Genomic DNA, 143,816 nt, shown 5'->3' on the forward strand with positions numbered 1-143,816 from the left:
TGCCTTGTCTTGCTGCGCCACCAACCAGAATGTTAACGGCCTGGTCAGTGCTGGTGTTCTGATAAAAACAAACAAAAAAAAAACACAGACACCTGGCAACCCTAGATAGCATAGAACCTAAATCCTTCTTACTCCCTGTGTGACGAACAGCATTAGGGTGGGGAAGAGAGATCACTGTAACTCCCAGCTTGAGGGAGCAGCATTGAGGCTGTGCAATGTGCAATGGGCCCCTGCCTTTGGTGGTACCTGCTCCTTACTAACCCTTTTGCAAGGAAAAACTGCTTTGTCCCAGCATGCCTTTACCGGGGGTTCGGCAGCATGCCTGAAGTGACCACTGGACAGCTGGTTGTATGTCCCCCCTTCCCCCCAATGGGTGTCTTGAGCTCCTAGAATCATAGAACTGTAGGGTCAGAAGGAACCGCAGGGGTCATCTAGTCAGCCCCACTGCCAAGATGCAGGATTTGTTGTATATAAACCATCCAAGACAGATCGCTCTCCAGCCTCTTTTTGAAAACCTTCAGTGCAGGAACTTCCGCAACCTCCCTAGGCGTCTGTTCCATTGTCCTACTCTTCTTACCATTAGGAAGTTTTTCCTGAGATTTAATCTAAATCTGCTATGCTGTAGTTTGAACCCACTGCCTCTTATCATGCCCTCCATGGCGCAAGAGAACTTTACTCCATCTTTTTTATGGCAGCCTTTCAAGTTTATGAAAACTGCTATCGTGTCCTCCCTTAAGCTCCTCTTTTCCAAACTGAACATACCCAATTCCTTCACCTTTGTTCATATGGCTTGCATTCCATCCCTTTGATCATCTTTGTCGCTTGCCTCTGGAGCCTTTCCAGTTTCTCTTCATCCTTCCTATACGTTAGTGACCAAAACTGGACACCGTACTCCAGCTGAGGCCTGACCAGCGCTAAGTAGAGTGATACCATCACCTCCTCTCATAGACTCATAGAATATCAGGGTTGGAAGGGACCTCAGGAGGTCATCTAGTCCAACCCCCTGCTCAAAGCAGGACCAATCCTCAACTAAATCATCCCAGCCAGGGCTTTGTCAAGTCTGACCTTAAAAATATCTAAGAAAGAAGATTCCACCACCTCCCTAGTTAGAATCATAGAATATCAGGGTTGGAAGGGACCTCAGGAGGTCATCTAGTCCAACCCCCTGCTCAAAGCAGGACCAATCCCCAATTAAATCATCCCAGCCAGGGCTTTGTCAAGCCTGACCTTAAAAACTTCTAAGGAAGGAGATTCCACCACCTCCCTAGGCAATGCATTCCAGTGCTTCACCCCCCTCCTAGTGAAAAAGTTTTTCCTAATATCCAACCTAAACCTCCCCCACTGCAACTTGAGACCATTACTCCTTGTTCTGTCATCAGCTACCACTGAGAACAGTCTAGATTCATCCCGCTTTCAGGGAGTTGAAAGCAGCTATCAAATCCCCTCTCATTCTTCTTTTCCGCAGACTAAACAAACCCAATTCCCTCAGCCTCTCCTCATAAGTCATGTGTTCCTGTCCCCTAATCATTTTTGTTGCCCTCCGCTGGACTCTTTCCAATTTTTCCACATCCTTCTTGTAGTATGGGGCCCAAAACTGGACACAGTACTCCAGATGAGGCCTCACCAGTGTAGAATAGAGGGGAACGATCATGTCCCTCTGTCTGCTGGCTATGCCCCTACTTATACATCCCAAAAGGCCATTGGCCTTCTTGGCAGCAAGGGCACACTGCTGACTCATATCCAGCTTCTCATCCACTGTAACCACTAGGTCCTTTTCTGCAGAACTGCTGCCGAGCCACTCGGTCCCTAGACTGTAGCAGTGCATGGGATTCTTCCGTCCTAAGTGCAGGACTCTGCACTTGTCCTTGTTGAACCTCATCAGATTTCTTTTGGCCCAATCCTCTAATTTGTCTAGGACCCTCTGTATCCTATCCCTACCCTCCAGCATATCTACCTCTCCTCCCAGTTTAGTGTCATCTGCAAACTTGCTGAGGGTGCAATCCACACCATTCTCCAGATCATTTATGAAGATATTGAACATAACCGGCCCCAGGACCGACCCTTGGGGCACTCCACTTGATACTGGCTGCCAACTAGACATGGAGCCATTGATCACTACCCGTTGAGCCTGACAATCTAGCCAGCTCTCTATCCACCTTATCGTCCATTCATCCAGCCCATACTTCTTTAACTTGCTGGCAAGAATACTGTGGGAGACAGTGTCAAAAGCTTTGCTAAAGTCAAGGAACAACACGTCCACTGCTTTCCCCTCATCCACAGAGCCAGTTATCTCGTCGTAGAAGGCAATTAGATTAGTCAGCCATGACTTGCCCAACTCCTGAGGTCCCTTCCAACCCTGATATTCTATGATTCTATGAATCCATGCTGACTGTTCCTGATCACTTTCCTCTCCTGTGACTTGCATGCGATGCCTCTGTTAATGGAACCCAAAATTACATTTTCTTTTTTTTTTGCAACAACATCGCATTGCTGATCACATTGAGGTTGTGATCCACCACAGCTCCCAGATCCTTCTCAGCAGTGCTGCTGTCAAGCTCGTTTCCCCCCATTCTGTGTATGTGTATTTGGTTTTTCTTTCCTAAGAGTAGCACCTTGCATTTATCTTTGTTGAATTTCATCCTCCTGCTGCATCCTCCAACCTCTCTGTGGAGCTGGCATATTCACACCCCTTACCCTCACTACACGTGCTGTCACATGGTCTGCCCTGAGCAGGCAGAGTTTAGCACTCAAGCTGGTGCCTGGGCTACTGCCCTGTAGCACCCAAGAGGGGCCGAGAGCTGCAGAGAGCCAGAGGGGAGCTGGTTGCTGCCACAAAGTGTGGTGTGAACTGAAGGGGGAGGGTCACAGCAACACAGGATTTGAATGCGGGGGAGCAGCTGTTGGAGGACATGCCCTACCTCGCATTCGGAAGGAAGCAACACAATGCGATCCTTGCCATGGTTTTGGTTGGGGGGCACAGCCTCTTGCAGCCAGTGCCATACAGCACTGAGAGGAGGGCCAGGCCTGACCTTTGCTGTGTTAAGCTTTAGGCTCTTAAAAGGCCAAACCCTCGCCCCAGAAACACACTCATTTCCAGCTGAGCCTGAGCCAGGGTGGGATTGGCTGCTTGGTGCTTGCTGAGGGGCTGGACCGGCTGCTACTGTGATAGGACAGCTCAGGCTAATGGCAATTCCATCAGAGTCTGCTTGTGTCAGAGGCACTGGCCTTGCAGCATCTGCTCTTCCCCAGCCTGGCTTGTGCAGGGAGGGAGACAGATGGCCAGCAAGGTCCACTGCTGACTACTGGGATAGCACCTGGCTGCAGAAGTATAAAGGCTCTGCAGCACACCCTAGTGTTATCAGCTCTCCCTGCTTCGGGGCCCACTGTGCATGGCGTTGCACAGACCCTGCCGCCCTCACTTGATGCCATCTGACGAGGGAGTAAGGACGAGGGTAGAAAAGCTCTATAAGATGCAAATTATCCACAACAGGCAATGTAGGTGTCATTATGCTAAATAATTTTACTGTTGAACCATAAAAGCGTGGAGGCTCAGACTCGCTCTGGACTGTACACAGTGCTCTAACTGCTCCTGGGTGCTCAGAAGGCCATGCAAGGGACCCCAGTAATGCCCCAATTGGAAACCACCATGAAGTCCAATAAACACAAATCTCTGGCCAACTCCCTGCTAGGACAGGGAGTTACTCTCTCCCCAGCATCTGCTCTGGCAGGGACTGCTAACTAGCATCTGAGCTGAAATTCTGGTGGACTTAGCCCCTAGCTGTGTACTGGGGAGAAGGTCTCAGGGAAATCCCACACCATCCTGTTGATCCCAGAGCCAGAATTCTGTGCAGGGAGGTGACTACCGGTAGGCTGTGGTTCCGTCATTGTCCATTTGCAGCCCAGCCCTAGCGGACTCAGGGGGGCACAGAGGGAGGGGTCTTTCCCAGCTGGAGTGGCCTGGGAGCAGGGGTTATAGCCCAGGGCACCACCATTCTCTGCTGCTGACTCATGGGGACTGTGGTGTAAGACATGGGCCTGTGCTTCTGATCACGGTGGTGTGTTGGATAACCTGCAATTGGCTGTGTGCCACTCGGGGGGAGGTGTGGGGCTGCCCTGGGACTCAAGGGACCTCACAGAAAACTTGTAACCCGTTTCACCACCACTGTTCATTCAGGGAGCTCAAGGAGCCTGCTCGGGCAGGGCTACGGCTGCTTGGTATTGCAGCTTGTGCAGGGACTAGCCCACAAGCTGCCTCCAGGTAGCTCCTCTGCATGCTCCAGGTAGCTCCTTTACATGGAGCCCTGTGGTCACTGCTCTCTCCAAGATCTCTTCCCTGCATTAGAATGCAAATCCTGGTCCTTGGGCTTCGGGATTTTATGCCAGCATGTGCATGTTTGTTCTCAGAACCCACCCTATGAGGCCATGTGGTGTTGTGTGCTGCACTGACATGAATGGGAGGCGCTGTGTGGGGTAGCAATGGGTTTCATGGCCAGAGAGGGGCCCCTGCGGAGCAGGCTCCCTGGAGACTGTCTCAGCAACTAACAAAACCGTAGAACAACAAGAGAATGAGCGGTGGGAAGCGCCTTTCACAGCAAGGCCAAGCAGGCCCAGTGCGTGCCTGACCTTGTCCTGTGCTGGGCCCAGCAACAGGCTGAGCTGTGAGTGCATAGTGACAGGAATGTGTGTGGGGGGCCTGCTGGTGCGCGTGCGCCAGGGCAGGACGGCATGTGTGTGTGGGGGTGCCTCAACACTTGGGCTTGTAGTAGAGAAAGGCCCTTGTCATTACATGCCCCCCAGGAATTCATCGTCTTCATTGGAGAAGAGAGAGAGCTCATAGGCGTCCTTCCTTGCAGCAGATGATATGAATGCTTTGGATGGCTGGGGAGCCAGAAGAAGGGGAGCTACCGTGGCCTTGGCTTTGCTCTGGTGCTGTAATGAAGGAACACACAGTGAGTACTGTCCCCAGAGGCCTAGGGGGAGCTGCCACACCCCCTGGTCAAAAGCTATTGTGAGCTTGTGCTTACTGCACCTGTGAGAGCTGACTGAAGGTCCTGCGTATCACCCCAGAGCAGCAGGCAGGCCTGTGCACAACGAGGACACATCCTCTACCTGTTTCCACCTCCCTCCCAACATCATGCCTGCTCAGTGCCTTCAGCACCTCAGCTGCTTGGTCAGTGCTCAGGCAGTGTGGGGTTTCTCCAAGCCAACCAGCGGGCAAGATCTGTACCTGTCTCGAGTGATGCTGCTCTCCTGGGCGATGCGCCCTGGGCTGGGCCTGCTGCCGGTACTGGGGTCTGGAGAACCCGCTCACCAGGTATTTGTAGAGGTTGCTTTTCACATGGAGCGGGTTGTATCTAGGTTCCACTTCCAGACTGTTCAAGGCACTCTGTTCAGAGAGAAGTGACACACAGGTCCCAGCTGGTACCACATGAGTGCCCAGCATCCAGCATCCTGCTCTGAAGTGGCAGAAAATGGATGTGAAGATTTGTACCTCCTTTCTGTACCTCCTTCCCTACTTAAATGACGTGCACTTCTTCCAGTCATTCAGGGCAAAGAGGGAACCAATGGGTCCACCACAGTAGCTGATGGAAATTGTGCAGGGCCTGATCCTTATCTGGGCCTTCCCTTGCCCTACATGGAGAACGGCTTGTACTTAGAATGAGCCAGATGTCACTTCCCCTGGGAGTGTCTCTCTCTCTCTCTGCCTTTGGGCCTGGTAACCATATCTGCTGTTCCTGAGCAAGCATGACACACAGGAGTTCAGACACCGGCCTCTCTGTCTGTCAACTCTCACACACTACACAGGTGTTCAAACACTGCCCTCTACGTCTCCCTCACACACACGGATTTTCAGACACTGGCCTCTCCGGCTCCCCTCACACAAAGGTGTTCAGACACTAGGGTTGCCACTTGCCGACTTTCTATTTGCACAAAACTGAATACCCTTGACCCACCCCTTCTCTGAGGCCCCGCCCCCTGCTCACTCTATTCCCCCTCTCCCTCTTGCTTGTTCTCCCCACCTTCACTCACTTGCTCATTTTCATCGGGCGGGCTGAGGAGGCTGGGGTGTGGGAGGGGGTGAGGGCTCCAGCTGGAGGTGCGGGCTTTGGGGTGGGGCCAGGGATGAGGGGTTTGGGTGGAGGAGGGCGCTCTGGGGTGGGGCATGGGGTTGGGGTGCGGGGTGGTTTCAGGGCTCCAGCTGAGGGCACAGGCTGTGATGTGGGGCTGGGGATGAGGGATTAGGGATGCAGGAGGGGGCTGTGGGCTGGGGCTGAGGGGTTCAGAGCACGGGAGGGGGCTCAGGGCTGGGGCAGGGGGTTAGGGCTCTATCTGGGGGTGCAGATTCTGGGGTGGGGCTTGGGATGAGAGGTATGGGGTGTAGGAGGGTGCTCTGGGGTGGGACCAAGGGATTCAGAGGGCAGGAGGGTGATCAGAGGTGGGGCAGGGGGTTGGGACACGGGGGGGTGGTGAGGACTCCAGATGGGGGTGTGGGCTCTAGGATGAGCGGTTTGGGGAGCAGGAGGGTGCTCTGAGTTGGGATTGAGGGGTATGGTGGGCGGTAGTGGGATCAAGGCAGGGGGTTGGGATGTGGGGCAGGGGGTGGGCTCCAGGCGGCGCTTACCTCAAGCAGCTCCTGGAAGCAGTGGCATGTCCCCCCTCTGGCTCCTACATGGAGGCACGGACAGGTGACTCTGTGCGCTGCCCTGTCCACAGGCGCCGCCCCTGCAGCTCCCATTGGCCACGGGGGAACATGCTGGAGGCTTGCCAGGAGCCACGCTGAGGCTAGCAGGCAGCCACCAACCAGACAGTCAACTGCTTTTTGACGGGGTGTTTTGGTTGAAAACCGGACTCCTGGTCACTCTATCAGACACAAGCCTTTCTAGATCCCTCACACACAGTATTCAGACACTGGCCTCTCCGTCTCCCCTCTCACACAGGTGTTGAGACACAGGCCTCTCGGTCTGTCAGCCCTTTGTCTCCCCTCACATATGGGTGTTCAGACAAAGACCTCTCTGTCTGTCTCCCCTGACACAATCGTGTTCAGACACAGGCCTCTCCGTCTGTCTCCTCTCATATATAGGTCTTCACAGTTTTCAGACAGGGCTTCTCCACTGGTCTGGAAAAGTTCTGCTGCTCAGGCCGGCTGCCTTTCTAAATCCTGCTGAGGGCCCTGAATGCTCTTAGCTGCAACTAACCAAAATGTTAGATACCCATTTCCTTCTTTGCTCACCTGCCAGGCCCCAAGAGCATGGCCCTGGGTTTCCCGGCTATTTTCCATGCACCTGAAGCAGAGCAGGTTTTTTTCCATGCACCTGAAGCAGGTTTTCCATGCACCTGAAGCAGAGCAGGAATACAAGCAAAGCTCTGCTTCCGGACATGTACTGGGGAAATGTAGGAGCCTGAACCCATGAGGGGAGGAAGAATATGGGGGGAATGACTTATTTGTGCTAATCCCATTCATGTCAATAGGCCTGCACCTGCAATGCAAGTGAGAGGGTGTGAAGACCTTGCACTCCAAGCCAATGGAGGGATAGGCACCCCCCCTCCCCCGGCAGCATGCCTTGCACATAGGTGACATGTCTGTGTCTGGATGTACCATTCCCTGCTAGTGAGCTGGTATCCTATACGTGCAGAACCTGCGCTGCCTCTTGTTATCTAAACTTGTGTGTAGCCATTCGTCACTTGCCTCTATGGTGCTGAGCGCTGTCTCTGGAAGGTCAGCAGGGAGAGCTGGGATATTGCATGGCAGCAGGAGTTCTCTGACTGCAATGGCTTTGACGAGCAGCGTGAAGGAGTCAGAGGGGATGATAACATAGTAGGAATTCACTGTGATGCTCCAGCTTGGAACCACACTCTGTGGCTCACGTTTGGCCAAAAGCATCCAGTCCCTTTTCTAAAATCAAAAGCCAGAAGCAATGCTATCAGTGAAACCAGGGCAGGGTTGGCAGCTTCCCTCAGCACCAGCTCATTGCAGGGGCTGAGGGGCTGTGTAGCAGAGTGGGATAGATCTGTGTCAGATTATGAACTCCATTTTGTGTTAGGTGCTGAACTCAAGTCTAAAGTTGCATTGCTTTTGAGACAGCACCCTTTCTGGAAAGGGGCTTGCCATTGCCTTGAAGGACTATCACAGAGAAGCCAACAAGGCTGCAATCTGGAGCCATTGATGACTGTATTGCTCAGCTACAGCCCCACCCCTAAGAACCAATGGTACATTGGTACAGCTGGGTCAAGTACTGGGAGAGGCTGGAGCATCCCCATGGTGCACATGGCAATGGAACAGGCTATGTAAGAGGGGGTTCTGCTCTGGGCAGGGGGGCTGGCCATCACCACAGGTAAGAAGGGGTGGAAGGAGAGAGAAGGCAGGAGGGACTCTGTCCAGTGTGACACTCTGATGAACTCCAGACTCAGGGCTGAGCTGAGAGCAGGAGAAGGAGTGTCTCAGGACTTTTATTTTGTTTCCAAAGAGCTGTAACTCTTGAGGACTTTCAGATTAAAGTTTCTGTGGTCAAGAAATTCATTTTCTAAGACTGTGTTCCTCGCTTTCCTGCTGCGCTGTTTCTGCAGGAGTTAAAATAGAAGACCAGTATCATTACAGCCTAAGTGATGCTCCAGGAAAGTGTGTGTAAGCAAGTGGGAGGGCTTGGCTGGTTCCCAACACTGTTTTAATGGTCTAGGGCAAGTGGGCAGTGGTGCCCTATATCTCAAAGGAGGGTCTTGGAGAAGAGGTCTGAGCCCAGGAGTGTGCCATACAGTCCCAGAGCTAGAAACAGAGTTTAGACTCTGCCATGACCCAACTGGCTTAGAAGCATGTAGGACCAAGTGATTACATCCACCCACAACCTAGTCACCATACAGAGTGGTACCGGGCCAGGTTGTAACAAGCTCCATCACCCAGACTGACTGTTGAAAATAGCCCTGCTTCTGAATTGTATAGCAACTGGATCAGAGAGACTCTGCTCCCCAGGCTGGGATCTGGAACTCTGCTTTTTACTGCTTCATTCATAGATTCCAAGGCCAGAGGAGACAACTTTCATCATCTAGTCTGACCTCCTGCATAGCACAGACCAAAGGACTTCCCTGAATTAATTCCTGTGTGAACTAGGCAGATCTTTTAGAAAAACATCCAAGCTGGTTTGAAAGTTTCTAGTGATGGAGACTCTACTGCAGCCATTGGTAAGCTGGGAATGGGTGACAGGAAAGGAATCCCTTGATGATTACCTGTTCCGTTCATTCCCTTTGAAACACCTGGCATTAGCCACAGTTGGGAGACAGGATACTGGGCTAAATGGACCTTTGGTCTGACCCAGTATGGCTGTTCTTATGTTCCAGTGGTTAATTGAGAACATAGGAGTGACAGGGACCCCCTGGGGCATTGAAACCAGGAACCCACATCATACAATCTGTTTTATAAACTAATCAAGATCCATCTTAAAACCAATTTGGTTTCTTGTCCCCACTACTCCTACTGGAATACGGTTCGAGAACCTCCCTCCTCTGATGGTTAGAAATCTTCTAATTTCCATCCTAAATTTACTCATGGCCGGTCTATCCCCATTTGTTCTTTGCTAACACTGTCCTTTAGCTTCAATAGCTCTTTTCCCTCTCTGCAGTTAACCCCGTCATGGATTTATAGAGAGCAGTCATATCCCTTCTCAGCCTTCATTTTGCTAGACTGTACAAGGCAAGCTGTTTTAGTCTTCTCTCACAAAATAGCCTCCATTCCCCTGCACATCCTACTAGCTCTTCCCTGCACATGCTGCAATTTGATTTTATCTTTTTGAATATGCATGACCAGAACTGTACACAGTATTCTGGATGAGGTTTTACCAGTGCTTTGTACAATGGGATTAATGTTTCCCTATCTCTACTGAAAATACCTCACCTCATACATCCTAGGAGTTCACTTTGCCTTTTTTCATGGCTGCATCACATTGGTGGCTTATAGTCATCTTATGATCGCATAATGCACCCAAGTCTTTCTCCTCCTGTTATTTCCCCATCTTATAGCAGAAATTCCTACTAGTCCCTAAGTACATCATCACTTCACAGTTTGTATTATTACATTTAATCCCATTTCTATTACTCCAGTTCTCAAGGTCATCCATTTCTTCCTAAACGATATTCCAGTCCTCCTCTGCATTGACAATGCCTCCCAACTTTGTCAAAGTTCACTAGGCATAGTGGATGTGGGGAAGCAGTAGATGCAACAGATCTTCATTTCAGTAAGGCTTTTGACACAGTCGCACATGACAGTCTCATAAGCAAATTAGGGGAAATGTGGTTTAGATAAATTACTATGAGATGCATGCACAACTTATTGAAAGACCATACCCAAAGAGCAGTTATCAGTGGTTTGCTGTCAAACAGGAAGGCTGTATCTAGTGGGTTCCCACAGGGGTCAATCCTGGGTCCAGTACTATTCAATATGGGATGCATAAACAGGGGAATCTTCTGTATATGGCACTGATGCAACCACTCATGGAATACTGTTTCCAGTTCTGGTGTCCACAATTGAAGAAGGATGTTGAAAAATGAGAGAAGGTTCAGAGAAGAGCCACAAGAATGATTATAGGATTAGGAAACATGCCTTGTAGTGATAGACAGGAGATCAATCAAGGGGATCAATCTATTTAGCTTAACAAATAGATTGTTAAGATTGTTAACAAAGAGACGGTTAAGGGGTGACTTGATCAAAGTCTACAAGTATCTACATGGGGAACAAATATTTAATAATGGACTCTTAAACCTAGAAGACAAAGGTATGACACTATCCAATGGCTGAAAGTTAAAGCTAGACAAATTCAGACTGGAAATAAGGTGTACATTTTTAATGGTGAGAGTGATTAACCACTGGAACAATTTACCAAGGATTTTGGTGGATTCTCCATCTTTCCGATCAAGATTGGATGTTTTTCTAAAAGATTTGCTCTAGGAATTATTGTGAGGAAGGTCTATGGCCTGAGTTATACAGGAGATCAGCCAAGATGATCACAATGCTACCTTCTGGCCTTAAAATCTATGAATCTAGGAAAGCTGATATTAACAAACATAAAAATATCACTTTTCACAGCAGACTTACCCAGCCCAGGAAAGTCTGGGGACAAATTAAGCCCTCGATTGGGGGTCGGGGGAGGTAGCGGGGGCCAGGGGCGATGGGAGGGGTTAGTGGAGGGCTAGGGGAGGCAGTGAGGGGCTGGAACTTGAAGTCCTGTGGACAGAGCCTTCTGCCCTGCCATCACAGAAGCCCAAAACCTGATCCCCACCACCCATGGGAAGGTGGGGAACTCACCTGCTGCCTGCTCCTCCAGTGTTGTGCCCCATGTGTCTCTCAGGGGGCAGGGCCCAACCCTTGCTGGCGGCCCCAGCAACCAACACCAAGCTGGTGTATCCAGGAGCAACAGGGATGGGGAGGTGCTGCTACTTTGTCCCTCCACCCCCAAATCACAGCCCAGGAGGCTGTGGCTGCAAGAAAAGTCCCTGGTGGCCACAAGCGGCCATGGTGGTCGCATTTGAGAAATGCTGGTCTAGATTTACTTGGTCCTATCTCTGCACAGTGGGCTGGATTTGATGACTTCTGTAGGTCCCTTCCAGTCCTACATTTCTATGGTTCATTAGTACACTCCTGCTTTTTGTGCCGCTCTCATTAATGAAAATATTACATCAGCTTTGGTCCCAGGTCCAGTCCTTGAGGAACTCCACTAGTAATGTCTCTCCAGCCTGTAGTCATTTCCCTTTCCGACAGCTTCTTGCCCACCTTACAATTCCTGTACTCATTACTGTCTTCTCTACCTTAACTAATAATTTCTCATGTGGCACTGTATCAAATGATTTTCTGAAGTTCAGATAGATTAGATCTACTGCATTTCTCTTGTTAAGAAATCAGTTATCTTAACAAAGAAAGATATCAGGTTAGTCTGGCATGATCTATTTTTGGTAAACTCATGTTGCATTTCATCCTATTTTCCATTTACCTCCATGTCTTTAAATTTTTTTTCCTTCAAAATTTGTTCTAAAACCTTGCATACTATTGAGGTCATAATAATAGGTGCCTGGATCACTTCCCCCCCCTTTCTTAAATTACACCCAGGATTAGAAAATGTTAAAAATGTATGTCTTATTTCCAGTCTGGATTTGTCATCTTCAGCTTCCAGCCATTGGTACTTGTGATACCTGTGTCTGTTAAGCTGAAGAGCCCTCTGTCTCCGTCCATCTGCTGTAGAATAGCTCCAGTGCATCTTCTGGAAGAACTCTCAGTCACAGCTGTGGACTAAACACAGAAGCTGCAGGTCCTTGGGACAGCTCTCTGAGAGCAGGCTGGATCTTTTCACCCAGACTGATGCCTGCCTTTGCCCCAACCACAGATCCCATGCAGACCGCAGCTTGCATGCACTCACCAGCAAGCTGTGACACAGAGCATGGAAGTTGTGCTGGTTCATCTCCAGTTCATCCCAATCCAACTGCCAACAACTCGTAGGTTTAATGATGAAGGGAAGCCCAAACAGCACCGATTCACAAACCCCTTCAGCCTTCAGAGCCCTGCAAAAACAAAGAGCAACCTGGTGAAGGCTGTCTGTGCTCTACCCATAGCAAAAGAAACTGACTGTTAAACACTTACTCCCGGGATGTAGTGGTGGTGCAGGGTCTGGGATCTAACCCATACCTAGAGCCAGTGCCCTAAAGACACACTGTGGTGTGTGTGTGAAGGGGAAAGGATCCCATCCACGCCCGGTGCCAATGGCCTAAACACTCACTGGAGGTGGGGGGATCCAACCCACACCTAGTGCCAGTGCCCTAAAACAGTCACGCCCCAGGGGAGGAGATTCAGCCCACACCTGGTGCCAGTGACCTAAACACTCACCTTCCTGGAGGGGACCCATCCCATACCCAGTGCCCTAAACACACACTACTGTGGGGTGGGTGGGGGAATCCAACCTTCAGCCCTTGGTGCCATACCACCATCTGCCATGATCCTGCTGGGTCTGCTCACTACTTTGCTGGGAGAGCTCAGAGTAAAGCTGAACTGCTGCAAGAAGGCAGGGTTTGCTATTCTGTCTGGTCAGCACAGAAACGAGTACTCCACACTGTGTGACTGACAGTGCCCTCTTTTGTATGAGCTGTAAATACTAACCACTCACGTGTCCCAGTCACATCCCAGTGCAGGCAATGCCATTCTTTTCTAAACGGTTTCAGTTCGATCATGATTCTCCTTCACTTCCCATCTTAAACTCTGATGTTGTGCGCTATTAAACAGCTGCTGTACCTCACCCTAGAGATTGCTGCTTTTTAGTGGTGTGTGAAATGTTCCCTCTGTAGCTTCATTGGCAGTTGGAAAGGGTTGTTATGTGTAAGTGCTTTGAAAATGTACAGTTGTATACATGTTCTAAGTATTTTTAAACTAATCTTTGGTATAATCACAAATTTATACAAAGGTGACTGGGAGGGACTGTAAAATCATTGCATACATAGCTGTTCGTTAATTAAATAAAATCCCTTTTATGCACAAGTCACAGGCTCTCTAGTTCTTTTCTGTCTCTATTATTATCATTATTAATTAGTATTACTGGAACAACTGCCTGATGAGAAGGAGAAGCGTAAGGTTGACTTAGAGGCATGAGAAAAATAGCACCACCTTATTCACATATGTCAAGGTTCCTCCCCCACTCTGAACTCTAGGGTACAGATGTGGGGACCTGCATGAAAAACCTCCTAAGCTTATCTTTACCAGCTTAGGTCAAAACTTCCCCAAGGTACAAAATATTCCACCCGTTGTCCTTGGACTGGCCGCTACCACCACCAAACTAATACTGGTTACTGGGGAAGAGCTGTTTGGACGCGTCCTTCCCCCCAAAATACTTCCCAAAACCTTGCACCCCACTTCCTGGACAAGGTTTGGTAAAAAGCCTCACCAATTTGCCTAGGTGACTACAGACCCAGACCCTTGGATCTTAAGAACAATGAACAATCCTCCCAACACTTGCACCCCTCCTTTCCTGGGAAATGTTGGATAAAAAGCCTCACCAATTTGCATAGGTGACCACAGACCCAAACCCTTGGATCTGAGAACAATGAAAAAGCATTCAGTTTCTTACAAGAAGACTTTTAATAAAAATAGAAGTAAATAGAAATGAAGAAATCCCCCCTGTAAAATCAGGATGGTAGATATCTTACAGGGTAATTAGCTTCAAAAACATAGAGAACCCCTCTAGGCAAAACCTTAAGTTACAAGAAAGATACACAGACAGAAATAGTTATTCTATTCAGCACAATTCTTTTCTCAGCCATTTAAAGAAATCATAATCTAACACGTACCTAGCTAGATTACTTACTAAAAGTTCTAAGACTCCATTCCTGGTCTATCCCCGACAAAGACCAGCATATAGACAGACACACAGACCCTTTGTTTCTCCCTCTCCTCCCAGCTTTTGAAAGTATCTTGTCTCCTCATTGGTCATTTTGGTCAGGTGCCAGCGAGGTTACCTTTAGCTTCTTAACCCTTTACAGGTGAGAGGAGCTTTCCCCTGGCCAGGAAGGATTTCAAAGGGGTTTACCCTTCCCTTTATATTTATGACAACACATTTGTAGCTTTCCCATCACCATGTCACACAGGCACTGGACTGTACAGGACGAAACTGTATGTGGGACCAGCTACTAACTCATTCACAACAGGGGCTGGGGGGCCATGAGTCCGACCTGGCAAGCCTGACAAAGTATTTGTACTACATTTATAACTGGGAGCTTTTTTGCTATTGTACCTGGTGGTGGAATAACTGCCTCAAGTATCTGCAGATATGTTGTCCTACTATACTAATGGCTAATTTTGTCTTTGCAGAATGATGTCACAGCATCGTCATTTGCTAAGCTATACTCACTAGGGGGAGCTCTGGCCCTCAATAAGCATTTGGCTTCAGTCTGTAACCTAAGAGTGCATGACAAGATTGCTCATAACGTGACTCCGTCTTTTCAATGCAGGTAAATGAACAGCCTGTGTTGAACTCTGGGGAGGGAGGGAGAAGACAGAGATGGGACATTTGGCCACACGGCTTTGTACAAATAGCCCATCCTTCTGTTGTTTCTTGCATCTCTTTCCTTCTGTGGGTTTTTGTCTCCCTGCTTTTCTCCTGAGATTCAGTTTTCCCATGCCATGTGTGACAGGACAAGCTGTTGCTGGGGAGTGAGGAAAAGGCCTCTGAAGAACAATTCAGAGCTCAAGAGTAATCTAGACTCCTACTCCCTATTTATGATGTAGAACCCCATGATTGGGGCTCAGAGCTCCCCCTTCCTCAGTACCAGAAAACCAGATTTCAGGGAAAGGGAGCAGATCTCGGGAAGTATTACCTCTTACCTGAAGGCTAGATTCAGGGCATGGGGCACACACAGTAGGAGTGAGCCATGTGACGCTCCTGTCAGAATGGGGGAAGGGAGGGCTTGGCTGTCTCCCTTCATGGCAAAGCCTGCTAGGAAAGGGGAGGAGTCTGGGGACTTTAAAATACAAACCCCTTACTTGGGCAAGGATAGGGAAGACAGCAGGGAGAAGGAGGTGAGGGGGCATGCCTGAGTGTGGCACTTGGAGGCAGGATCTGTGGGACGTGCAGTTAGGGGCTTGGACAGCCTCATCTCTCTGGGCTTTAACTACTGCTGGACTGTGGCTGTACTTGGGATCTCTCTTGTTCTGGAAGCTGGGCTATGTGCTACCTGGCATGTCTTGTGGTGCAATGAACACTTTGATTTTTACCACACCACCCAGTGACAGTGCAGAAGCATCCTGCTATTGCTGTGGATGGTGTGTCAGGCAGTGCAGTTGGTTGTGTCTTGCATCCTAGGGAGATGATTGTGCCATTCACTTAATCTGTGGGGTTTCTCAGTAACAGTCCCTGTCAGCAGGGTTGCTGAAGGATGCACCATCACTGCTCTGTGACCTCGCTTCCCAGACAGATATGTGGAGATACAGTCTGGTAATGTCAGAACCTGTTTCTTGCCTTCAGAACTCTACTCCTCATATCCCTGCTGCGTGACACGCTAATGAGGTTTCAGTGTAATCTTAATTTCCCAATAGCTGACATCCTGTGGTGCGCATAAAAGTGAGAAACTAAACAAACTCTTGCATGGTGACAGGTTTCAAAGTGGTAGCCTTGTTAGTCTGTATCAGCAAAAACAAGAACTCCTTGTTGTTTAAACAAACTCTCTGCACCTCTCACAAAAAGGGTTTGTGTATTACCTACTTTATGACTCTGAGTTTATACAGTGTCGTAGCTGGACAGGCTGCCATCTGGTACGGTGTGTTGACATCATCTGTTCTCACTGTGACATCAGCTGCCCCAGGAAGCAGAGCTGGGCTAAGCAGTCTCTCCTGAATATCACATTTCACACATGCTACAAAGAGATTTGGCAAAGATGACTGGAAATATAATAACTAATAACATTTTGTACTTTACATCAAAGCAGTGTACAAACACTTAAATATATTAATATTGTTTACTGATAGGCAACTACACAGGGAACAATGAAACCAAAGTATGGGACACCAGGACAACACTGTCTAGCTAATGAACGATCCCAGCTCCCTCACAAGGTAGGTAAAAATAATTACCCCATTTTAAACAGAGAAGAAAGTAGTGCATACTTAATTTTTAAGCATGTGCAGAAATGGTTTCCTGAAAATGGACAGACTGCTGAGTCAGCTCAATAAAAGGCACACAGTGTGCCAGCTGCAGAGCTCAGATTAGAACTCAGGAGCACCTGGCTCCTCATCCCAGGAGCAGACCACTAAGCAATCAGTCTCTCTCTTCCTAAATCATCCACACAGAAGGAGGAAACAAAGAGCGAGACCTTGTCCTGCTTGGGATATTAATAAAATGGTTGTTGGAGACAGACCAGGGGAAGCTCTATCTAAAAAGAAAGGAAATCCTCTGAACAGCTGTAGGAAGGTGGAGCTGAGGCAGTGTCCTAGCTGAATGCATCCGATGAAGTGAGCTGTAGCTCACGAAAGCTTATGCTCAAATAAGTCTCTAAGGTGCCACAAGTCCTCCTTTTCTTTTTGTGGATACAGACTAACACGGCTGCTACTCTGAAACCTAGCTCCATAATGGGGTCTCAGCCCATTCTTTCTCTTAGGGTCTTTTGTTTGTTGTTTCTCCCTTCGGCTCTGAAGAGTGATAGCTACTTAATATCTGTGAAATCCCATCACTAGGGTGACATCTGCTCCATGTCCAAAGGGATCTTGCTTATCTAATGGCTGTAGGTAGCTTCCTTTCTCTTCTGGGGATGCAGCTAACCTCACACTATGCAGAGGTGAGGAAACTCTTGGCTTTGGTTCCCTTCTTAGGGCTTGCTGACACTTGAAAAGCTACAGTGGCACGGCTGTGCTGCCAAGAGGCAATAGCTAGAATTCTTCTGTCTATCTAGCACTGTCTATGCTGGGGATTAGTTTGGTTTAACTAAACTGCTCAGTGGTGTGAATTTTTCACACCCCTGAGCGACGTAGTTAAGATGACCTAATTTTCTAGTATAGACCAGGCCTCAGCTCCAACAAGGCAGTGCATTAAGTGCAACATTCAAAATGAGCAAAGGAACAAAATCCATTTTTCACAAACAAGAGAATAAGTGCCAGCTCCTGCCTACAAATACAGCTTCTGAGGACAGTGCCCTCCTAAATGAAAGGGCAAAATAAGCTTCTGAAACATCCATTCTAAGGAAATGTGCAAGAGAGCATGCCATCTTTGTCTCTGGTTTGGACCTGGTCAGATAAGAGCTGTCTGTGCAATGCCTGAGGAGGATAGACGTGTGCCCCTGCTACTATGGCAATAGGATGCTGTGAATTTAAAAATGGCCTTGTATCACACAGGCATTGACGGGAGGAGGGGTAGGGCCATGTGCTCAGAGATTCCAGTGGCAATGCAGGTGTGACCCCATGGTTAATAACTACCTGGGGGAAAGCACCTAGTTCTGCTGCATTGAGGAAGAATTCAGATTTCTAATCTTCTAATGATCACACACACACACCAAAAGACAGTTACTCACCTTCTTGTAACTGTTGTTCTTCGAGAGGTGGTGTTCGCGTCCATTCCAATTAGGTGTGCATGCACTGAGTGCACGATCGTCGGAAACTTTTTCCCTCAGCAGCTCTCGTTGGGTCGCCCAAGGAGCCCCCTGGAGTGGTGTCCTCATGGCGCTCAATATATGACCCTGCCGACTCGACCCCCATTAGGTTTCTTCTTGCCAGCTACTCTGACAGAGGGGAAGGAGGGTGGGTTTGGAATGGACGTGAACAACACATCTCTAAGAACAACAGTTACAAGAAGGTGAGTAACCGTCTTTTCTTCTTCAAGTGATTGTTCACGTCGCTTCCAATCAGCTGACTCCCAAGCTCTCCCATGGGGGTGGGTTTGGAGTTAAGGAATCGCTGATCGGAGCACTGCTCTACCTGAGAGCTGCGTCGTCTCTAGCATGCTGGGTGCTGGCATAGTGGGGGGGAAAGGTATGCACCGAGGACCAGGTCGCCGCTCTGCAGATCTCCTGGATGGGCACCTGAGCCAGGAAAGCGGTGGAAGAGGCCTGAGCCCTTGTCAAGTGGGCCATTATAGCCGGGGAACCTTGGCGAGGTCATAGCAGGCACAGATGCAGTCCGTAATCCAGGAAGAGCTGTGCTGTGAGGAGACTGGAAGTCCTTTCATCCGATCTGCCACCGCTACAAACAGCTGGTTTGACTTCCTGAAAGGCTTTGTGCGCTCAGTGTAGAATGCTAATGCCCTCCGCATATCTAATGAATGAAACTTCTGCTCCTGTGCATTGGCATGTGGCTTGGGGTAGAATATTGTCCTGGCTGAGGTGGAATTGCGATACCACCTTGGGGAGAAAAGCTGGGTGTGTCCTGAGTTGTACCTCTTCCTTGTGGAAGACTGTGTAGTGGGAGGTCAGAGGTTAATGCTTTTAGCTCTGATACCCTCCTGGCCGATGTGATTGCAACCAGAATGGCCACCTTCCATGAGAGATACAGAAGGGAACATGTAGCAAGCGGCTCGAATGGGGCTCCCATAAGCCTAGCTAGGACCAGGCTGAGGTCCCAAGTCGGTACTGGTGGACGAGGCTGAGGGTATAAGCATTCCAGGCCCTTAAGGAAAAGGCCTACCATAGGACTGGCGAAGACTGAACGCCTCCACTCATCCTACCACTCTGAGTTCCTTTATATTGATGTGGAGCAGGATCTCAGACTGTGACCACATGCCCTGAGTCTGTAAGTGTCCTAGGTGTGCCCCCCAATTGAGGTCTGATGTGTCTGTTACTAAGGTCATGGACAGTTGGAGGTGGTGAATGGGACTCCTTTGCAGATCATGCGAGGGTCCAACCACCATCCTAGGGTGTCTAGGACTCGTGACAGTACTGTTACTACTGAGTCTAGACTATCCTCACCTGGGTGATAAGCTGTAGCAAGGCATGCCTGGAATGGTCTGAGCCTCATCCTGGCATGCCTCACCACATAGGTGCATGCTGCCATGTGTCCCAAGAGGCTGAGGCATGTCCTTGTGGTGGTGGTGGGGTACTGTCTGAGCGCCTGAGTGATGTGTGACAGTGTTTGGAATCTGGGTTGTGGCAGGATGGCTCTTGCCTGAACCAAGTCCAGCACTGCCCCGATGAATTCTATTTGTTGAGTGGGTGATAGAGCTGATTTGTCTATATTGAGGAGGAGACCCAGCCTCTGGAAGAGGTCTCTGAGTAACTGAACATGGGACTCCACCTGCTCCCTGGAGCGCCCTTGCAGGAGCCAATCGTCTAAGTAGGGGTACACTTGCACTTGTCTCTTTCGGTGAAAGGCTGCGACAACAGACATACACTTGGTGAAGACCCGGGGGGCTGTTGATAACCCGAATGGGAGCACCATGAACTGAAGATGTATGCAGTTGACAATGAACATTGGGAAGCAACTGTGGGGTGGCCAGATGGCTAGGTGGAAGTAAACATATTTCATGTCGAGGGCAGCATACCAGTCCCCCGGATCCAGGGAAGGGATAATTGTGCTCAGGGAGACCATGTGGAACTTTATCTTTACCATGAACTGATTGAGTCCCTGCAGGTCTAAGATGGGTCTGAGATCCCCCTTTGCCTTTGGGATTAGGAAATAACGGGAATAGAATCCCTTGCTCCTTAGCTCCTGAGGAACCTCCTCCGCTCCCGTGGCGAGGAGTGCCTGCACCTCCTGGATAAGGAGTTGCTTGTGAGAGGGGTCCCTGAAGAGGGACGGGGAAGGGGGGTGGGAGAGAGGGGAGGAGCAGAATTGGAGAGAATATCCAACTTCTACCATGTGAAGAACCCAGCGGTCCAATGTTTTATGGGACTACACACGGTAGAAGTGGGATAGACAGTTCAAAAAATGGGGGGAAGGATCCGTAATCATGGCTGGTATGCCGTCCTCGGGCATCCCTTCAAAACCCTTGCTTGGGTCCCGACAATGGCTTGGTTGGGCCCTGCCCTTGGCCTGAGGGAGGGTTGGAAGGCCAACACCTGGAATTCCTGCCCCTCTGGTGGTAAGTATCCTTCCTCGGGCGGGGTTGGTATTGCCTCTGCTGTTGCACAGGCTGAGGCTTGAAGGGCTTTCTCTGGGTAGCAGGTGTGCGCAGCCCCAGAGATTTCATCGTTGCCCTGGAATCCTTAAGGCTGTGAAGCCTTGAATCAGTCGGGTCTGAAAACAGCCCTGTACCCTCAAAGGGAAGGTCCTGCAGGGTCTGCTGAACGTCTGGGGGAAGCCCGGACACTTGGAGCCAAGCTGTTCTCCTCATATCCTAATAAGGATAAGTGCAGGGTCCTGCACTTAGGACGGAAGAATCCAATGCATAGCTACAGACTAGGGACTGAATGGCTAGGCAGCAGTTCTGCGGAAAAGGACCTAGGGGTTACAGTGGACGAGAAGCTGGATATGAGTCAGCAGTGTGCCCTTGTTGCCAAGAAGGCCAATGGCATTTTGGGATGTATAAGTAGGGGCATAGCGAGCAGATCGAGGGACGTGATCGTTCCCCTCTATTCAACATTGGTGAGGCCTCATCTGGAGTACTGTGTTCAGTTTTGGGCCCCACACTTCAAGAAGGATGTGGATAAATTGGAGAGAGTCCAGCGAAGGGCAACAAAAATTATTAGGGGTCTGGAACACATGAGTTATGAGGAGAGGCTGAGGGAGCTGGGATTGTTTAGCCTGCAGAAGAGAAGAATGAGGGGGGATTTGATAGCTGCTTTCAACTACCTGAAAGGGGGTTCCAAAGAGGATGGCTCTAGACTGTTCTCAATGGTAGCAGATGACAGAACGAGGAGTAATGGTCTCAAGTTGCAGTGGGGGAGGTTTAGATTGGATATTAGGAAAAACTTTTTCACTAAGAGGGTGGTGAAACACTGGAATGCGTTACCTAGGGAGGTGGTAGAATCTCCTTCCTTAGAGGTTTTTAAGGTCAGGCTTGACAAAGCCCTGGCTGGGATGATTTAACTGGGAATTGGTCCTGCTTCAAGCAGGGGGTTGGACTAGATGACCTTCTGGGGTCCCTTCCAACCCTGATATTCTATGATTCTATGATTCATGACCACCCCCAAGGAGATGGTACATGCCACAGAGTCGGCCGAATCGAGTGAGGCCACAGGGATGTCCTGGCAACCGCCTTCCCCTCCTCAACCAGAGCCGAGAACTCAGTCTTTGACTCAGTGGGGAGTAACTCCTTATATTTTGACATGGAGTCCCATGAGTTAAAATTATACCTGCTCAGGATAGCTTTCTGGTTAGCTATACTCAGCTGTAGACCTCCCAGTGGCATAAATTTTCCTGCTAAAGAGGTCCATCTGTTTGGCCTCTTTGGCCTTAGGAGCTGGTGCTTGTTGTCCCTGACACTCCTTCTCATTCACTGCAGAGACCACCAGGGAGGAAGGGTGTGGGTGGGAGAACAAGAATTCATAACCCATAGAGGGAACAAAGTATTTTCTTTCCACACCCCTGGCAGTTGGTGGAATGGAGGCTGGAGCCTGCCACAAAGCACTATAATTGTTGCCAATAGTCTTAATTACTGGCAAGGGCAACACCACTCTGGAAGGGCCCTCCAGCATAAGAATGTCCACCACCGGGTCCTCTGGCTCAATGACTGCCTCCGCCTGTAGGCCCATATTACAGGCAATGTGGCGGAATAGGTCCTGGTGGGCCCTGTGGTCAATGGGTGGAGGACCTGAAGTTGATGCCCTTGCCACCGCCTCATCAGGCAAAGACGAAGAAGAGGCCAGTGGAAGCACAGGGTTATCATGGCCCACCATGTGCTCAGGTTGGTCCTGGGCAGCGTTGGTGCCAAGTGGCTCAATGTAGTCCGACGGGACCTTGGATGTAGATGGATCTGGGGCTGGTCCTGTGCCCTATGTAGTATGCAGGGGTGGTCTGGATAGAGCCGCCTTTGTGGTACGAGGGATGGTTCTGTCCACCGGTGACCGTGCCCAGTGATGCCCCAACGCAACCACTGACCTAGAAACCCTGGAAGGTGTACCCTGGGCTGGATGGTAAGCCCAGGGGGTCCAGAAGGGCCATTGTGCAGCGGGTGGCCATTGAGGTTGTCAGGATGAAGGAGCATGTCTCCCGTGTTTGTCCGACCTGTGTCTACTACACCGTGAGTAGTAGGAGCTGTCCTCAGAGTCAGAGGAGCCTGAGGGCGACGACACGGCGGTGCCGAGGATCCCTACACCGGGCGGTTGGTGCCAAGAGGAGGACGTCAGAGATCAGTGCTGCAAGAACAGTGCTGGCTTTCCCATGACTTAGACCGGTGCCGGGGAGTGACTCCTATGTTCCAGTGCCGTATCACAGAGCTTGGTGATAGAGGGCGATCGTGACCAGCAGGACTGTCCCTAGACATTGAGGTTCCCTATACAGCCCCCCTGTGGAAGGGTGAGGGGGGGCTGCACCCAAGGTCTGTGGGGGGTAGAAGCAGGCTTGGGGGGCAGGAGGAAAACGCCCCCCCCCCCGCAGCATGAGCCGGCGGAGTGGGTTGGCGCCGAATCATTCCACTTCCTGCTGCCCGGTGATTGCACAGGGCAGTGGGAAGTGGAGTGACCCAGCCCCAGCCAGCTCCACTCTGCTCCCCTGGCTCCCAGCCTTGGGACTTGGGGGGCAGGGGGGAACTGCCCCCCAGCACTCACTGGCAGAGCGGAGCGGGCTGGGGCTGGGTCGCTCCACTTTCCACTGCCCGGTGAGTGTAGGCCGTGCCCAACCCCTGCTGCAGTCCCCCGAGATGTAGCTCAGGGGAAGGGGTAGTGTGGCAGTGGGCTGGGGTGGAGCAGTGGTGGGAAGAGGCAGGGCAGAGCAGGGGCAGGGGCTTTGGGGAAGAGGTGGGGTGGAGCAGGGGTGGGGGCAGCTTTCGTGGCTGGCTTAGCCGGCCGGGGGATTGGGCTGGCTGCTGGAGCAGCACACAACTGCGTAGGGCACCAGGAAATTTGGGGTAATTTTGTACCCCAAATTTCCTGGTGCTGTATGCAGCTGCGTAGTTTGCATATGGGTAAGGACAGCCCTGGTGTCTGGTGCCAACTTCCCGGTGCTGGAGATCCTGAGTGACTCACTCCCTGCGTCTTACTGTCTTGTACTGGGGCTGATGCTGGAGGTGATGTAGACTGTGAACGGTGCCATGAACGGTGCTGGTCTTGAGAGGAAGATGGCCTCATCGTTGCTGGTTTGCTTCTAGATGGCATCCATCTAGGCGGTGCCGGGGGCTTGTCTCTAACAGCAGGGGGCTGAGACACAGTATTTTCTGAGAGGTCCCTTGCTGCCTTGAAAGTATCTGGGGTGGAGGGGGCTTCCACCTCCTCCACCAAGTCGAGCCCCACTGGTGAGTCACTGGGTGCTGGACTCAACAGTTCCAGCTGGGGTGCTGGAGTCAGCGGCACAGGGTCTTGCTGTTTGGAAGTTAAGTCCTTCCTCTGGGGCAGCAGGGTCTCCCCAGATGGTCTCGCTCTCTGAGGAGAGCGCCTTCTGTTGAAACAAGAAAATAAAAGTTTTAAAGAACTAAGAATGGCTAAGGGAAGACTTGAAGGCAAGCAAGCTAACGCAGTTCCAGTGCCACCACAGACTGTAAGAAGAACTGAAGGGGGGTCAGGTCGCAGGATCATATATTGAGTGCCATGAGGGTGCGGCTCCAGGGGGCTCCCTGGCTGACCTGACGGGAGCTGCTGAGGGAAAAAGTTTCCGACGACCGTGCACGTTCACACGCACACCTAATTGGAATAGATGTGAACAATCACTTGAAGAAGAACCTCTTGAGGGTGGGTGGCGAATATTAAGGGGAGGGCCGCCCATGGTGGCGTGGAGAGCATTGAGAGACTGAAGTGAAACCAGTAAGGAAAATGGTGTTTTCCTTACTGATTTTACTTTGTACTCCTGCTCATATGTAACTTCTGGTAGCTCCAGTTTTCAAGCATCTGACGTTTACTTCAGTACTGTATGAACAGATTGAACTATTTGTAAAGGACACCTATCTATGTGCAGTTCTGGCCCCCACTAAGCATAATATATGAGCACAGGAAGTGTTATTTCTATCACTGTCAAACATAAATCATCTCTCAAATCATGAAAGGTGTGGAAAAAGTGAATGTTGAAGGGTCATTTACCCTTCCCCACAGTACAAGAACTAGGGGTCACCTGATAAAATGAACAGGCAGCAGGTTTAACACAAACAAAAGGAAGTATTTCTTCATACAATGCATGGTCAACCTGAGGAACACATTGCCATAGGATGGTCTAGATGATACCTAGTCCTGCCATGAGTGCAGGGGACTGGACTAGATGACCTCTCGAGGTCTCTTCCAGTCCCATGATTCTATGATGTTGTGAAGGCCAAAAGTATAGCTGGGTTCAAAAAAAGAACTAGATAAATTCATGGAGGATGGTTCACCAACGGCTACTAGCCAGGATGGTCAGAGATGCAGTGTCATGCTCAGGACGACCCTAAACCTCTGGTTGCCAGAAGCCAGGAAGGGAAGATGGGTGCATCCCTCCAAGTGCCCTGTTCTGTACACTCTCCTTGAAGGTCTGGTACTGCCCACTGTCAGAAGACAGGGTCCTGGGCTAGATGGACCACTGGTCTGACCTCGTCTGGCTGTTCTTATGTTCTTAAAAACCAGTTGAACCAACTTGGGTCTCATTTTCTAAAATATTTCCTCATGAGGATGTCTGATTCTCTGCTACACTAAGTCTCCTTTACACTGTCATAAGGCACATTTGGGGCTGCCAAGGTGGTGTAAATGCACATCCACGTCAAGGCACCTCTATGGTGCCAGAATGTAAAGGAGTCTGGTGTAACTGAGGGCATGGCTACACTCGAACCTTCAAAGCGCTGCCGCGGGAGTGCTCCCACAGCAGCGCTTTGAAGTGCGAGTGTGGTCGTGCGCCAGCGCTGGGAGAGAGCTCTCGCAGCGCTCCTGGTGCTCCACCTCCACGAGGGGATTAGCTTAGAGCACTGGGAGCACGGCTCCCAGCACTGGGGCACTGTTTACACTGGCGCTTTGCAGCGCTGTAACTTGCTGCGCTCAGAGGGGTGTTTTTTCACACCCCGAGTGAGAAAGTGCCAGTGAAGCCATAGCCTGAATCAATTGCCCTTTTCTAAATTCTAAATCAATTGCCCTTTTCAGCCTCAACTATGGTATTAGCTGCAGCCAACAAGAGAATGCTGGACTCTGTCACTTTGCTGAGTGGTGACTGTGCCCCAGGCTGGTGATTCCACTGCACAGGCCTGTGTGATCTGTGGGCCAGTGAGAGTCAGTGGGCCACAGCTGAAAGGGAGAGAAGATGAAATACTTAGACTTGTCCTGGGGGCAGTGAAGTGACAGAAGTCTCCTGAGGGAAGGAGGAGATGGAGCTGCTCTCTGTCTGTGCCACGATCATGAAGCCAGGTTTTAAAGAAAGTTTCCAAGCTGACAACATCATTCTCTATGGTCTGAAGGTCAATGTCCATCCCCAGGATCACACTGTCTGCGGAAGGAGAGAATTATAGAAATTTAGGACTGGGAGGGATCATCCCCCTGTGCTGAGGCAGGACCAAGTATACCTACATTGCCCCTGACAGATGTTTGTCGAAATTATACTAGGACAGTCCCCAAGACTCCGAGGCCCCAGAACCATACAAACCATCTGTCTGTGGCCACTCTGAGCAGGTGTGTTGGTGTCTCAGTGGCTCATGTACTTTCCTTACTCCTGGTTTGTTTGTACCTAAATGGCACCTTCCATCAAAGGTTCTCAATGCACTTCAGAGCTAGCTGTTCGTTTGGTCTCCTGGGGAGGGGACATTCTCCCCATTAGACAGAGGGGCTTGCTGAGGAACAGGGGCTACAGGATGTAACTGAGGAGCGAATGTGGCCCACTTAGCTTACTGGTTCTCTGTACACCAAGTGCTGAAGCTCACCATCAGCTTTAAGCCAGGATATCTTAGCACGTCTTGGCCATTTTAGCATCCCCACTGGGGAGCTTCAGGAGACAGAAGTCTTGCACTCCTAGAGCGGGGCTCCACTCACTCCTCTTTTTCCCCACTAATGAGCAGTGTTTCCTGCTCAGCAGGGTTACCCTGCCCAGCACCTCTTTACACACCCAACCTGCACTCAACCCACTCCCCTTCACTTGCCACAGTGGCTTCAGTACCAGCTTCTCTTTCTTGCAGGGAAGCCCAACAGCTGCAGCAAGAGGAGTCCATGCCTGAATACAAGGAGTGCTCCCCTAGGCCTTGCTGCTTATGCACATGCATGCCTCTACACTGCTGGTTATAAGGGCCTTCACCACACCAGCCTGGGATATTTTACGTGACAAAAAAACCAGGGTTCAGAGCAAAGGTAAAAACACATGCAGATTGTGAGTTCATGGGCTAGAAGTGGCAGTTTTAAAGTAGACTGTATCCATTTAAAGAAAATGTAGGTGAAACAGAAGTAGTACCTAACATGGTCAAAACTCTGTCTCAGCCTCACAACTCCTAAGGAGAGTAGGTATCATTGCCCCGTTTTACAGATGGGGAAACTGAGGCTGAAAGTTACAAAGGATCTTATAGAGTCAATGACAGAGCTGAAATTAGAACTTAGGTCTTCCTGACTAATGCTGGGCATAGTCCTCCTATACTGCCCATCAATGGTAGTTTCGAGCCAGGCAGTATTTGTCCTATAACTGCTCAGTTGAAATCACTGTTAGCCCGTTAGCATGCAGTCTCAATCCTGACCATTTTATAAGAAGGGCTAATCTGATACTTGGATTCAGTGGAAAAATGCGCAGAATTCTGAACTCCAAGCAAGAGTTCTTCAACTGTGCCCCAAACGAAATGGTCAGACTAAATACTGCACACATTCCACTCATCCACATGGAAAATCTACAGGAACTGCAGCAGCATGTATGGCACAGCCTGAGATATATGAACGTCTAGCAGGGAGCACTTTCCAGGGAGCTACTTGACTCAACTCCAGCAAAGTCAGACACCAAGGATTTCTCTGGTGGCACAACACAAGGCTGCTGTCACTGCCCTGGCTCACCGTGGCAGTGTGGATAAAAATCAATGATTTAAAAAAAAATTAAAAAATTGGATTTTTTTTTATTTAAATTGGATTTTTTTGATAAAATGCTTTTTGAGGAAAAAAACCTATCTAAGGACAGTTTTAATTAAGTAAGATACATGAAAGCTCAAAGATATCTCATCATGGAATCGGGATTACAAATTCTAGTTCTATAGCAGGGGTCTCAAACTCAGATGACAACGAGGGCCACATGAGGACTAGTACATTGGCCCGAGGGCCGCATCACTGACACCCCCCCTTCGCAACCCCCCCACTCTACCCCTTCCATGAGGCCCCGCCTCTTCCCACCCCTTCCCTGCCCCCATTCCAACCCCTTTCCCAAATCCCCACCCCTGCCCCGGCTCTTCTCCGCCTCCTCCCCTGACCTCACGGCTCCCTGCTCCTCCCCCCCCCTCCTGGAAAGCTCTAAGTACCGCCAACAGCTGTTTGGCAGCTTGGTGGCAGGAAGCACCTGGAGTTAGGCAAGGGGGGGCACGGGGAGCTTGGCGGGCTGCAGAAAATAACGTGGGAGGGGGTGGGGAGGTGCGGGAAGCTTCACGGGCCGCAGAAAATAACCCCGTGGGCCATGTGTTTGAGACCCCTGTTCTATAGTATGAGAGAATATATTCATGTAAAGTTTAAGAAAAGTTTTGTAAATGAGTTCCAATAGTTCATGGATTAGGGACCCAATCTTATGGGGTTCCAGGGGCTTGAGTATAGATTATTTAGGTTAATCTTTCTATCTGCCCAATGGGACTCAGTGCTCAATCTAGAAGATACCATCAGAGATGCTTAGTTTTGCAGTTCTCAAACTGTGGATTTGTGTCTCCAGAGATAACATGCTTGTTAACAGGAAAAATGTTTTTAAATAAATAAATAAGTATTATATAGAGGTGAGAAATAATAGACCTCAACTCTATTGTCCCTCTGCAAATTTGTGTACACAGAGTCAATCTCTTACTTCTCTCTAAAAGTGCAAAGTTTCAAAAAGTTCAATGAATAGAAGATTGTTGGGCGCGGAATAGATCTGGACAAGGCGAAGTCTGGAGATAAATGTGAGAAGGGAGGGACAAGCAGTAGAAGCAAAAGTGACACTGTTTGAGCAGCATATTCCAGAAGTCTTGAGGTCTTTCTGAGTGTAGCCTTCATTGATTTGAGATCTCCCATACCATTCTCTCACTAGAAGGGAAAACCTATAATGGCAGCAGGCCGTAAAAGAGACCCAATTTGGGAATCATAGAATATCAGGGTTGGAAGGGATCTCAGGAGGTCATCTAGTCCAACCCCCGGCTCAAAGCAGGACGAATCCCCAACTAAATCATCCCAGCCAGGGCTTTGTCAAGCCTGACCTTAAAAACTTCTAAGGAAGGAGATTCCACCACCTCCCTAGGTAACGCATTCCAGTGTTTCACAACCCTCCTAGTGAAAATTTTTTTCCTAATATCCAACCTAAACCTCCTCCACTGCAACTTGAGACCATTACTCCTTGTTCTGTCATCTGCTACCACTGAGAACAGTCTAGATCCATCCTCTTTGGAACCCCCTTTCAAAGGTAGTTGAAAGCAGCTATCAAATCCCCCCTCATTCTTCTCTTCTGCAGACTAAACAATCCCAGTTCCCTCAGCCTCTCCTCATAAGTCATGTGTTCCAGTCCCCTAATCATTTTTGTTGCCCTCCGCTGTACGTTTTCCAATTTTTCCACATCCTTCTTGTAGTGTGGGGCCCAAAACTGGACACACTACTCCAGATGAGGCTTCACTAATGTTGAATAGAGGGGAACAATGATGTCCCTCGATCTGCTGGCAATGCCCCTACTTATACATCCCAAAATGCCATTGGCCTTCTTGACAACAAGGGCACACTGTTGACTCATATCCAGCTTCTCATCCACTGTAACCCCTAGGTCCTTTTCTGCAGAACTGCTGCCGAGCCATTCGGTCCCTAGTCTGTAGCGGTGCATGGGATACTTCCGTCCTAAGTGCAGGACTCTGTACTTGTCCTTGTTGAACTTCATCAGATTTCTTTTGGCCCAATCCTCTAATTTGTCTAGGTCCCTCTGTATCCTATCCCTACCCTCCAGCGTATCTACCTCTCCTCCCAGTTTAGTGTCATCTGCAAACTTGCGGAGGGTGCAATTCACACCATCCTCCAGATCATTTATGAAGATATTGAACAAAACCGGCCCGAGAACCGACCCTTGGTTGAAGTTCCTCTACCTGTGGGTAAAACAGGCATGTGTGCAAAATGCAAACAGTGCAACAAAGAAATGCAAGGCCTGGTTGAAACAACATTGCCTGAATGAAACAACATCATGAAAAGTGTTCCTTCTCAGGAGGAATCTGTGTTGAAGATGATGAAAGGAACATGTATGAAAATGTAGGATCTTCAGGTTGGTAAACTTTTTTATTTCATACTTCTTTCTTAAGGACTGCCTGTCTTCCTTCTGGACTATTCTTGAATTCTCACGTTGGAGCAAAAAATATGGTTGTTACTCTATGGTATTATCTTTTTAGATGCAGTTGTGATAAAAAAATAAATAGCTGAAATAGGCAGATCTTCCTTTTACAGTTTCACCTTTAAAGTAGTACTGAGTGTCAGTGAATCCTTCTGTGGCCAGCAGGACCATTAGATAATCTTGTCTGACCTCCTGCAGGGCATAGGCCAGAAAATTCCACCAGTGGTTCCCGCATTAAGCGATTAACCTCGGTTCAGATACAGCAGCTCTTTTAGAAAAGCAACTCAGCTTGATTTAAAGACTTGAGGTGATGGTGAATCCACCATGTCCCTAGGTAAGTTGTTCCAATGGTTAATTATTCTCACTTAAAAAATTATGCCTTGTTTCTAATCTGAATTTATCACTTCAACTACCAGCCACTGGATTTTGTTCACCTGTCCTAGATTAAAAAGCCCTCTCCTATCAGAAATCTCTACCCTATGTAGGTACTTGTAAACCACAACCAGCCTCTTTGTTAAAATAAAGAGATTGAGCTGCTTTAGTCTCTTACTATAAGGCATGTTTTCCAGAGATGGACCCATTCTTGTAGCTCTTTTTGGAGCCTTTAGCAATTAGTAAACATCCTTTTAGAGCTATCAGCCCGAGACACAATAGCCAGTAATGGTCTCACTAATGCTGGATATGGAGGTAATACCATGGCCCTATTTCTGCTCACTAGTTCCCTGCTCACACATTGCTGTAGCAACCATTGATAGTAAATGATTTAAACTTGGGCTCTCAAAGCAGTTTATGGGAGTTGGATGCTTAGCTCCCACAGAATGGGAATTTGGGTGCCCAAATCCCTAAGACTCTTTTGAAAACCCCAATCTTAAAAATTAAAGCATGTTCCCAGTTTCTGGCCCAGTAGGAACCAAAGCCTCACAGCAAACTTTCATTTTGACAGATCACAGTTTAGTACAGCCCTTTCCCCAGCTATGGAGCAAAGCAATCCCCTTCCTGGTCATTATTATTTTATAGTGCCCACAAGTCTGCAGGTGCTGCCTGGGGGCAGGTCTCTGCTCTGAAGAGCTCATAATTAAGGGGTGGAATTGAAGGATAAGTGAGCAGTGTCCAACAGGCCAGCTCCTCCTTTAGGAAGCCTGGATATCAGGTGTTCGTAGCCTGTTTGCCAGAAGCTGGGACTGAGCGCCAGGGGATGGATCACTTGATGATTACCTGTTCTGTTCATTCCCCCTGGGGCAGCTGGTATTGGCCACTGCCTCAGAAGACAGGATACTGGGCTAGATGGACCTTTGATCTGACCCAGTAGGGCCATTCTTATGTTCTTATGTTGAGGGGTAGAGAGCTGATGACGCTCCTCTCACAGCCCTGCCTGAGATGCTGGGAAATACATTGTTCCCTCTGCAAAGAGACTCCAGGCACCTGGCCCCAGTGAGTGCTTCATTTTGCCTCAGAAGGATACTGAGCATGTAATCCTGGTGAACACACATGAGCTGTGCCTTGAGGAGTAAAGCATTGCTGACTGTGTGAGTTCCTTTCTGAGGAGTACCCTGCACACGGTGCTGCAGGAATGACAGCTCCTCCCCAAGAACCATGGCACTGGTGAATACTGCAGCTTCTCTCCAAGGAATGCTGAGCACACAGGTTAATGGCAAGCACATGGACTCCTCCTTGATGGAAATTAGTGCCAGAGTGTGTGTGAGCTCCATCCTGAGGCATGCCCAGGAAGAAAGGGCCACAGAAGGATCTGGGCTCCTCTCTGAAGAATACCCTGCATGCACAGCATTGGTGGGTGAGTCAGCTTCTTGCCCACAATGCTGCCAATTATATTCTCTCCTCTCTGAATAATTCAGAGCTGGTGAATGCACCATCTTATGCTGGAGGAATGATTAATGTTTGGAGCATTGGCTAACATGTCATTCTCCTGGCAGAACAAGAAGTAATGGTCTCAAGTTGCAGTAGGGAAGGTTTAGGTTGGATTTTAGGAAAATCTTTTCCACTAGGAGGGTGGTGAAGCACTGGAATGGGTTACCTCGGGAGGTGGTGGAATCTCCTTCCTTAGAGGTTTTTAAGGCCCAGCTTGATAAAGCCCTGGCTAGGATGATTTAGTTGGGAGTTGATGCTGCTTTGAGCAGGGGGTTGGACTAGATGACCTCCTGAGGTCCCTCCCAACACTGATATTCTGTGATTCTATGCTCCGAAATATAGACTGGAGACAACCTTAGCTCTTCAGCAAACAAAGCACTTGGGAATGCATGAGCTTCTCTCTGATAAATGGCATGCGCACACAGTGCTGAGCTACTCCTCTTGGAGTGACGCTGAGTGTGTGCAATTGGGGAATGTTTTCACTCCTCTCTCAATAAACATGAATTGCCTTTCTCTTCTCTAGTAACAACGCAGCTGCCTATGTACTGTAATTGTGTTGGCAAAACATATGGCCTTAGTAAAAGGAAACTCAACACTGTCTCTTTCTAGAAAGAAATGGTGCAGCTGGGCTGAAATGGTGAGCTGGCCATACCTCAGTGTAGCAGCTGTAGTGAAATGCCACTAATTACATTCCTGAAGAGCAACTACCTACACAAACAGGGCCGGCTCTAGGTTTTTTGCCCAAGCAAAACATTTGCTGCCCCAAGCTCCGAGAGCGCAACTGCCCCAGAAAAAAAAAAAGGAAAAAAGGTGGCCGGAATGCCGCCCCTGGAATTGTGCTACCCCAAGCACGTGCTTGCTTTGCTGGTACCTAGAGCCGGTCCTGTACCCAGAGCTATTTCCTGTTCATCTATCTGCAAAGCATAAATTTATATTGAGTTTCCCTGACTCACAGAGAGAGAGAGAGAGAGAGAGAGAGATGATGGTTCTCCACACTCATGAAGAATTTTTTAGCTCTTTAGCCTCTACATTTGCTGTTTCTATGAAAAATGCACAGATGGATGAAGCACCTTTCTGGGACATAACTATTTACTCCACTCCCATTAGCAAATGGTTTGTTAATGCTCAGTAAAGGTTCCACAAGAGTTACATTAAGGTCCCAGGACAGGGAAAACACCTGAATGGAGGGGATAGGCACGAACCAGTCCTTCTACAGTATGTCTACATTGCAGCTGAGAGGTGAGATTCCCAGTGCAGGTAGACAGACTCCTGCTAGTCTCACTCAAGCCAGCACCCTGAAACTAGCAGCATGGACATTAAAGCATGGGCAGAGTCTCGGGCTACCTGCCCGAGTCAAAGCCTGGCCAACCTTCTGGGTCCAGGCTCAGGTGGCTATGCTGAGCTGATCATAGAATATCAGGGTTGGAAGGGACCTCAGGAGGTCATCTAGTCCAACCCCCTGCTCAAAGCAGGACCGATCCCCAATTAAATCATCCCAGCCAGGGCTTTGTCAAGCCTGACCTTAAAAACTTCTAAGGAAGGAGATTCCACCACCTCCCTAGGTAACCCATTCCAGTGTTTCACCACCATCCTAGTGAAAAGGTTTTTCCTAATATCCAACCTAAACCTCCCCCACTGCAACTTGAGACCATTACTCCTTGTTCTGTCATCTGCTACCACTGAGAACAGTCTAGCTCCATCCTCTTTGGAACCCCCTTTCAGGGTGTTGAAAGCAGCTATCAAATCCCGCCTCGTTCTTCTCTTCCGCAGACTAAACAATTCCAGTTCCCTCAGCCTCTCCTCATAAGTCATGTGTTCCAGTCCTCTCATCATTTTTGATGCCCTTCGCTGGACTCTTTCCAATTTTTCCACATCCTTCTTGTAGTGTGGGGCTCAAAACTGGACACACTACTCCAGATGAGGCCTCACCAATGTCGAATAGAGGGGAACGATCACATCCCTCGATCTGCTGGCAATGCCCCTACTTATACAGCCCAAAATGCCATTGGCTTTCTTGGCAACAAGGGCACACTGATGCCTGTGCTGCACTGTCCACACTACTGTTTTTTGAACACTAGTGTGAAGCTGTCTACCCGTGCTGGGAATGACATCTCCCCGCTGCAGTGTAGATATATCCTTAGAAATTCTGAAAAAGTGGAATGAGAGAACACTGTATGAGTTTGAATTGGATGCTAATATGGCAACTAAATGGACCCTGAGAGAGCCAATGGGGAGACCTTGAAAGTTGAACTGGAGGATGCAATCCAGAATCTTGAAAACAGAAGCTTGTAATGGGCTGAAACCTTGGTTTGAAGCTCAGATGGAAAAATCAGAGGTTATGTAGTGAAGGAAGCTGTTGTCCTTGTCTCATTTGTTGCAGAAGCTGGAATGTGCATCGAGAATGAGGCAGGGGATGGTATGAGACATGGTCATCTCAGGGTTAAGGCAACTGAACGCCATCCTGGAAAACTGGGTTCTATCCCTGCCTCTGCCCCAGAGTTCCTGTTCGATGCTGGACAAGTCCCTTAAACCAGAATTCTCAGCTGGCCATTAACTGTGTTTTCTCACTTTCTGGCTCCCCAGTGTGAGATACAAGGGGCTAGGTTTTTAGAAGGGCTGAACACTCACAACTGCAATTGAATTAAATTTGAGCTGTGTTTTGAAGATATGAAGTGCAATTAAATGCAAAATACAATGAACAATCAGGCCTTGGGTCTCAATTTGGCACCCAGAATTAGTGGACTCCTTTGATAATTTTGACTTTAAATCTGTGGCTCCGTTCCCCAGCTGTAAAATAGGGATAATACCACCACCTAAGACTGATATGGCAACCACCCGATCCCAGCCAGCTGGGAAAATGGGGAGGAGAACACAACAACGACCTAATCTCACAGGGGTGCTGTGAAGATAAATTATTTAATATTTGTGAAGCACATGGGCCTGGATGCACAAACAGAGTTAGATGTTGACACAGACCATCATGGTGCTTAGTTTTTAGGCACCTAGAAAAATACTGTGATTCACAAAGCTTGAGTTAGGTGCTGAGGCTCCTATACAACACATGGGGAGAGAGAGGCACCTCAGAGTGCAATTCACAGAAGCCAGTAGGCTAGGCAGGGAGCCGCCTAAGCTACTGGGTGGGAGATGGTGACCAGAGAGTGGAGTGCTAAGTGTTATTCCTCTCATGGAGATAGGTGGCTCCCTGCAGCCTGGACTTAGGTGCCTGTGTATGCTAGGAATTCTCAGGTGTGAGCCCTCTCCTGGAGTTAGGTGCCTACGGCACCTGAGGTGGAAAAGGGATTTGAACAGGGATCTGTCACATCTCAGGGGAGTGCTCAAACCATGGGGCTATGGGATATTCTGATGTGGGGACTCCCTCAATCTTTCCTGTTGAAGCTGTTGCACTGATTTAATCCTGAGGTCAAGTGTACCGAATGGGACCAGCACAACGAGACAAGGCAGCCAACCCAGCTCTGCCCAGACTGATAGACATAGGCACTGACTCCGTGGATGCTCCAGGGCTGGAGCACCCAGGAAAAATATAGTGGGTGCTCAGCATCCACCGACAGCCCTGTTGATCAGCAACTCCCCATTCCCACCCCAGCACCTCCTGCCCACTGTGGATCAGCTGTTCAGCGGCAGGCAGGAGGTTCTGGGGGAGGGGGCGGAGCAAGGGCAGGAAGAGGTGGGCTGGGGCAGAGTGGGGGTGGGAAGAAGCATCCGCTGGGCAGGCTTTATTGAAACTAACCTGAAAGTGAGGCTTCACTAGAGAGGAAGGGTCCTCAAACATTTAAAGGGACAGGATGTCACACCAAGGTCTCTGTTTTCCAAACCCCAAACCTTGTTCAACACTATTTAATGTTGGAGAGTGACAGGGTCATATTAACACCTTTGACTCTTTGGGCCCTTTATTCCAGCTACATTAATACAACAGGGCTCAGGCATACACTTTTATCAAGTACTTGTGGCACCTTAGAGACTAAGGTGCCACAAGTACTCCTTTTCTTTTTGCGAATACAGACTAACACGACTGCTACTCTGAAACTTTTATCAAGAACTTTAATCCACTCCTCTGTCCAGCAGTCCTGGTTTCTCCTATCAAGAGTCACCTGCTAACATTGCTCCCTCTCTGACTGAACTCTGTATTCTTCAGCCACCCAGAAGCTTCCCCTCCGCACAGGTAGTAGACACTTTCAGTGAACACATCAGTTTTGGAACTGTATGGATCAAGCCCTTCCAAACTTCATTTATTTCAACTCACAGTTTATGGTTCTTCCAACTCCTGGCTATATTAAATATTGCAGTGTAATGATACCCTGAATTGAGGGACCTTTATCCTCTTCCTTATTCTTCATTCCCAGCTCTACTGGTAATGGTTAGTGGTGGGAGCTGGAGTGCCTTTTATCTGATCAGGGTGTATTACCATCACAAAGATGAGCATTCTCCCTAAGGCCTCCTTTCTCAAACAGTGCAGAACTCTGCATAGCTACCCCACTGAAAGGGAAGATCCCTTTAGGACAGACAACTTTTGAGGGGACGGTAGAACAGTAAGCTTGGCTTTCTAAGTGCTTAGTTGTATAATTTAGCAGCTCTGGGATGAAAAGTACGTGATTTGGTCAACACTGGCATAGTGAGGTGGGGTTGACTGAGTGCAGTCAGGGGTACAGATTGTTGTCTGTAGCAAAATGTGTTCAGCATGTGCTATGTTGCAGCCCAGGTTTGTGAGAGCAGGCAGAGTACAAACCTTTGCTATTGACAAACGCTGCTCACATAACCAGTAATTTCCTCAGGAGAATTTAACTGAAACATCAACTGCTAATCGGAGATATGAAGGAGTTTGTCAGAGCAAATACCTAAATATGAGAGTGCAATTAATTTGGCCTTCCATTTCATAAGCTCCTGTCACCAAATTGAGCGGTGGTGCAGGATTTCTCTCGCTGAATATAACTCTTTGAATTGCTTGTTTAGAGAATTGCCTGTACCCATTCACTATGAAAGCAGGAAGCTACAAACAGGAATGAATAGGGATTTCTGGTTCTGCAATTTCTTATTGTTGTTGCTTTAATTTCCATTGCTGAGAATGCCCCTAGAGATTAGGAGGAAGCGTGCTTTAGTAGTACTGCCAGCCAGCCAAAATAACATTTAGCCCCTGGGGCTCTAGTCACTCCTTGGGTTCCACCGAGTAAGTTGTGTTATGTGCCCCTGTTGGCAGAAAATCTGGGACTAGTGCAAGTCACACACAACCCCCTCTGCTGAGAGACCAGGAGCCAGTTAGTGTCACCCAGAAAATGAGAGGGCAGCTGGAGAGGTAGTATGGATGAGGGCATCCAAAAAATGCACTGATTCAGCACATCCTCTGATCAAGCTTTGAAGATGAGTCTCCAATAGAACCCAAGCCATGAATTAAAGCTGCTCACCCTCTGTGGAGCTCCCTGGGGATTGCACTGGTACAAAACTTGTCTGCCCTTCCTTGAATGCCTCTGCAACGTCCCACCTGTGAGGTTTGTTACATGCTACTGACGAGCAGCCACTCGCATATTAAAAGGACATTTGATGATTGTATTGCTCTCCAAATGCATAACCACATTGTGCTCCCTCTCTGCACTTACCATCACTGCTGACCTCTTCCTCAGCATGTATGCGCCACTCCACATCCTCTGACTCCAGCAAGTCTCCTTGTGATATCTCTATGATCTGCAGTTTCCGCAGACTCACCAGGTCTATCTCTCTTAACCCTGTTTCCAGTTGTTTCACCATGTCCTTGCCTGGCTGACTAGTCAAAACTGTAATCTGAAACAGAAGGCACAGATCTAATGCAGTAGCTACCTCCGACTGCCAGAGATATCATGCCCAGATGCTGTTTTAGCAGAATACAGTAACTAGGGAAGCCCCTCTAGAACACCCCCGCCCTCCCCATGCAAGAGCAGATGCAGAGGCATTTGGTAAGATTTCATAGAATCATAGAATATCAGGGTTGGAAGGGACCCCAGAAGGTCATCTAGTCCAACCCCCTGCTCAAAGCAGGACCAATTCCCAGTTAAATAATCCCAGCCAGGGCTTTGTCAAGCCTGACCTTAAAAACCTCTAAGGAAGGAGATTCTACCACCTCCCTAGGTAACGCATTCCAGTGTTTCACCACCCTCTTAGTGAAAAAGTTTTTCCTAATATCCAATCTAAACCTCCCCCACTGCAACTTGAGACCATTACTCCTCGTTCTGTCATCTGCTACCATTGAGAACAGTCTAGAGCCATCCTCTTTGGAACCCCCTTTCAGGTAGTTGAAAGCAGCTATCAAATCCCCCCTCATTCTTCTCTTCTGCAGGCTAAACAATCCCAGCTCCCTCAGCCTCTCCTCATAACTCATGTGTTCCAGTCCCCTAATCATTTTTGTTGCCCTTCGCTGGACTCTCTCCAATTTATCCACATCCTTCTTGAAGTGTGGGGCCCAAAACTGGACACAGTACTCCAGATGAGGCCTCACCAATGTCGAATAGAGGGGAACGATCACGTCCCTCGATCTGCTCGCTATGCCCCTACTTATACATCCCAAAATGCCATTGGCCTTCTTGGCAACAAGGGCACACTGCTGACTCATATCCAGCTTCTCGTCCACTGTCACCCCTAGGTCCTTTTCCGCAGAACTGCTGCCTAGCCATTCGGTCCCTAGTCTGTAGCTGTGCATTGGGTTCTTCCGTCCTAAGTGCAGGACCCTGCACTTATCCTTATTGAACCTCATCAGATTCCTTTTGGCCCAATCTTCCAATTGGTCTAGGTCCTTCTGTATCCTATCCCTCCCCTCCAGCGTATCTACCACTCCTCCCAGTTTAGTATCATCTGCAAATTTGCTGAGAGTGCAATCCACACCATCCTCCAGATCATTTATGAAGATATTGAATAAAACCGGCCCCAGGACCGACCCTTGGGGCACTCCACTTGATACCGGCTGCCAACTAGACATGGAGCCATTGATCACTACCCGTTGAGCCCGACAATCTAGCCAGCTTTCTACCCACCTTATAGTGCATTCATCCAGCCCATACTTCCTTAACTTGCTGACAAGAATACTATGGGAGACCGTGTCAAAAGCTTTGCTAAAGTCAAGAAACAATACATCCACTGCTTTCCCTTCATCCACAGAACCAGTAATCTCATCATAAAAGGCGATTAGATTAGTCAGGCATGACCTTCCCTTGGTGAATCCATGCTGGCTGTTCCTGATCACTTTCCTCTCATGCAAGTGCTTCAGGATTGATTCTTTGAGGACCTGCTCCATGATTTTTCCAGGGACTGAGGTGAGGCTGACTGGCCTGTAGTTCCCAGGATCTTCCTTCTTCCCTTTTTTAAAGATTGGCACTACATTAGCCTTTTTCCAGTCATCCGGGACTTCCCCGGTTCGCCACGAGTTTTCAAAGATAATGGCCAGTGGCTCTGCAATCACAGCCGCCAATTCCTTCAGCACTCTCGGATGCAACTCGTCCGGCCCCATGGACTTGTGCACGTCCAGCTTTTCTAAATAGTCCCTAACCGCCTCTATCTCCACAGAGGGCTGGCCATCTCTTCCGCATTTTGTGATGCCCAGCGCAGCAGTCTGAGAGCTGACCTTGTTAGTGAAAACAGAGGCAAAAAAAGCATTGAGTACATTAGCTTTTTCCACATCCTCTGTCACTAGGTTGCCTCCCTCATTCAGTAAGGGGCCCACACATTCCTTGGCTTTCTTCTTGTTGCCAACATACCTGAAGAAACCCTTCTTGTTACTCTTGACATCTCTGGCTAGCTGCAGCTCCAGGTGCGATTTGGCCCTCCTGATAACATTCCTACATGCCCGAGCAATATTTTTATACTCTTCCCTGGTCATATGTCCAACCTTCCACTTCTTGTAAGCTTCTTTTTTATGTTTAAGATCCGCTAGGATTTCACCATTAAGCCAAGCTGGTCGCCTGCCATATTTACTATTCTTTCGACTCATCGGGATGGTTTGTCCCTGTAACCTCAACAGGGATTCCTTGAAATACAGCCAGCTCTCCTGGACTCCTTTCCCCTTCAAGTTAGTCCCCCAGGGGATCCTGGCCATCCGTTCCCTGAGGGAGTCGAAGTCTGCTTTCCTGAAGTCCAGGGTCCTTATCCTGCTGCTTACCTTTCTTCCCTGCGTCAGGATCCTGAACTCAACCAACTCATGGTCACTGCCTCCCAGATTCCCATCCACTTTTGCTTCCCCCACTAATTCTACCCGGTTTGTTTGGTAAACCAAACAAATGTAAACCAACCTGAACTGGATTTGGGAATTGTAATTTTATTATTATTGCCACCATGCGTGCAGGGAGCCCAAAGAGGCCCATGTGACACCATGGCAAGGTGTGGTGCAGGGATCACTATAATTAAGTGCTGATGTAACCTTGTTTTGCAAAATGGCACTGTTGCCAATTCTTGTGCTTTGATTGTGAGTCGGTGGGAGTTGGTGTATTTCCTAAACATCAACTCCTGAAGTCACGTGATTACATAAACATCTCTGCTTTCACTTAAAAAAAATCTAGTACTCCTGGTTGCGGAGAAAAGCTTGAAAATGTTATGTGAGTGTACCCGGAAAGGTCAAAAATACAGAAGATATACGGAAAGAGCTCAATAATTATTACTTTAAAAGGATTTTTAAGGCAATCTCAGTTTTTGTGGAGCCTGACTCATGATTTTGGAACAGCTGGAATTGTCAGTACTAAAATGGTTTCTATATTAAGTTACTGTCCCTTTGTGATGGGGTATGCAAACCCCAAACTGGGGCCAGACAAGGTTGAAGGACAGTACTGGGCTTAGGGAACCCTGCCAAGCATGCTTTAGCTGGAGACAGGGTTGAAAAGGGAGCAGCCTAGCTCAGAGGGGAGGCTGGGAAGAGGACAGACCTACCCTGAAGGCTCCTGACAAAAGGTCTGGAGAAGTCTCCTTGAAGGAACAGGACTCTATGCTGAGCTGGGTTGGGGCTGATGGTTTGGTTTCTTTTGTCTCATCTGGGACCAGAGGCTGAGGGAGGGAAGGAAGTAGTGGTAGGAAGTGATCCAGGTAGGGTGACTCAAAGGGCCCCTTCAGAGCCCAAATGCTGCTGATCCTTATAGGGCCCTGGGTTGGAGCCTGGTGGAGTGGGTGAGCCTGGGCTTCCCTACCACCACTGGGTGGGCACTAATCACTAGGCTGCCTAGCCCACCAAGGACCCTCTTACACCCTTTAAGTGGAGCTGCTTCCTAGGAGTGGGAAGGAGTTCAGAGACATTCCATGGCATTTAGGGGCAGCACGTCAACTGGCAGCAAGGAGCAGTTGCCAGGAGCTCTTGGGAAAGAGCTGAGTTGATTTACCCCGCTGCCCTTTGTTCCAGCTGCTGCTGCCACTTCCCAGAGGAAACAGATGGATAAAGGCCAGTGCTGTGCTGCCAGAACATGAGCAAAGGGCTCCTCAAATGCTTTCTGGCAGGGGGCTGTGCAGGAAGCAGCTCCCCACTGGTGGGTGGAGCATGTCCAGTTGGTGACTCGGTCCTGTGATGGGGTGTCCACCCCACACTCCCTCTGAAGGGGTTAATGGCAGCCAGGTGGGCCAATTAATCTATTAGGCTGAGAGGAAAGCCCTAACTAGGAGAAGCTCACCTGTGTGAGAACAGGCAGGGCTTCTATAAAGCCACAGAGCTGATAGCAGAAAAGGGGCTATAGAGAAGGAGTCTGCTTTCGCTCCCTGGGAGAAGGGAGGTGTGTTTGGGGTTTTCCCTGGGAAGAGGGAGTAGAGAGGCTGAAAAACCCTAGATAAGAGGTGGTGCCAGGGTAGGAAGCAGCCCAGCAGCTAGGTTGGAGACTGAACAGATCTTGGCTGCATGTTGTAGGGTCCCTGGGCTGGAACCCAGGAACAAACCATCCCAATGTGCAGAAAGAACAGTAAATATGGCAGGCAACCAGCTTGGCTTAACAGAGAAATCTTCAGTGAGCTTAAACCCAAAAAGGAGGCTTACAAGAAGTGGAAACTTGGACAGATGACTAGAGAGGAGTATAAAAATATTGCTTGAGCATGCAGGGGTGTAATCAGGAAGGCCAAAGCACAATTGGAGTTGCAGCTAGCAAGGCATGTGAAGGGTAACAAGAAGGGTTTCTACAGGTATGTTGGCAACAAGAAAAAGGTCAGGGAAAGTGTGAGACCCTTACTGAATGGGGGAGGCACTAGTGACACTGGGTAGCAAAGTATGGGGAGGAGGTAAGCCACCTTCAGTAGTGAAAGAACAGATTAAGGACTATTTAGAAAATCTGGACATGCACAAGTATTGGGTCTGGATCTAATGCATTCAAGGTTGCTGAGGAAGTTGGCTGATGTGACTGAAGAGCCATTGGCCATTATCTTTGAAAACTCGTGGCGATTGGAAAAAGGCAAATATAGTGTCCATTTTTAAAAAAGGGAAGAAGGAGAATCCAGGGAACTACAGACTGGTCAGCCTCACCTCAATCCCTGGAAAAATCATGAAGCTGGTCCTAAAGGAATCCATTTTGAAGCACTTGGAGGAGAAGAAGGTGATCAGGAACAGTCAACATGGATTCACCCAGGGCAAGTCATGCCTGACCAACCTGATTGCCTTCTATGACGAGATAACTGGCTCTGTGGATGAGGGGAAAGTGGTGGATGTGATATATCTTGACTTTAGCAAAACTTTTGATACAGTCTCCCACAGTATTCTTGCCAGCATGTTAAAAAAAGTATGGATTGGCTGAATGGACTTTAGGTGGAGAGAAAGCTGGCTAGATCGTCGGGCTCGGCGGGTAGTGTTCAATAGCTCGATGTCTAGTTGGCAGCCGGTATCAAACAGAGTGCCCCAGGGTTGATCCTGGGGCTGGTTTTGTTCAACATCTTCATTAATGATCTTGATGATGGGATGGATTGCACCCTCAGCAAGTTCACAGATGACACTAAGCTGGGGGAAGAGGTAGATATGCTGGAGGGTAGGGATAGGATCCAGAGTGACCTAGACAAAGTGGAGGATTGGGCCAAAAGAAATCTGATGAGGGTCAACAAGGACAAGTGCAGAGTCCTGCACTTAGGAAGGAAGAATCCCATGCACGGCTACAGGCTGGGGACTGACTGGCTAAACGGCAGTTCTGCAGAAAAGGACCTGGGGATTACAGTGAATGAGAAGCTGGATATGAGTCAACAGTGTGCCCTTGTTGCCAAGAAGACTAACAGCATATTGGGCTGCATTAGTAGGAGCATTGCCAGCAGATCGAGGGAAGTGATTATTCCCCTCTGTTCAGCACTGAGGCCACATCTGCAGTATTGCATCCAGTTTTGGGCCCTCCACTACAGAAGGGATGTGGACAAATTGGAGAGAATTTTTGTTGCCCTCTGCTGGACTATTAGGGGGCTGGGGCACATGACTTACGAGAAGAGGCTGAGGGAACTGGGCTTATTTAGTATGCAGAAGAGTGAGGAGGGATTTGATAGCAGCCTTCAACTACCTGAAGGGGGTTCCAAAGAGGATAGAGGTAGGCTGTTCTCAGTGGTGGCAGATGACCGAACAAGGAGCAATGGTTTCAAATTGTAGTGGGGGAGGTCTAGGTTGGCTATTAGGAAAAACTATTTCACTAGGAGGGTGGTTGAAGCACTGGAGGTGGTGGACTCTCCAGCCTTAGAGGTTTTTAAGGCCTGGCTTGACAAAGCCATGGCTGGGATGATTTAGTTGAGGTTGGTCCTGCTTTGAGCAAGGGTTTGGACTAGATGACCTCCTGAGGTCTCTTCCAACCTTAATCTTCTATGATTCTATGAACCCGCAGTAGAGGGTGGGCCTGGGTTCCCGCATCAGCTACTGAAGGGGTGGTACTTGAGGCAGTGAATGGCAAGACTGCTGAAGGAAAGACTTTGATATACCCTGGAAGAGGGGAACACTGAGTGACCTGGCCAGAAGGCTGAGTCATGAAGAGAATGCTGTGGGCTCTCGGATTAGAGAGGAGATGCAGATCTGCGACGGAGAAGGTATAATGGCATGCACCCATGGGAAGGGGTGTTGGCCTTGACAGCTAATCCTTATAGTGAGCAAGAGGAGGCTCTAGCCACGTGGTGAGTGGTGGACCCCATCACAAGTCCCTTTTGGTTCTCAAGTGGGCAGGCCTCCCCTAGCAAATAGTAATTCTCTCCCTTCCCCCTCCCCTTTCAAAGGATTATGGATATATCTGGATGGACTTTTATGAGGATACAAAGTCCATCCCTCTGGCCCCAGTCCTATCTCACTATTTGAGATCCATGCTCCAACCCATGGAGCCGCTAGAGCTTTTCCAGTAGAAAATTTTGTTGCCATTGGCAAAACTACCTGTTTTTCACTAGCCTGGTTCTTGGAAACAGATTAATTGTTTTTGTTCTAATGTTTAAAAAAAACAACAACCCCAGGCAGAGCTGAAACTTAGTCTATTTCAGCCCAAACAGTTAGTTTGCCAAACTGAGAAAAAATTAAAAGTTAGGTTATAATGGAAGGAATATATGCAACTATAACCCACACACTTCCTGAGCGGCAGCCAGTACATCCCTTGGCCTGTGCTGCTTCCAGCAGCTCCCATTGGCCTGGAGCAGCGAACCACAGCCAGTGGGAGCTGCGATCTGCCGAACCTGCGGATGCGGCAGGTAAACAAACAGGCCAGGCCCGCCAGAGGCTTTTCCCGCACAAGTGGCGAAACAAGTTTGGGAACCACTGCAGTAAGAGGCTCCTGCATTTAGTTTCTGAGGTTCAATCCCACGCGCTGACAACCGGAGTTTGTTGGCGTTGCCTATCTGAAGGTTGTGTATCACTTCTATTGACGTCTAAAAATACAAGCTTAACTTTTCATGTGAATAGTGATTTTTTGGGTGTTAACTTGAGATACCTTAAAAATAGAGGGCTCTTTAATCTAGAAGAAAAAGGCAGCACAAGATCAAATCCCTAGAAGCTGAAGCTAGGAAAATTCAGAGTAGAAATAAAGTTAAATTGAACAGTGAGGGGAATTAACTATTAGAACAATTTGTGTTGGGGTCTGGTGGATTCCTCATCACATGAGGTGTTTAAACCAACCCTGGATATCTTTCTAAATGTGGGTTTGAAGCAGGAATCACTTGATGAAATCAAGTCCATGGTCTGTTATGCAGGAAGTCAGACAAGAGATCCCTTCTGGTTTTATAATCTCTGAATTTATGAAAAAGAACCTGATTTTCAGAAGTACTGAGCACCTGCCCTCTGAAAATTAGGTCTTTTTAGGATGTCTCAAGTTGGGTATTCAAAAACTGAGACAGTCAATAATTACTTTTGAAAACTTAGGCCACTGTCTTTTTACAGTCATACACATGGATAGCTTTTTGTACTATGGTGTATACCAGAAAAACAGAAACCAGACATCCTCTGTGAAAATTGCACAGTAATGTGTGCTTGCACAACACACTGTGGACTAATTTTAACAAACCAGAGGAACAGGGAAAATCTAGTGGAATATATGCCACCTACAGCTGTAGATCATTTAATATTGTAGTTAACTGTCCCATTCCTTCAGCTGCAGCAATGGAAGATTGTGCTGTGCATGTATTTGCAGTTAAATTAATTAGAGAAGGTAATTGAGTCATTCCCTGAATTACACCTACTCTATATTGCCCTCCAACACTGAAATAAACACCCCAAATCAGAATCACAATGAGCAGAAATTAAAACCCATCACTTATTTCCCCCCCCCCACAAATCCCCCTATCCTCTCATCACCAAATGGGTGAGGGTGGGAAAGTAGGAGGGGGAAGAAAGTAAAATTATGTAAGAATGAAAAACAACCTATGCATCTGCATCCAAGGATAGAAAAAATGTATCTTTTATGGCATTATTAGAGAAATCATATTTACAATGCCATTATATAAATCAATGGGATAGCTTCTCCTTGGATCACGTGTTCAGTTCTGGTGACTGCATCTCAAAAATAATGTAACAGAAATAGAAGGGATTCAGAGATGGGAATTACATTTAGATGCTTCAACAATCTTCCATATAGTGAGAGAGTGAAAAGACTGGAGCTGTTTACTTTAGGGAGGCAATGAATAAGAGGGGACACAATAGATGCCAAATGGTAGAGGATCTGTGTTTGGGTGCATGGGACAAGGAGTCCTACGGAAGTCTCAAGCTGCTGCTGAGAGCATGAAATACTGACTATAAAGTTTTCTGTGTTTTCCAAATACTGATCCTATTTGCTTTTTGTACTGAAAATTGATTTAAAGATTGTGCTAAAATAATGATCTTTTTGTAGGCTTTTCCAGTTCTTTGCTACTGTGCCAACTAATCCCACAATAAAATGCTTTTCCATTTGAATTGGTGTTTTAATGAACTGTGGACATACTTTAAGCCACAACTAGGATCTTTGCACAAATGTCCTATTGATGCAAGTGGAAATTCCATCCAGGGAATATAGGCAGAACATGACCCTAGAATGTAAGGGTAGGCTGGCAATGAAGTCATATCAAAGAGTATCTTGTTTGCAGCTACACATAATGCGTTTCACTATGATTTCATAAGAAATAAAATCAACTTTAAATAATATCCAGACTTGGATGCCTGGAGATTAACAGTGTACAAAATGGGACGTTAAAATAATCAGCTAATGCTTGTCATCAAGTTGACTTCCCTCTCACAGCTAGGGCCGTATTCCATGAGCGTATTGAATCTGTATGTGGCATGAGATCTTGGGCATCCTGCAGAGCAAGCTATGGGATTCCTCTTTTTTGGAATTGTTTTATGCTACTTACTTCCTCCCATGATGCTTAGATACCACAGTGACTGACACCTGAAATAGACAGACAGACTGCTCTTGATGGTTATTACTATCTCCCCAGCACCCAACTTGCCTCAACAGAACTGTTCACTGAGCCTCCTGCTAGCATATGTCTGGTGTACTGTTTAAACTGCTGGAGCCCATCCTGCACAGCCTGCATCACTCTGTCTCCCTTTTGTTGGAAAGAGCCTTCTCTTGGTAAGGAGCGAAGTTCTGAAATGCAGGTCTGAAGCCGAGAAAAGCTCCCTTTTACTTGCTGCAAAACAGCATTCAATGAAATTAAAGAGAAGACATTTAAAATGCAATAATAATTATTTTTTACACAATGCAGTTTGGTTGTAGAACACATTGCCCCAAGGTTACAGGGTTTAAAAAGGATTGGACAGTGATACGGATCACAAGACTATCCAAAGTTGTTATTGTAAAGATTTTCAAAAGTGGTGTAGCCTGGGGATAGGTAGAGTTTTGGGAGGACTATAAACCCTCTTGCTTCAGGACATGAGTCAATTAGGGGCTGGGAGGAAGTTTTTTTTGTTTTGTTTTTTCCTCTGTGGGCAGGTTATCCCATGGCTAACTGACTCCTGTGGAATTTCCTGAGCCTTCCTTGGAGGCAGCTGGTAGTGGCTATTGTTGCAAACAGGATAGTGGACTAGATAGACCACTTGTCTAAATCAGTCTGTCAATCCATATAGCTCCAGAGGCACAAATCACTACCGCAGCTGCATCCCACTACAACTGCTTGTGTTTTGTCTCACGTACGGATGTGTAGCAGGGCAGTTACCTGCTCTGGTGGAAAAAGCTAGGCTGATTAGGGAAGCAGCCACACCTGGGACCATGCCCAATCAGGCCGCAGCTGGCCCTATGAAAGGGCTGTGAGCCAGGACCTGAGTCAGTCTCTGTCCAGCCTTAGAGGGATGGGGATGCCTGGGGGAAAAGGGGGTACCTGATGCAGAGCAGAGCTGGGAAAAGACAAGACAAGAGGAGCTGGGGAGCTCTGGCCTCGGGTAATGCCAAAGCAGGTACTGGGGCTATAGAGGTATATCCTGAGGATAGGTAGAGGCAGCTGGTCCAACCCATTTGCCAATGATGAGTGGCCATTTCAGACTGCAGTTTGCCCCAGTGAGAAGGGGGCTAGATGATGACTGGCAGTAGCCACTGAGGCAAGGTGGGCTTAGGGGGAGGGTGTTCCCCTGAGAGGGGAGACCCAGAGTGTGGGGGTACTGCTGTGACAGAACTCTGAGGTAAAGGGCACTGGGGTCCGGGAGGGACACAGGGGGCCTGAGGCAGGTGAGACACTGGCCAGGCAGAAGGCGCTCTGGGGCTGGAAAAAAGCTAATTCCCACATGACCAGCAGGAGGCACCAAACTGGTGAGTGCGCGATCTTGCTACAGGGCGATATATAAAGGATATGATGCTTTATATGTTTCACAGCCTTCCCCAGCCTATTATATACATACTGCCCATGATCAAGGTTATCTAACACATGAACCCAATCGTGACTTTTCCCTAATGTAGACAGAGGCTAAAAACTTTTGCCTTGATATAGCTGGTTGAAGTGAATCCTAGTAGGGAGTCCTAGAGTTTGTGGAATGTCTAGAGTAGCATTTACAAATAAGTCAATTAAACTACAATAGGAACAAAGTCTCTACTGTAGACATACCCAGTGAGTGAATTGTAGTAAAATCTGGCCCATAGTATGTCTAAATTGCTGCTAAATGTACATTGAGGGGGCCAGCAAAAGTTATTTACATCAGTTTAAACTCCTAGACTAACTTTTGAATTTGGCCTTCAGTCTCCATTAGCCCACGGAACCAAATTGTGATCTGTTTTGGAAGCCACTGTGGAGTCGGGCACAATCATAGGACTGGAAGGGACCTCGAGAGGTCATCTAGTCCAGTCCCCTGCACTGATGGCAGGACTGAGTATTATCTAAACCAATAACAAAGTGCTTCTCCAGTTTTCTGCAGCTAAAGACTATTAACATTAAATGTAGAGCTAGCTTCTGATGCTACTCAATGTGAATAATGGTACTCACTACTCAGTCTGGGGAGTCTCCACTAACGTCAGCGTGATGCTGCTCAGTATCGGTAAACGTCAGTCTCTGGACCTAAATAACACTTCACGTTTTGGCAGAAAAAATTCCTCCTGCACAGACCAAGTGGGTTTTTACTAAATCGCACATTTAAGAGGGAGATCCAGGAATTTGGAGAGTCCCAGTAAGCCTCTGCAGGCCCCAGTTTGAGGAAACTCAGTTAATTTTTTTTTTTAAAAAAAACCAGGTCCAAACTTTATGTGCTCACTCCAAAGACCTTCTCTTGTAAAGTAAATTATGTTAAACTGCAATTAATTTGCTAGGGGCTTTAATCTGCAACGTTGTGCAGCTTTGGGTTAGTGGGCCCAGATTAGTGAATACCTAGAACAAACACTGGATTAGTTCTTAACCCCAAAGCTCCAAATCAAACACAATACCATTGTATTTGTCCCCAATCTCCTTTTGGTCTTATTGGGAGACTTGAGTCATAGAATCATAGAATATCAGGGTTGGAAGGGACCTCAGGAGGTCATCTAGTCCAACCCCCTGCTCAAAAGCAGGAGCCATACCCAATTAAATCATCCCAGCCAGGGCTTTGTCAAGCCTGACCTTAAAAACCTCTGAGGAAGGAGATTCCACCACCTCCCTAGGCAACGCATTCCAGTGTTTCACCACCCTCCTAGTGAAAAAGTTTTTCCTAATATCCAACCTAAACCTCCCCCACTGCAACTTGAGACCATTACTCCTTGTCCTGTCCTCTTCTACCACTGAGAATAGTCTAGAACCATCCTCTTTGGAACCACCTCTCAGGTAGTTGAAAGCAGCTATCAAATCCCCCCTCATTCTTCTCTTCTGCAGACTAAACAATCCCAGTTCCCTCAGCCTCTCCTCATAACTCATGTGTTCCAGACCCCTAATCATTTTTGTTGCCCTTCGCTGGACTCTCTTCAATTTATCCACATCCTTCTTGTAGTGTGGGGCCCAAAACTGGATACAGTACTCCAGATGAGGCCTCATCAATGTCGAATAGAGGGGGACGATCACATCCCTCGATCTGCTCGCTATGCCCCTACTTATACATCCCAAAATGCCATTGGCCTTCTTGGCAACAAGGGCACACTGCTGACTCATATCCAGCTTCTCGTCCACTGTCACCCCTAGGTCTTTTTCCGCAGAACTGCTGCCTAGCCATTCGGTCCCTAGTCTGTTGCTGTGCATTGGGTTCTTCCGTCCTAAGTGCAGGACCCTGCACTTATCCTTATTGAACCTCATCAGATTTCTTTTGGCCCAATCCTCCAATTTGTCTAGGTCCCTCTGTAGCCTATCCCTGCCCTCCAGCGTATCTACCACTCCTCCCAGTTTAGTATCATCCGCAAATTTGCTGAGAGTGCAATCCACACCATCCTCCAGATCATTTATGAAGATATTGAACAAAACCGGCCCCAGGACCGACCCCTGGGGCACTCCACTTGACACCGGCTTCCAACTAGACATGGAGCCATTGATCACTACCCGTTGAGCCCGACAATCTAGCCAACTTTCTACCCACCTTATAGTGCATTCATCCAGCCCATACTTCCTTAACTTGCTGACAAGAATACTGTGGGAGACCGTGTCAAAAGCTTTGCTAAAGTCAAGATACAATACATCCATTGCTTTCCCTTCATCCACAGAACCAGTAATCTCATCATAGAAGGCGATTAGATTAGTCAGGCATGACCTTCCCTTGGTGAATCCATGCTGTCTTTGACCTGCTTGGCACAATCATTTTCTAATTGGATTAAAGATGTTTATGTATGCACACTTCCACATTTAGTTTCACAATACCATATTTAAAGAGTACCCTATCCCAACACACTACTTGTTTTCCTAAATAAAGGAAGCAGGGACAGTGGACGAGAAGCTGGATATGAGTCAGCAGTGTGCCCTTGTTGCCAAGAAGGCCAATGGCATTTTGGGATGTATAAGTAGGGGCATAGCGAGCAGATCGAGGGACGTGATCGTCCCCCTCTATTCGACATTGGTGAGGCCTCATCTGGAGTACTGTGTCCAGTTTTGGGCCCCACACTTCAAGAAGGATGTGGATAAATTGGAGAGAGTCCAGCGAAGGGCAACAAAAATGATTAGGGGACTGGAACACATGACTTATGAGGAGAGGCTGAGGGAGCTGGGATTGTTTAGCCTGCAGAAGAGAAGAATGAGGGGGGATTTGATAGCTGCTTTCAACTACCTGAAAGGGGGTTCCAAAGAGGATGGCTCTAGACTGTTCTCAATGGTAGCAGATGACAGAACGAGGAGTAATGGTCTCAAGTTGCAGTGGGGGAGCTTTAGATTGGATATTAGGAAAAACTTTTTCACTAAGAGGGTGGTGAAACACTGGAATGCGTTACCTAGGGAGGTGGTAGAATCTCCTTCCTTAGAGGTTTTTAAGGTCAGGCTTGACAAAGCCCTGGCTGGGATGATTTAACTGGGAATTGGTCCTGCTTTGAGCAGGGGGTTGCACTAGATGACCTTCTGGGGTCCCTTCCAACCCTGATATTCTATGATTCAGGGGAGGGGAGGAAAGCTAAATGGGGCAGAGGCAATAAAAAGAACCTGGAAGCTAACTGACCCCAAGTTAGATGGGAAGTTAGAACATAAGAATGGCCATACTGGTTCAGATCAATGGTCCATCTAGCCCACTATCTTGTCTCTAACAGTGGCCGATGTCCGATGCTTCAGAGGGAATGAACAGAACAGGGCAACTTTGAGTGATCCATCCCCTGTTGTCCAGTCTCAGTTTTTGGCAGTTGGAGATTTAAGGATATGGGGTTGTGTCCTTGTCCATCCTGGCTAATAGCCTGTCAAGGTTCCTTCCCCACTCTGAACTCCAGGGTACAGATGTGGGGACCTGTATGAAAACCCCCTAAGCTTATTTTTACCAGCTTAGGTTAAAACTTCCCCAAGGTACAAACTATTTTACCTTTTGCCCTTGAACTTTACTGCTGCCACCACCAAGTGTCTAACAGATATAACAGGGAAAGAGCCCGCTTGGAAATGTCTTTTCCCCCCAAAATCCTCCCCAAACCCTACACCCCCCTTCCTGGGGAAGGCTTGATAAAAATCCTCACCAATTTGCAAAGGTGAAGACAGACCCAAACCCTTGGATCTTAAGAACAATGAAAAAGCAATCAGGTTCTTAAAAGAAGAATTTTAATTGAAAAAAAAAAAGTCAGGATGGTAAATACCTTCCAGGGTAATCAGATTCAAAACATAGAGAATCCCTCTAGGCAAAACCTTAAGTTATAAAAAGACACAAACAGGAATATACATTCCATTCAGCACAGCTATTTTATCAGCCATTTAAACAAAACAGAATCTAACGCATATCTAGCTAGATTACTTACTAAGTTCTAAGACTCCATTCCTTTTCTGTTCCCGGCAAAAGCATCACACAGACAGAGAGAGCCTTTGTTCCTCCCCCCGCAGCTTTGAATATATCTTGTCTCCTCATTGGTCATTTTGGTCAGGTGCCAGCGAGGTTATCCTAGCTTCTTTCACCTGTTAAGGGTTTTTCCTCTGGCCAGGAGGGATTTTAAAGGTATTTACCCTTCCCTTTATATTTATGACATAGCCATTAATAGACCTGTCCTCCATGAACTTATCTTATTACTTGTTGAACCCAGTTATACTGTTGGCATTCACAATATCCTCTGGTAATGAGGTCCAGAGAGTGTGTTGTGTGGAAAAAGTACTTCTGTTTGCATTTAAACTGGCTGCCTATTAATTTCATAGGATGACCTCTAGTTAGAATCATAGAATATCAGGGTTGGAAGGGACCTCAGGAGGTCATCTAGTCCAACCCCCTGCTCAAAGCAGGACCAATCCCCAACTAAATCATCCCAGCCAGGGTTTTGTCAAGCCTGACCTTAAAAACTAAGGAAGGAGATTCCACCACCTCCCTAGGTAATGCATTCCAGTGTTTCACCACCCTCCTAGTGAAAAAGTTTCTCCTAATATCCAACTAAACTTCCCCCACTGCAACTTGAGACCATTACTCCTTGTTCTGTCATCTGCTACCATTGAGAACAGTCTAGATCATCCTCTTTGGAACCCCCTTTCAGGTAGTTGAAAGCAGCTATCAAATCCCCCCCCGTTCTTCTCTTCCGCAGACTAAACAATCCCAGTTCCCTCAGCCTCTCCTCATAAGTCATGTGTCCCAGTCCCCTAATCATTTTTGTTGCCCTCCGCTGGACTCTTTCCATTTTTTTCCACATCCTTCTTGTAGTGTGGGGCCCAAAACTGGACACAGTACTCCAGATGAGGCCTCACCAATGTCGAATAGAGGGGAAGCTCTTCTTTTATGTAAGAGAGAAAGTGTTATTTACTGATCATATTTCCTCCCCCCAGTTCATTCTTCTAAAATGAACTGTCCCAGTCTTTTTAATCTCTCCTTACATGGAACTCCTCCATACCCCTAATCAGGTTTGCCCTTCTCTGTACCTTTTCCAATTCTAATATATCTTTTCTGAGATGAGGCAACCAGAACTGCATGCAGTATTCAAGGTGTGGGCATAAAATAGATTTATATAGTGGAATTATATTTTTCTGTTTTATCTATCCATTTCCTAATGATTCCTAACCTTCTGTTAGCTTGTTTTGACTGCTGTTGCAGGTTGAGTGGATATTTTCATGGAGGATAGGTCCATCAGTGTCTATTAGCCAGGATGGGCAGGGATGGTGTTCCTAGCCTCTGTTTGCCAGAAGCTGGGAGTGGGTGATAAGGAATGGATCACTTGATGATTACCTGTTCTGTTCATTCCCTCTGGGGCACCTGGCATTGGCCACTGTTGGAAGACAGGATACTGGGCTAGATGGACCTTGGGTCTGACCTAATATAGTGGGGGTTATGTTTTCCAATGTGCATTACTTTGCACTTATCGACACTGAATTTCATCTGTCATTTTTTTTGTTGCCCAGTCACTCAGAGTAGTGAGATCCCTCTTTAAGTCTTGCATTCAGCTTTGGACTTGACTATCTTGAGTAGTTTTGTATCACCTGGAAATTGTGCCAACTTCTTGTTCTCCCCCTTTCCCAAATCACTGATGAATATGTTGAATAGGACTGGTCCCAGTACAGATGCTTGGAGGACCCCACTATTTATCTCTCTCCATTCTGAAAACTAACCATTTATTCCTGTCCTTTGTTTCCTGTCTTTTAACCAAAAAAAAGTACTTGTGGCACCTTAGACTAACAAATTTATTCGAGCATAAGCTTTCGTGAGCTGTATGCTCAAATAAATTGGTTAGTCGCTAAGGTGCCACAAGTACTCCTTTTCTTTTTGTGGATACAGACTAACACAGCTGCTACTCTGAAACCTGTCTTTTAACCAGTTACTGATCCATGAGAAGACCTTCCCTTTTATCCCATGACTGCTTACTTTGCTTAAGAGACTTTGGTGTGGAACCTTGTCAAAAGCTTTCTGAAAGTCCAAGTATACTATATCCTCTGGATCACCTTTGTCCACATGCTTGTTGACACCCTCAAATAGATTGCTGAGGCATGATTTCCATTTACAAAACCATGCTGGCTCTTCCCTAACATACCATCTTTATCAATCTGTCTGATAATTCTGCTGTTTACTAATAGCTTCAACCAATTTGCCCAGTACTGAAGTCAGCCTTATCAACCTGTAATTGCCAGGATCGACTGTGGAGCCTTCTTAAAAAATGTGCATTACATTAGTTACCCTCCAGTCATCTGGTACAGAAGCTGATTTGAATGATAGGTTACATACAACAGTTCTACAATTTCATATTTGAGTTCCTTAAGAACTGTTGGGTTAATACCATCTGGTTCTGGTGACTTATTACTGTTTGGTTTGTTTGTTTTTTTTTTATTCCAAAACCTCCAATTGAAACCTCAATATGGGAGAGTTTCTCAGATTTGCCACATATATATTAAAAAAAAAAAAAAAAGTTTGGATGTGGGGATCTTCTCTCCGATGCAAAAAAAATTCATTTATCTTCTCTGCAACAGCCTTGTCTTCTTTGAGTGCCTTGTTAGATCCTTGATTGTACTGTGACCCCAGGGCTTGTCTGACAAGCTTTCTGCTTCTGATACAAAAAAAACCCAGCATTTTTTAAAAATTTACATTTTAACTAGTTGCTCTTCAAATTGTTTTTTGGCCTGCCTAATTTATACTCTTGAGTTGCCAGCATTTTTTTCTCCTTTCTGTTTTCCTCAGTGGGATTTGACTTCCAATTTTTAAAGGATGCCTCTGTTAAGCTATCATGGCATGTTTTAGTCCTTTCACTGTTGTGGTTTTTTTATAATTTGGGGTATACATTTAGTTTGAGCCTGTATTATGGTGTTTTTAAATAAGTTTCCATGCTGTTTGCAAGTATTTCACCTTCTTGACTGTTCCTTTTAATTTACATTTAAAGAGTTTCCTCACTTCTGTACAGGGCCGTCCCTAGCTATTCAGGGGCCCTACACAGCTGCCACCCCCTCCCCCCCCATGCCGTGTGTGTGTGGGGGGGGGGGGGCAGGGGGCAGGCCAGGCCTCCAGGGGACAGGAGTAGGCTTGGGTGGGGAGAACTGCCCCCCAGCACTCACCGGTGGTGAGGCTGGGGCCAGGTCACTGCATTTTCCACCACTGGTGAGTGCAGAGCCAACCCTGCTGCAGCCCTCAGGGGAGTCAAGGCTGGGGCAGAGCAGAGGCAGAGGCTTTGGGGAAGGGGTGGAGTGGGGGTGGAGCAAGGGTGGGGACCATGGGGAAGATGCAGGGCAGGGGCTGGAGCAGCCCACAGCTGCGCAGGGCACCAGGAAATTTGGTACAAATTTCCTGGTGCCCTATGCCGCTGCGTACTTTGCATATGGGTAGGGATAGCCCTGCTTTTGTGGTGTTCTCCCTTTGAAGTTAAATGCTACTGTGGTGGGTTTCTCTGGCATTTCCACCACTACAAATATGTTAAATTTAATTTCAGTATGGTAGCTATTACTGAGCAATTCAGCTATAGTCATCTCTTGGACCAGATCCTAGTTTGCTTGTTCTGTTGCTATTTTTCTTTAATTATTATTTTGACTCCTTGCTACTTGCTGCCAGGATAGTCCTCCTCAGGCACTAGGTCTCTAATTACGTTTTGGTTTGTAAAATAACATGATGGGGACAGCACAAGCCAATGGAGCTCATTACCTAAATTGGGGGTGGTGGGTCCGAGACGGGCACATGACTTAGCCAGAGCACAGCAGTGAGGCATGACAGGAAATAAAATGAAAGTCTGTCTTTTCCAGACTAAACAAAACCAATTTTTTTCAATTTTCCCTTATAGGTCATGTTTTCTAGACCTTTAATAATTTTTGTTGCTCTTCTCTGGTCTTTTTCCAATTTGTCCACTTCTTTCCTAAAATGTGGCACCCAGAACTGGACACCATACTCCAGTTGAGGCCTAATCAGCACAGAGTAGAGCAGAAGAATTACTTCTCATGTCTTGCATACAACACTCCTGTTAATACATCCCAGAATGATGTTTGCTCTTTTTGCAACAGTGTCACACTGACTCATATTTAGCTTGTGACCCCCAGATCCCTTTTGGCAGCACTCCTTCCTAGGCAGTCATTTCCCATCTTGTATGTGTACAACTGATTGTTCCTTCCTAAATGGAGCACTTTATTAAATTAAGTCCTTATTGAGTAATCACTGACTGCCCTTCAATTTAGCCACAATTAGTATCTGTATTACAGTAGCACCCTATCAGGATTTTAGCAGTAGTAATGTATATTATGGTAGCATCAAAGGTTGCAGTTGAGATTGGGGTCCCAGTGTGCTGCACAGAAACATGAGAGCACACAGTCTCTGCCCTGAGGAGTTCGTAATATAACTAGACAAGACAGACCAACCATAATAGACAGATGACAGATACGCAAAATGTCAAAGGGTCATGTCTGGTTTTGTTTTACTTTGAGGAAAAATCAGAAGTGAAATTAAACTATCTTACTCGAGCCCTGTCCCAGTGTCTCAGCCAACCTGCCACTGTCATTTCAATGTGCTCTTTTCCCATTCTGCCCATCCAGACAGTTGTGTATTGTTTACCCTCCCTGTTATATAGGTATTGTGTTCTCTCTTCCCTGCATCTCTCTCACATCAGTTGCACCCCAGTACCTCTCTCCTTTGTGCTGTGACAGTGCTGCTGATGGCAGAGACTTTTAAGGTGTCCCTGATCCACTGCTCCTGCCTCTAAAGGTGAGCAGAAGCCCTATGGGCCAACCCAAGAGTAGAAGTTGGTAGCCCTCTGACCATGTGGGCTGGAGCCTGGTGCTTCTGGGGGCCTGGTGCCCCAGAGTCCAAGAGGCAGCATAGCAGAAGGGGATATGAAGAGGAGAGAGTAGTGGCCTCATGGATGAGTTCAGGAAGAGTGTTCCACTTGTAAGAGATGTGTGGGAGAAGAAGCAAAATGGACCATCAAAGCTACTTTATAGACCAAGTAGAGAAACTAAGGGGTGTAGGCAAGGGAGAGGAGCCCTGAAACTTCTTGATGAGATTTAATTCAAAATAGAGTTCATGAGCAGAGAGAGATGAAGACTGTTCCAGATGGCAGAAGCTGCAAAGAAGAAAGTTCTTGTACCAACAGTGGTAAAGTTGGGTGGAGGGGGAGAGAGAGAGAGAGAGAGAGGGCTAAGAAAAGGTGAGTAAAGGAAGAACAGGACTGTCAAGTAGGCTGGAGCACAGCTATGGAGAGGTTTAAAATGAGGGCAATTTTGAACAGTATTCTGAAATGGATACAAAGATCATAGAATATCAGGGTTGGAAGGGACCTCAGGAGGTCATCTAGTCCAACCCCCTGCTCAAAGCAGGACCAATCCCCAACTAAATCATCCCAGACAGGGCTTTGTCAAGCCTGACCTTAAAAACTTCTAAGGAAGGAGATTCCACCACCTCCCTAGGTAATGCATTCCAGTACTTCACCACCCTCCTAGTGAAAAAGTTTTTCCTAATATCCAACCTAAACCTCCCCCACTGCAACTTGAGACCATTACTCCTCATTCTGTCATCTGCTACCACTGAGAACAGTCTAGATCCATCCTCTTTGGAACCCCCTTTCGGGGACTTGAAAGCAGCTATCCAATCCCCCCGCATTCTTCTCTCCTGCAGACTAAACAATCCCAGTTCCCTCAGCCTCTCATAAGTCCTGTGTTTCAGTTCCATAACCATTTTTTGTTTCCCTCCGCTAGACTCTTTCCAATTTTTATCATTTCCTTCTTGTAGTGTGGGGCCCCAAACTGGACACAGTACTCCAGATGAGGCCTCACCAATGTCGAGTAGAGGGGAATGATCACGTCCCTCGCTCTGCTGGCAATGCCCCTAATTATACAGCCCAAAATGCCATTAGCCTTCTTGGCAACAAGGGCACATTGACTCATATCCAGGTTCTCGTCTGCTGTAACCCCTAGGTCCTTTTCTGCAGAACTGCTGCCTAGCCACTCGGTCCCTAGTCTGAAGTTGTGCATGGGATTCTTCCATCCTAAGTGCAGGACTCTGCACTTGTCCGCGTTGAACCTCATCAGATTGCTTTTGGCCCAAACCTCTAATTTGTCTGGGGCCCTCTGTATCCTATCCTTACCCTCCAGCATATCTTCCAGTGGAGGTCTTTGGGGTGTAATGGGAAAGACTGACAGTGATATTCAGAACATGCTGCAATCTGGGGAGCTGCTGGTCAAAAAGGCTAATGCAATTCTTGCATGTATAAACGGGCATAGTGAGTAGGAAGGTAATTTTTCTTTTGTATACAGCACTAGTGAGACCAATCCTGGAACATGGTATCCAGTTCTGGTGTGAACATTTTAAAGAGCTTGTTGAAAAATTGGAGAGGATGTAGAGAAGAGCAACAAATTATTTTAGAGCTAAAAAAAATGCTTCAGTGAAAGAACTCAATATGTTTAGCTTATCAAAAAGACAATTGTGAGGTGACTTGATTACAGCATATACATATTGTCATGAGACAATATCAGGCACTAAAGGTCTCTTTTTAATTTTAACAGAGGCATCATAAGAACCAATGGCTAGAAGTTAAAGCCAGATAAACATTTGTGGCTTATTTCTAATTTGAATTTAACAGTGAAGGTGATTAACCATAGGAACAAACTACCAAGAGAAGTCATGGATTCTTTATCTCTAAGTCTTTGAGTCAAGAGTGGATGCATTTCTGGCTTGTGTACTTTAGTCAAACACAAATTATGGGTCTCAATACAGAGGTAACTGGGTGAAGTGTTACTGTCTGATATACAAGAGGTCAAACTAGATGATCAAATGTTCCACTCTCTCTTTAAAGTCTGCATAGGCCATAGATGAAGAGTTGCTATATAGTCAAAGTGAGAGCAGTTGGAGGAAGATCTTAACACAGGTAAGGATTCATATGATGGATGGCTGGAAGAAAGGGGTGGCCAGAGCATTGCTGCACTTAGTGGTCAGCTTGGGCCTAATTTTAAAGGGGGACCTAAACCCAGCCTGAGCGCAAACTGACCAGAATTCTGTCCAAACCCACAAGGGTTAAGTAGTTTTCAGACCCAACCTAAACTTGATCCTTCCCCCTGAACCTGTTTCAGTGCTGCTGCCTCATTCTTGAGGTTTGGCCTGGTGGGAGCTTCCCACTCCCTATACCCCATGGCTGTGATCCATCTCTGGACACCTCCTGCCCATGGGGTTTGTGCCAGCATGGCTGCATAATCACTCTGGGCTGCTGTAGCCTTGCTGTACTGTGTGCGCTGTGGAGTGAGAGCTGCTGTGATGAGTCTGCACACTCACTATGCTGTGCACACACAGAATGCAGTGAGGTGGCAGCATCCAGTGGGAGCAAGGCACATAGCTACTACTTTGTTGGCCCCACAGGTAGAAGGAGGTGATGAGGGCCTACCTGACCCTGAAAGACTCAAGTTGTTTACTGACCTGACCTGAACCAGACCCCTGTAGTTGGGGCCCTTTGGGTTGCAAGGCTCTACAGGTGATCCCTGGCAGATTAGCTGTGGGAGCACTGTTAGCTGGCACAGTTTAGAGCAGTGCTAAGGCTGACTTGGTCCTCTACGGAGCAAATTAAAGCAAATTCCCTAGCCCAATAGGCTTGCCATCAAACTTTGGATGTGATGCACAGAGTAGGATTACTCAACCGTCAGCAGGAGACGGGAATAAGGATTACAGTAGTAAAATTACATGAGGACTCGGTTATGGCATATGCACATCTCAGGGGTTCCAAGCCACTTTGCTGCCTTCTCCCAAATTCCCTCCAGATTCACTTCTTCCATGAAACCCATAAAAAGTGATTGAGTATGATTTTTTTTTTTTACATATAATAACTTTGTAGGCTGGGTCTGAATGAGCCCTCCCCAACATCTAGTGATAAGCTGGGGAAAAAAAGACTTAAGAACCAGACCATATTTGCACAAACACACCTCCTCTACCTAGGTATTCAGCAGACAGAACTGTGTTGCCAAAGTGATGGATATTGGCCGGTGGTGGGTTACAAATCACATTAGTATTCAATGGAGGAGTAATGAAATGTTATCCTTATTGTACTAGTAAAGGGCAGCAGAACCGGGCTTAGTCTGTCCTGATAGAGGGGACAACCTTAATTTACTAAACAAGGAAGAGAGGCCAAATCCCAGTGGAAAAAGGAGAGAAGTAGGGACAGGTATTTGTACGTGGTGGTGTATGCTCTAAGAGTCCTAGACACTATTTAACTCTCCCCCGCTCCACTGTTTAAAGGCAGAGCTGATTAGAATCAATTGAGTCATTTGTTTTCTCAGGTCATCGCTGGAGCTGAAATCACCAATAACCAGGTCTAAGTGCTAAGCCTAGTGTGGGGCGGTGTTTCAGTGCTACCTCACTGCAGTCTTTAACCCCGCTCTCAGTGATTTCAGCAATTGGTGAAGGGGTGCGACCTAAAGAGGTGGCAGAGAGACAGATGGTGGCAGAGAGAGTGATTGGTACTGTGGCCAGTGGCCACGGAGCGAACAATGGTGCAGCAACAATGAAGAGTGAAAGGCTGCAACTGTGGCACTGCTCAACACCTTCCCCCCACCCCCCAGTCCCTCTAGGGTGGGAGGTGAACTCCCATGAACATGCCCCTGAATTCTGGGCCTTCACTGACCAAGGACAGCAACTGGGAGTGGGGTGCAGTAGAGGGGAACATTTGTTTGTTAGGCTCACACCCCAAGGTGAGAAGCTAAGACTACTGCCCAACGTATTTTGGTGTGGGTGTTTGCCTTATGACTGCATGGGGTTTTTTGTAATGTGGTTGTGGTGGTTTCCCAAACTAATACTTGGTTCCCTTTCCCTTTTAATAAAACTTCTCTTTTGTTATAGACAAACTCAGTTCCCGTGAGAGGGGAAGCATTCTCTCTTAGAGGCGCTGGGGTGGTGTGAACTTTTCCCAGATTACTGGGCCAGCTCAGTCTAGTAGAGGAGTCCTAGATATTGAACCCACCCCTTGCTGCAGCCAACTTCATCTGGCAACTATGCCCTGTCCTTTCAAATCCCTCCTTTAAGATCCATTTAAGATGAAACCCATAAAAAGTGATTCAGAGGATGATTAACTTCTTTACATATACCTTCTAATTAATCATAATTGTTTATGCTAAATTGAATGTATCCATTACAGCCTTTAAAATCCTAAGTCTATAAATCCCTTGTTTCATACTCACCACAAAGGGAAGGAGGCACTCGTGCTGGTTCTGCACCACATATAGGCTCAGCAATGGGATGCGACAGGGACCTGCCAAACTACATGCTAGACAGAAGAAGTTTTCCAGGGCTTCACAAAGTTTAGAACATGTGTTGGCCCAAAAGGGTGGCTTGACATCCACAATGAGGATCTCTGGGAGCTGCCATGAGTGTGCAGTGGCATAAGCTTTACCAACAGTGAATCCTCTCCTTGTTTCTGAAAGTGTTTTTCTGGAATTCATGGCATCTGAACAGGAAACAGCACACCAGCTGTCCAATCACCCATCTGCCTCTGAGAAGGGAAAAACAGAATGTCATCCTGAGATATGGTGCTAAATCCAGCCTGAACTCAGCCTATGGTATAGCAGGGCAATCATATCTGTGCATCTAGAGAGGTATGAAAATAAAATGATTTAGCCTAAAAAATGCAGCTAATCCTTCTGGGGAACTACAGCCTGACCCCTAGCTCCTTAATGGGAGGGAGTAGCCTGGGAAGTAAGAAGTAGCAGCAAGTGAGACCCGAGTTTAAAATATGATACAGCGACAACAAGACATTGCAAGTTGGGACTGCATATGTCTAAGCCTTTATTGTGGACAGGGAGTAAAGAGTCTTGTACTTCAGAGCTTGAGCCCATCCTTAGTGATCAAGATGAGACCTAATAGTTATGTAAATGGCATCTTATTCTACAGCAGAGTTTTCAGGTTAGTCTATGAAGCATCTGGTTCTGGTCACTGTCAGATACAGGACAAGATGGACTGCTGCGCTGATCCAGTATGGCAATTCCTATGTGCCTCTGGGCCCCTCTCTATACAGCCCTAGTGCAAACTTAACTAGAACAACACATTTGGTTCTGAGCACCACATTACCATTACATTGACAAACTGGATCAGCTCTGCAGTCCATCTAGTCCTGCACCCTCATTTGTAAAATGAGGATAATGCTACTTACCTCCTTTGTAGAGCACTTTGAGATATATGGATGTAAAAGGCTAAGTAAGAGCCAGGTATTATTAAGAAAACTGTAACATTGCTAAGTGGTAACTAAGGAGGGGGGAGTAGGAGACCAGTGTACAGGAATTGAGTGAAAATAATCAAGGAGATACCCATTCAGAGTCCTTCAAGGGGATACAACAGGAGTAAAGGGTTGAACTGAAGAAAAGAAAATTTTAAGCTCAGTATTTTTCTATATTGAGAGAGGGGAACAACTTTGGTAACCTGAGGAATTGTCTCCCCAAGAAAGGGGCTGAGGTGTCATTGTGCAATCTAATTTTAAAATGTCTCATGCAAAGTCCTGAAAAGTGTGTAGTAGAAAACTGTTCTGCTCTGGCCCATGGAAGATGGAATACATAAACCCAAAAGAGCTTCCATCTCTGATGCCTACATTCATAGACCCAGTTTTTCATATGTATCTTCCAGAGTACTTATGATATCCTTTAACTTACTGCAACTTGCATGGTGTTTCAAGTTAGAGAGACAGTGGGCTTTTTGCATGAGAGCTTGAGCCCACTTGGAAACATCTTTCCCCCCCAAAATCCTCCCAAACCCTACAGCCCCTTTCCTGGGGAAGGCTTGATAAAAATCCTCACCAATTTACATAGGTGAACACAGACCCAAACCCTTGGATCTTAAGAACAATGAAAAAGCAATCGGGTTCTTAGAAGAATTTTAATTTAAGAAAAAGTAAAAGAATCACCTCTGTAAAATCAGGATGGTAAACACCTTGCAGGGTAACCAGATTCAAAACATAGACAATCCCTCTAGGCAAAACCTTAAGTCTCACAAAAAGACACAAAAACAGGAATATACGTTCCATTCAGCACAGCTATTTTATCAGCCATTTAAACAAAACAGAATCTAATGCATATCTAACTAGATTGCTTATTAGCCCTATTACAAGAGTTCTGACCTGCATTCCTGCTCTAGTCCTGGCAAAAGCAACACACAAACAGAGAGAACCCTTTGTCCCCCCCCGCTTTGAAAGTATCTTGTCTCCTCATTGGTCATTTTGGTCAGGTGCCAGCAATGTTATCTTTAGCTTCTTAACCCTTTACAAGTGAAAGGGTTTTTTCCTCTGGCCAGGAGGGATTTAAAAGTGGTTAGCCTTCCCTTTATATTTATGACAGAAGAAGAAAAATGGGAATATAAACCCACTTAAAATAGGTTTTGCTAACAAATTGTGTTAATTTATAACATTACTAATTGTAGTAGCTGATGCCCCTATTATGGGTCTTGTATTCAAAGGGCCAATTCTTGAAAACCTCACTCTCTCAAGACTCCCTAATGACACAAGTAGGTATTTTGCCTCTGTAAAGGTCAGTTTGTACCCTCACAGGGAGACATTTGTGTACATGAGGAGACGCACACTACAAAGCAGGGCTCATCCACTTCTGTGACACAGTACCCCTTTCCCAGGGACCCTGCAAAGATATCTGAGGACCTGGGGGTCAGTGTGAGTGGGGAGTAGGGGAAATGGCAGGGAAAGTAAGAGGGAACGGAGGGCTGGGGGGCAGGACGTCTGTGTTATCCCCCTACCAGAGGAAAGTTAATACAGCTACAGGCCCAGAGTAAACGCTCCAGGGCTTGGCTTAAAGCAGAAAATTCATTTAGGATCCTGCACAGTTCTTAAATTATTCCTGCTCAATTCCTCCCCTTCCCCCATTTCCTCTCCACACACACATCTTAGGCATAAGGGCTAGCACCTTCCTGTTAAAAACAAAAAACTTTTCCTTCCTTCATCAGGAACAAAGGTGCTGTCTAAAATCCCCTTTTACGTCACTAAATGTAAATGTTGCTCAAACCAAGCAATGCAACTTCTAGGATATTTAAGTTCTTTAAAATTAAGATATTTTGCTAATAATAACAATAGAAAAGCATTCAGATGTCCTTGTGATCAGACAAGTAATTGTATAATATACCATTTAACTGTACATATCTATTCCCTATGAGTCAGAATCTGATCCATTACAGCTGTGTAAATGCATATTAGTTCCAGTGAAATAACTAAGTTACGCTGGATTTACTGAGGTGTGATGTTGGCCAGAATCTGTCCCTGTTTGCATTCTGTCATAGTTCTTAGTTTACATAACACAGCAGAACTGATCAGAACTCTTTTTTTAAGCTTCTTTAAGGAGAAATCCTAGTGTATTTCTTACAGGCACCAATGGAACTAACCAGACTTTCCCTCTTGCCTGTACTCCAGAGGCAGGATCTCCACAGCTCTTACTAGGGAAGAGGCATTCTTGTAGAACTTCAGTTATGAACTGAACAGTCAACCATATGTTAAGATATAGATATTCACGCCTGTCTGTAAAGGCCTATACTCTAATTTAGGTGTATTCTTATCACTTAGCTAGTTATAGAGGTATAAAAGAGAGAATCAAAGTCACTGTCTGACTGTATAAGGCCTTTGGCTAAGCAGCAGAGGCAGCCTTAAGCTGGGAAGCGACCGGTCACCTCCTCACATTCCAAACTAGTCACATAGAAATAAGGTGTCATTGGGCTGTTAGGCATTATCAGGAGAGGACTGTATTCCTATCCCCTCCAGAGAAAGGGAAGTGCCTAGAAGATGTAAAAGGAAACTTAGTTTGATAGCATCCTGTCTGGCAAGAACTCACTTATCAACAGCTGGGATGTGAAATCCTCACTTCTACGGTTTTGTCATTATAGTTCCCACTTTGCTATTGTTTATTTGCATGGTCTCTGTCTGATTCTGTGATTTGTTTCTGTCTGGTGTATAATTAATTTTGCTGGATGTAAACTAAGGTGGTGCGATATAATTGGTTAAATAATCATTTTACAATATGAAAAGGAGTACTTGTTGCACCTTAAGAGCTAACCAATTTATTTGAGCATAAGCTTTAAATTGGTTAGTCTCCTTTTCTTTTTGCGAATACAGACTAACATGGCTGTTACTCTGAAACATGTTACAATATGTTAGGATTGGTTGGTTAAGGTAGAGCTAAGCAGAACTCAAGTTTTACTATAGTCTGCAGGTTTCAGAGTAGCAGCCATGTTAGTCTGTATTCCCAAAAAGAAGAGGAGTACTAGTGACACACTAGAGACTAACCAATTTGAGCATAAACTTTCGTGAGCTACAGCTCACTTCATCGGATGCATTCAGTGGAAAATACAGTGAGGAGATTTATATACATAGAGAACATGAAAAAATGGGTGTTATACACACTGTAAGGAAAGTGATCACTTAAGATGAGCTATTACCAGCAGGAGAGCAGGGTGGGGGGAGAAAACCTTTTGTAGTGATAATCAAGGTGGGCCATTTCCAGCAGTTAACAGGAATGTCTGAGGAACAGTGGGGGGAGGAAATAAACATGGGGAAATAGTTTTACTTTGTGTAATGACACATCCACTCCCAGTCTCTATTCAAGCCTAAGTTAATTGTATCCAGTTTGCAAATTGACTGCAGACTATATTGGAATTAATCAGGAAGTGGGGGGGAGGGGAAATTGGAATCATGTTTTGCTAAGGGGGGGAATAGGAACAGGGACACAAGTAAGGCTCTGTTTCAGAGTAGCAGCTGTGTTAGTCTGTATTCGCAAAAAGAAGAGGAGTACTAGTGGCACATTAGAGACTAACCAATTTGAGCATAAGCTTTTGTGAGCTACAGCTCACTTCATCGGATACATTCAGCGGAAAATATGGTGGGGAGATTTCTATACATAGAGAACATGAAACAATGGGTGTTACCATACACACTGTAACGAGAGTGGTGTCAGAGCTAGGAAGGGGGACACTAAGAAAGGAAACTAGAATCATGCTTTCTGGAAGTTCACCCCAATAAACATTGGTTTGCACCTTTGGACTTCGTATTGTTCTCTGTTCATGCGAGAAGGACCAGGGAAGTAAGCAGGTGAAGGAATAAGTTCCTAACACCATACAGCTCATTTGGAACCAGGCAGCAGCAGAGACATCCCCCTCTTTCCCCCCCCGCCCCGCCAAAAAAAGAAAAAAGCAAATACAGTACTGTATTAAACATAAACTACTAAAAAAATAACAGGAAAGCAGCATTTTTCTTCTGCATAGTAAAGTTTCAAAGCTGTATTAAGTTAATATTCAGTTGTAAACTTTTAAAAGAACAACCATAACATTTTGTTCAGAGTTACAAACATTTCTGAGTTACAAACAACCTCCATTCCCAAGACGTTTGTAACTCTGAGGTTCTACTGTAATGTCAACAAAACTGCTATATTCAGATTCTGGGATCTTTGTCAGTGTTAACACAGCAGAAAGAGAACAGCTTGACTTTCAGTAGCCAGACTATGATTTCAGGGCTGGTGGCAGGTACACATATCTTGCTTTGACTTACAACCTGATCTTATTTCATCTGAAAATACAGAATACCCAGGTTGCTCTCCTGAAAGCTTTCCTGGATCTTTTGACTGAAATGACTTTCCCACCTATTCAGAGGACAATCTTTGGTTGTCAGTCTTTTGCTTTGGGAAGAGGCTCCTCTACACCACCTCCTCCCAATTCTCTCCTTTACCAGGAAGCAAAACTTAGTTGACACAGTCAAAAATCCAAAAAAGGAATTTTATCTTGCGCTGGTTTCAGAGAGAAAGTGAGGTGAATGAAGTGTTGAAAGGTACATAGATTTCATTAATTTGAATGAGACTCTTTCTTGATGCTTTCTGTATTATGCTTTTTTTAAGTGGCTTCAAGAAAATACATCACTCACTAGCTGTGTTCTCTTGCGTCAACTGCAGGAATTAAATTTGTTTCCTAATCCTGGTGTAATCTTAAACAACCTGCACTTCATATTATCCATATGTCTCAAACACTCTGTGCATTAAATAATACACAAAAGCAGGGAACCTCCCCCTTTCATATGTTTTCTTACTAACATTTTCACAACTAATGGTAATTATTACTAGATAATACTATATATTCTAATTAGATAGGTTTCAGAGTAGCAGCCATGTTACTCTGTATTCGCAAAAAGAAAAGGAGGACTTATGGCACCTTAGAGACTAACCCATTTGAGCATAAGCATCCGATGAAAGTGAGCTGTAGCTCATGAAAGCTTATGCTCAAATGGGTTAGTCTGTAAGGTGCCACAAGTCCTCCTTTTCTAATTAGATAATGCACTATAATTAGATCCTCAGCTAAGCAGCAGGTGATCTGTTAGAACCTGACATAAGTGATTACAGTAGAGCTCAATATTTCTGAGAGCCAACTGTCAGTTCAAATAGCCGAATTGATGTATGTTTGTTGGCCAACATAATGGGACAGGTTTCAGAGTAACAGCCGTGTTAGTCTGTATTCGCAAAAAGAAAAGGAGTACTTGTGGCACCTTAGAGACTAACCAATTTATTTGAGCATGAGCTTTCGTGAGCTACAGCTCACTTCATCGGATGCATACCGTGGAAACTGCAGCAGACTTTATATATAATGGGACAGTTATCTCTGTCAACTAGTTGGTGGTATAGGTTTTTCTCAGAATAACTAGAGCACCTATTGTCAGAGCTAGGAATAACATCTTAATAGAAGTAAACTGAAACAAAACTTGCCAAAACAGGTGGGCAGTGATTTCTGGTCACATTCTGCACAACTGCATATTATAATTATTACCAATTCAGTGGACATAATAGTAAAATATTAAAAACTCCAGCCTGGAGCCACAAAGGTACCTCGGCAACTACACCCCAGACCTAGGGGATTTGTATAGATGTCTCCCCACCTCTCTTTCCCCCTCTGGTAGATGGGGAGGAGTTGAACCTGAGTCTCCAACATCCCAGGCAAGTGCTCCAACAATTAATCGAAGAGTTATAAAGTGGGTACTGTTATCACCATCTCCTCCTGCTCCAGCTGTTCTGTGCAGAGTGAGTGTGGCAGGCACTTAGGCATTTCTTGTCGGAATGAGTTTAAGCACCTTGCTGCCTGACTTCAAGCAGCAGGATCCCATTTTGTGGATCTCTAAGCAGAGAGAGGCTTAGGGAGGTATCTCTCTATCCAAGAGGGAGGAAGCTCTGCACATTTCCCTATCATTGACCCTCACCCATTGGTTAGCTCAGGTGGCTCCTCGCCTAGCATGCTGGCTTTTGTGGATTGCATTTAAGGCACCTATCTCTCTCCATTCTTTGTATAGGAAACCTAGACACCTAACCCGGGCTTTGTGGATTGCTGTGGTGTTCCTGTGACTTTCTAGGTGTGTGATGCTAGGTGTTGCAACACCTAAGTCCCCTTGTTGATCTGGGCCTCTGATTCTGAAAACTGTAACTGGGCTGGGAATACTTAACAGCTTGGTTTAGGAGCAGTTGGGTATAGTTCCTTTTACTTTTCTTTTTAATGTATAAATTAGTAAAACTTGTGCTTAACATTATCTTAACACTCCCTGTAGCCCATATAAAATTGATTAAAAACTTAACTGAGAGACTGCAGAAAGTAACTGTAATTAGGAAATTGTTACCAGTGAGGTATCTTTGCTGTGGAACCCTACCAATCTGTCATCTGCCCACTGCTATTCACTATCTTTATCAAGAATCTGGAAGAAATAGCTGCGAAAATTTGGTTTCAGAGTAGCAGCCGTGTTAGTCTGTATCCGCAAAAAGAAAAGGAGGACTTGTGGCACCTTATCATAGAATCATAGAATATCAGGGTTGGAAGGGACCTCAGGAGGTCATCTAGTCCAACCCCCAGCTCAAAAGCAGGACCAATCCCCAATTAAATCATCCCAGCCAGGGCTTTGTCAAGCCTGGCCTTAAAAACTTCTAAGGAAGGAGATTCCACCACCTCCCTAGGTAACGCATTCCAGTGTTTCACCACCCTCCTAGTGAAAAAGTTTTTCCTAATATCCAACCTAAACCTCCCCCACTGCAACTTGAGACCATTACTCCTTGTCCTGTCCTCTACTACCACTGAGAATAGTCTAGAACCATCTTCTCTGGAACTACCTCTCAGGTAGTTGAAAGCAGCTATCAAATCCCCCCTCATTCTTCTCTTCTGCAGACTAAACAATCCCAGTTCCCTCAGCCTCTCCTCATAACTCATGTGTTCCAGACCCCTAATCATTTTTGTTGCCCTTCGCTGGACTCTTTCCAATTTATCCACATCCTTCTTGTAGTGTGGGGCCCAAAACGGGACACAGTACTCCAGATGAGGCCTCACCAATGTCGAATAGAGGGGGACAATCACGTCCCTCGATCTGCTCGCTATGCCCCTACTTATACATCCCAAAATGCCATTGGCCTTCTTAGCAACAAGGGCACACTGTTGACTCATATCCAGCTTCTCGTCCACTGTCACCCCTAGGTCCTTTTCCGCAGAACTGCTGCCTAGCCATTCGGTCCCTAGTCTGTAGCTGTGCATTGGGTTCTTCCGTCCTAAGTGCAGGACCCTGCACTTATCCTTATTGAACCTCATCAGATTTCTTTTGGCCCAATCCTCCAATTTGTCTAGGTCCTTCTGTATCCTATCCCTCCCCTCCAGCGTATCTACCACTCCTCCCAGTTTAGTGTCATCCGCAAATTTGCTGAGAGTGCAATCCACACCATCCTCCAGATCATTTATGAAGATATTGAACAAAACCGGCCCCAGGACTGACCCTTGGGGCACTCCACTTGATACCGGCTGCCAACTAGACATGGAGCCATTGATCACTACCCGTTGAGCCCGACAATCTAGCCAGCTTTCTACCCACCTTATAGTGCATTCATCCAGCCCATACTTCCTTAACTTAAGAAGGCCAATGGAATTTTGGGATGTATAAGTAGGGGCATAGCGAGCAGATCAAGGGACGTGATCGTTCCCCTCTATTCGACATTGGTGAGGCCTCATCTGAAGTACTGTGTCCAGTTTTGGGCCCCACACTTCAAGAAGGATGTGGATAAAGTGGAGAGAGTCCAGCGAAGGGCAACAAAAATGATTAGGGGTCTGAACACATGACTTATGAGGAGAGGCTGAGGGAACTGGGATTGTTTAGCCTGCAGAAGAGAAGAATGAGGGGGGATTTGATAGCTGCTTTCAACTACCTGAAAGGGGGTTCCAAAGAGGATGGCTTTAGACTGTTCTCAATGGTAGCAGATGACAGAACGAGGAGTAATGGTCTCAAGTTGCAGTGGGGGAGGTTTAGATTGGATATTAGGAAAAACTTTTTCACTAAGAGGGTGGTGAAACACTGGAATGCGTTACCTAGGGAGGTGGTAGAATCTCCTTCCTTAATGACAGGTTTCAGAGTAACAGCCGTGTTAGTCTGTATTCGCAAAAAGAAAAGGAGTACTTGTGGCACCTTAGAGACTAACCAATTTATTTGAGCATGAGCTCATTTGAGCATGAGCTTTCGTGAGCTACAGCTCACTTCATCAGATGCATGGCCCAACTTGATTATCATGCACATTGTGTAAAGAGTTGTCACTTTGGATGGGCTATCACCAGCAGGAGAGTGAATTTGTGTGTGGGGGGGTGGAGGGTGAGAAAACCTGGATTTGTGCTGGAAATGGCCCAACCTGATGATCACTTTAGATAAGCTATTACCAGCAGGACAGTGGGGTGGGAGGAGGTATTGTTTCATATTCTCTGTGTATATATAAAGTCTGCTGCAGTTTCCATGGTATGCATCTGATGAAGTGAGCTGTAGCTCACGAAAGCTCATGCTCAAATAAATTGGTTAGTCTCTAAGGTGCCACAAGTACTCCTTTTCTTTTTCTCCTTCCTTAGAGGTTTTTAAGGTCAGGCTTGACAAAGCCCTGGCTGGGATGATTTAACTGGGAATTGGTCCTGCTTCGAGCAGGGGGTTGGACTAGATGACCCTCTGGGGTCCCTTCCAACCCTGATATTCTATGATTCTATGACACTATCAGCTCAGGATTAAACAAAGACTGTGAATGGCCAGCCCACTCACTACAAAAGCAGTTTCTCCTCCCTTGGTGCTCACACCTCAACTGCTAGAAGAGGGCCTCATCCTCCCTGATTGAACTAACCTCGTTATCCCTAGCCTGATTCTTGCTTGTATATTTATACCTGCCTCTGGGAATTTCCACTACATGAAATTCATCAGATTCATCAGATGCATGGCCCAACTTGATTATCATGCACATTGTGTAAAGAGTTGTCACTTTGGATGGGCTATCACCAGCAGGAGAGTGAATTTGTGTGTGGGGGGGTGGAGGGTGAGAAAACCTGGATTTGTGCTGGAAATGGCCCAACCTGATGATCACTTTAGATAAGCTATTACCAGCAGGACAGTGGGGTGGGAGGAGGTATTGTTTCATATTCTCTGTGTATATATAAAGTCTGCTGCAGTTTCCATGGTATGCATCTGATGAAGTGAGCTGTAGCTCACGAAAGCTCATGCTCAAATAAATTGGTTAGTCTCTAAGGTGCCACAAGTACTCCTTTTCTTTTTCTCCTTCCTTAGAGGTTTTTAAGGTCAGGCTTGACAAAGCCCTGGCTGGGATGATTTAACTGGGAATTGGTCCTGCTTCGAGCAGGGGGTTGGACTAGATGACCCTCTGGGGTCCCTTCCAACCCTGATATTCTATGATTCTATGACACTATCAGCTCAGGATTAAACAAAGACTGTGAATGGCCAGCCCACTCACTACAAAAGCAGTTTCTCCTCCCTTGGTGCTCACACCTCAACTGCTAGAAGAGGGCCTCATCCTCCCTGATTGAACTAACCTCGTTATCCCTAGCCTGATTCTTGCTTGTATATTTATACCTGCCTCTGGGAATTTCCACTACATGAAATTCATCAGATTCATCAGATGCATGGCCCAACTTGATTATCATGCACATTGTGTAAAGAGTTGTCACTTTGGATGGGCTATCACCAGCAGGAGAGTGAATTTGTGTGTGGGGGGGTGGAGGGTGAGAAAACCTGGATTTGTGCTGGAAATGGCCCAACCTGATGATCACTTTAGATAAGCTATTACCAGCAGGACAGTGGGGTGGGAGGAGGTATTGTTTCATATTCTCTGTGTATATATAAAGTCTGCTGCAGTTTCCATGGTATGCATCTGATGAAGTGAGCTGTAGCTCACGAAAGCTCATGCTCAAATAAATTGGTTAGTCTCTAAGGTGCCACAAGTACTCCTTTTCTTTTTCTCCTTCCTTAGAGGTTTTTAAGGTCAGGCTTGACAAAGCCCTGGCTGGGATGATTTAACTGGGAATTGGTCCTGCTTCGAGCAGGGGGTTGGACTAGATGACCCTCTGGGGTCCCTTCCAACCCTGATATTCTATGATTCTATGACACTATCAGCTCAGGATTAAACAAAGACTGTGAATGGCCAGCCCACTCACTACAAAAGCAGTTTCTCCTCCCTTGGTGCTCACACCTCAACTGCTAGAAGAGGGCCTCATCCTCCCTGATTGAACTAACCTCGTTATCCCTAGCCTGATTCTTGCTTGTATATTTATACCTGCCTCTGGGAATTTCCACTACATGAAATTCATCAGATTCATCAGATGCATGGCCCAACTTGATTATCATGCACATTGTGTAAAGAGTTGTCACTTTGGATGGGCTATCACCAGCAGGAGAGTGAATTTGTGTGTGGGGGGGTGGAGGGTGAGAAAACCTGGATTTGTGCTGGAAATGGCCCAACCTGATGATCACTTTAGATAAGCTATTACCAGCAGGACAGTGGGGTGGGAGGAGGTATTGTTTCATATTCTCTGTGTATATATAAAGTCTGCTGCAGTTTCCATGGTATGCATCTGATGAAGTGAGCTGTAGCTCACGAAAGCTCATGCTCAAATAAATTGGTTAGTCTCTAAGGTGCCACAAGTACTCCTTTTCTTTTTCTCCTTCCTTAGAGGTTTTTAAGGTCAGGCTTGACAAAGCCCTGGCTGGGATGATTTAACTGGGAATTGGTCCTGCTTCGAGCAGGGGGTTGGACTAGATGACCCTCTGGGGTCCCTTCCAACCCTGATATTCTATGATTCTATGACACTATCAGCTCAGGATTAAACAAAGACTGTGAATGGCCAGCCCACTCACTACAAAAGCAGTTTCTCCTCCCTTGGTGCTCACACCTCAACTGCTAGAAGAGGGCCTCATCCTCCCTGATTGAACTAACCTCGTTATCCCTAGCCTGATTCTTGCTTGTATATTTATACCTGCCTCTGGGAATTTCCACTACATGAAATTCATCAGATTCATCAGATGCATGGCCCAACTTGATTATCATGCACATTGTGTAAAGAGTTGTCACTTTGGATGGGCTATCACCAGCAGGAGAGTGAATTTGTGTGTGGGGGGGTGGAGGGTGAGAAAACCTGGATTTGTGCTGGAAATGGCCCAACCTGATGATCACTTTAGATAAGCTATTACCAGCAGGACAGTGGGGTGGGAGGAGGTATTGTTTCATATTCTCTGTGTATATATAAAGTCTGCTGCAGTTTCCATGGTATGCATCTGATGAAGTGAGCTGTAGCTCACGAAAGCTCATGCTCAAATAAATTGGTTAGTCTCTAAGGTGCCACAAGTACTCCTTTTCTTTTTCTCCTTCCTTAGAGGTTTTTAAGGTCAGGCTTGACAAAGCCCTGGCTGGGATGATTTAACTGGGAATTGGTCCTGCTTCGAGCAGGGGGTTGGACTAGATGACCCTCTGGGGTCCCTTCCAACCCTGATATTCTATGATTCTATGACACTATCAGCTCAGGATTAAACAAAGACTGTGAATGGCCAGCCCACTCACTACAAAAGCAGTTTCTCCTCCCTTGGTGCTCACACCTCAACTGCTAGAAGAGGGCCTCATCCTCCCTGATTGAACTAACCTCGTTATCCCTAGCCTGATTCTTGCTTGTATATTTATACCTGCCTCTGGGAATTTCCACTACATGAAATTCACCCACGAACGCTCATGCTCCAATACGTCTGTTAACTCTTTGCCGCTTTTACAAATGTTGACAAGACAGTAATGGTTACACCCACATTGGGAGCAGGCAGGGAAACACAACTCAGCAGCCAGACCAAAAATTATGCTATAATTATTTGTGTTTTTAAACAAAAAAAAACACCCTCATGGTTTTTTGGGGGTTGACTTTTTAAAAAAAACTTTTGGGATTAGCAATATTGTGAATTTTATAAAAATCTGCAAAAAGAAAAGGAGTACTTGTGGCACTTTAGAGACTAACCAATTTATTTGAGCATACAGTATGCATCCGATGAAGTGAGCTGTAGCTCACGAAAGCTTATGCTCAAATATATTGGTTAGTCTCTAAGGTGCCACAAGTACTCCTTTTCTTTTTGCGAATACAGACTAACACGGCTGTTACTCTGAAACCAATAAAAATCTGAATTGACTAGAATCTACTGGATCAAAATCCCCTCTGCACATGGAAATGGAGAGAACAATCCATATATATAATATACAGAGCAAGTTAATCACTACATTAATTGACCTGTACTGCACATAAAGACTTAAATGCACCTCTGTGTACTGAGCATCTGCAGTGGCCTGAGAACCTTAATGTCCTGATTGCCTTACTGCCTGGTGTTTCGATTTTCAGCCCTAATATCACATGAATACCTGGGTTTGTATTTACTGTTTTGCTTTTTAAAAAAGGAGAAAAGCTTCAGAAAGCAGTACTGCATCAGTGGGGACTGTCTGGGTGTTAAACTCAGAGCGGAACGCTGCAGCACATCATACAAGCCTGCAGCAGACACAGGAGTGACCCACAGTTTGGCGCTGCACAGTTAAACACATTTTTAAAGTGTCCATACTACTGTGATGACAGATACCCTCTCCTGATTGAGAACAGTGCCTTCCGGGGGCTCAATCCACACTGGGTGTGTTCTAATTAATGCGCAGCTGGTTTCAAGTGAGCTGCAGAAAATTTGCTGATGCTTAACCAAGTCTGTTTCTCTTCATCCACAAAACCGGGAACTAGCAGAAGGGAGTGTTTCCCTCAATTTTATTCTCCGGAGAGGGAGCGATTGTGAGGTTGGGTCTGAGGCAGCGAGAAAGGCAGCCATGACAAGAGCCTACAGGGTGACCCGGCCTGCAGCAGTGCCCTGGATCCCCCTTCCTGGCTCACCTAGCCCGTGCCCTGCGCCTGCAGGACAGAGGCGGACCTAGCCTGCAGCAGCTGGGACAGGAACCGGAGGAGGTAACCTGGTCTCAAAATGAAAAGGAGGACTTGTGGCACCTTAGAGACTAACCTCTCGAAGTCTCTAAGGTGCCACAAGTACTCCTTTTCTTTTTGTGAATACAGACTAACACGGCTGCTACTCTGAAACCTGGTCTCAAAATGGGGCTGTGACCCTGTGGGGCAAACTTGCCGGTGGCAGCCAAGATGGGAGTCTCTGGGGGAACCCGGCCGCCGGGCAGGCCTGACCGGGGCCCCAGGGCTGGCGCGCCCACGGAACTGACCCCGTCCCTGCCGGGGGCGCCGGCTCCAGGAGAGGCCCAGCAGCCCCGTGACCCAGGCCAAGGCCCCGCTGAGCGCCCCTCGCGGCTGCGGGGCTGCCAGGTGTTTACCTCAGGACCTCAGCGGCGCAATCCCCGCCTCACGCCGTGAAGACCCGCAGCCCCGTCTGCGGAACATTCCAGCAGCCTCCTGCCCCCAGGCTGCGCTAGGCCCAGGGTGGCCCTGCCCCAGGCAGACTGATAAATTGGGGGGAGGGGGGTTTAGAGCTGTCCTAGACGCGCCTCCCTTCCCCCCTACGCTGACACCCTGCGGGGGTGGCCACCACGCAGCCCTGAGGGGGTTAAGGTGGCCACGAGGGCCAGGTAACAGCCCAGGCTGCACCTGGAGGAGGAGCCCCGAGAGCAAGTGCTAATTAGCCGTGAAGTGCAGCAGGACAGGACGGCATGGGCCTGTCTGCAGCCCAGGTGCTGAGAGCTGCAGGGGCCTGGGGGAGAGACAGCAAGGTAGGAAGCAGCCCAGGGATGCAGTGGTAAGGTTCAGGGCTGTGCAGACCACGGCTGCTTGTTGTAAGGCCCTTAGGCTGGGTTCCCTACGAGCCATTAAGAGACAGTGAAAGGGAAGGCTGCCTGGGACATTGGGTCTGGAGAGACTTTGATACACACAATCCCCCAGGAAGGGGACTACAGTGACCTGGCCGGAGGGGGCAGTTGAGTTCCAAGAAAGCAAGACTGAGAGAGATGGAGTGAGCTACTGCAGGAAGGGGCATCAGACTGGCAGAGTTAATCCCCAGACATAGCCAGGAGGAGGCGCTCCAGCAGTGAGTAGAGTACCCTGTGGACCCACTCCTCCTCACTCCATGGGCTGTGCTCATCAGTCAGGGTGGGTAAATTGTGGGGGTTGTAGAACCACCCTAAACAGTCCTGGCCCTCCTGCAACAAATACACTGATACACCTCCCACATGCATACAACCTCCTGTCTCTCTAGGGGCTGCACTCACCCTTGAGCCCACATGCTGAGGCAAGGAAGGTAAATAGGAGGAATAGGAAAGACTGTTAAAGTTGCAGATGCTGGCAGTACTGCTGTATGAGGTGGCAGTGGGAAATGTCACTGTCACATGGCAGCAGGAACCAGTGGGGCTGAATGGGGAAAAGGGCCTGTCAGGCACCCCATGAATAAATCATGTGTACAAAATAAAACTGTTTGCAGGGGGGGATTTCAATCTGGAGGCATGTGCTGGAGGTGTCATGCTGCCACTAGTAAAATGTCCTTGGAATTAAAAAAAAAAAAAAAAAGTGTAGACTATCTTTCTAACACAAAGTATTAGACTTGGCTTGGGGCAATTCTATATTTGACTTCATTCTGATAGACAAAGATTAACTGACCACTGAACTAAAAAATAGTGGTTACCTAGGTGCAAATGATCACAACCTAATTAAGTTTCTTACATGTAACAGAAAGATAGGCCACACCTGTATTATATACGTGGTGTTTTAAAAGAGTCACTTTCTCAAAGCTGAAAACAATTAGGGGCAAAATTGATTATTTTGTTTTAATTTTTTCCTCCCAATGTGAATTATAAGTGAGAGTTTAAGGAAAGTTTACTAGCTGCCAGACCCTGCCTTCCCTCCCCGCAATTCTACAATTACAAAAGAAGGCATCGTTGATTAAGAAGGGAAGTAAAAGCATCTCTCTCTCTTTTAAATTGTTACAAAGGGAAAAATGAGGAAATTGATATCAATGACTATAAATTAGCAGTTACGAGATGCAGACAATAGATAAGGGAAGCTAAATATATTAATGAAAAATGTAGAGACAGAAGGGTTAAAGACAACAAGGCAGTTTAAAAAAAAAAATGAATACATGAAATCCTAGCAGCGGTGTAGATATGTTACTAGATAGGGATGTAAAAATTGCCAGTAATGATGCAGAGAAAGCAGAAGTGTTCAATAAATATTTCTTTCCTGTCTTTGGAAAGAAACATAAAAACCATCATACTGGGTCAGACCAAAGGTCCTTCTAGCCCAGTGGTCTATCTTCTGACAGTAGCCAATGCCAGGTGCCCCAAAGGGAATGAATAGAACAGGTAATCATCAAGTGATCCATTCCCCGTCGACCATTCCCAGCTTCTGGCAAACAGAGGCTAGAGATACCATCCCTGCCCATCCTGGCTAATACCATTGATGGACCTATCCTCCATAGAATCAAAGAATATCAGGGTTGGAAGGGACCTCAGGAGGTCATCTAGTCCAACCCCCTGCTCAAAGCAGGACCGATCCCCAGTTAAATCATCCCAGCCAGGGCTTTGTCAAGCATGACCTTAAAAACTTCTAAGGAAGGAGATTCCACCACCTCCCGAGGTAACGCATTCCAGTGTTTCACCACCCTCCTAGTGAAAAAGTTTTTCCTAATATCCAACCTAAATCTCCCCCACTGCAACTTGAGACCATTACTCCTTGTTCTGTCATCTGTTACCACTGAGAACAGTCTAGAGCCATCCTCTTTGGAACCCCCTTTCAGGGAGTTGAAAGCAGCTATCAAATCCCCCCTCATTCTTCTCTTCCGTAGACTAAACATCCCCAGTTCCCTCAGCCTCTCCTCATAACTCATGTGTTCCAGTCCCCTCATCATTTTTGTTGCACTCCGCTGGACTCTTTCCAATTTTTCCACATCCTTCTTGTAGTGTGGGGCCCAAAACTGGACACAGTACTCCAGATGAGGCCTCACCAGTGTCAAATAGAGGGGAACGATCACGTCCCTCGATCTGCTGGCAATGCCCCTACTTATACATCCCAAAATGCCGTTGGCCTTCTTGGCAACAAGGGCACACTGTTGACTCATATCCAGCTTCTCGTCCACTGTAACCCCTAGGTCCTTTTCTGCAGAACTGCTGCCTACCACTCGGTCCCTAGTCTGTAGCGGTGCAGGGGATTCTTCTGTCCTAAGTGCAGGACTCTGCACTTGTCCTTGTTGAACCTCATAAGATTTCTTTTGGCCCAAACCTCCAATTTGTCTAAGTCCCTCTGTATCCTATCCCTACCCTCCAGCATATTTACCTCTCCTCCCAGTTTAGTGTCATCTGCAAACTTGCTGAGGGTGCAATCCACACCATCCTCCAGATCATCAATGAAGATATTGAACAAAACCGGCCCCAGGAGCGACCCTTGGGGCACTCCACTTCATACCGGCTGCCAACTAGACATGGAGCCATTGATCACTACCCGTTGAGCCCGACAATCTAGACAGCTTTCTGTCCACCTTATAGTCCATTCATCCAGCCCATACTTCTTTAACTTGCTGGCAAGAATACTGTGGGAGACTGTGTCAAAAGCTTTGCTAAAGTCAAGAAACAACATGTCCACTGCTTTCCCTTCATCCACAGAGCCAGTTATCTCATCATAGAAGGCAATTAGATTAGTCAGGCATGACTTGCTCTTGGTGAATCCATGCTGACTGTTCCTGATCACTTTCCTCTCCTCTAAGTGCTTCGGAATTGATTCCTTGAGGACTTGCTCTGTGATTTTTCCAGGGACTGAGGTGAGGCTGACTGGCCTGTAGTTCCCAGGATCCTCCTTCTTCCCTTTTTTAAAGATGGGCACTACATTAGCCTTTTTCCAGTCGTCTGGGACTTCCCCCAGTCGCCATGAGTTTTCAAAGATAATGGCCAATGGCTCTGCAATCACATCTGCCAACTCCTTTAGCACTCTTGGATGCAATGCATCCGGCCCCATGGACCTGTGCATGTCCATCTTTTCTAAATAGTCCCGAACCTTCTTTCTCCATAGAGGGCTGGTCACCTCCTCCCCATGCTGTGCTGCCCAGTGCAGTAGTCTGGGAACTGACCTTGTTCGTGAAGACAGAGGCAAAAAAAGCATTGAATATATTAGCTTTTTCCACATCCCCTGTCGCTAGGTTGCCTCCCTCATTCAGTAAGGGGCCCACACTTTCCTTGGCTTTCTTCTTGTTGCTAACATACCTGAAAAAACCCTTCTTGTTACTCTTAACATCTCTTGCTAGCTGCAACTCCAGGTGTGATTTGGCTTTCCTGATTTCACTCCTGCATGCCCGAGCAATATTTTTATACTCATCCCTGGTCATTTGTCCAATCTTCCACTTCTTGTAAGCTTCCTTTTTGTGTTTAAGATCAGCAAGGATTTCACTGTTAAGCCAAGCTGGTCGCCTGCCATATTTACTATTCTTTCCACACATCGGGATGGTTTGTCCCTGTAACCTCAATAAGGATTCTTTAAAATACAGCCAGCTCTCCTGGACTCCTTTCCCCCTCCATGTTATTCTCCCAGGGGATCTTGCCCATCAGTTCCCTGAGGGAGTCAAAGTCTGCTTTTCTGAAGTCCAGGGTCCGTATTCTGCTGCTTTCCTTTCTTCCTTGTGTCAGGATCCTGAACTTGACCATCTCATGGTCACTACTTCCCAGGTTCCCATCCACTTTACTTCCCCTACTACTTCTTCTCGGTTTGTGAGCAGCAGGTCAAGAAGAGCTCTGCCCCTAGTTGGTTCCTTCAGCACTTGCACCAGGAAATTGTCCCCTACACTTTCCCCAAACTTCCTGGATTGTCTGTGCACCGCTGAATTGCTCTCCCAGCAGATATCAGGGTGATTTAAGTCTCCCATGAGAACCAGGGCCTGCGATCTAGTAACTTCTGTGAGTTGCCGGAAGAAAGCCTCGTCCACCTCATCCCCCTGGTCCGGTGGTCTATAGCAGACTCCCACCATGACATCACCCTTGTTGCTCAGACTTCTAAACTTAATCCAGAGACTCTCAGGTTTTTCTGCAGTTTCATAGTTGAGCTCTGAGCAGTCATACTGCTCTCTTACATACAGTGCAACTCCCCCACCTTTTCTGCCCTGCCTGTCCTTCCTGAACAGCTTATATCCATCCATGACAGTACTCTAGTCATGTGAGTTATCTCACCAAGTCTCTGTTATTCCAATCACATCATAATTCCTTGACCGTGCCAGGACTTCCAGTTCTCCATGCTTGTTTCCCAGGCTTCGTGCATTTGTGTATAGGCACTTGAGATAACCCGCTGATCACCCCTCTTTCTCAGTATGAGGCAGGAGCCCTCCCCTCTCACGTACTCCTGCTCGTGCTTCCTCCCGGTATCCCACTTCCCCACTTACCTCAGGGCTTTGGTCTCCTTCCCCTGGTGAACCTATTTTAAAGCCCTCTTCACTAGGTTAGCCAGCCTGCTTGTGAAGATGCTCTTCCCTCTCTTCGTTAGGTGGAGCCCGTCTCTGCCTAGCACTCCTCCGTCTTGGAACACCATCCCATGGTCAAAGAATCCAAAGCCTTCTCTCCGACACCACCTGCATAGCCATTCGTTGACTTCCACGATTCGACGGTCTCTACCCAGGCCTTTTCCTTCCACAGGGAGGATGGACGAGAACATCACTTGCGCCTCAAACTCCTTTATCCTTCTTCCCAGAGCCACGTAGTCTGCAGTGATCCACTCAAGGTCATTCTTGGCAGTATCATTGGTGCCCACGTGGCGAAGCAGGAAGGGGTAGCGATCCGAGGGCTTGATGAGTCTCGGCAGTCTCTCCGTCACATCGCGAATCTTAGGTCCTGGCAAGCAGCAGACTTCTTGGTTTTCCCGGTTGGGGCGGCAGATAGATGACTCAGTCCCCCTGAGGAGAGAGTCCCCGACCACCACCACCCGCCTCCTTCTCTTGAATTTATCTAGTTCTTTTTTGAACCCTCTTATAGTCTTGGCCTTCACAAAATCCTCTGGCAAAGAGTTCCACTGGTTGACTGTGCATTGCGTGAAGAAATACTTCCTTTTGTTTGTTTTAAACCTGCTACCTTGTTACCAGGTGTGCCCGTTACTTTGGGGTATGCTCATTTATTAAGGTTACTCTTCTGGGGGGGTGGTTACTTTAATTCTGTTAATGTGCGGCTTATGTCACTTGTGTGACATATGGAGCTCTACTCCTTATCACTGCTTGTCCTCTCCCAATGGAGCTACCCTGCAGTACCTAGCTTCCCCTGGATTGGGTTTCTCCAGCCCTAGAACTAGATGAGCATGCACGCTCTCTCTCTCTAACAGAGCAAGTCTGAGCAGACCGGGTCAATCAGCATTCTCAAGGTGATCCCCTTATATGTTTCTTTATTCATTGGGCTGGGTTAAGCAGCAGTTTCAAGCTGTCACCCTCATGTGCTCCTGGTCTCAATAGGCTGGGCTGAGCAGCACTTTCAGCTGCCCCCTGCCCCCTTATGTGCCACAGGTTTAACACGTCCCTATCCCACTTTCACGTCACAATTGTACTGGTAGTAACCCACTTGATGAGCAAACCCCACAGTATTTTTGGGCACTACAGAGATCTTTAGCTTAGATAAAAGAACCGTTGGTGCACAGTAAATGGGGGAAGCTTAAAAACACAAAAGAGTAAAGTTCAGAGGGAGACAGAAGCAACCAGTTTAAAGTTATTTATTGAATAACAGTGATAACTACCCAAGGAGGGCTAAACCACATAACATCATTATTAAAGGTTAATACCTAAGGTAGAAAGGAAAACAGAGAGAAAGAGGGGGATCTCGCCCACTCTATGAGGCTTGAACTGCTCAGGGTTCCCAGGTGATGGTGGTAGCTCGGGGTCCTGAGTGCTGGAGACAGGCAGAGCCCCCAGCACAATCAGTCAGGAGATGGAGTCCCAGTGGAACTGATGCATAGTTTGTATCTAAGGATCAGAACACTTACTTGGGCATAGGTAAGGGGTTTTGTAGACAAAATACAATGGTTCAAGGGAGAACACTAGATTCATTTATGGGTAAACTGATGACTTAAGGGTTTTCTTTAGGCTAGACAATAGGAGCTGATCACTCTTGGCTATGGGTGGTGGTTTCTTCCAGGGAGCTCACAATGCAATTAAGCAAAAAGAAAAGCAGTACTTGTGGCACCTTAGAGACTAACCAATTTATTTGAGCATAAGCTTTCGTGAGCTACAGCTCACTTCATCGGATCCGATGAAGTGAGCTGTAGCTCACGAAAGCTTATGCTCAAATAAATTGGTTAGTCTCTAAGGTGCCACAAGTACTCCTTTTCTTTTTGCGAATACAGATTAACACGGCTGTTACTCTGAAATGCAATTAAGCTGCTTCAATATTTTGGATATCAATCAAGGATTTATTACTAGAATTGGTCTGATAATTGCTGAGCTGGGTGTGTGCAGGCGTAGGTTCATTAACATCTGGAGCAGAGATTCCCATGATGCAGTGTGTCCCTGCTTTTCTGATCCCAGAGTTCAGTGCGGTTCTCTGTTCTCCATTCTGTATGCAAATTGAAATGTCTCCCTGTCCCATCTTTCATGCAGATGAGGCTAAGGGAGTTGTTGCCGGCACAGAGTGCCCAAGGCAAGCAACAGTAGGGGTTTGTTGCCTGGTATGCGTTACCCAATAATCACAACAGGGTGGAGAAGCAGAGAGTTTATTTGCAGCTGCAAACAGGCCCAGGGAGACACAGCTGTCTCAAATCCTGCAGCCCCGACTGCAGATTATATTATACAATTTATACCTTTTTTATTAATTTAGCTATAGGAGCATGTACAACCAATTACTTATTGTCCTGTACAATAATACAGCCAAAGAGGCCAATTAGATGTTTCCTTATTAGCATTATGTAAGCCCTGCCTTATTTGGTTGTATTTGTTCCTGTGTTGCAGAAAGCTAGTGCAAAACATTCCTTTTTTATTTATACGCTTACCCTGGCCAGAGTTGTCTGAAGGCTGTCTCTGAGAGCAGGCTGTCTGCTCTAAACTGTTTTTGCAGCTTTCTGTCTTTGTTTTTATACTAGCTTTGTTATAGTCTGGCAGGATTACAGAAAGTTCACAGAATGGAGAGGCTTTGGTTTGTTTGGGCCCAGCACGGGGGGGCTTCCTCGGCACTTGTGGCCTTCCACCCTCCCGAGTTACCTAGTATGATGCCCAGTGTCACCAACAGAGTTGTCTCTGTTTTCCATTCTGTATGCTAATGGAGCTGTCTTAATCTTGTCAGGAGAGAATCATAGAATCATAGAATATCAGGGTTGGAAGGGATCCCAGAAGGTCATCTAGTCCAACCCCCTGCTCGAAGCAGGACCAATTCCCAGTTAAATCATCCCAGCCAGGGCTTTGTCAAGCCTGACCTTAAAAACCTCTAAGGAAGGAGATTCTACCACCTCCCTAGGTAACGCATTCCAGTGTTTCACCACCCTCTTAGTGAAAAAGTTTTTCCTAATATCTAATCTAAACCTCCCCCACTGCAACTTGAGACCATTACTCCTCGTTCTGTCATCTGCTACCATTGAGAACAGTCTAGAGCCATCCTCTTTGGAACCCCCTTTCAGGTAGTTGAAAGCAGCTATCAAATCCCCCCTCATTCTTCTCTTCTGCAGGCTAAACAATCCCAGCTCCCTCAGCCTCTCCTCATAAGTCATGTGTTCAGACCCCTAATCATTTTTGTTGCCCTTCGCTGGACTCTCTCCAATTTATCCACATCCTTCTTGAAGTGTGGGGCCCAAAACTGGACACAGTACTCCAGATGAGGCCTCACCAATGTCGAATAGAGGGGAATGATCACGTCCCTCGATCTGCTCGCTATGCCCCTACTTATACATCCCAAAATGCCATTGGCCTTCTTGGCAACAAGGGCACACTGCTGGCTCATATCCAGCTTCTCGTCCACTATCACCCCTAGGTCCTTTTCCGCAGAACTGCTGCCTAGCCATTCGGTCCCTAGTCTGTAGCTGTGCATTGGGTTCTTCCGTCCTAAGTGCAGGACCCTGCACTTGTCCTTATTGAACCTCATCAGATTTCTTTTGGCCCAATCCTCCAATTTGTCTAGGTCCTTCTGTATCCTATCCCTCCCCTCCAGCGTATCTACCACTCCTCCCAGTTTAGTATCATCCGCAAATTTGCTGAGAGTGCAATCCACACCATCCTCCAGATAATTTATGAAGATATTGAACAAAACCGGCCCCAGGACCGACCCCTGGGGCACTCCACTTGACACCGGCTGCCAACTAGACATGGAGCCATTGATCACTACCCGTTGAGCCCGACAATCTAGCCAGCTTTCTACCCACCTTATAGTGCATTCATCCAGCCCATACTTCCTTAACTTGCTGACAAGAATACTGTGGGAGACCGTGTCAAAAGCTTTGCTAAAGTCTAGAAACAATACATCCACTGCTTTCCCTTCATCCACAGAACCAGTAATCTCATCATAAAAGGCGATTAGATTAGTCAGGCATGACCTTCCCTTGGTGAATCCATGCTGGCTGTTCCTGATCACTTTCCTCTCATGCAAGTGCTTCAGGATTGATTCTTTGAGGACCTGCTCCATGATTTTTCCGGGGACTGAGGTGAGGCTGACTGGCCTGTAGTTCCCAGGATCCTCCTTCTTCCCTTTTTTAAAGATTGGCACTACATTAGCCTTTTTCCAGTCATCCGGGACTTCCCCGGTTCGCCACGAGTTTTCAAAGATAATGGCCAATGGCTCTGCAATCACAGCCGCCAATTCCTTCAGCACTCTCGGATGCAACTCATCCGGCCCCATGGACTTGTGCACATCCAGCTTTTCTAAATAGTCCCTAACCACCTCTATCTCCACAGAGGGCTGGCCATCTCTTCCCCATTTTGTGATGCCTAGGAGGTCTAGGTGTGTCTCCCAACGCCCTTCACTGCTCTCTGCAAGCCTTTTCTCTGATTGGTTTTGATTCAAGCAGAGACTGGTGGTGGGGGGGGAGGAGTGTCTTTCATGAGTCAGATAGGCTAGATGCTGCATCCTGGTTCCCCCAAAACACAGAGCTGACTGGTATCAACCTATTAATATCATTTCATAGAATCATAGAATATCAGGGTTGGAAGGGACTTCAGGAGGTCATCTAGTCCATCCCCTTGCTCAAAGCAGGACCAATCCCCAATTAAATTATCCCAGCCAGGGCTTTGTCAAGCCTGACCTTAAAAACTTCTAAGGAAGGAGATTCCACCACCTCTCTAGGTAACGCATTCCAGTGTTTCACCACCCTCCTAGTGAAAAAGATTTTCCTAATATCCAACCTAAACCTCCCTGTAGAGAGCCAGGGTGGCTCCCCTCCGAACCAGAGGGTAAAGAGCCACCCTCCGGGCCTGAGTGGGCGGGGCCAGGCCAAGCTTCCACCAATCCCCGGAAGGGGAAGGGTGGGACAGGAAGTATAAAGGGCGGGGCCCTCTGGCCAGTGAGGAGAGCACCAGGGAGGGAGACAGACACAGGCTGCTCCCTTGTGATCCTACTGCTGACCCAGGCAAAGCCCTGGGCAAGGAGGAGCCCAACCGGGGGAAGGCCTGTGGCAACCAGGGCTGCCGGCCGCTGAATACCCAGAGGACCTGGAGGGACCTGACTGCAGCCCGGGCCAGCGTGAGTCCGATACCGAGGGGGAGCAGGAGCGGCCCGCAGCGGAATACCCGGAGGAACCGGAGCTGCCCGCAGCGGAATACCCGGAGGAGATGGAGGGACCGGAGCGACCCACCTGAGGGAGACTGGGTAGGAAGTAGCCCAGGGGCCGAACTACACTGTGGGGTGGGTGTGTTTGGTCAGCGGGCGCGGACTGACCCAGCGGCGGGATCTTCGCCTCCCACCACTATCAGGGCCCTGGGCTGGAACGCAGTAGAGTTGGGTGGGCCTGCGTTCCCCTATGCCAGCGCTCCCCTGCCCGAGGGGCGCCCTCCGGACTGTGGCCGGCGCTCCCCTGCCCGAGGGGCGCCCTCCGGACTGTGGCCGGCGCTCCCCTGCCCGAGGGGCGCCCTCCGGACTCTGTAGCTGTGCATTGGGTTCATCCGTCCTAAGTGCAGGACCCTGCACTTATCCTTATTGAACCTCATCAGATTTCTTTTGGCGCAATCCTTCAATTTGTCTAGGTCCCTCTGTATCCTATCCCTGCCCTCCAGCGTATCTACCACTCCTCCTAGTTTAGTATCATCTGCAAATTTGCTGAGAGTGCAATCCACACCATCCTCCAGATCATTTATGAAGATATTGAACAAAACCGGCCCCAGGACTGACCCCTGGGGCACTCCACTTGACACCGGCTGCCAACTAGACATGGAGCCATTGATCACTACCCGTTGAGCCCGACAATCTAGCCAACTTTCTACCCACCTTATAGTGCATTCGTCCAGCCCATACTTCTTTAACTTGCTGGCAAGAATGCTGTGGGAGACCATGTCAAAAGCTTTGCTAAAGTCAAGAAACAATACATCCACTGCTTTCCCTTCATCCACAGAACCAGTAATCTCATCATAGAAGGCAATTAGATTAGTCAGGCATGACCTTCCCTTGGTGAATCCATGCTGACTGTTCCTGATCACTTTCCTCTCCTCTAAGTGCTTCAGGATTGATTCTTTGAGGACCTGCTCCATGATTTTTCCGGGGACTGAGGTGAGGCTGACTGGCCTGTAGTTCCCAGGATCCTTCTTCTTCCCTTTTTTAAAGATGGGCACGACATTAGCCTTTTTCCAGTCATCTGGGACTTCGCCGTTCGCCACGAGTTTTCAAAGATAATGGCCAATGGCTCTGCAACCACAGCCGTCAATTCCTTTAGCACTCTCGGAAGCAACTCGTCCGGCCCAATGGACTTGTGCACATCCAGCTTTTCTAAATAGTCCCGAACCACCTCTTTCTCCACAGAGGGCTGGCCATCTACTCCATGTTGTGATGCCCAGCGCAGCAGTCTGGGAGCTGACCCTGTTCGTGAAGACAGAGGCAAAAAAAGCATTGAGTACATTAGCTTTTTCCACATCCTCTGTCACTAGGTTGCCTCCCTCATTCAATAAGAGGCCCACACTTTCCTTGGTTTTCTTCTTGTTGCCAACATACCTGAAGAAACCCTTCTTGTTACTCTTGACATCTCTTGCTAGCTGCAGCTCCAGGTGTGATTTGGCCCTCCTGATTCCTACATGCCCGAGCAATATTTTTATACTCTTCCCTGGTCATATGTCCAGCCTTCCACTTCTTGTAAGCTTCTTTTTTATGTTTAAGGTCCGCTAGGATTTCACTTTTAAGCCAAGATGGTCGCCTGCCATATGTACTATTCTTTTGACTCATCAGGATGGTTTGTCCCTGTAACCTCAACAGGGATTCCTTGAAATACAGCCAGCTCTCCTGGACTCCTTTCCCCTTCATGTTAGTCCTCCAGGGGATCCTACCCATCCATTCCCTGAGGGAGTCAAAGTCTGCTTTCCTGAAGTCCAGGGTCCGTATCCTGCTGCTTACCTTTCTTCCCTGTGTCAGGATCCTGAACTCAACCAACTCATGGTCACTGCCTCCCAGATTCCCATCCACTTTTGCTTCCCCCACTAATTCTTCCCAGTTTGTGAGCAGCAGGTCAAGAAAAGCTCCCACCCTAGTTGGCTCCTCTAGCACTTGCACCAGGAAATTGTCCCCTACGCTTTCCAACAACTTCCTGGATTGTCTATGCACCGCTGTATTGCTCTCCCAGCAGATATCAGGAAGATTAAAATCACCCATGAGAACCAGGGCATGCGATCTAGTAGCTTCTGCGAGTTGCCGGAAGAAAGCCTCATCCCCCTGGTCCGGTGGTCTATAGCAGACTCCCACCACTACATCACTCTTGTTGCTCACACTTCTAAACTTAATCCAGAGACACTCAGGTTTTTCTGCAGTTTCGTACCAGAGCTCTGAGCAGTCATACTGCTCCCTTACATACAGTGCAACTCCCCCACCTTTTCTGCCCTGCCTGTCCTTCCTGAACAGCTTATATCCATCCATGACAGTACTCCAGTCATGTGAGTTATCCCACCAAGTCTCTCTGTTATTCCAATCACGTCATAATTCCTTGACATCACCAGGACCTCCAGTTCTCCCTGCTTGTTTCCAAGGCTTTGTGCATTCGTATATAAGCACTTGAGATAACCTGCTGATCGCCCCTCATTCTCAGTATGAGGCAGGAGCCCTCCCCTCACAGACGTTCCTGCCTGTGCTTCCTCCCGGTATCCCGCTTTTTTTTGGTGACCCCCTAGTTCTTGGGTTATGAGAAGGAGTAAATAATACTTCCTTATTTACTTTCTCCACACCAGTCATGATTTTATAGACCTCTGTCATATTCCCCCCTTACTCGTCTATTTTCCAAGCTAAAAAGTCCCAGTCTTATTAATTTCTCCTCCTACGGAAGCCGTTCCATACCCCTAATAATTTTTGTTGCCCTTTTTTGAACCTTTTCCGATTCCAATAAATCTTTTTTAGAGATGGGGCAACCAGATCTGCACGCAGTATTCAAGATGTGGGCATATATAGAAGCAATATTATATTTTCTGTCCTCTTATCTATCCTTTTCCTAATGATTCCCAACATTCTGTTCTCTTTTGACTGCTGCTGCACATTGAGTGGATGTTTTCAGAGAACTATCCACAATGATTCCAAGATCTTTCTTGAGTGGTAACAGCTAATTTAGACCCCATCATTTTATATGTATAGTTGGGAATTATGTTTTCCAATGTGTATTACTTTGCACTTATCGACACTGAATTTCATCTGCCATTTTTTGTTGCCCAGTCACTCAGAGTAGTGAGATCCCCCTTTTAAGTCTTGCATTCAGCTTTGGACTTAACTGTCTTGAGTAGTTTTGTATCATCTGGAACTTGTGCCAACTCACTGTTCTCCCCCTTTCCCAGATCATTTATGAATATGTTGAATAGGACTGGTCCCAGTACAGATGCTTGGAGGACCCCACTATTTACCTCTTTCCATTCTGAAAACTAACCATTTATTCCTGTCCTTTGTTTCCTGTCTTTTAACCAGTTACTGATCCATGAGAAGACCTTCCCTTTTATCCTATGACTGCTTACTTTGCTTAAGAGCCTGTCATAAATATAAAGGGAAGGGTAAACCCCTTTGAAATCCCTCCTGGCCAGGGGAAAGCTCCTCTCACCTGTAAAGGGTTAAGAAGCTAAAGGTAACCTCGCTGGCACCTGACCAAAATGACCAATGAGGAGACAAGATACTTTCAAAAGCTGGGAGGAGGGAGAGAAACAAAGGGTCTGTGTGTCTGTCTATATGCTGGTCTTTGTCGGGGATAGACCAGGAATGGAGTCTTAGAACTTTTAGTAAGTAATCTAGCTAGGTACGTGTTAGATTATGATTTCTTTAAATGGCTGAGAAAAGAATTGTGCTGAATAGAATAACTATTTCTGTCTGTGTATCTTTTTTGTAACTTAAGGTTTTGCCTAGAGGGGTTCTCTATGTTTTTGAAGCTAATTACCCTGTAAGATATCTACCATCCTGATTTTACAGGGGGGATTTCTTCATTTCTATTTACTTCTATTTTTATTAAAAGTCTTCTTGTAAGAAACTGAATGCTTTTTCATTGTTCTCAGATCCAAGGGTTTGGGTCTGTGGTCACCTATGCAAATTGGTGAAGCTTTTTATCCAACATTTCCCAGGAAAGGGGGCGTGCAAGTGTTGGGAGGATTGTTCATTGTTCTTAAGATCCAAGGGTCTGGGTCTGTAGTCACCTAGGCAAATTGGTGAGGCTTTTTACCAAACCTTGTCCAGGAAGTGGGGTGCAAGGTTTTGGGAAGTATTTTTAGGGGGGAAGGACGCGTCCAAACAGCTCTTCCCCAGTAACCAGTATTAGTTTGGTGGTGGTAGCGGCCAGTCCAAGGACAACGGGTGGAATATTTTGTACCTTGGGGAAGTTTTGACCTAAGCTGGTAAAGATAAGCTTAGGAGGTTTTTCATGCAGGTCCCCACATCTGTACCCTAGAGTTCAGAGTGGGGGAGGAACCTTGACAGAGCCTTTAGTGTGGGACCTTGTCAAAAGCTTTCTGAAAGTCCAAGTACACTATATTCACTGGATCACCCTTGTCCACATCTTGTTGATCCCCTCAAAAGTCTAGTAGATTGAGGCATGATTTCCCTTTACAAAAACCATGTTGACTCTTCCCCAATATACTGTGTTCATCTATGTGTCTGACAATCTTGTTCTTTACTATAGTTTCAACCAGTTTGCCCAGTACTGAAGTCAAACCTACTGGCCTGTAATTGCCGGGATGATCTCTGAAGCCCTTTTTAAAAACTGGCGTCACATTAGCTATCCATTCATTTGGTACATAAGCTGATTTAAATGATAGGTTACAGACTACAGTTAGTTCTGCAATTTCACATTAGAGTTCCTTCAGAACTCTTGGATGATACCATCTGGTCCTGGTGACTTATTACTGTTTAGTTTAACAATTTGATCAATACATGATGTATTTGTATCTTATAGTGTTAATTGTATTCTTTCTATTCTAACATCTAGGTAGGATGTAAAACAGCAATTGCTAAAGTTTAAATTTGCAGGACCAAATAATTTGCATCCAGAGTATTAAAAGAGTTGGTGAAGTAGATGTCTGAGTCATCAATTTATTTTATTTGTTAAACAAACCTTGTAATACTGGGGAAGTTCTAGAAGACTAGAAAAAAAAATTGTGCCAATATTTTAAAAAGGTAAATAGAATGATCCAGATCACTATAAGGTGGTTAGCTTGACATAGATCCTGGGCAAAATCATGGAAATATACCATGCAGACATAAAGAATTAAAGGACGGCAGCATAAATAATGTCCAACATGGATTTCTGGAAAAAAGTTCTTGACAAAAAAAGTGAGCTCTTTCTGATAAGATTGCAGGTTTGACTGATAATTATTTTGAGATAATACGCTTAATCCACTATGGGGTTAGGTCAAATTTAGCTGCATTAGGTCGATTTAAAAATGACTGCGTCCACACAACCAACCCCTGTCAACCTAAAGGGCTTTTAAAATCAACTTCTGTACTCCTCCCCGGTGAGGGGAGTAGCACTGAAATCAACCTTGCTGGGTCGAATTTGGGGTAGTGTGGACGCAAATCGACAGTATTGGCCTCTGGGAGCTATCCCAGAGTGCTCCATTGTGATGGCTCTGGACAGCACTTTGAACACCGATGTACTAGCCAGGTACACAGGAAAAGCCCTGGCAACTTTTGAATTTAATTTCCTGTTGGTCAGCTTGGCGAGCTCAGCAGCACAGGTGACAATGCAGTCTCCCCGGAATCGCAAACGAGCTCCAGCGTGAACCGAAAGGGAGACACTTGATCTGATTGCTGTATGGGGAGAAGAACTGTGCATGCCAAACTCCAATCAAAAAGAAGAAATGCTAATAGATTTGCCAAAATCACACAGGGCATGATGGACAGAGGCTACAACAGGGACACACAGCAGTGCCGTGTGAAATTTAAGCAATGAAGCAATTCCTGAATATGTCCAAGGATAATATAAAACAGTGTTTATGGAATAAGAAAATGGACTCAGCAGAAAGTCTTGCTTCTTATGCTGATCAATACGAGCAGTCCCAGAGAGCCGGGGCAAACTGAAACAAAACGGGTGGAGGGAGGAGAGAGAAACAACCCTGGTCGCAGTTGGAGCGGATACCAGAAGGAACACCCTCAGACCACACCCTACTACCGGGGGCAGCCCAAGGCCCCAACTACACCCCAAGGAACACTCCAGACACCTTATCGTACTGCCACACTGTTCTCCAGCAACCCACCTCGCCCCAGTGACCAGTCAGCTGGGCGACGTTTTAAATGTAACGAGCCAGGGCATGTAAAGGCCAACTGCCCCAAGAACCCCAACAGACTACAAATCATTGCACTGAAATCACACCAGAGGGCCTCAGGCCCAGATGTTTCCCAGATACAGTTTTCCTCTGCTCTGAGGGTAAGTATGGGCGGGAAGAAGGTCACAGCATGGAGGGACACTGAAGCACAAGTGTCGGCTATCCATGCTTCCTTAGTGAACCCTAATTTAATCGACCCAGAGGTCCAAGTAACTCTTTTGACTTGCCTACAGCCAAGTTGCCTGTCCAGTACAAGGGCTGGTCAGGAACGTGGACTTTTGCAGTCTATAATAATTATCTCGTTCCCATACTGTTGAGGAAAGACTTGACCAATCATGTGAAGCTAGCCAAGAGGGTGGGAATGGTCCTCCAGGGCTCTCTTTTTGACACAAAGTTTTTCAATAACTTTATCAATGATCTGAAAGGAAATGTAAAATCTATTGCAGATGACATAAAAATGGTGGCTTAATAAATTATGTTGGGAACAGGTCAGTTGTTATACAGAGTGATCTGGATCATTAGGTGAATGGGGCTCCTTGAAATGCATGTTCAATACAGCCAAATACAACAACCTAAATCTAGGAACAAAGAATGCAGGTCACAGTTGTTCAATGGGGAGGCAGGGGTTGCATTTTGGAAAAGCAGTTACCGAGAAAAGGACTTAAGGTCATGTTGGAAACCAACTGAAGATGAGCTCCCAGTGGAATGGAGTGACTAAGAGAGCTAACTTGATTTTTGGATGTAGTGGTAATATTAATGAGATTATTATTGGATAGTGTGTCCATTTGTGGTGTCAACAATCTTAAAAGGATGTTGACAAATTGGCAATGGTTCAGTAAAGAGCTATAAGAATGCCTCAAGGTCTAGAAAACATGCCTTGTAGTGAGAAACTAAAACTCTATCAATTTAGTTTATTCAGGAGAAAGTTAACGTGTCACTTAATCATTGTAAGTACCTAAAAGGGGAGAATATTTTGGATAGATAGCTCTTTAATCAAACGGAATCTATGAATCAGTGACTGGAACCTGAAGCTGAACGAATTCATACTGGAAATAATGACCGGTTTCAGAGTATTAGCTGTGTTAGTCTGTATTCGCAAAAAGAAAAGGAGGACTTGTGGCACCTTAGCGAATAACAAATTTATTTGAGCATGAGCTTTCGTGAGCTACAGCTCACTTCACATGCATCTGATGAAGTGAGCTGTAGCTCACAAAAGCTTATGCTCAAATAAATTTGTTAGTCTCTAAGGTGCCACAAGTAATCCTTTTCTTTTTACTGGAAATAAGATTCACATTTTAAAGTGAAGGTAATGTTGGAACAATTTGTCTAGGGATGTGTTGGATTTTTCATCACCTGGAGTCTTTAAGAGCTAGAGCCACAAAGTGATTTAGGCACCTAGCTGCCAGTTTAGACACCTACAGCCAGGAACTGTTTATCACCCTGGAGCCAATACCCTCCTAACCCAGGCTCCCAGACCTTGAAGGCGGAGAAGGCACCTCTGGTGAGTGTACCTTTGTAAATATAATACACAGTTTAAAAGCAAGCATGTTTAATGATTGATTTGCCCTGAAGACTTGGGATGCATTTGCAGCCAGTACAGCTACTGGAAAAGTCTGTTAATGTGCCTGGGGATGGAGCGGAAATCCTCCAGGGACATCTCAGTGAAGCTCTCCTGGAGGTACTCCCAAAGCCTTTGCAAAAGGTTTCTGGGGAGGGCAGCCTTATTGCGTCCTCCATGGTAGGATATTTACCACACCAGCCCAGTAGCACGTAGTCTGGAATCATTACATAAGAAAGCATGGCAGCATGTGGTCCTGGTATTTGCTGGCATTCAAGCAACATCCATTCTTTATCTCTCTGTGTTATCCTCAGAGTGATATCATTCCTTTTCACCTGGTTGAAACAGGGGAATTTTATTCAGGGGACATTCAGAGGTGGCCATTCTTGCTGGGCTGTTTGCCTGTGGCTGAAAAGAAATCATCCCTGCTGTTAGCCATGCGGTGGGGGGGAGGGGTGAAGCACTCATCCCAGAGAATTGGGTGTGTGTGGCAGGGTTAGTTGGGTTTGTGCTGCACGTTAACCCAAAAACATCAGTCCCTCCTTTTAAATGGCCAATGTGTGTCTTTCAATTTTCTTCTCCCTTTTTTTCCTCCCGCAGCTGCAAGTGTTTCAACGCTGCAACTAGCATCTCCGTCCCAGAGGCTAGCTCAGATAAGAAGGTAAAAGAACCACACTCGCAATGAAATGTTCTCTGAGCTCATGGAGTCCTCCTGCACTGAAAGAGCCCAGCAGAATGCCTGGAGGCAGACAATGTCAGAGTCCAGGAAAGCACAAAATGAACATGAGGATAGGAGGGACCCGTGAGAGGATAAATGGCTGGAGCAACAGGAGAGGTGGCGGCAGCAGCATGATCAGAGGAGGCAGGATGCGATGCTGAGGCTACTGGAGGATCAAACTGGCATGCTCCAGCATATGGGTGAGTTACAGGAAAGGCACAGACTGCCACTGCAGCCCCTGTGTAATCAACCGCCCTCCTCCGCAAGTTCCATAGTCTCCTCACCCAGACACCCAAGAGCACGGTGTGGGGGGGCCTCCGGGCACCCAACCACTCCACCCCAGAGGACTGCTCAAGCAACAGAACGCTGGCATTCAATAAGTTTTTTGAAGTGCAGTGTGGCCTTGTCCTTCCCTCCTCCCCCACCCCTCCCAGGCTATCTTGGCAGTTATCCCCCTATTTGTGTGACGAATTAATAAAGAATGCATGAATTTGAAACAACCATGACTTTATTGCCTCTGCAAGGGGTGATTGAAGTGGGGAGGAGAGGGTGGTTGGCTTACAGGGAAGTGGAGTGAACCAAGCGGTGGGGGCGGGTTTTCATAAAGGAGAAACAAACAGAACTGTCACACCGTAGCCTGGTCAGCCATGAAACTGGTTTTCAAAGCTTCTCTGATGCGCAGCACGCCCTGCTGTGCTTTTCTAATTGCTGTGGTGTCTGGCTGCACATAATCAGCTGCCAGGTGATTTGCCCCAACTTCCCACTCTGCCATAAACATCTCCCCCTTACTCTCACAGATATTGCTCACACAGCAAGCAGTAATAACAATGGGAATATTGGCAAAAAGAAAAGGAGTACTTGTGGCACCTTAGAGACTAACAAATTTATTTGAGCATAAGCTTTCGTGAGCTACAGCTCAGTGGAAAATGGGAATATTGGTTTCTTTGAGGTCTAACCAAGTCAGTAAACTGCACCAGCGTGCTTTCAAACATCCAAATGCACATTCTACCACCATTCTGCACTTGCTCAGCTATAGTTGAACTACTAACTACTGTCCAGGGTGCCTGTGTATGGCTTCATGAGCCATGTCATTAAGAGGTAGGCTGGGTCCCCAAGGATAACTGTAGGCATTTCAACATCCACCAACGGTTATTTTCTGGTCTGGGAAGTAAGTCCCTTGCTGCAGGTGTTCATACAGACCAGAGTTCCTGAAGATGCGAGCGTCATGTACCTTTTCTGGCCATCCCATGTTGATGTTGGTGAAACGTGCCTTGTGATACACCAGTGCTTGCAGCACCATTGAAAAATACCCCTTGCGGTTTATGTACTGGCTGCCTTGGTGCTCCGGTCCCAAGATAGGGATATGGGTTCCGTCTACGGCCCCACCACAGTTAGGGAATCCCATTGGAGCAAAGCCATCCACTGTGACCTGCACGTTTCCCAGAGTCCCTACCCTTGATAGAAGCAGCTCAGTGATTTGCGTTGGCTACTTGGATCACAGCAGCTCCCACAGTAGACTTGCCCGCTCCAAATTGATTCCCGACTGACTGGTAGCTGTCTGGCATTGCAAGCTTCCAGAGGGCTATCGCCACTCGCTTGTGAACTGTGAGGGCTGCTCTCATCTTGGTATTCTTCCGCTTTAGGGCAGGGGAAAGCAAGTCACAAATTTCCATGAAAGTGCCCTTATGCATGTGAAAGTTTTGCAGCCACTGGGAATCATCCCAGACCTGCAACACTATGCAGTCCCACCAGTCTGTGCTTGTTTCCTGGGCCCAGAATCGGTGTTCCATGGCATAAGCCTGCCCCATTGCCACCAGGATGGCCAAATTGCTGGGGCCTGTGCTTTGAGAGAAGTCTGTGTCCATGTCCTCATCACTCTCGTCACCGCACTGCCGTTTGCCTCCTTGCCTGCTTTTGCAGGTTCTGGTTCCGCATATACCACATGATAATGCGTGAAGTGTTTACAATGCTCATAACTGCCGCGGTGATCTGAGTGGGCTCCATGCTTGCCGTGGTATGGCGTCTGCAGGAGAGCAGAGTTGCAGGGGAAGCGGTGGATGGATGACCAGTTTTGCAGACCTACTGCACCATCTGCTGCCAGGACAGAACAGCTGAGCGGGCTGCATGCTTGCCGTGGTATGGTGAGACCAGAGCAGCCAAGCAGAGTTGCAGCGGATGACAACTGTCATATGGAGGACCTGCGAGACCACCAGTAGAGTAGGAGAGCAGAGTTGCAGCGGAAGCGGTGGATGACGATGGTCGTATAGAGCAGTGGTTCTCAAAGCCGGTCTGCCGCTTCTTCAGGGAAAGGCCCTGGCAGGCCGGACCGGTTTGTTTACCTGCTGTGTCTGCAGGTTCGGCCGATCGCAGCTCCCACAGGCCAATGGGGGCTGTTGGAAGCGGCACGGACCGAGGGATGTGCTGGCCGCCCTTCCTGCAGCCCCCATTGGCCTGGAGCAGCGAACCGCGGCCAGTGGGAGCTGCGATCAGCCGAAACTGTGGACGCAGCAGGTAAACAAACCAGTCCGGCCTGCCAGGGGCTTTCTCTGAACAAGCGGCGGACTGGCTTTGAGAACCACTGATATAGAGGACCTGCGAGGTGGATTGATAGCACTCAATGACAGTGCTTTGCAGCCCTATTGCACCATCTGCTGAAAGCAGTATGGCGCCCACATGGAAAAAAGGCGTGAAACGATTCTGCTGTTGCTTTCACAGAGGGAGGGGCGACTGACAACACGTACCCAAAACCACCCGCAACAATGTTTTTGCCCCATCAGGCATTGGGAGCTCAACCCAGAATTCCAATGGGCAGCGGAGATTGCGGGAACTGTGGGATAGCTACCCATAGTGCAACCCTCCAAAGGTCGACACTAGCAATGGTACTGTGGACGCACTGTGCCGACTTAATGCGCTTAGTGGGGACACACAATCAATGGTATAAAATCGCTTCCTAAAAATCGACTTCTATAAATTCGACCTAATTTCGTAGTGTAGACATACCCTTAGACTGTCCCCCTGGCATCTGTCACTAATTTTGGAGAACCAAAGTGACAGCCAAGAAAAGCAAAGGTCTGTTGCTGCTGTCTTTAATCCACCCACACTTATATCAGTCTTTGACCTAAATTCTCCCATTCTAGAGAACACTCAAGCTGTTTAAAATTTCATTCACTTGCTTAAGATGCAAGGCTGCTTCCTCTCCTCTTAGCTATGCTTCTCTCTAGTGTTTCCCATTTATAAACTCTTGTGCATAAAAATGAGGCTCTGACTGTGGTGCAGTGTCTAATGGGCTAGCAGAAATGAGGGACACCCCTATTGCTGTCAGTGCTGGAAGTGAGCAGATTAGGAGCAGTGAAGCAGCCAAGATAAGGCACGAGGCAAGTGGGGCAAAATCCATGCTGGTGTAGCTCCAAAAGCTTCAGCAGAACTTACACCAGAGAGGAATTTTGCTCTGCGGCACCAGTTCTGTCCTTGATGCCAGTGTAACCCACTGGTCACTATGTGTTGCCTGATCCACAGAGAGTGCAAGTCTGTCTCTTTCTCCACAGCTTGAGCTAGTCATGCTTTTAGAGCTGAAGGTCCCCATTTTAATCTGTGGCGTCGCGCCAGGATCACCACTGAAGATCGACAGTGCTTCAGAGAATGTTAGAGTGCACACTCTACAGTTAAGTTAGTGTCCCATTCCAGTCCCACAACCTCAGTCCCACATGGCTCCCATATGTTCTGGCCCAGGCGTACTCTGTAGCCAGATGCCCCAGCATCTCTTCCATACCACTTTGTCTTAAAATTACCCTAAGTTTCTGGGTTGCTTCTTCAGAATTTTAGACTTTTTTTTCTTTCAGAAGAAATTCCTAAATCAAAATAATTGTAATCGATTGAATTTGGGAATGTGCTGTGAGCACCAGGACAAAAGAAAATAGGGTCCCTTGCTAATTCTCTGTGCCATGTGGGAAACAGGGAGCACCGGAGTCACATGATCATGGTAGGTTTCAGAGTAGCAGCCGTGTTAGTCTGTATTCGCAAAAAGAAAAGAAGTACTAGTGGCACCTTAGAGACTAACCAATTTATTTGAGCATAAGCTTATGATCATGGTAGTTAAGCTGGAAAAGATCCATCTGATTAAACCTGTCCTTAGGTCAGGACAGCCACTGAAATTCTAGTGTAATAAAGGAATACATGTTAAAAGAGAAAAATCTGTAAGCATGTGAATTACCCAGTGCTGAGGACAGTAAATTGACAGACAGGCCTCCTGGGGCCTATTTCCAGCTCTTGTGCTGACTCTTTGTGGCCTTACCCAGCTGACTTCATGTGCCTCCATTTCCCCATTTGTAAAATGGCAGTAACACTTACCTCTCTCTCCTCAGGAATTCTGGGAGGGTAATTGATGTTTAAAGTACTTCAAAATACTTAGGTGAAGGAATCAATAGCTACATGCCAGCCTCCGCCCCTCCCAATCTCTATGCGTTTTTTCACGGCTCCTTTGTGCTCCTAATGCTCCCCAGTGCTAGCGGGCCAGGTCCCTACCTTCTCCTAATTCAGTCCATACTTAGGATTCATTTCTCCTGCCAGTAGTGCACATGCATAAACTAAACGCCCTTGTTGTTGCACTGCTGCCACACCTGTCCATGTCCACACCTGATAGAGAATTGTTACCTCCACTCCCTGACTTATGTCTATAATGTAGATTGTAAACTCCTAAGGGCAGGGAACTAGTCTTTATTCTGGAAAGGGCTGAACGCTTGTGGATGATGTCAAGATAATAGAAATCTATACTCAATATTATTAACAGAACCACAAACAATGTGTTTCATTGGGTTTTATTACAATATTGTGAAGAGAAAATCCAGACACATGAAATGTTCTCCTGTTGTCAGAATGGCAGAATTAGTAGTTGAAGGGAATAGTAGCTGTAATGTATTGGGAGGGCTGCAGTTACATGCGCCTTAGTTCCATGCTATTTAGCTCTCATTGCCACGAGCATGGAGCTACCATGATGGCAATAAGGATGCTGCTTCCCACTCCACCTCGTACTTGTCACTTTTCATAACTCCACATCAGGAACTACTTAAAGGATTTTTTTAAAATAAATCAAACCTTTATTAAGAGAATCCTGGCTGATATGGGACTTGATTAATAAAGAATTAAAGAAGGTGTGGTGATTTGGGGATCTGTCTGTGCAACTTATGAATTCTGGCTGATATTGTGAAATTACCATGAAATTGCTGCATCATGGAAAGCTTCTAATGTGTATCCACCATGAGCTGACATGGCTCATGTCACATCTCTGCCAATACACAGTCAACCTGTGGAATTCATTGCCAGGGGATGTTGTGAAGGCCAAAACTACAACAGAGTTCAAAAAAGAACTGGATAGGTTCATGGAAGATGGGTCCATCAATGGCTATTAGCCAGGATGGTTAGGGATGCAGCACCATGCTCTTTACCAGAAGCTGGGATGGACGACAGGAGATAGATCACTCAATGATTGCCTGCTCTGTTCATTCCCACTGAAGCACCCGGCATTGGGCACCTTCAGAAGACAAGATACTGGGCTAGATGGACCTTTGGTCTGACCCAGTATGGCCGTTCTTATGTTCTTAAACCAGGGATAATGGCTGATCATTAAAGTCAATCAGCAACTGAATTCTTACCTGGGAAGAATAAAAGAGTAACTGCAGCCAAGGGGAAATCAGCTGTCTCCAAACTCCTTGCAAGAGGAGGGGTTTGGAGAAGTGGAAAGTTACCAAACCACAGAACACAGGGGAAGACCCACAGGGAGACACAATAAGTTTGGGCAGGAGGAAAGGAGCTCAGACAGACAAGGTAAGGGGAGAAGACTCCCTGTTTCAGCACACAAGGGATGCACTGCAATAAAAAGCCACTGGACAGATGCTAACCCCAGCTCAAAAAATGCTCCAAGCAGGGAAATGTGTGTAGGATTTATTATTTTTTGTGTGGATCTGTATCTTTCTCTTGTGATTAAGTAAAGATCAGCAGCATTCTAGAACTCTGCAAAGTGCCAGTGTGTGTTATGTGCTACACCTGCCTCCTGACAGACTGTAACCCACAAGGTTCACACCTTCAGTGGGATTCTGGAAGAGTGTGTGTTTTAAGCTACAGGGGAGGTCTGAGGAGTCTACACTGGTTCCAGGAGCTGGGCTGCCGGATCAGTTGTCAGGAGGGAGTACTAGAATCATAGAATCATAGAATATCAGGGTTGGAAGGGACCCCAGAAGGTCATCTAGTCCAACCCCCTGCTCGAAGCAGGACCAATTCCCAGTTAAATCATCCCAGCCAGGGCTTTGTCAAGCCTGACCTTAAAAACCTCTAAGGAAGGAGATTCTACCACCTCCCTAGGTAACGCATTCCAGTGTTTCACTACCCTCTTAGTGAAAAAGTTTTTCCTAATATCCAATCTAAACCTCCCCCACTGCAACTTGAGACCATTACTCCTCGTTCTGTCATCTGCTACCATTGAGAACAGTCTAGAGCCATCCTCTTTGGAACCCCCTTTCAGGTAGTTGAAAGCAGCTATCAAATCCCCCCTCATTCTTCTCTTCTGCAGGCTAAACAATCCCAGTTCCCTCAGCCTCTCCTCATAACTCATGTGTTCCAGACCCCTAATCATTTTTGTTGCCCTTTGCTGGACTCTCTCCAATTTATCCACATCCTTCTTGTAGTGTGGGGCCCAAAACTGGACACAGTACTCCAGATGAGGCCTCACCAATGTCGAATAGAGGGGAATGATCACGTCCCTCGATCTGCTCGCTATGCCCCTACTTATACATCCCAAAATGCCTTTGGCCTTTTTGGCAACAAGGGCACACTGCTGACTCATATCCAGCTTCTCGTCCACTGTCACCCCTAGGTCCTTTTCCGCAGAACTGCTGCCTAGCCATTCGGTCCCTAGTCTGTAGCTGTGCATTGGGTTCTTCCGTCCTAAGTGCAGGACCCTGCACTTATCCTTATTGAACCTCATCAGATTTCTTTTGGCCCAATCCTCCAATTTGTCTAGGTCCTTCTGTATCCTATCCCTCCCCTCCAGCGTATCTACCACTCCTCCCAGTTTAGTATCATCCGCAAATTTGCTGAGAGTGCAATCCACACCATCCTCCAGATAATTTATGAAGATATTGAACAAAACCGGCCCCAGGACCGACCCTTGGGGCACTCCACTTGATACCGGCTGCCAACCAGACATGGAGCCATTGATCACTACCCGTTGAGCCAGACAGAGGGTCTGCACTGTGTGTGTGCCCTAGAGACCCCAAGACTGGGACAGTGCCTGGGGATCCAGACATTAGATTCCCTCAAAGAAGTCTGGTCAGTGGCCAAGAGCAGGAACTTGACCAGACCTGTAACAGGAGACCAGTATAAGTATTGCCAATCAACATGGGTTTATGGAAAAAAGATGTTGTCAAACTGATTTTATTATAAGATTACAAGTTTAGCTGATAAAGGTAAGTGTTGATGTAATACATTTCTTCTGTAAGACATTTTACTTGGTTCCACATGACATTTTGTAACAATACAAAATCAACATGAAACAACACATTTTTAATATATTTGATAAGTGATAAATCTGAAAACAGTTAAATGGGGAATCATCATCAGACAGGTCTATTTCTACTGGATTCCTGCAGAGAATGATCAATTCTTAGCCCTACATTATTTAATATTTTTATCAATAAAGAAAACAATTACTGATAAAGTTTGCAGATGATCCAAAAACTGGGGGAGTGGTAAATAATCAAGAGGACAGGCCACTTCTACAGCATGATCTGGATTGCTTGGTAAAATGGGTGCAAGCAAACAATGTGTGTTTTAATATGGCCAAATGTAAGGAGAAAAGAATGTAGGCCATACTTACAGAAGGGAGAAGCAGTGACTGTGAAAAAGACTGGGGGAGTGAGGCGGGGCAGGTGATGAGGGATGATCAGCTCAACATGAACTTCCAGTGTGATATTGTGCACAAAGGGCCATTGCAGTCCTTGGATGTATAAACAGGAGAATATCAAGTAAGTCTAGGAAAGTTATACTACCTCTGCATTTGGCACTGGGGTTGTGACGTTGCACTCTACATGATTTTATAAAAATATGCTAAAGAGTGTGAATATAATGTAACTGGAATATGCTTCATGCAAAAAGTCTCTTTTAAGGTATCATTACAAAGCTTATAATCTACTGAGTGTGGTCATCCTATGTGTATAAATGTATCACTCTTGTATCTGAAATTAGAAATATGAAATATAACTCTGAGGTCCTATTGTAGTTATGCAAAATGTGGGCCATTAATGGTGGTTTGGAATCTTAATGGCTCCCATTAACCAGGACAATGACCTGTAGATGGCTCGGTTTTACTTGTAAGTTTTCCTGAATACCTTTGGGCTGGCAAATGGGTAATGAAGTCTTACAGTGACATGTGATCATGTAACTTGAACTGGAATCCATCTTTAACCTGGTGCTTTTCCATTGAGAAGAGGGTTGGGAACCCAGAGGGACAAAGGATTCCCGCCTATTGCAAAAGATATATAAGTGGGTGGAACAGAACAAAAGGGGCAGCCATCATGAGAAATCCCCTAGCTACCACCTGGGCTGGAACAAGGGCTGTACCAGGGGAAACGATTGTGCCCAGACTTGGAAGGCGTCCAGTCTGTGAAAGAAACTTATTGAAACATCTCTGAGTGTGAGATTTTATCTGTATTCAGTTTTATTACTGTACTAGACTTAGACTTGTGTATTTTATTTTATTTTGCTGGGTAATTCACTTTGTTCTGTCTCTTACTACTTGGAACCACTTAAATCCTACTTTCTGTATTTAATAAAATCACTTTTTACTTATTAATTAACACAGAGTATGTATTAATACCTGTGGGGGAGGGGGCAAACAGATGTGCATATCTCTCTATCAGTGTTACAGAGGGCGAACAATTGATGAGTTTACCTGCATTATACAGGGTAAACCGGATTTATTTGGGGTTTGGACCCCACTGGGAGTTGGGCATCTGAGTGTTAAAGACAGGAACACCTCTTAAGTAGCTTTCAGTTAAGTCTGCAGCTTTGGGGCATGTGGTTCAGACCCTGGGTCTGTGTTGGAGCAGACTGGCGTGTCTGGCTCAGCGAGACAGGGCGCTGGAGTCCCAGGCTGGCAGGGAAAGCAGGGGCAGAAGCAGTCTTGGCACAACAGTTGGCAGCCCCAAGTGGGTTTCCATGATCCAACCCGTCACAGGGGTGACCACTACTGGAATACTGTGTCCAGTTCTGTGTGTGCAGTTCAAGAAAGATGTTGAAATATTAGGAGGGTGGTTGGACGTGTCTGTCACACGAGGAGAGGACATGCAGGGCATATACTCAGTCTCAACAGACAGTAAAGGTGAAAACCATTCTGACCCCTTCACACAGGGATCCGGGTGGACAAATACTTGAAGACAAAGACATGTTTTCAAATATTTTAATTATTTGCATGGCTTTTCTCTGAACCCTCTCCAATATTTCACCAAAGGGGGTCTTGTGGGATCTCTACCAAAAGCTAAGAACTAGCTGGTGATCATGATTATTGTGGGATACTTGTACAGGAAATGGTTTGAGTTTTATGTAACCTGCACTATTGGGTTCCAAAACAGTTGGAGGTGAAACTTGTCACCTGAGGTGGGTTGAGTCTCAGATGACTCAGTCAAGACACTGAGAACAATTTACATCTGTTGACTCAGCCCAGCCCTGTGTTTACAGACTGGAGCAGATGCCAGGTTGGAGCACTGATAAAGACAGAAGAACCACAAGGAAAGACTCTGAATCGGGGACCAACAGGACTGAGCTGAAGTTAATGAAATATCTGGATTATGAAATGAGACAAAAGTTTGGGACTAAGAAGGAAAAAGGGCACACACTGTTGTCCATTATGGAGAAGATACTCTGCCAGCAGGAGTGTCTCAAGAAAGTGGATTGAAGCTCCCTGGACTAGACAAGCACTTCATGGACTGACCACTGAGTAAGAAATATCTTAGGAAAATAACTAGTTAAAAAGTATAGGCTATAGGTTGCCTATTTTATATTATTCTTTTGCCTGTAACCGTATGTTACAAATAAGCAAATCCTTATACTTGCTTATATTTAACTCTTAAATTTGAGCTTTGTAAAATAAATCTCAATTTAGTTTTACTGTGGACAACTAAGTGTTTTGTGCTGAACTGAAGTGAAGCCAGTAAACTGAGACGTGTGGCTTCCATGGAGGCAGTGGATTGGTGTATGTTGCAAGTGGCCAGAAGACAAGGGACTAGGAGCTCAGGTGCAACAAGGTGGAGTGTGTAAATTACTAGCCTGCAGAGGGAAAGAGCAGGGTTTGTGGTATCCTGGAGTGGAGTACCTGCAGCTGGTAGCTTTAGGAGGATGCCTTTTGCCCAGCGGGTACTGACAAGACTCCCTCACACCCTAAACAGGTAGTAGCAATTCACCCCGGACACCTCAGTTAACCCCAGGAGTGTGCACAAGGGGGTCAAGCAGAGACACATTTCCCCTCTCTGCCCCCCCAATAACCGGTGGGGGCACAGAACTCCTCCAGCCTTGGAGTCGCGGGAGGTGAGCGAGCTCCTCCAGTCCTGGGGCCACAGTGCGAGCTCACAGCTCCTCTGGTCCTAGTGCCACAGCAGGGGCACAGAATGTGCCCCTCCAAAAGCGGTCACATTTTTATTCCTATGCATACTTCTGTTAACCCTGAAGAGGGTCACATGCACATACCCTCCCCCGTGTGGGCATCTGCCACTCAGCTTCTCCTTATTGCCTGTGGCAGTGAGACAGAGCTACACAGTGTCTGACTGCTCCCCTGTAGCTTGCTTAGCATATTTCAGAGGTTTAGGAATTAGTGATTGGCTAGTTTCTTATAGTCCTGGTGTTTGAGCTTCATTTGGCCCACTGGCAAAAAGAGGACTTTTGTTTTTAAGTCTCACCTTGGTACTGAGGCACTCATCTGATGGCTGAGACTAAGACTCCAGGTTTTAAAACCTGCCCTGCCTGTAAGGCAGATATGCCTTTAAATCAGGGGTAGGCAACCTATGGCCCGCGTGCCGAAGGCGGCACGTGAGCTGATTTCCAGTGGCACTCACACTGCCCGAGTCCTGGCCACTGGTCCGGGGGGGGGGGGCACTGCATTTTAATTTAATTTTAAATGAAGCTTCTTAAACATTTTAAAAACCTTATTTGCTTTACATACAACAATAGTTTAGTTATATATTATGGACTTATAGAAAGAGACCTTCTAAAAACGTTAAAATGTATTACTGAAACGCGAAACCTTAAATTAGAGTGAATAAATGAAGACTCAGCACACCACTTCTGAAAGGTTGCTGACCCCTGCTTTAAATAATGGGCACACTAAATGCCTCTTGTCTCAGGGAAAACCGATACAATCACAGGGCTGGAAAGGACCTATGTCACAGTTTCAGGGTAACTACATCTTTAATAACCCCCATACCCATTGTGGTCCACTCCAGGAATGGCAGCCTTTAGGTGTATGTGTGGCATCTTTTCAAGCCCAGGGGTATAATTGAAGGTGGCACCATCAATGACCCATCACTCCCCCCCTGGGCCTGCCACTGCCCCAAACCTGGCACCACTATTGTTCCCGCTATAGTAACCCTCACCCCATGGAGTTGAAACAATTCCTAGCCCACGGTGAGACCTAGAACATTCATAAATGTAATACAATATAATTCTGTCACAACCTCAGAAGCTCATCTAGTCCATTGTCCCCACACTGAGGCAAGATTAAATATACCTAGACCGTCCCCAACAAATGCCTGTCTGTCACATCCTAGACAAATGTTCAGTTTGTACAGCTTTTCCCAAGTGCATGCAACAAGCCTGTGATGCTCATCTGAAGTTACTGTTGATTGAAAAATTAATGAGTGCTTCTGATTCTGAGGCCCCTCCTTGAAACAGTTATCTGTTCTTCTAAAGGCAATTTTAGTTAGTGCCCCTGTTACCCCAGGAGTAAGGATTTCTTCTGGCACTAAGGGCTAGATTCACAAAGGAACTTAGGCACCTAAATCTCAGAATCAGCACCAATGATATGCACAAAACCCTGCTCAGCTGCTGCTGGACATAAGATAAGAGCTAAGGCATTCATAGATACCCCAATCCCCAAAGCCAGTTGATTTGGGGCCACTCACCATCGCAGATCACAAAAGATGTTCAAGCAGTTCACCATCTATTCTCCCATCTATTCGTGCAGGGTCCTGCACTTAGGACGGAAGAACCCAATGCACAGCTACAGACTAGGGACCGAATGGCTAGGCAGCAGTTCTGCAGAAAAGGACCTAGGGGTGACAGTGGACGAGAAGCTGGATATGAGTCAGCAGTGTGCCCTTGTTGCCAAGAAGGCCAATGGCATTTTGGGATGTATAAGTAGGGGCATAGCGAGCAGATCGAGGGACGTGATCGTTCCCCTCTATTCGACATTGGTGAGGCCTCATCTGGAGTACTGTGTGCAGTTTTGGGCCCCACACTTCAAGAAGGATGTGGATAAATTGGAGAGAGTCCAGCGAAGGGCAACAAAAATGATTAGGGGTCTGGAACACATGAGTTATGAGGAGAGGCTGAGGGAGCTGGGATTGTTTAGCCTGCAGAAGAGAAGAATGAGGGGGGATTTGATAGCTGCTTTCAACTACCTGAAAGGGGGTTCCAAAGAGGATGGCTCTAGACTGTTCTCAATGGTAGCAGATGACAGAACGAGGAGTAATGGTCTCAAGTTGCAGTGGGGGAGGTTTAGATTGGATATTAGGAAAAACTTTTTCACTAAGAGGGTGGTGAAACACTGGAATGCGTTACCTAGGGAGGTGGTAGAATCTCCTTCCTTAGAGGTTTTTAAGGTCAGGCTTGACAAAGCCCTGGCTGGGATGATTTAACTGGGAATTGGTCCTGCTTCGAGCAGGGGGTTGGACTAGATGACCTTCTGGGGTCCCTTCCAACCCTGATATTCTATGATTCTATGATTCTATGATTCCCAGATGGGCCTGAGGATCAATCACAAAATGTCTGCTCCGACCTCAATCAAGAGTTTCTAGGGGCAACACTGGACTCCACATTGCATAAAGTGCATCTTGCTCAAGGAAGGCTTTTTACAATGTAACATCAGGCCTTCATTCTCAGCCAAGGACTTTGAGAGTCTGCCTCAGCATGCTGAGACACATGACGGCACTCCACATGCAAGATATGATGCAACTGCAAAAAAAAAAAAATCACTCTAGGGTGTATTAACAGCCATGATGAATACAAGACATGGGGATTGCGGGGTAACTGACCCGCTCTACTTGGCACTGGTGAGACCTCAGCTGCAGTACTGTGCCCAATTCTGGGTGCCACACATTAGGGAAGATGTGGACAAATTTGGAGAGTCCAGAGGAGAGCAACAAAAGTGATAAATGGTTTAAAATAATTTGGAGAGTCCAGAGGAGAGAAACAAAAGTGATAAATGGTTTAAAATTCCTGACCTATGAGGAAAGGATTAAAAAACCTGGGTATGTTTAGTGTTGAGAGAAGAGGGACCTGATGAATCTGCCCTCCGAACTAATGGCTACCTGCTCCTTGTTGCATCTATCTATGAAAATAGCATTTTTGGTAAAAAGAAAAGGAGTACTTGTGGCACCTTAGAGACTAACCAATAAATTGGTTAGTCTCTAAGGTGCCACAAGTACTCCTTTTCTTTTTGCGAATACAGACTAACACGGCTGTTACTCTGAAACCTGTCATTTTTGGTAGTTACTACATCTGCGAGAAGAGTGGTGGAATTACAAGCATTGATAGCTGACCCTCCTTATATGTTTTTTATAAAGATAAGGTATACTTAGGGTCCCATGCACAATTCCTGACTAAAGTAGTTTTGGAATTCCACCTCCATCAAGCCATATATTTATTGACATTATTTCCTAAGCCCCGTTCTCATAAAGCTGAAGAAATATTTCATGCCTTGGATGTTCACAGAGGTTTTCCCTTTTACTTGATCTTTTAGATTGTCATCCCAGCTGTTAATTTCAGTTGTGGACAGGATGAAAGGCCTCCCACCCTCGACACTAAGGACTTCCTCCTGGATTTTGTCTTGCAAACATCTATGCGACGAGAGATGACATTGCAAAAGTGCCTGTGACGTTATTAATATGAACTGGGACTGTATTCAGATCATTGTTGCAACCAAGATCCTATACAGGCACCAAATCTTGTATAAAAGGCGTCAAATAAGGTGTTTAAGACAAGGTTATGGTTGGCTGGTTATGATTATGCTATCTGTCTGCATGTATCATTTTGGTATTTAAAATTATAAGTGTTGGCTCTATACTGTCTGTATTTCAAACTTGTGCTATGCTTCTGGGTGACACCCCAGACAATTTGGCATAAGCTCTACCTAGCCTGCTTGATGGCCCATTAAGGACCATCAGCTATACAACTGACCCATTGAGAGAAGGCAGATACACCTTGTGACTCAGCAAGGTATGCAGGGACATGCCTATGGACAGAACTCTAAGGTTTTTCCATGCCATGTGCTGGAGAGTTTGTCTTTGAAACAAAAAAGCAGAGGCCACATGGCAAGAGACTATAAAAGGCTGCTGCATCTCCTCCATCTTGTCTTCAATCCTGCTTCTTACCTCTGGAGGAACCTTGCTACAAACTGAAGCTCTGAACAAAGGACGGAATGACCCATCCCAGCTGTGGATGTTCTCCAGAGACTTGATTTGAACCTGCAGTTTATTCCATCACTGCTACAAGCCTGAACCAAGAACTTTGCCATTACTGTATGCAATTGATTCCATTTAACCAATTTTAGCTCTCAACTATATTTCTTTCTTTTATGAATAAACCTTTAGATTTTAGACTCGAAAGGATTGGCAACAGCGTGATTTGTGGGTAAGATCTGACTTGTATATTTACCTGGCTCTGGGGCTTGGTCCTTTAGGATCAAGAGAACCTTTTTCCTTTTACTGGGGTATTGGTTTTCATAACCATCTGTCCCCATAACGAGTGGCACTGGTGGTGATACTGGGAAACTGGAATGTCTAAGGAAATTGCTTGTATGACTTATGGTTAGCCAGTGGGGTAAAACCAAAGTCCTCTCTGGCTGGCTGGTTTGGTGTGCCTTAGAAGTGGAGAAACCCCAGCCTTGGGCTGTAACTGCCCTGCTCTAAGCAATTTGTTCTGAATTGATACTGTCAGTTGTGTGCCACCAGAGGCAGCATCGTTACAGTGCCGCCCCTGAGCAAGCTGATAGCATACGCTATGAGATCTCAAGCAGTTTCTGCAACTTGTTTGGCCCAAGTACCTATAGCAGACATTTGTAGATTTGCAACTTGGACATTGATGCATATCTTTACAACAACCTCTCTCAGCATTCCAGAGGTGAGGCCAAGTTTGGAAGTGTGGTTTTCCAATGTTCAGGTAGACTCCCAAACCCACCTCCGGATTGAACTGTTTGTGAGTCACCTGAAGTGGAATGGACATACGCAATCGCTCACAGAAGAAAAAGTGGTCACTATCCTGTTCCATAACTGGTCTGCGAGCTGTTTTGCACATGTCCATTCCATGGCCCATCCTCCTTCTCTTTATATCAGAGTCTGTCTGGCAAGAAGGAACTAAGGAGTAGATGGGGTGGCTCTGCTCTTTATACAGTTGTGCAGTTCTTAGAGACTGCTGAGGGTGCACGGGTACTGCTTAAGGAAAAATCTCTGACTCTGGTGCACACCTAAAGTGGAATGTGTACAATGTGTATGGCAAACATCCATTTTTGCATGGTCTGTGTGTATATAAATCTCCTCACTGTATTTTCCACTTTATGCGTCCGATGAAGTGAGCTGTAGCGCACGAAAGCTTATGCTCAAATAAATTGGTTAGTCTCTAAGGTGCCACAAGTACTCCTTTTCTTTTTGCGAATACAGACTAACATGGCTGTTACTCTGAAACATATCTTGAAGAATAACAGTTTTATAGACAAGGTAAGTAACTGTTTTTTTATCATGTCACCATCAGCTGGGGGGGCTAGGCTGAGCCTAACTTGTCTTAAAGGGCCACCCCGCATGTGACAGTAACTAACCATTCTTTATAGTAAGGAACTCAAGGAGCTCAATCTATTTAGCTCGGCAAAGAGAAGGTTACAGGGTGACTTAATCACAGTGTAGAAAAGTACCTACAGATGGGGAACTGAGGCCCAGAAAGACCACAGGCTTGGGTCCACAAAGATATTTAGGTGCCTGTATCCTATGTTTAAGTAGCACTGCAATCTCTTGGTTGGCTGCCACCTAATCCTGAAGGTGCCTAAACTTGGTGTCTAAATTTCCAGTGTAAAAGTTCCCTTAGTGCCTATGTTTCTGCCTCTGCCTTGCTCTAAGAATCTGGACACCTATTTCCTGCCTAAGCCCCACAGTGATCTATGACCAGCAGAGAGACAGGCACTTCTCTGCCTGTCTTATCTGGTGGGCATGCTCAGAGGCTGCTCTCTGGATCAGACCCCACTCAAAATGTGGAGGAGCTGCCCATCTTATAACTTTTAGCCCAATGGTTAGAGGACTCAACTGGGATGTGGGAGACCTACATTCAGTTTCCTCTGGAGCCTGGGGGAAGAAAGGATTTGAACAGGGGGGTCTCCCACACCCTTCAGGAATGTGCTTCAACCACTGAGCTGTGGGGTATTCCTCAGTGGATGGTGGGTCATCCTCAGTCTCTTCTGTTGAAGCTGTGGATAACTATTAAAGAGTCATTGGAGCAGGGGCACTGACCCCTGGGTCTCCCATCTCTCACGTGGGTCCCGCTTGAACCCCCATGCTAGAGAGTCATTCTTGCTCTCTCTTGGTGTCTCAGTGACTAAGTCAGTGGTGGGCAACCTGTGGCCCGTCAGGTTAATCCTCTGGTGGGCCGCGAGACGATGAAGTGAGCTGTAGCTCACGAAAGCTCATGCTCAAATAAATTGGTTAGTCTCTAAGGTGCCACAAGTACTCCTTTTCTTTTTGCGAATACAGACTAACACGGCTGTTACTCTGAAACCTGTTTATGTCCCTGCGGCCCTCCGCTTCCTGCAGCTCCCATTGGCCGGGAATGGCAAACCGAGGCCACTGGGAGCTGCAGGCAGCCATGCCTGCGGACTGTCAATGTAAACACTGTCTTGGGGCCTGCCAGCAGATTACCCTGCGGGCGGCAGGTTGCCCACCACTGCTCTAAGTACTTATCCATCATGGAACAGCTTCAACATGAGATACCGAGGAAGCCCCACATCAGAATATCCCATAGCCCAATGGTTAGAGTGCTCTCCTGGGAGCTGTGGGAGACCCCTTCAAAGTGAAGTGCCCTGTTAACACCCCTCCAATCATAGGGGGGAGGAAGGGAGAGGGAAGGCAACTTGGGGGGAGGGAGGAATTGTTCGTGGGTTACAAGCTGTTGTAATAATTTGCTAACACCCCCCACTCCCGCCTTCCCTGGCTGACCTTCCTTTAACACCCTCCAATCATGGGGGGGATGGGCCACTTCACCTTCTACTTTCCATTTACTGTGACACTCCGAGGCCATGTCTACACTTCCACCTATGTCGGTAAAACGTATGTTGCTCAGGGGTGTGAATATTCCACCCCACTGAGCGACATGAGGGACACCAAGATAAGAGCGCTGTGCACACGAGCAATGCGAGCAGGAAAGCTCTCTCCTGTCGGAAGAGCGGGTCTTCCTCACCAGCGCTGTAGCAATGCAGCTGTATCGGTGTAGCCATGCGGCTGCAGCACCGTACATGTAGACAGGCCTGAGTGTTTTCCAGACCTGCAGCGGAGCTCTGTGTGCCTCAAAAGCTTGTCACTCTCATCAGCAGAAGTTAGTTCAGTACAAGATATTCCCTTACCCACCTTATCGCCCTGCTATCCTGTGCCTGACAGGGCTAAAACAACGTTGCCCAAGCTCCCAGAGACTTCCTGTTGGTGGAGCAAGGAATTCAGCTCAGGTTTCCCAAGGCCCAGGCTAGTGTCCAAACTCGGGGCTCATTCCTCCTCTCAAGTAATAGATGGGGTGGGTGGAGAAAGAACTGTGTGTAGGGGGCGTTGACGCTCCTGGGCTAAACCAAGGACAGATGGAGGAGGAGGGTAGCACATGTGGAGGGAGGGTAGGGGATGTTTGAGGAGCACAGGGACATGGGGTACAAAAGGCTGTGGGGGAGGGTGAGTGTGTGGGGGGAGGGGATGTGGGGGGAGCAGAGGGCTGTGGGGGAGGGGTGTGGGTGGGGAAAGGGGATGGGTGAGGAGCACAGGGATATTGGGTGCAGAAGGCTGCAGGTTGTTACAAGAGGCAATGTGCGGGGCGCACAGGGAGATGGGATGCAGAAGGCTGTGGGGAAGGGGTTCAGGGGGAGAGGCGATGTGCGGGGAGCACAGGGAGATGGGGTGCAGAAGGCTGTGGGGGAGGGGTGCAGGGGAAGAGGCGATGTGTGGGGAGCACAGGGAGATGGGGTGCAGAAGGCTGTGGGGGAGGGGTGCAGGGGGAGAGGCGATGTGCGGGGAGCACAGGGAGATGGGGTGCAGGTTGCTCGGGGGGGGGTGCAGGGGGAGAGGCGATGTGCGGGGAGCACAGGGAGATGGGGTACAGGTTGCTCGGGGGGGTGCAGGGGGAGAGGCGATGTGCGGGGAGCACAGGGAGATGGGGTGCAGAAGGCTGTGGGGGGGTACAGGGGGAGAGGCGATGTGCGGGGAGCACAGGGGGATGGGGTGCAGAAGGCTGTGGGGGGGTGCAGGGGGAGAGGCGATGTGTGGGGAGCACAGGGGGATGGGGTGCAGAAGGCTGCGGGGAGGGTGCAGGGGGACAGGCGATGTGTGGGGAGCACAGGGGGATGGGGTGCAGAAGGCTGTGGGGGGGTGCAGGGGGAGAGGCGATGTGTGGGGAGCACAGGGGGATGGGGTGCAGAGGGCTGTGGGGGAGGGGTGCAGGGGGAGAGGCGATGTGTGGGGAGCACAGGGGGATGGGGTGCAGAAGGCTGTGGGGGGGCTGCAGGGGGAGAGGCGATGTGTGGGGAGCACAGGGAGATGGGGTGCAGAAGGCTGTGGGGGAGGGTGCAGGGGGAGAGGCGATGTGCGGGGAGCACAGGGAGATGGGGTGGAGGTTGCTCGGGGGGGGTGCAGCGGGAGAGGCGATGTGTGGGGAGCACAGGGAGATGGGGTGCAGGTTGCTCGGGGGGGATGCAGGGGGAGAGGCGATGTGTGGGGAGCACAGGGGGATGGGGTGCAGAGGGTTGTGGGGGAGGTGCAGGGGGAGAGGCGATGTGTGGGGAGCACAGGGGGATGGGGTGCAGAAGGCTGTGGGGGTGGGGTGCAGGGGGAGAGGCGATGTGTGGGGAGCACAGGGGGATGGGGTGCAGAAGGCTGTGGGGGGGTGCAGGGGGAGAGGCGATGTGTGGGGAGCACAGGGAGATGGGGTGCAGGTTGCTCGGGGGGGTGCAGGGGGAGAGGCGATGTGCGGGGAGCACAGGGAGATGGGGTGCAGGTTGCTCGGGGGGGTGCAGGGGGAGAGGCGATGTGTGGGGAGCACAGGGGGATGGGGTGCAGAAGGCTGTGGGGGGGGTGCAGGGGGAGAGGCGATGTGTGGGGAGCACAGGGGGATGGGGTGCAGAAGGCTGTGGGGGGGGGTGCAGGGGGAGAGGCGATGTGTGGGGAGCACAGGGGGATGGGGTGCAGAAGGCTGTGGGGGAGGGTGCAGGGGGAGAGGCGATGTGCGGGGAGCACAGGGAGATGGGGTGCAGGTTGCTCGGGGGGGGTGCAGGGGGAGAGGCGATGTGCGGGGAGCACAGGGAGATGGGGTGCAGGTTGCTCGGGGGGGTGCAGGGGGAGAGGCGATGTGCGGGGAGCACAGGGGGATGGGGTGCAGAAGGCTGCGGGGGGGTGCAGGGGGAGAGGCGATGTGCGGGGAGCACAGGGGGATGGGGTGCAGAAGGCTGCGGGGGGGGTGCAGGGGGAGAGGCGATGTGCGGGGAGCACAGGGGGATGGGGTGCAGAAGGCTGTGGGGGAGGGGTGCAGGGGGAGAGGCGATGTGCGGGGAGCACAGGGGGATGGGGTGCGGAAGGCTGTGGGGGAGGGGTGCAGGGGGAGAGGCGATGTGCGGGGAGCACAGGGGGATGGGGTGCGGAAGGCTGTGGGGGGGTGCAGGGGGAGAGGCGATGTGCGGGGAGCACAGGGGGATGGGGTGCAGAAGGCTGTGGGGGGGGTGCAGGGGGAGAGGCGATGTGCGGGGAGCACAGGGGGATGGGGTGCGGAAGGCTGTGGGGGAGGGGTGCAGGGGGAGAGGCGATGTGTGGGGAGCACAGGGGGATGGGGTGCAGAAGGCTGTGGGGGAGGGTGCAGGGGAAGAGGCGATGTGCGGGGAGCACAGGGAGATGGGGTGCAGGTTGCTCGGGGAGGGTGCAGGGGGAGAGGCGATGTGCGGGGAGCACAGGGGGATGGGGTGCAGAAGGCTGTGGGGGGGGTGCAGGGGGAGAGGCGATGTGTGGGGAGCACAGGGGGATGGGGTGCAGAAGGCTGCGGGGAGGGTGCAGGGGGACAGGCGATGTGTGGGGAGCACAGGGGGATGGGGTGCAGAAGGCTGTGGGGGAGGGGTGCAGGGGGAGAGGCGATGTGTGGGGAGCACAGGGGGATGGGGTGCAGAAGGCTGTGGGGGGGGTGCAGGGGGAGAGGCGATGTGTGGGGAGCACAGGGAGATGGGGTGCAGGTTGCTCGGGGGGGGTGCAGGGGGAGAGGCGATGTGCGGGGAGCACAGGGAGATGGGGTGCAGGTTGCTCGGGGGGGGTGCAGGGGGAGAGGCGATGTGCGGGGAGCACAGGGAGATGGGGTGCAGGTTGCTCGGGGGGGTGCAGGGGGAGAGGCGATGTGTGGGGAGCACAGGGGGATGGGGTGCAGAAGGCTGCGGGGGGGGGTGCAGGGGGAGAGGCGATGTGCGGGGAGCACAGGGGGATGGGGTGCAGGTTGCTCGGGGGAGGGTGCAGGGGGAGAGGCGATGTGTGGGGAGCACAGGGGGATGGGGTGCAGAAGGCTGTGGGGGAGGGTGCAGGGGGACAGGCGATGTGCGGGGAGCACAGGGGGATGGGGTGCAGAAGGCTGCGGGGGGGGGTGCAGGGGGAGAGGCGATGTGCGGGGAGCACAGGGGGATGGGGTGCAGGTTGCTCGGGGGAGGGTGCAGGGGGACAGGCGATGTGCGGGGAGCACAGGGGGATGGGGTGCAGAAGGCTGCGGGGGGGTGCAGGGGGACAGGCGATGTGCGGGGAGCACAGGGGGATGGGGTGCAGGTTGCTGGGGGGGGCTGGAGCGCTGGGGGTCGCAGGCGGGCTGGGGTCGGGGTCACAGGTCGGGGCGCCCCAGGGCGGGCTGGCGCCCCTCGTGTTCAGGCCCGGGAGGGAGTTTGTCCCCCCCAAGGAGCTACCTGCGGCAGGGGCGTTGCGCGGCGACGTCATGGGGCCACCTGGCGGGGCGGGGCGGCTGCGGGAGCCGGGGCGGGGTGCGGGGAGCGGCGGGAGCCGGAGCCGGGGCCGGGTGCTGCGGCGGCGGCGGGAGGCCGGAAGAAAGCGGGACCCGGGCGGCCGAGGATGGGGCCGGGGCTCGGGCTCCTGCTCCTGCTGGTGGGGGCTGCCGCGCGCTCCGCCGTGCCCCGCACAGAGAGACCCTTCCCGGGTAAGGGAGGCCGGGGGCTGCCGGGCGGGGGTGCCCATCTCCCGGGTCCCGGCGGGGGGGGCATTTCCCTCTCCCCGGGGTCCCGGCGGGGGGGGGCATTTCCTTCTCCCCGGGGTCCCGGCGGGGGGGGGGGGGCATTTCCCTCTCCCCGGGGTCCCGGCGGGGGGGGCTGCCCATCTCCGGGGTCCCGGCGGGGGGGGGGGCATTTCCGTCTCCCCGGGGTCCCGGCGGGGGGGGGGGGGGCATTTCCGTCTCCCCGGGGTCCCGGCGGGGGGGGGGGCATTTCCGTCTCCCCGGGGTCCCGGCGGGGGGGGGGGGCATTTCCGTCTCCCCGGGGTCCCGGCGAGGGGGGGGGCATTTCCCTCTCCCCGGGGTCCCGGCGAGGGGGGGGGCATTTCCCTCTCCCCGGGGTCCCGGCGGGGGGGGGGCATTTCCCTCTCCCCGGGGTCCCGGCGGGGGGGGGGGGGGCATTTCCGTCTCCCCGGGGTCCCGGCGGGGGGGGGGGGCATTTCCGTCTCCCCGGGGTCCCGGCGGGGGGGGGGGCATTTCCGTCTCCCCGGGGTCCCGGCGGGGGGGGGGGCATTTCCGTCTCCCCGGGGTCCCGGCGAGGGGGGGGGGCATTTCCGTCTCCCCGGGGTCCCGGCGAGGGGGGGGGCATTTTCGTCTCCCCGGGGTCCCGGCGAGGGGGGGGGGCATTTCCCTCTCCCCGGGGTCCCGGCGGGGGGGGGGGGCATTTCCCTCTCCCCGGGGTCCCGGCGGGGGGGGCTGCCCATCTCCGGGGTCCCGGCGGGGGGGGGCATTTCCCTCTCCCCGGGGTCCCGGCGGGGGGGGGGGCCCTATCGCCCTGGCGCGCCGGGTGCTGCTGCCCGACCCCGGTAGGCAGCTGCCCGCCCGGGCGTGGCTGCCTCCTGCGAGCCGGGCTGAGCCGGGCCGAGCCGAGCCGAGGGGGGCCGAGCCGGGCAGCCTCGGGACCGGCGGGCGGGGGCCGAGCGGCGGCCGCTGCGCAGCGGAGCCGGGCGGGCGGGGAGCCGGGCGCCGGCCCCGCCCGCAGACCCTCGCCGGCCGGTCCCCGGCCTCGCCCGCCCGGCCGGGCACTGGCGGGATGATGTCACCCGCCGCCAGGGCAGCAGCCCCCAGCGATGCCGAGCCCCGGCCTGCGGGTTTGCTGCCGGGCGTGCCGGCGGCTCGGGCAGGCTGCGGCGTCCGCCGCGGGCTGGGGTCGGGGTCGGGGTCTGCCCGGGGCGGGCTGGGGTCGGGGTCGGGGTCTGCCCGGGGCGGGCTGCGCGGAGCGAGGCCCCCCGGCTCCGGCCGGGCGCGCTCTGCGGGGTGCCCGAGCGAGTGGGGCTGTCCAGGCTCCTGCCCCCTCCGCTGCGGATCAGCTGGCGTCGCGGGGAGCTGCATGGGCAGCGGCTCTTGACAAAGGCCAGGGTGTCTTAGAATCGTCTTAGAGGATCGTGATTTAGGTAAAAAACGAAGCACTCGCAAGTAAAAGCCCTAATGTGGCCCCTGTGTGGCCCCGCCTTGTGATACAGCCTGTGTGTGGCCAGACGTTGTTATTTCGCAGGACCCCTGACACATTTGACACATTCAGTGAGGGGGCCTAAGGAGGCAAATTAAGGTTGGGCAGGAAAACAAATCTGGCATTTCTAACCGTTGGATGCTTCGCTTTGCAGCCGTAATATTCTTTTAAGGGAGCTTTTTAAAACAGAGCTTCCGGGCCTTTCTTCAGGAACTGGAAAAATCAAACCCTAATTCAGCCACCTGGCTAATCAGCAACGTTAGAACCGTTGGATCCACAGCCCCTGCGTATCACTTGAGCTAAGGGGGTAGCTGAAGCCAGTGGCAGGTTGTCCCCCTCTACCTGGGCCAGACAGTACAGGGAGAGGGGGCATGGATTCTTGGCAGTGGGCTTCACAGCTATTTGGCAACAGCAGAAGAACCTTGAGATTCAGTTGAGGCTTCTGTCCCTGGTTCTGAGGGGAGTGTGCTATAGTGGTTACCAACCCACCCTGCCTTCCAGCCTGTCCTTGTCTTATTGAATTTATTCAATTCAAGTCTTGTTACAGTGGTAGCCACAGTTTATACTGAGTACAATACTCCTGGTTGTGTTTCTTGCTCCACTTGTGTTTAGTGGTGGTTTTTTTTTTCTTGGTTTGGGTGGATAACTGGGAGAAATGATCTGTAGCCTTGTATCATCTATGGTAGAGGTTGAAAGCCACTCCAGACTACTGTACCCCTTTCAGAAGTTTGATTTGTCTTGCATATCCCCAAGTTTCACCTCACTTAAAAACTATTTGTTTACAAAATCAGGCATAAAAATACAAGTGTGTCACAGCACACTAGTACTGAAAACTTGCTAACTTTCTCATTTTTACCATATAATTATAAAATAAAGCAATTGGAATATAAGTATTGTACCTACATTTCAGTGTATAGTATATAGAGCAGTATAAAAAACTCATTGAATGAAATTTTAGTTTGTACTGACTTTGCTAGTGCTTTTTACGTTGCCTGTTGTAAAACTAGGCAAATATCTAGATGAGTTGATGTACCCCCTAGAAGACCTCTGTGTACCCCCTAGAAGACCTCTGTGTACCCCCAGGGGCACATGTACCCCTGGTTGAGACTACTAACCCATGGGTTCCTTGGAGGCTGAAATAAATGCACATCCCTTGCTGCTGGCCTCTTAGCCCTTGTCTTCATTAGGAAAAAGCGTGTTCTTTCTTTGTTAGCTAATGTGGTAACTAAAAGGGGCAAAATGCTAATAGAGACCAGGAGGTTGTAGCTTTAACATGAGTTATTAGCAAATCAAGGTAAGTCCTAGGCTCTCCCAGTGTCTTTATCTTAACCGTCTAATGCATGTGAAATGTCGTAACAGAAAGGTACAATCTGCCTTGGTTTCCCTAGGAAGTTACCACATATTAAGTAAGCAGTTCCTATGATTGGGATAGAATTTATTTGGAGACTTCTGTTTGTCAGTATAAATGCATTGTGTTAATGGAAGTAAATAAGCTATGCCTACTGGCTTATAATCGCCGCCATTTCCTGTAGCATTCATTATGTCGTCTTAACACTCTCCCCCATCAATGTGATCTACATTAACTCTACCTAAGTAGTACACCCTTCAGAAGAGTGATCTCCTCAGGACCTGTTATGTTTGTATAGGGCTGGGGCTCTGCATGGTCCCAGCTATATGTATTTTACTACTAATGTGTGGAAATGATTTCTGAGCCAGACAGTTTCATGTGTGTAGTCGTGATGGGATATGACTGCCCTTTTATAGCATCCTTTGTCCATGGCTTAAATTGATTAATTTACTGCATGTTTAGTATCAGGTTATATAATTATTGTAGAAATACCAGCCCTGCAGTAAGACTCAGGAACCAGGATCCTACTTAAGCTGCTGCCTCACTTGCGTGACGCTGGTTTTAGAATATTGATTGTGTGTGTGTGTGTGTGCAAAGCCCATTGTTTGCTTGGCCCCATTCTTTCTGATGAATATCTGTGCAGAGTGACTTATACTTCTAGAGGGAGGGTTGTAAATGCATTAGCTAGCTGAAGGAGAAAGCATGTAGCTGTATCAGACCCTGTGAAATGGAAAAGGTGGTAGAGGTAATGGCTTTTATTGGGCATACACAGGAGTTCAGATATAAAAGTAGGGGAACTCCAGGCCACGGCGGAAATCCAGTTATGTCAAATGTTTCCTGACTGTGACCGATTAGATTGAGTGGAGAATATAGTGTCCTACATTGCTTCGTTGTAGCTGTAGCTAATTTTATAAATCTTTGAAATGAGAAAATATGGATACCTGGGAAGGTTTACTTATAGGAACATCTGTGTGTCTAAAGGCACTGAGCCAGGGAAGTTGGAATCCCACCTTTAAAACCCCCTTTTAAATGCTGCTTCTGCATGGGGGCGAGCAAGAATAAATGCACATAAAATGGCACTTTTGCCTTCTATGGGAAGGAGCTGATGTGGGTGCGCTGGCTAAAAGTTTTGCTTCTGTCTCCAACAGGACTAAAGGTTCGGGCCAATGTGCTGTAGGCAGTGAGGCAATGGCATAGGCACCAGCTTTCTAATTTCCCCGGGGTGCTCGACCCTCTGCCCCAGACCCCACCCCACTTCACCCCTTCCCTCAAAGCCTCACTCCTGCTGCTCTCAGCAGGCCTCAAGCCAGCACTGCCTGGACTTGGCAGCGTGCTTTCCCCCAGACTAACCATAAGGTGTTGGGCTGGAAATCTCTCCATGAAATCTGAGACAAGTAACATAAGAACGTAGATCTGGCAAGGACTTCCTGGATCATTGAGTCCAGTCCCCTGCTGTCACAGGCAACCCCGTCAGATAGCACTGTTCATAAATTTATCAAGCTCCATCTTAAAAGGAGTTGGGTTGTTTGCCCCGACCCCTCCTATTGGGAAGCTGTTCCAGAACCTCCCATCTCTGATGGTAAGAAACCATCTCCAAATTTTCATCCTAAGTTTACTCTCGCACCAACACTGTCCTTCATCTTCAATAGCTTTTCTCCCTCCCTTGTGTTTACCCCTTGATGTATTTATAGAGAGCAATCAGATCCCCTCGCAGCCTTCATTTTGCTCTGCTAAACAAGTCAATTGTTTTTAGTATCTCCTTGTAAGATAGGTGGTTCTTTTCTCTTGTCACTGGAGAGCAAAACAGCATCAGAATTCAAAGTAGTAGCCGTGTTAGTCTGTATTCGCCAAAAGAAAAGGAGTACTTGTGGCACCTTAGACTAACCAATTTATTTGAGCATAAGCTTTCGTGAGCTACAGCTCACTTCATCGGATGCATTCAGTGGAAAATGGGGTTCTGTGCACTAGGCGGAATGTGGGACCCCTTCTGAGTCTGGTACTAACTGCCAGCCCCAGAGGGTTGGGAGGCAGCAGGTAGACTGGCATCTCGGGTGTTTTCCACTCTCAGCTTTAGTTTAAAAAAAAAAAAGTCTTCAGCTGTTATGAAAGAAACCTTCAAAACATGAATCAAATGAAACTGATGTAGTGATGTCTTCCTAAGTCTGCAGAGAGCCCGAAACAGTTGTTTATAAGTGTAAGCTGCCACATTGCTGCCCCAAACGAGCCTTTTCATCCTTTCAGGTTTGCATTGGGGCTGATCTCTGCTGAACTTTAATCTTTAACACTGCTGGGGTGGATCTTTACTAGGGAAATGTTATATTCTTTATCAGTGAACATAAGAATGGCCATACTGGGTCAGACCAAAGGTCCATCCAGCCCAGCATCCTGTCGGCCAACAGTGGCCAATGCCAGGTGCCCCAGAGGGAGTGAACCTAACAGGTAATGATCTAGTGATCTCTCTGCTGCCATCCATCTCCACCCTCTGACAAACAGAGGCTAGGGACACCATTCCTTACCCATCCTGGCTTATAGCCATTAAGTGAACACATGGTAACTAGCAAGGTGTACAATTCTAGTGAAGACAAGGCCATTTGTAGTTTTACATTTTAGCAGGTTGAGGTTACAGCTCTGGGAATGCCTAGGGTTTACCATGGCCACCTTACATGTTAAAACTCCAGCGGTCTTGTCTTCACTGGGACTTTGCCATGTGTTGGCTAACGCAAGGTAAGAATGCACCTTCTCGTCTAGTGAAGGCAAGACTGTAACATGTCAGCAGAACGCTGTACAAACTCTTCATGTTGTTGTAGTTCTCACACTGTCCCTGGTTTCCTGGCCTCTGGCCCAGATCTAACCGTTCTAAAACTCTGTCCTGGACTAGCTCTCAGGAGCTCACTTTCCTGACCACCTTGCCTCTCCCTGTCTTCCCCTTAATTTCTCCTCATGGGACTTGACCTCCTTAGGGCCTGCTCCCGCTCCCATTGAAGTAAGTAGGAACTCTCTTAGCTATTTAACACAGCACTTCTGTTTCTGTTTTCTCTTATAACTCAGCTCTGCTATTCCTGAAGGCTGCAGGTCATGCTTAGTCTTTTGTGTGCTGCCATCTTTGTTCTGGGTGCGTCCTGAGTTGGTTTCAATCCTTGTTAGTGAAGAGGGGAGGCTTTTGGAGAAGGCAGAGTTCACACCAGCACCCCAAAACGGCTTTGGCACCTTCTGCTTTCTTGTGGAAACGAGTTCCCTTGCAAGAATGCTCTGAACTACTCACGCTGGTTCTGTCAGTAGCTGCGCTCGCTGGTAACATTGCCATCTCAGACAGGCCCTGGATGCCCTGGCCATGCTGGCCTCTGCAGTGTGCTCCCTGCCCTCCCACTACCTCCTTTCTTAATCACTGTGGACAACACGCCCACCCTGCCTGTTACTCAGGCTCGTAGTCTGGGTGTCACCTTTGACCTGGGCCCCTCTCTAGGGCCTCAGACCCATGCTAGGTCTACATCTTGCAGGTACTTTCTGCATAATGTTTCCTAAGATATGGCCTTTCCAATCCATTCATGCAGCTAAAGCTCTCATCCAGGCTCCTGCTGTTCTCTTGTGGTGCTCCTCCTCAGTATCCATCTGTCGACTCTGGCCTGAGATTGTAAACTCTTTGGGGCAGGGACCGTTTCTCTTCTGCATTTGTACAGTGCCTAGCACAGTGGGGCCTTGGCCCAGAACTAGAGCTACTAGGTGCTGTGGTAATGCAAATAACCTATCTCCCCTGGAAGCAAAGTTACACTGGTTTTTCTTTTCAGAGTAGCAGCCGTGTTAGTCTGTATTTGCAAAAAGAAAAGGAGGACTTGTGGCACCTTAGAGACTAACCAATTTATTTGAGCAGAAGCTTTCGTGAGTTACAGCTCACTTCGTCGGATGCCCTGGTTTTTCTGGGGCTGAATTGATAATGAATAACCTGATTGGGCCCAGCCCTTGTCTCTCTTTCTGTTGGTCAGTACAAAGGAATGACATTCTGAACAAAGATTTTGAAGCATCCGAGGTGTTGCAGGGACTGAGCTGTATAGTGGCAGGGGGAGGTATGGGCTCAAGAATGAGGGGAGTGGCTGGGAGGATGGGGAAGGGAAAGAGTAGACAGCTCTTCTACTCTAGGGTAGGGTGACCAGATAGCAAGTGTGAAAAATTAGGATGGGTGGTGGTAATAGGGTCCTATATAAGACAAAGCCCCTAATATTTGGGCGTCTGGTCACCCTCCTCCAGGGTAAGGGAAGTCCTGCTGTGAGCAGCTGGCTGGGGCCTGCATATCTGACTGCATTCCAGGCTAAACTTTCAAATGGAATCAACCTTTCCATGTTCTGAGGCAGCTTCCCCTCCAAATTAGTTGGAAGCTGCATTAAAGCCAGCATGACTTACTGCATTGAGCAATCTCCTTGGGATGTTTGGCTCTGTCTCCTGGGGCTGGCAGCCCTGATTTGAAGAGTCTAGGGTGCTTGGCAGAGCCCAGGTATCATGTTTCACTCCCCCATCTCCTGCACCAGAACACAGTGGAGAGTTTATGGTTGGTTTGAGAACCTGGCCTCTGGGGTAGGGTGTGTGCACGTCTTGCCTCCCAGAATCTTGTTCTCAAATCTGTATAGATCGTAGCAAAGGAAAGTCCTTGCCCTGCAAAGTCAACCTGAAGCGAGCAGACCCCGTTGGCTGGGTGGAGGTGGTGACTGTTACCTGCCTGAGTCTAACTAACCCCTCCTTACCTGCAGCATGAAAGGGAGGGTGTGGGTGGCACTTCACTGTGTTCCCTCTCCTCTAATCTCCTGCTGCCTGACCTGCCCAGCGATACACCTGCCGAGGACAGGTTACAGTATGTGCCGTGTCTGGCATGCAAGCAGACTCTTTCCAGCAGCGCATGTGCTTTGCTTGGCTAACCAAAACTTCATCTGGCATCAGTGGAGGGCGCTGGTGCTCAGGTGAGCCTCTACGCAACCCTATCCTCTGCCCTCCCCATGCTAGGTTCATAGCTTTCAAGAGCAGAGGGGGCCGTTACAATAATTTAGTCTAAGCTGTATAACACAGGCCAGAGAAACTCACCTGCGGTTCTTGCATCCAGCTCATGACTTCTGGTTGAGCTAAAGTCTCCTTTAGAAAGGGACCTCTAAGCTTGATTTTAAAGACTTTACGGGACAGAGAATTCACCACATCCCGCAGTAACTTGTTCCAATGGTAATTACCCTCACTGGTGAAAAGGTAAGGAGTACTTGTGGCACCTTAGAGACTAACCAATTTATTTGAGCATGAGCTTTCGTGAGCTACAGCTCACTTCATCAGATGTTTACCGTGGAAACTGCAGCAGACTTTATATACACACAGAAATCATGAAACAATACCTCCTCCCACCCCACTGTCCTGCTGGTAATAGCTTATCTAAAGTGATCAACAGGTGGGCCATTTCCAGCACAAATCCAGGTTTTCTCACCCTCCACCCCCCCACACAAATTCACTCTCCTGCTGGTGCTAGCCCATCCAAAGTGACAACTCTTTACATAATCAAGTCGGGCTATTTCCTGCATAGATCAAGGTGTATTTCTAGTCTGAATCTGTCCAGCTTCAGCTTCCAGTCGTTGGATTTTATTTCTGCCTTTTTTTATGTTAGATTAAAGAGTGGTCTGTTCTGGGAGAAGGGGCTCTTGCTGTGAGCAGAGCCTGGCATGCTCTGCAGGAAGGCTGACGGTGGTAATGGCTCCGTGGAAGCTGGGCGTATGGGAGCCCTTTTGGTTGGGCCCGTAGAAGGGAGAGGGCATATCTCTTTCCTTGCCTTTCGTGTGGGGGGGGTGGTGGTGGTGGAGATGAAGTGAATTGAGTGGGCCTTGCTGACCGGAGCTGCCAGGGTCCCTTTTCAACTGGGCATTCCAGTCGAAAACTGAATGCCTGGCAACTCTAGCATAGATACAATGTCTGTCTCAGAGTTGGTTTGTGCCTGGGGCAGCCCATTCCTCTAAGCTATTATCCCACATTGGCTGTGCACTTGGCTGGGTGTGGCTGCATTGGTCACACTTGGGATTTATTTTCTGTCTTCGCAATCCATAAGAGTTAGAAACCTGAGCTTGCATTCTGTACCTGGATTCCGCAGCTGTAGCTCACACAGTGCAATAGCATTAGCCAGCTCCCACCTCTGAGATGTCATTGCACTGAATGCACTCGGGGACACCGCTGCAAACAGGGTGAGTTACCCCGTAAACATAAACTGTGGGAACCCAAGGGGGATGAGGCTGTGTAGCCAGGGGGGAGAGGCTGCTACCGCTGCGTATGAGGCTTGGTTGGAGGGGTTCAGCCCATGTATCTGGTCCCCACAGTATCCCTGTAGTGCTGCATACATGACTAAGATAGCACTCTGCATCAGTTTAGGTCACTTACTGGGTCTGGATTAGGTCTCCAGGTTTTTATGCTTGGGAGATTTGGCGCTGTGAAACAGCTGGAGCAATGGCTGGTAATCCCTAATCCCTGCCGTGCGGGCCATGTCTCATCTCTGCAGTGCCGCTGGCATGCAGTCAGCCCAGCTCCTGCCTGCTGCCTGAGCTGTTGTGGTGAACAGTTTGCAGAAGGAGTTGACTGTGTCTGAAAATAAACCCTTCCTGGTCTGACCTCCGCTCTGAGTGGCAACAGCTCTCTGGGAGCCCCATCCAGGCACAGGAGCACCTCTGTTAAATGAGAAGTGGAGCAATGGAAGTGGTCTCCTGTTGTGACCTGCCAAACTATAGCAAAAACAATGAGGAGTCCTGTGCCACCTTAAAGATCTGGAGAGTAGGTCTGCTGATGGAGGTCTCTAGGAGGAAGCGGGAACGAGAGGAGGTTTAGAGCAGTTTCTGTCCCCAGAGAGAGACATTCAGAGGGAAGTAAAACACATGTTGCCTCTAACCTGCTGGGGGCAGGCCTTGGACTGGGCTGGTGCAGCTCAGACTGTTTGCTTGTCCGATAGAACCTCAGCTTTCATGTTTTTAAATGAGGAAGGGTTGGTCTGTCAGTACTGCTTTCGCTATTGCTAAGGCTACGATTTACTCACTGGTGGTGTTAGTAAAAGTCACGGGCAATAAACAAAAAGTCACTAAATCTTAGATGCTGGGGGAGGGGGTGCTCCAGCGGCTGCTGCTGCTCTGGAGGCTCTAACTGTTCGCATTTGAGGCTTTATTGCAGTGTTAAGTGTGTATCGCCAACACAGAGATGAGTCTGCCAGGAGCTGTGGTGTGCCGGCTCTGGGAGCTGTAGTGCAGGTGCCCAGAGAGGATGACTGTAAACTTTGGCATTAACTATTTCATCCCTCATATGGGAGGGTCACAGATCTGCCCAGCCTACTGAGCTGGTGTCTTATTGGGTGGTACTAGTCGGTGGCGCTGGGTAGCTACCACTGCTGAGGGGGAGTTGGGCCTGGCAGGGCGGCACTGTCCTGTTTTTGAACAGCTGTGTGATCTAGTGGGGTGCCACCTCTACTCCCATTTGGACCCCTGGAGGCAGCCACCCTTTGCCCTGCAACACGATAACCTCTGAGTCACTGAATGCATCCGATGAAGTGAGCTGTAGCTCACGAAAGCTCATGCTCAAATAAATGTTAGTCTCTAAGGTGCCACAAGTCCTCCTTTTTGCATAAGTAGTTAGTGCATTTCAAGGGACCATTCACATGTAGTGGCCTGTTCACACCCCTCCAGTCATGGGGAGGAAGGCAGCTGTGGGAGGTTGTTGCAATAAGCCAGAAATCAGGTTTCAGAGTTTGAGTAGCAGCCGTGTTAGTCTGTATCCGTGTCACGGAGTCCCTGGGCGATGCTCTGGAACTGCTCCCCATGAAGCCAGTCAGGACTCTGGGGTAGTCGCCTTTCTGTGAGCAGCCTGTCTTCAGGACACACAGCTCACACAGCTTCCACCTTCCTGGGTCTGACCTCGGAGCATTCAGCATCCTCTGCCCTTCCGTACGCTTCCCACAGCGAGTCCGCCCAGGCGGGGTCCTGGGGAAGCCAGAGGGTCCTGCCCCCCAACTCCGCAGTCAGACGTGACTCTCAGCCAGCCAGTAAAACAGAAGGTTTATTAGACGACAGGAACATGGTCTAAAACAGAGCTTGCAGGTGCAGAGAACGGGACCCCTCAGCTGGGTCCATTTTGGGGGGCAGTGAGCCAGACAACCATGTCTGCACTTCACTCCATGTCCCAGCCAGCCCCAAACTGAAACTCCCTCCAGCCCCTCCTCCTCTGGGCTTTGTTCCTTTCCCGGGCCAGGTGGTCACCTGATTCCTTTGTTCTCCAACCCTTTAGCTCTCACCTTGCAGGGGGGAAGGGCCCAGGCCATCAGTTGCCAGGAAACAGGGTGTCGGCCATTCTCTGTGTCCAGACTCCTGCACACACGGGCCCTCTAGGGCTCTGCAATGATCATACACCCTTACCCCACCACCTAGATACTTAAGAACTGCCTAGGGGAAACTGAGGCACCCCCATACTATTCAGAGGAAACATTAAGAAGAGTCCCACTTCATCACAATCCGCAAAAAGAACAGGAGGACTTGTGGCACCTTAGAGACTAACCAATTTATTTGAGCATAAGCTTTCATGAGCTACAGCTCACTTCATGCTAACCCTAAGCTGCCCTGCTGGTGGCTGGAAGAGCACTTCCCCTTGTCTGCACAGAGAGTGGAGGTCTTTTCTCCCCTAAAATCCATTTGGAAGCTGAAGCTGGTGACCTGCATGCTGAGCAATGCTGCGTGTGCAAACACCTTGCACCCGTGGGCTGGCAGCTGCCCTGGTGGCATGTGTGAACCTACTTCTCCTGCATGATGCTGCTGCTCTTGTGGTTAGTGGGCAGATGCTGGGGCTGGAGTGGGAGAAAGGAGGTGCTGACAAGTTGTTCTCTGTGGGATCCCTTGGCTTTGGAGTTCGATTCCAACTCCTCCACTGCCCCCAGTCTGCAATAGCCTGGACTGACTGACCGTAGGGTGTGCTGCCCTGTTCGGGGTGGGGGCGGGGGCAGGGAAGTGGCTGTGGTTTGCACCTGGGCGGTGGCTGAAATAACTGTAGTTACATGGGGGAGGGAAGTTTGCTGGCTGGCTGTGTTTAAACCTTCAGTCAAAGCCTGGCCTGAGGGAGAGGCTTTGTATTTGCATGTAAGCTAACATGAACAGCTGGGACAAAGGCTGCCCCATGGTGGGAAGGGGAAGATCAGAAGATCCAGAGAATAGAGCTACACCAGCAAAGGGAAAGTGTAGCTGAACAAGGGAACTTTCTAATTGGCAAGATTTATACAGGAGAAGCCAGCTAACAAGATTTACCCAGGGGAAGCGGAGGCGCTCTGCAGCATTGTGGAGCTGTCAGGTGCACACAGGACGCATGCTGAGAACTGTCTCCTTTTGGTTTTTATGGTTGCAGGTGTGGCCCAGCACAGGAGGGAAATGGCTCTCTGCCTGAAATCCCAAGCTCATGGTGCTGCTGAGGAAGAGAAGCTGGTCTCTTGGTTTCAGTGGAATAGTCAGAGGGCAGCTTATTTTCCCCTTTTCCCCAGTCCATGGCATCTGCTCCAGTGAAAATCCTGCACCAGGGAGGAGAGTCAGAGGGTTTTTTCAAGTTACAGTAGCTCTTGAGTCCGCCGGGTGCTGAAGCCCAGAGTGGAGTGAGAAGAGTACTTTACTTCCCCCTCTCCCTCAGGGCAACTTCTCTCAGTCAGACACAGAGTGCAAAGTAACTGTGTGGGCTCCAGCCCGGGTCCTGCCGCTGGCCGGCGTTCCTGAAGACGGGGTCACAGCAGGAGCATACAGCAAGGACGGGGGTGTGTGGGAGAAAAGTCCCCCTCGTACCTGGCTGGCCTCAGGAAGGCATGGGGGACTTGCTCTGAGAAGGAGTGCCGTCCCGTTCGCACGAAGGGATTGACTTGTTGCTGCTTGCAGGGCCTGGCCTTGGTTTGACTGCTAGTGTGGAAGGAGCAGAAGTACTTCGCCCTGACCCAGGAAGGGCGCTTGGCCTCTCAGTTCTGCCAGTCACGGGTGCTCAGCTTACCGTGACATTTTGGCTCTTCGAGGTGCCGGAACCACACATTCCCTGGGTCTGAGCCATTCTGGCACTTCCTGCTCGTGCCCTGTCCTGCTGGCTGCAGTGACCCAAGAGCATCCGTACCAGCCTCAGGGTGCAGAGTCCACAGTGGCTGAGAGTTCTACACTTAGATTTTACCAACCAGTTAGCAAGTGTAAACTCCCCAGGTACTTAACAGCCTGTCCACGGAATCACAGATGGTCCTCTTGGGTGCTCCAACCTGTCTTTCCACCAAAGAAAGTGTGTCTATGATAGGTGGTCCCTTGCACCATGAATTACAGCAATATTCAGGTTGTTCCTGGTCCCAAAGGACCAGTCACTTACCAGAGATCTAGTGTCCCACACCAAAGACAACACTTGTAGTTTGTTACAGGATTGTCTACATGAAGATTTATTAAAAAGGAAATGAGTTATTTACAATGTTCAAGCAGGTGAGCGTGCACGCACACACAAATGAGTTACAATCTTACGTTTCAAAAGGTAATATAGGCTTCTGTAATAAGCAAGATCTATGTGTCCTTTAGGGCTAACCCAGGCTGAACAGCTGGGGATCCCTTGCTTATGTCTAGAAAACCTGGCCCCTTAGAGTCCAAGCAGCACCGAGATATAGTTCCTTCTTGTCAGGGGTTTTTATCCCCCTCCTTCTTTCTATTCTGAGCTGCAAACTCGGTTGAGGGGAGGAATCTGCTTGCATGACTCATCTTCAAGGGGGAGGGGAGACAAAACAACAAATGTCTTTTGTCCTCTTTGGCATCCCACAATAGTCTGTCTGGTCAATAGACCTTCCCTATTGGGCAGGATGTTACATCTTCTGCTGGAGATGAGCCCTTCACACCAGTTAATGTGTCTGGTGAGTTACACAGTCTCAGAGGCTCACAGTACAGCCACTCAGCTATTACCGTACAGCGTGGGATACAGATGCTGAGAGTAAGGCCTGGCCTGGTCTGGGGTGGGGGGATCGATCTAAGATACGTCGACTTCCACTACGCCATTCTCGTAGCTGAAGTTGCGTATCTTAGATCAACTTAGAATCACTTACTTTGCGTCCTCACGGCACGGGATCGACGGCCGCTGCTCCCCCGTCGACTCCGCTTCTGCCTCTCGCCCTGGTGGAGTTCCAGAGTCGACGGCAGAGCGATTGGGGATCGTTTTATCGCGTCTACACTAGAGGCGATAAATCGATCCCCGATAGATCAATCACTACCCGTCGATCCGGCGGGTAGTGTAGACGTGGCCTAAGATTAATGCTGGCAGCAGCTCACCAGCATCCCATAAAATCTAAACACGTTCTTAGAACCCGAACGCCTATTTTAACAATACACAGGGGAGCCAGGCTGATTCCAGCCATATATCTGTCCGTGCCCTAGGGAGACAGAGGGACTTTGGCACAAGCTGGCACTGGGTTGCCAGCATCATATGTACCATCCCTGGTAACCTTAGCCCAGCTAAGGTGGGTTGTGGATACCGAGGGGAGTTTACACCCACAGTACATCCCAGCTGCGTTGGTGTTTCTGGGGCTTCTCTCCACTTCTTCCTTCCCAGGTACAGACTAGCATGACCCAACTCTGAGATCCCAGGGCATCAGTCAGGAGAACATCTCACCATCTGAGCTTATGGGTGGGGTTCTGACCAGTGAGTGTGGACCTGGCAGTGCTGCCCCAGAGCAGAATAAAATGGGAAGAGGAAGGGGCAGATCTGACTTTTCTGAGCACCAGCTTTGCTGTCTGTACATAACTGTCTTGCCCTGTTGGATGCTGGCAGGACCGTTGCCAGCGGTGCCCCAGATTGAGTGAGAATTATGTGCTAACCCTGCTGGAGGCATGTGAGGTGAGGGCCCAAGAGAAGAGGGACCATTGTGAACGGGGCAAGGCCCAGTAGCAGTGTGAGGAGGCTTGTTCTGGGGCAGCCTGTTCAGTGCACACTGAGGTGGGCTGAAGCCTTGGCAGGGGTCAGGCTGTTCCCCGCCTTCTGACTGCCCTGACTCCTATCCACACCTCTTTCCCCTGGCCACCTCCCTGAACTCCCCCGCCCTCTATCCAACCCCCCTGCTCCCTGACCCCTTACCACGCTGCCTGGAGCACCGGTGGCTGGTGGCGCTATAGCCGTGCCTCCCAGAGCACCGGGACAGGCAGCCACGCCGCCCGGCTGGAGCCAGCCATGCCACTGCCCAGCACAGAGCACCTGGTCAGGCTGCGGCTCTGCAGCTGCGCTGCCCGGCAAGAGCTCGCAATCCCACTGCCCAGAGCATTGCACCGGCGGTGCAGTGAGCTAAGGCTGTGGGGGAGAGGGAACAATAGGGGAGGGGCCGGGGGCTAGCCTCCCGGCCCCAGAGCTCAGGGGCCACGCAGGAGGGTCCTGCGGACTGTAGTTTGCCCACCTCTGCTCTACAGCAAAGCCAAACTGAAGTTTGTTTCACGGACCCTAAGATCACGATTCAGATAAAAGCAAGTCTAATGTTTTGGAAACACAAGGTGACAAAAAGACAACATAAAACACAATCAGCATTTCTCAAACGTGACCACCAGTGGATTTTTTGTGTGGCCGCAACCATGTCAAATCATGGCTGGAGATTGTGGGGCCAAAGCAGCGGCACCTACCCACAGCACCCAGCTGTTACTCCTGATGAGCTATTTCCAAGGGAGGGGAGATATATGGCCTTTGGTGTTTGCACTGGTGCCACCAGCAGGGATAGGTGCTCTGCACTGCACAGCTACCTGGGGGCTCTGGGCAGTGCCTCTGGAGAGAAATGGGGCCGGTGTGTGCAGTGTCAGAGGTGGCTCTTGTTGGTGGAGGCAGCTGCAGTGCTCAGTCACTGGGGCACCTCCTTGGGCATCTCCCCACTCCTGCCTGGCCAGGGCACAGGGAGCCTGGGACTCCCCTGGCAGCCAGTAAGTTCCCGACCCACCTTTCCTGGGGTGGGCTCTCACTGAAGGGCTGCGGGAGGCAGGGACAGAGAGACAGGTTTGTCAGAGAGGCCACCAGCAAGAGTTGCTGGCTGCACTCTAAGACCCCTTGCTCTAGCCTAGATTTATTAACAAGTTACTCTAGTAAGATATTGCTCGCCCTGACTCTCACTGCTGTGTGTGGCTGACAGTGGCTGCACAAACAAGTCCGTCCTGGAGAGCCTTCTCTTTGGGTATGAGCCGGTTGCTGTGCTTGAATTTCTTCCCTGCGGTGGCAAGTTACAATGTCAGTAGCAACTCGCTGAAGGCTCCGCGAAGAGATGAGATGGTGCAGGCCAGACTGTGAGCCCAGCCCTGCATTCATGGTGTTTGTGAGGCTCCTCTTCCTGACCCTCCTCCTGCCTCTCTGGGAACTTTCTGCTTTGCAGTGTCCAAACTTGTCAGCACAAATGTGCTGGGCTGAGGCCAGCAGCCCGGAGAGGATGGTGGGTTTGTTCTGATGGGGAGGCGTGACCACAGCACATTGGAGCCCTGCTCATAGACAACGATCCAAATGCTCTAGGGCTGTACAAACACATAAGAACGGGTCAGACCAAGGTCCCTCTAGCCCAGTATCCTGTCTTCCAACAGGCCAATGCCAGGTGCCCCAGAGGGTGTGAACAGAGCAGGTAATCATCAAGTGATCCATCCCATCGCCCATTCCCAGCTTCTGGCAAACAGAGGTTAGGGACGCCATCCCTGCCCATCCTGGCTAATAGCCATTGATGGTCCTATCCTCCTTGAATTTATCTAGTTCTTTTTTGAACTCTGTTATAGTCTTGGCCTTCACAACATCCTCTGGCAAGGAATTCCACAGGCTGACTGTGTGTTGTGTGAAAAAATACTTCCTTTTGTTTGTTTTAAACCTGCTGCCTATTAATTTAATTTGGTGACCCGTAGTTCTTGTGTTATGAGGAGCAGTAAATAACACTTCCTTATCTACTTTCTCCACACCAGTCATGACTTTATAGACCTCTATCATATCCCCCACCTTAGTCGTCTCTTTTCCAAGCTGAAAAGTCCCAGTCTTATTAATCTCTCCTCATATGGCAGCCGTTCCATACCCCTAATCATTTTTGTTTCCCTTTTTTGAACTTTTTCCAATTCCAATACGTCTTTTTTGAGACGGGGTGACCACAACTGCAGGCAGCATTCAGGGTGTGGGCGTAGCATGGATTTATATAGAGGCAACATGATATTTTCTCTCCTATTATCTCTCCCTTTCTTAATGATTCCCAGCATTCTGTTTGCTTTTTTTGACGGCCGCTGCACATTGAGTGGATGTTTTCAGAGAACTATCCACAATGACTCCATGATCATCTTTCAACAAAAAGATGATCTTTTCTTTGTCCGAGTAATACCTTGTGGGCCCCTTGAATGGCTGCAAGGGACAGGGGAGGGGAGCAGTTCACCAAGAGAAGACTGATTTCAGAGTAACAGCCGTGTTAGTCTGTATTTGCAAAAAGAAAAGGAGTACTTGTGGCACCTTAGAGACTAACCAATTTATTTGAGCATAAACTTTCGTGAGCTTATGCTCAAATAAATTGGTTAGTCTCTAAGGTGCCACAAGTACTCCTTTTCTTTTTGCAATAGAAGACTGTTACGCTTGCTCTTCTTCCCTGGAGACCAGATGGCTGTGAAATGGGGAACTAGGGCATCCCTGTATTTCCTTTCTTTATAAAACCTGCCCTTCCTGCATGGTACCTACATGTAATGCCCAGGAACCAACTCATCAGCTCTCGGACAGCTGCGGAGTGATCTGGAAGGCAGGGCACTTGGCCAGCTGATTGACTGAGCCCTGATGATGCCATGAGTGTCTTGTTTATTGGCTGAGCGTCTAGTTACTCAGCATCCTGCTCAGGGAGCTCCGTGGAAGCTTATCTGAGCAGGCCTCCCCCTATTGCTGCTCCTGCAGTTAAATGTCATTCTTAAACTTTCCCCAGGCTCCAGTACACTGTTCCTGGCCAGGCAGAAAGCCTACCTTTCCTTCCCTGCTGTCCATCCCCCGTACCTTGACTGTCTGTCTGAAATGGCTCTATTCTGCCATGCTGTGCCTTGGGGCTTGTACTGTGATGTTGCACTCCATATGCTTTATGGAAATATGCTTCTGAATATGACGTAACTGGAATATGCTTTACGCTAAATACCCCTTGTATGGTGTCATTAGAAAGCTTATCTATTGAGTGCGTTCATCCTATTTGTATGCACGTATCATTCTTGTATCTGAAGCTAGAAATAGGAAGTGTAACTCTGAGGTCCTATTGCAATTATACAAAGAGTGGGCCATTAATGGTGGCTTAGAATCTTGATGGCTCCCATTGACTAGGACAACTGGTTGTGAATGGGTTTATTTACCTGCAAGCCTTCCTGCATACGTGTGGGTCAGCCTGTGGGTAATGAAAAATGATGTCTCACAGGGACATGTGACCATGTCACATGATGCTGGAATCCATCTTAAATCTGGAATCCATTTAGGAGGAGGGTGGGAACCTAGAGACACCAGATTCCCGCCTTGTGCCAAAGCTATAAAAGGGGGTGGAGCAGGACAAAGAGGTGCCAGTCATGAGAGAGCCCCTGATTAACAGGTAAAATGTCTGCTGGAACTAACAAGGAGTGTACCAGGGGAAAGGATTGGGCCCAGACTAGGAAGGAGTCTAGTCTGTGAAAGAAGCTTACTAGAACATCTCTCAGAGGAACAGCCGTGTTAGTCTGTATTCGCAAAAAGAAAAGGAGTACTTGTGGCACCTTAGAGACTAACCAATTTATTTGAGCATGAGCTTTCGTGAGCTACAGCTCACTTCATCAGATGTTTACCGTGGAAACTGCAGCAGACTTTATATACACACAGAAATCATTTCTGTGTGTATATAAAGTCTGCTGCAGTTTCCACGGTAAACATCTGATGAAGTGAGCTGTAGCTCACGAAAGCTCATGCTCAAATAAATTGGTTAGTCTCTAAGGTGCCACAAGTACTCCTTTTCTTTCTTAGAACATCTCTGAGGGTGAGATTACCTATAATCAGTTTCCTAATGTATTAGGCTTAGACTTGTGTGTTTTTGCTTTATTTTGCTTGGTAACTTACTTTGTTCTGTGTTATTACTTGAAACCACTTAAATCCTACTTTTTATATTTAATAAAATCACTTTAGTTTATTAATTAACCCAGAGTAAGTGATTAATACCTGGGGGAGCAAACAGCTGTGCATATCTCTGTCAGCGTTATAGAGGGCGGACAATTTGAGTTTACCCTGTATAAGCTTTATACAGAGTAAAACGGATTTATTAGGGGTTGGGTCCCATTGGGAACTGGGTGTCTGGATGCTGGAGATAGGTGACCTGCTGAGCAGTTTTTAGTTAAAGTCTGCAGCTTTGGGGGCGTGGCCTGGACCATGGGTCTGTGCTGCAACAGGCTAATGTGTCTGGCTCAATAAGGGAGGGTTCTGGAAGTTCCAAGTTGTCACGGAAAACGGGCTCAGAAGTAATTTCAGCACATCAGATGACAGTCCCAGGCAGAAACCCTACCCTTCCTTCTCTGCTGTCCATCCCCCCTACCTTAGCTGTCTGTCTGAAATGGCTTTGTTCTGCCATGTGGGTGGAACTAGCTTACCTGTGGCTGTGTCCATACAGGGCTTTCCCTTTCCAGTATTTCACTAGGATCAGCGCAGTTCCCCAGGTGGGTGGACTGGAATGAAATGGATCAACAACCTTGCAGGTAAAGTTTGCAGATGACAAATCTTGCTGTGGTGGTAAATAAGGGCAGGTTCTGTAAACTGGACAAAATGCAGCAAGTTTTAATAAAACCAAAGGCAAGTTTACACCTGTGGGAACGAAGAATGTGGGTCACATTTAGAATCATAGAATATCAGGGTTGGAAGGGAACTCAGGAGATCATCTAGTCCAACTGCCTGCTCAAAGCATGACCAATCCCCAACGAAATCATCCCAGCCAGGGCTTTGTCAAGCCTGACCTTAAAAACTTCTAAGGAAGGAGATTCCACCACCTTCCTAGGTAATGCATTCCAGTGCTTCATTGCCCTCCAAGTGAAAAAGTTTTTTCTAATATCCAACCTAAACCTCCCCCACTGCAACTTGAGACCATTACTCCTTGTTCTGTCATCTGGTACCACTGAGAACAGTTAGATCCATCCTCTTTGGAACCCCCTTTTCGGTAGTTGAAAGCAGTTATCAAATTCCCCCTAATTCTTCTCTTCTGCAGACTAAACAATCCCAGTTCCCTCAGCCTCTATTCACAAGTAAAGTGCTCCATCCCCCTAATAATTTTTGTTGCCCTCTGCTGGACTCTTTCCAATTTTTCAACATCCTTCTTGTAGTGTGGGACCAAAGCTGGATACAGTACTCCAGATGAGGCCTCATCAATTCCAAATAGAGGGGAATAATCACATCCCTCGATCTGCTGGCAATGCTCCTACTTATACAGCCCAAAATGCTGTTAGCCTTCTTGACAACAAGGGCACACTGAGTCATATCCAGCTTCTTGTTCACTATAACCTCTATGTCCTTTTCTGCAGAACTGCTGCCTAGCCATTCGGTCCCTAGTCTGTAGCAGTGCATGGGATTCTTCCATCCTAAGTGCAGGACTCTGCACTTGTCCTTGTTGAACCTCATCAGATTTCTTTTGGCCCAATCCTCCAATTTGTCTAGGTCCCTCTGTATCCTATCCCTACCTCCAGCATATCTACCTCTCCTCCCAGTTTAGTGTCATCTGCAATCTTGCTGAGGGTGCACTCCACGCCATCCTCCAGATCATTACTGAAATTATTGAACAAAATCGGCCCCAGGACCAACCCTTGAGGCATTCCGCTTGATATTGGCTGCCACCTAGACGTTGAGCCGAATGATCTAGCCAGCTTTCTATCCACCTTATAGTCCATTCATTCAGCTCATACTTCTTTAACTTGCTGGCAAGAATACTGACAGAAGGAGCTTAATCTACATAGCTTATCGAAGAGAAGGTTGAGAGGTGACTTGATCACAGTCTACAAGGACTTGCCTGAAGGGAAGATGGTAGAGGGCTCTTGAATCCATAGGCACTGACTCCAGGGCTGGAGCACTCTCAGAAAAAAATGGGTGGGTGCTCAGCACCCACCGGCAGCCAACGCCTCCCATCTGCCTGTTGCCCCGCCAATCAACCCCTCCCTCTTCCTCCCAGCACTTGCCACCTGCTGCGATCAGCTGTTTCATGGCATGCAGGAGGCACTGGGGGGAGGAGTGGGGATGGGGCACACTCAAGGGAAGGGGAGAACTGGGCAGGAAGAGGCGGGGGTGGGAGATGGGGGAGGGGTGGGGTGGGAGCTTGGGAGAAGGGAGTGGGTGGAGGATGGGATTTAAATTAGCTGTTACTACTGAAGAAAGATCTTGGAGTCATTGGGGATAGTTCTCTGAAAACATCCGCTCAATGTGCAGCAGCAGTCAGTCTAACAATGTTGGGAATTATTAGGAAAGAGAGGGATAATAAGACAATAAATATCATAATGCCACTATATAAATCCATGGTATGTTATTTGCAAATTGGATACTATTAATTTAGGCTTAAATAGAGACTAGGAGTGGCTAAGTCATTATGCAAGGTAGCCTATTTCCTCTTGTTTCCCCCCCCCCCCCCCGATGTTCTGGTTTAACTTGGATTTAAATTTGGAGAGTGGTCAGTTTGGATGAGCTATTACCAGCAGGAGAGTGAGTTTGTGTGTGTATGGGGGTGGGGGGGATGTGAGAGAACCTGGATTTGTGCTGGAAATGGCCCACCTTGATTATCATGCACATTGTAGGGAGAATGGTCACTTTGGATGAGCTATTACCAGCAGGATAGTGAGTTTGTGTGTGTGGTTTTTGTGAGGGGGTGAGAGAACCTGGATTTGTGCAGGAAATGGCCCAACTTGATTATCATGCACATTGTGAAGAGAGTTGTCACTTTGGATGGGCTATCACCAGCAGGAGAGTGAGTTTGTGTGAGGGGGTGGAGGGTGAGAAAACCTGGATTTGTGCTGGAAATGGCCCAACCTGATGATCACTTTAGATAAGCTGTTACCAGCAGGACAGTGGGGTGGGAGGAGGTATTGTTTCATATTCTCTGCGTATATATAAAGTCTGCTGCAGTTTCCACGGTATGCATCCGATGAAGTGAGCTGTAGCTCACGAAAGCTCATGCTCAAATAAATTGGTTAGTCTCTAAGGTGCCACAAGTACTCCTTTTCTTTTTACCTTGAATACTGTCATCCCATCTTAAAGAAAGATATATTAGAAATGGAAAAGGTGCAGAGAAGGGGAGCAAAAATGGTTAGGGGTATGAAACAGCTTCTGTATGAGGAGAGAGTAAAAAGACTGGGACTATTCATCTTGGAAAAGAAATGACTTGGGGGGCGGGGGTATGAGAGGTCTATAATACCATGAATGTTGTGGAGAAAGTGAGTAAGGAAGTGTTGTTTACCCCTTCTCGTAACACAAGAACCAACGGTCACACAATAAAGTTAATGGGAAGCAGGTTTAAAACAAGTAAAAGGAAGTATAACTTCACACAACGTACAGTCAACCTGTGGAACTCCTTGCCAGAGGATGTTGTGAAGGCCAAAACTATAATAGGGTTCAAAAAAGAACTAGATAAGTTCATAGATGCTTTTAGCCAAGATGATCAGAGATGCAACTTTATGCTCTGGGTGTCCCTAAGCCTCTGACTGCCAAATGCCGGGACTGGATGACAGGGGATGGATCTCTTGATGATTGCCCTGTTTTGTTTGTTCCCTTTGAAGCACCTGGCACTGGCCACTGTTAGAGGACAGGATACTGTGATAGACGGACCAGCATGTCCGTTCTTATGCTTAAGGAGCAGGTCTGATATGATAGAAACACCTGCAATGCTGACACCTCCTCTGTGCTAGGAGCTGCATCAGTGCTCAAGAATTGGTGGGAAAGAGTAAGGAGATCATATATCTGATGCCCAAGTGTTCATCTACACTAGACTGTTTTTCCCTTGTATTAATCTGATTGCCCGTTAACTCCAGGTAGTGACCACAATTTTGAAGTGCTAGTGTTGACACCTTTCAGACTTTTGTTCTTTACCCCAGGCTGAGTTAGTCTAGTATAGGTGGATTCTCTTAAGGGTTTTATTTAGGGGTTTCCACACAGCAGGGGTGTCTGAAGTAGAGATGGGTTAAACCCAAACCCTCAGGCTGTGTCTTAACAAGAATTTTACTTTGAGTTAGCTAACTGGAGTTAAGAAGACACCTCTTCCTACTGAAGGCAGGGGCTGAAATCCTGGATCTGAAAGTTGTTTTATTCCCAGCTTAGTGCTAACTAGCACAAGCTGCTTGTCTGAGGAGACCAATAATTTCCTAGCTTGGAGCAGTTTTTCCCCATGCACTTAGGGGGTAGCAGTAAAAGCTGCATGACTCATCCCCTTCCCACACAGCTCTGGGTTTGCCTTTCTGGACTCCCTTTCTGCCTCTGATAACCCATCACTTGACTCTCCCATCTCTTGAGAGGGGGATGGGGCCGTGCTTCCTTTGTGTCTGAGATGGAGCTAGGCTTGTTCCAGGCACTTGAATGAGCCCACAGGGTGAGATCAGGGCTGATAGGTCTCTGTCAACCCTATGAAGGGGATTGCAGGGCCCTGCCAGGGGGATGAGGGTTTCTTCCGTGTCTACCTAGTTAACTGTTGCTGAACCCTTGATCCAAATGCAGGCTGCTGATTTCCCACAGAAAGTCTGTGCCGCTGATGTTGCCGGGGAGGGGAGGAGTGAGGTCCAGGGGACTGCGCACATTCACTGGTCCATGGTGAGTAAGTGCACGGAACTGCCTGTGCAGATCCCCGCTCCTGGGACATGTGCGCCCAGTGCTGCGAGCCACATCCATGAAGCAAGTGATGGAGGCTGGGGCTCTTAGGGTGATGAGCATTCAGTGCAGGGGTACGTGGGCATTGTGGCCCCAGCTTCCCTCTCTTTGTGCCTGACTGAGCTTTAGTTCTCTGCATCCGAAGCTTCCCTTGGAGGCATTTTTCGTGTCATTTTAATTGTGGGAGTGCTTAGTGAGGATCAGGCCCCATTTTGCTGGGTGCTACCACAGACATGACCAAGGACAGTCTCTGCCTCAGGAACTACGATCTGCATGACAGGTGGACAAGTGAGGCACCTGGGGTGGGAAGCTGAGAATGATCAAAGGAAGAGGGTTCATTCAGCAGAAGGCGGCGTCATGTCACTTGCCTAACAAATGTACTTTGTAGTCTAAATGTTTAGATTGAGGTCAATACTTGGTTGGCAGCCAGCAGTGCTGTGCTGACTCGGCCAGTGTGCATGCTACGTGGAGCAATACTGGACTGACTGCAGCCGTCTGGGGAAGAGCTCTGTGGAGAACGAAAGCTTCTCTCCAATAGAAGCTAGCCCCTCACTCACCTCGTCTCTCTGCAGTGACTAGGCAGGTCAGCATCAAAGGTTGAATTTAAGCTCTGAAGAGTGTGGGTCTAGTTTAATAACACAGATGATACTTGTAGAGGGTCAGAGACCAGTTCTGTCCCCCCTCTAGCCCCCAGTCCCTGGGCCTCTTCTCTTTGGCTGATTTACTAAGCTGTGGGCTGAATGAGTGAGAATGCACTTTATTGTGTTGTGGATGGGAAACTGGTCTTAAACTTGCAAGTTTGCTTTTTTCTTAGGTTCTGACTTTAATAAAATGTTCTTAAAAGTCAGTCACTCTACCCCTTGGGAGCACTTGAACATGCTACAGTAACACAAATGTTAATCTGTTACCGTTTTGTAGTATAACTCTCCCAGTGCAGTTTCATACAGGTTGCATCTAAAGTGCTTCCACCAAATGCAAGGGAAGGGGCTATTTCCAGCAGCAGGTTGTGGTGTGAGACAGAGAGCCCTGAGGTGCATGGTGGTTGGTGAAGGAGGAGGCTGCAGAGCTGGCTATTATGGTTGTAGTCGTGGGACAGAAGAGGCTGGCTCAAGCAGAGGTACCTGATGCCCCCGCGTCTCTGCATGTTGAGGCAGAGCTGGCACTTGGGGCCCACAACCCCCGACTTGTGTGGACATTCTGCATGTCAGGACTAGCGAGCTGTCAATGCCTTTCTCTTGCCACACAAAGCCATGGAGCTGGTGCACCTGCCAGTTTGTAGCGCCCCTACTGCTTCACTTGCAACCCTCCCATTTCCTCTGAACTGTAGGGAGCCTGGCCCCTGAGCCAAATGCTGCTGCAGCCATTCCTGGAATGTTTGTAACTTGTGAACTTTGCCATGTACAAGGGCTTCTCATTCCTCTTCACCTAGGACAAAGGCTGCAGTGTGTTCCCAAGGCAAACAGGGCAGACAGAGGGGGCTTAGGCATGATACTGCCTGGAGGAGGCCAAAACAAGGGCTCTTTGTGAAGACAGGCCAGGCTGGTGCAATCTGGCCTTTGCACGTCTGGGCCTTTAAAAACAATTACAGGAACAGCTTGAAGAGCTTCTTGTGCCTTTGAGCTCCACTTGGCTTGATCTCTGTCCTGACGAGGAGGGGAGCCTGCATCTTGCATTCAAAAAGGACCCTGCAAGCAGAGAGGCTGGTGACCTCCCTGTAGGAATGGAGAGAGCGAGAAGAGAAATCAAAGTATGGGGAGTCCCCATACTATGAAACAAGCTGCTCCCAATGCACCTCCTTCTAGTGGCTCTGGCACTTAACCATGGCATCTCCTTGGATAGGCAGGTGTCTAGTATGGGAAAGCATTGGTGATTGCTTTCTGTGTCTTGGGCCAGGCCTTGGGGCAGTGGGTGTCCATTCAGAGGGCTGAGGAAGGAGACTGCAGAACTGCCACTAGGCTGGAGTGTCATAGATGTGCCCATGATACTCAGCTCTGTTTTTCACTCTCAGGGGTTTTAGCTACAGATTAACTGGAGGGTGATGGCCTGGCAGTACCGCCTACTCTATGAGTGCACCCCCAAGTGCTGTTCTATCTGTGCAGGCAACTCATCCTTCCTTGTGACCAGTGGGATCAAAGGCTGCTGATGGATCTACTCAACGTGCATCCATTTCCCTCGTCCTTTCCATGATCCCAAATGAGCTCTGAAACTATCCTGCTAGGAATAGCAGGTCTGCAATCCAAGGACAGCTGGAGTGGCTCCATCATAGCCATGTGCTTGCCCTTTCCATGCACCAGCCTGTCTCAAAAAGCCTCTTAAGGAGAAAGTTAATGTTCTCATGTGGCTTCTTGAGCACAGGTCGGTGGTGACAGCTTGTCTTCCCCATGGGCATTAACACACCTCACCAGTGCCAGGCCTGGCCTCTCAGAGAAGGTCTATGCTATTGCTTAAGTTGATATAACTTATATTGCTCAGGGGTGTGAAAGACACCTCCCGAGTGACCCAAGTTACAGTGATCTAAATGCTGTCCATCCTGGCATTGTCGGTGGGAGATGCTCTCCCATTGGCATAGTGTCCTCACCAGACACAATACGGCAGTGCAGCTGCGCTGATGTGGCACTTCTAGTGTAGCCCTGCCCTGACTGGCAACTACCAGCCATGGACAGGGCTCCTCTTGCAGAAGATTAGCTGGTTGCAGTTCCCAAAGTATATCCAAAACTGCTGTCAGAGAAACTGGGAGGAAAAGCCAATGAGTAACATAAGAATGGCCATACTGGGTCAGACCAAAGGTCCATCCAGCCCAATATCCTGTCTACCGACAGTGGCCAATGCCAGGTGCCCCAGAGGGAGTGAACCTAACAGATCAGTGATCCCTCTCCAGCCGTCCATCTCCACCCTCTGACAAACAGAGGCTAGGGACACCATTCCTTACCCATTCTGGCTAATAGCCATTAATGGACTTAACCTCCATGAATTTATCCAGTTCTCTTTTAAACCCTGTTATAGTCCTAGCCTTCACAACCTTCTCAGGCAAGGAGTTCCACAGGTTGACTTTGTGCTGAGTGAAGAACTACTTCCTTTTATTTGTTTTAAACCTGCTACCCATTAATTTCATTGAGTGGCCCCTAGTTCTTCTATTATGGGAACAAATCAGTAACTTTTCTTTATTCACTTTCTCCACACCACTCATGATTTTATAGACCTCTATCATATCCCCCCTTAGTCTCCTCTTTTCCAAGCTGAAAACTCCTAGCCTCTTTAATCTCTCCTCATATGGGACCCGTTCCAAACCCCTAATCGTTTTAGTTGCCCTTTTCTGAACCTTTTCTAATGCTAGTATATCTCTTTTGAGATGAGGGGACCACATCTGTATGCAGTATTCAAGATGTGGGTGTACCATGGATTTATATAAGGGCAATAAGATATTCTCCGTCTTATTCTCTATCCCTTTTTTAATGATTCCTAACATTCCTTTGCATTACTTTACATTTATCCACATTAAATTTCATTTGCCATTTTGCTGCCCAGTCACTTAATTTTGTGAGATCTTTTTGAAGTTCTTCACAGTCTGCTTTGGTCTTAACTATCTTGAGCAGTTTAGTATCATCGGCAAACTTTGCCACCTCACTGTTTACCCCTTTCTCCGGATCGTTTATGAGTAAGTTGAATAGGATTGGTCCTAGGGCTGACCCTTGGGGAACACCATTAGTTACCACTCTCCATTCTGAAAATTTACCATTTATTCCTACCCTTTGTTTCCTGTCTTTTAACCAGTTCTCAATCCATGAAAGGATCTTCCCTCTTATTCCATGACAACTTAGATTTCCAGAAAGCCTTTGACAAGGTCCCTCGCCAAAGGCTCTCATGTAAATTAAGTACACTATGTCCACTGGAT

General features: G+C 48.1%; 2 protein-coding genes across 3 annotated transcripts in view; one reads left to right on the forward strand and one right to left on the reverse strand.

Annotated features, from left to right (window-relative positions):
• Positions 1-3,500: 3,500 nt before the first annotated feature.
• Positions 3,501-62,800, reverse strand: M1AP (meiosis 1 associated protein). Its single transcript, XM_073343216.1, has 10 exons — positions 62,789-62,800; positions 61,328-61,507; positions 46,694-46,876; positions 37,453-37,633; positions 25,793-25,966; positions 16,221-16,371; positions 12,396-12,537; positions 7,688-7,894; positions 5,228-5,386; positions 3,501-4,929 (listed from the first exon to the last, which is right to left on the reverse strand). The coding sequence occupies exons 1-10, from the start codon at positions 62,798-62,800 to the stop codon at positions 4,783-4,785; spliced, it is 1,536 nt and encodes a 511-aa protein (XP_073199317.1). The 3' UTR covers positions 3,501-4,782.
• A 53,282-nt stretch (positions 62,801-116,082) lies between these two features.
• The window catches only part of SEMA4F (ssemaphorin 4F), a 143,275-nt gene continuing 115,541 nt past the window's right edge, over positions 116,083-143,816 (forward strand). The window contains exon 1 of one of the 2 annotated variants that reach the window (XM_073343166.1): positions 116,083-116,237. In XM_073343166.1, the coding sequence (XP_073199267.1) occupies positions 116,153-116,237 (85 nt within the window). In that variant the 5' untranslated portion in view covers positions 116,083-116,152. Of the gene's footprint in view, positions 116,238-139,815; positions 139,868-143,816 lie in introns of those variants that run through there. The other variant, XM_073343167.1, reaches the window with a different exon arrangement.

The sequence above is a fragment of the Lepidochelys kempii genome, chromosome 4 (genome assembly GCF_965140285.1).
Source record: "Lepidochelys kempii isolate rLepKem1 chromosome 4, rLepKem1.hap1, whole genome shotgun sequence".
NCBI lineage: Eukaryota > Metazoa > Chordata > Testudines > Cheloniidae > Lepidochelys > Lepidochelys kempii.

What these genes read in the sequence shown, in the direction of transcription:
- M1AP (XM_073343216.1), bottom strand. An exon ending in AGTGCCTCCTTCCCTTTGTG is followed by an intron (nt 46,877 to 61,327) that starts GTGAGTATGAAA and finishes GCTGTTTTGCAG; the next exon opens with CAAGTAAAAGGGAGCTTTTC. An exon ending in CTCTGTGTCACAGCTTGCTG is followed by an intron (nt 7,895 to 12,395) that starts GTGAGTGCATGC and finishes TTTTGATTTTAG; the next exon opens with AAAAGGGACTGGATGCTTTT.